At 36.6% G+C, this 144179-nt stretch overlaps 1 protein-coding gene across 3 annotated transcripts; it reads left to right on the forward strand.

Moving 5' to 3' along the window:
* Positions 1-24575: 24575 nt before the first annotated feature.
* Positions 24576-82891, forward strand: HNF4G (hepatocyte nuclear factor 4 gamma). 3 transcript variants are annotated; one of them, XM_015855806.2, is made up of 11 exons: positions 24576-24827; positions 49407-49511; positions 65458-65626; positions 67687-67781; positions 71085-71191; positions 74603-74758; positions 76633-76720; positions 79288-79440; positions 79642-79878; positions 80375-80497; positions 80871-81270. In XM_015855806.2, exons 3-11 carry the CDS (start codon positions 65481-65483, stop codon positions 80987-80989), a joined length of 1224 nt encoding a protein of 407 aa, XP_015711292.1. In that variant the 5' UTR covers positions 24576-24827; positions 49407-49511; positions 65458-65480; the 3' UTR covers positions 80990-81270. The 3 variants fall into 3 exon arrangements, with proteins under 3 accessions (XP_015711292.1, XP_015711290.1, XP_015711291.1); XM_015855804.2 differs by lacking the exons at positions 24576-24827; positions 49407-49511 and adding an exon at positions 62310-62514; XM_015855805.2 differs by lacking the exons at positions 24576-24827; positions 49407-49511; positions 80871-81270 and adding exons at positions 62311-62514; positions 82476-82891.
* Positions 82892-144179: the final 61288 nt, after the last annotated feature.

Below are 144179 nucleotides of genomic sequence, written 5' to 3' on the forward strand. Positions count from 1 at the left end.
GTTATTTCCTTTCTTTAAGGATGTTATCTACTCAAATAAAAACAATGCAACATACTTTTGCATGTTTCTGACACAGAACTTCCTATGCATTTAGGGATGGATTTATCTTGTCTGCATATTTAGACTATAAAATCCTCATGGCAAGAATTATGTCTCCATCTCTTCCTGGTTCTGTGAAGCAGTAAAAGGCTGGCACCTAGAAGGTGATTTGTAATAAGAATAATAAACTTTGTTTTGCCAAGCATGATCTAATGTTATGTGTCAAGTATCAGAGAGACAAGGTTCTTGTTTATTGAATGAGATTGGTTTATCTGAAATATTCACATTTTAAATGGTAAAAATGTATTTTGCTTGTTTATATTGTTTTGCTTTATTTTATTTAACCAAATTATTCGTCAGATTAGAGCTGTTAAAACAATACAGCTGACCTGATTCTCACCTCATATAATGGGCAAGACAGACAACTTCAAGGTTTTCAAAAAAAAAATCATATCATAATTGCTCACACTGGAAGAGAAATCAGAGCATCAAAAAGAGCACTTGTGCATAAAGGTAGAAAATTCAGAGTTTAATGTAAAAATCTGCAGTAATATCATTGTAATACCAGCAAGCTTCTTCCTCATTGATACTCAGGCTTTTTACTGCTGGGGCAGTTCAAGCTAACTCACACTTGTACTTACATTTAAGTACATCCAAAAGTATTTGGAAAGTTTAGGCCAATTTTTTTGTTGCATTTTACAGCATGTGATGACTTCTCAGCACCAAGACACCTTTTTTCACCCTAGTCCTCAAAATCTCTGTATATATGTTCACATTATTAAACAATATATCTTTTCCTATTTCAGTATTAATGTATGATATAACTGAATCTTTTAAGGCTTGTCCTGAAATACTAATTTTTTGTACCAGAGCAGGAAACACACAGCATGTGAAGAAAGGTTGCTTGTCTGGCATTCCAGCTTTGTACTTGTGAGGGAGATTTTGCTGTTTTCCTCTGACTGGACTCAAGGCACTTTGTGGCAGCCCAAAATCTGACAAGCAGAGAATCCACACCATGGAGCATTTGTTGGGACACTACTCATGTGCATGATGCTGTTTGTTGGAAGGGGTTATTCTACCATCACTGTTTGTAGGCAGCCATTCACAGTTCCCATTGGTATGTTCATTTGTACACAACTCCTGTACATAGATGAGTATTTCGGTAAATTGCTTAAAAATGAGAAATGTGTGGACTATCATGAAAAATAGCATTATTATTATTTATTTATTTATTTATTTATTTATTTTTTATTATTATTTAATGATTGGGTCAGTGAAATAGCTTGTCAAAAATTTCTTCCTAAATATTCCATATCATTGCTTCAGATGACAGTAATGATCACTGAAAGCTTAGAGCTATGAACCACCATTATTGTCATCTCAGTATTTCAGCTCATTTCACTATGAGTGATTTAATAAAATTAAGTCTGTCAGAAGTACTTTTTAAGCAAAGCATTCTCCAGACACTTCTTTCCAGCTGCTTCATCCAATACACATACACACTGCTCCTTCTTGATCATGAAAGGATTTTTATAGTTATTTTATATTTTATTTTTTAGTTATATTTTATAGGTATTTGTATATATTTTAACGTTCAGAATATATTTTTACTTTTCAGAAGTGACCTGATATTATAGGAGGTTAAATGACTCCCATAGGGAAAAATGACCTCTGCTTAGTAGAAGGCAGGGAAGCCAAACATAAAATCACAGAGTTGTAGGAGATGGAAGGAACCTTTGGAGATCAAGTCCAACCCCCCTGGTAAAGCAGGTTCCCTACCATAGGTTGCACAGGAAACTATCTCCAGAGAAGGAAACCCCATAAACTCTCCAAGCAGCCTGTTCCAGTGCTTTGTCACCCTCACAGTAATGTTCTTCCACCTCATGTTTGTATAGAACTTCCTATGTCCAAGTTTTTCCTCATTGTCCCTTGTCCTGCTGCTGGGCACCACTGAAAAATGAGTGTGTGAAGGGGTAGGCAGCAGAATCCAAAACATAAAAAAATGGAGTAATGGAAAGGAAGGATGAAAACACGACAAGAATGGCCTGAACTCTGTGTATGAGGACACAGATCTGCCTTCTGAGGGGAGACGATGGGCATGTGATGTAGCAAAAATAATTAACAGTAAAGTGGTTTGCCTAAAAGGAAGAGAAAAACAGAGATGAAGCTAAAGGGAAATCAAAGGGATAGCCTATTAAGAAATTTAACAATTAAAAATCTTGCTCACAATTTTGCTTACAATATACATTCTTTCTCATATATTTAGTGAGGATAAACACTACGTGCATTATAAAACTATCTTCTCTAAAAGTCTTCACTTAAGTGGAGATTTTTTCCCATACTTTATAACAAACAAAACAAAGGTTGTCCAAATGTGAAGAATTTCAGGTGTTGCATTAGAAGGAAAAACTGTCCAAAAATGAAAGATTTTATCAAGCAATAGTTCAGAAGAATCTCTGAAAATAGCAATTAATTTGTAACACAGAGAAATGAAAAAAAAAAAACAAAAAAAAAACAAACAAACAAACAAAAAAAAAAGACAAAAACAAAAACAAACAAACAAACAAAAAACACCTCTAATGACAGTCACAATTAATTAATTTTCCAAGAAATACTTCCTTTAAACTAAAATGAAACCAAGCAAATTAAAGAAAAAATTATCTTCATTATATCATTACAAGTGTAAGGGAAATCACCTTGAGCTTTTGGAATACTACATAAGCATATAACTCATGCTACTGGTTTCTTTTTCTAATTCAGGGAAGTCAAGTGTTGGCCTTAAGTTAGAGGAATATCAAGGTTGGAATGTAACTTGTGAGCACCAAATAAAAAATTGTGTACAGTCATGGACTTCAATCATACTTTCTCCTTCTCCAAATGAGGCTAGATTATTTTTGTCCCCCATCATCATCTATCTATCTCTGTTACCCAGATTGCAAGTTCCTGGCAGAAGTGAGTCTATCTTGCTATTTGTGGCGTGCCAAGCAGAGTACAAATTTAGCCTCACTTGCAGCTTTTAAAATAAATAATTATTGAAAAGTAAACCATGAAGCTGGTCTTCAAAGCTGTCCACAAATGCCATATTCAAAAAAGCTGTGAATAGCAAATGTTTACTTGGTGTATTCCAGATAAATCAGAATAAATCCATTGTGCTACGTGACATTAGAACCAAAAATACCTTGCACTGAAAATGAGTCCACAGAAAAAAAAAAAAAAGAAAGAAAAAAAAAAAGGACCTATTATTTTTCTTCACTGTCATAGTCTGGAATAATTCCTAATCCAAAATCGTAAACTTTTATTGTTGTCATATTTTTAGACATTAGCCACCTCAGCATATTTTCAACATAATTATGAGTATTGGTGTGTATATCACTATTGGTGATAATAGTGAGATTGGTATTTTAACATGCAGTATATCTGTATAATTGCAATCTATATCTCAGAGCTCACTTTTCAACAGCTAAATTGAACTACAAATCTCTGTAGTACTGTTTATGGAAAATTCCATATGCTTTTTCAGACTTTTGACCTAGATAGTTTAATGTTTTCTGAACAAGAATTTCCCGTACTTTACCAAGAGACTTGTTAGAGAAAGCACACAAGAAATGAATTTAAAAATAAATAAATAAATAAATAAATAAAAATCCTAAACATTTCATTGTTTTATTTTCTGAAGTTAAAGATCTCATAATACAGAGGATGAATCATTTCTGCCAAAACATTTACACTATACGAAATAGATCTCTATAAGCTGATAGATGTCAGTATTCTATTGTTATAAACCCAACACACAAACTAAAAAAGCAGCAATCACAGCTAAAGAAAATGATGAGATCATCGATAAATGAACTGAATTATATGAATAATTTTATAAAGCAATGGTTGTAAAGTAGTGCGCTCACAAAGATGACCTAACAGCTTGTAGAATTTATTTTGTTTATCTTGTTGAAATGTTCAAGTTTATTTTTCTGTAGAGGACAAAGACAAAACCAAACTTACAATATAAGAAATGCATATTAATTTACAATATACTCCTTAATGCTTTTAGACAACGGTAGCAGCAGGGCTTAAAGCTCTTGAACTGTAATAAAAAATGGTTAGCTTTTCTGCTGTAAATGTTAATGAACAAAGTTGAATAAAAATCTGGAAGTCACTGATCTCAGGTTACCAGATTTCTCTTCTTTAAAGACTTACTTGACCTTACAAAGGCGTGTCAGCTAATCAGATTTAAGCAGTACTGTTCCCAAGAGCTCCAATTATGCCTCACATGTATACTCTGCAATTCATTAAAAAAACATTTGTTATAACAGCCTTACTGTATATTAGTTTGCATACACATCAAAATAGAACTTCAATAACCAGAATTTACAGACCTGTTTTAATTTTTCTGGAACATTCAGATGTTTCATACATACCCATAACCATTTTTTATAGTTGGCGTACATTTCTTGAACAGTCTGTGCAAGGGTTGTTTACATTTGTTTTTGGAAGTGGCCAGTCTAGATACCTGTTCTGCTCAAGAACATCTGCTAATACTAATTTAATTATTTAAAACAAAACAAAAACAAACAAACAAACAACAAAAAAAGGAACAGATTGACCTGGGTTTGACATCTATAGAAGATAAGGAGAATACAGCGTGGCTCATGTTTGCTATTCATCATTCACATTCCAGACTTGTAATAAAAATAGCTGACCAACAGTTCTACACTTTTTTAAAGTTCTGGTCTTGTCATGGTAATAAGACATCAGAAGTTTAAAGTTTAAGATATCCTGTGAAATACAATAGCTTAAAAAGATTTGTGGATATAAATATGCTTGCTATCTTTTTTCCTTTTTGTCTTGGGTCTACTGGACTGACAAATCCACTTTACTTGTGCTGCTACCTACCACCTTCTAGTTTCTGGTAATAAACTTACATGCTTGGAAAGATTATGGAAATCTTCCATCACACATGTAAACCCCCCTTCGAAGGCAATAAATATTTGGGGCTGCTTGCAGCCCTTAGATCTGAGGTTATCTATCCGACACTGGTGACACGTTCTCCTACTAGTGACCTATCCATGCTTCACTGAAGTGTCTTGCAATGTGACATCAATTTTAGTTTTCAAATTTCAAATTAAAATTATTTGGTAAGAGGAGTGTTGATATGTAGGACTTGGATAATCCATCAAACCAAGGCATTTGAAAATACCAACATTTAAGAGAGAAGTAGTGCCATTTCATCCTAACTCACATGAATTTAGACTTGATGGACAATACTGTAAAAGTTAATCCAAAAATGATGGAAAAGACTGGAGGGCTTTTAAACCAAGAAGGTAAATGTCTGTGAAGGGAAACCCTGTATCTATAATCTGTCTAAAGCTATATTTTACCAATATTTGCAAGTTATGGTGCTATGGCTTCTCTCCCCTTTAGTGCGTTCTCTTTGTGTGCTTCAATAAGGATAGTACTGTTTATGAACTGATGCTGCACATACTGGAAAGGGGCAAAGGAGACTGCATTAATGAATTAAATGTTAGTCAGAGAGGAACTGAGCCCATAACTAACAACATCTACATTTTATGTGTCTTCAGTACACACTATAGTTAGTTTCAGAGCACCTCAGTTCAAACGTAACTTGTCTGAATAACCTCAAACTTAAAAAAAGTAAGAAAAAGAGAAGTAAGAGTAAAGCCAAGATAGTCCAACCAAAGGGAGATTTTCTGTGGCTGTTAAACAAAAGCAGCAGAAATTTAGATTAATAATAGAAAAAGTGTCACAGCCTTATTCTATAGAACCATTGCTCTAATGATAAGCATGTGTATAATCCTTCTAAAAATGTCATTAGAAGAAAATTTGTCACTCCAAACTGTAGTTACATTTACAGTAGAATATTTGTATAAGCTAGTTGCTGAAATACATCTGTTTTGATTTGAGTAAAGAGAGGAAAGGCAAGAAGCTCTAGGCTGTATTTACCATGGCACACACTCAAGATAAGCCTTAAAATTGCTTTTTGGTGTCCAAACAGTGTGGTTTCCCCATCAAAAGGTTATTTGTTATAAAAGAGCTTTATTTGGCAAAACACTGGGAACGTTCATTTTTAATTAGAGCAACAAACTTCTGAGCAGTCTAAAGCCAAAATTCTGGCATTTTATGATGCTTCTTCTCCTGACTATGAATGAAACAAGTGCAGCAGAATCTATTTCATCCCCTGAGAATTCCCTATAGGTCAATTAAATTATGAAAAAAGTAAATCAGAAACTGTAGCACTGAGTATGCTTCCTTATCTCTTGAGGACTTATTTAAGCCCTGTGGAGCAGGAGCTTAACTCCTGGTGTTTTTACTTTGTTTACCCTTGCGGTGCTTAAAATATTAAAACCTTATTTCATTAATTTCCTTTTCTTGTGTATGTATATCATATTTTTATTTTTTGAGTGTTTCTTCATTTAATGTTATTAGTAAAGGGTAAGAGGGTCAAATGCTAGCTTAGGCATCTTTTATTATCCTTTGTCCTTGAAGAAATAGGAGCTTTTGTTTCACTGGATATTTCTTGTTACTCTCAACTGGATATTGTGCTGTGATTGCAAGTCTCCAGGTAAAACAAATTCAAATCAAGCTGACTGACTGAAATTTTCATCCAATTTTCTCCAAGAAGATAAATAATTACATGAAACAGCCGATATATTTGAATAAATTCTAAATCAAGCTAGAATCATTTTTTCTTAAAAAAAAAAAAAAAAAAGAAAGAAAAAAGGAAAGATGTGCAAACTACATTCAGATTTCAGATTTAGGCACAACAAATTATATTCTACCTGTTGTTTCTCATGATAAAGCCTACTAAGTCCATTAAGTTAAATAACCATAGTGTATCTGCAGCAGATTTGAATGAATGCACAGTCAATATTGTCTGTCCTTATGGATTATAATTTTTGTGACAAGGTCAGAAAGAATTGTTACCTGTTCCAGGAGCTCTCTATCTCAGGAGTTTGATCTCGGTGTGGGATTAGCAGCAATACTAGTTGTCCGGACTGTATTCATCTTCAGAATGTTACAAAAGTTTGATTTTTACTATCAACTCACCTGAGAGGGTAACATCTTGTGGACCATGTAAGAAAGGTTCAGTTGTAATGTTTCAACATCTGTGAGAGGCAAATTTGTCTAAAAACTACTGAAGAACACAGCAGGTTGAGCTGCTGGGGAAGATATTTTTGTCTGGAAGGGAGGAGAGTTAGAGGGCCTTCATACAGAAACAAAATAGCTTTTATCTCAGCTTTACTTTTACCAGATTTATAAGAGATATTTGTAGCTCTGGGCATTTCTGGAATAAAATACTGTAAAACGACCAAAAAACTAATTTGTTTTACAGTATGAGAAAAACATTGGAGTTGCTTGAAGTTCATTTTGAGTAGTATGAAAGAAATTAAAAGACAAAATCCCATGAAAAACCTGCCACACCTATTTACTAGAACTGTGAAATAGAACTAAATTTAAAGGGGACACTTAAAATAAAATAGACTGGCTGTTTCCCACAGAATCATCCATCATGCCTAGCTAGTTTGGCTTATTAAATTGAAAGTGAGTTTCGTACGAGGCACCAAAAGGTCTATTTGAGCAGAGATAATAGAATTAATCAAGGCGGTTTGCACAGGAATGAACCTCAAACAATCTGAAGGGAAAAACAGATCTGTGTGTTCCTCAGCTGAAGAGAGTTTCAAGGCTTTCTTATCAAGAAAGATGTGTAACTGAACTCTTTGTCAACTCTTCAAATCGTAAATCGAACAAAGAATATTTTTACACCACTGTTTTTGTCTACAGTGGATTAACATCTTGAATAGTATTTGTGAATAGCTTCCAGAAGAAAGAAAGCCAATGAGGATAAGTGCTATGGACCAGCAGAACAGAAATGATGCAAAGTAGGACTCTTCCTCTGGGAAAAGACAGTTGAAGAAGGCTCTTGTAGAGGTCTATAAAAATGAATGATGACTAATACTTTTTACAGACAAAGAGGAAGCAACATACAAAAAAATTATTTTACAAACAAAAGGAAATGTTTGCATACAAGAGAGGATTAAACTGTGGACTCAAACTCAAGACCACAGAATGTTGTGAAGGCAAAATTACAAATAGATTCAAAAAGGACCAGAGAACCAGACAATTTTCATGAAAGTAAAGGCTGTTGGTAATTATTAAGCACGATGTTCTATGCCCATCCCCTGACAGGGAATATCTTGAAACCACCAGCCACCAGGAGCTAGCAGACAATAGTAAGTGAAGGATGTTTTCAGAAAGACTGAAGAGTCAGAGCATGAAAAAGCAGGTCAGCTGAGGTCATAAATACAAAGATACTATCTGGCAGTATCAAATGCTTACAGTGAATGTTAGCTTACAGTCTTAGGAAGTTATGAAGACCCAAGGCCAAAAATGTGCAGTCATATCACACTATTCATCAAGCATGCATTCCTGCAAAGTGTGATAGTGGTATGAGAGATGCAAATAATATCTTACAATTTAAATAAACAAATAAATATGTACGGATTATACACTGCAGCATAAGATTTTTCCTGCTCACTTTCTTCAAAACTGTCATTTCCAGAAATACTTAAATTTGCCATGCCACTCTGTAAAAGTCTCATCATTCTCCATGGTAGAACACAAGGTCTCCGTCTACCTTGAGTAGTATATCTTCACTCTGCAGTCTTGGCCAGATTTGCCCCATAAGAAAGTTTTTTTTTGTATGATTTACTTTGACATCATGGGAATATATCATGGTCAGGAGATGTAAAGCACACAGTAGAAGAGAGTTTTCACTACTGCAGTATCAAGTCATAGAATCATAGAATGGTTTAGGTTGGAATGCACCTTTAAGATCATTTACCTCCAACACCCTGCTATAGGCAGAGACACCTCCCACTAGACCAGGCTGCTCAAAGCCCCATCCAGCCTGGCCTTGAATGCTTCCAGGGAGGGAGTATCCACAACTTCACTGAGCAACCTGTTCTAGGGTTTCATGACCCTCATAGTAAATAATTTCTTCCTAATATGTAGTCTAAATCTAATCTCTTCCAGTTTAAAGCCATTTCCCCTAATTCTGTCACTATATGCCCTTATAAAAAGCCCCTCTCCAGCTTTCCCCTTGGCCCCCTTCATGTGTTGGAAAGTCATCATAAGGTCTCCCAAGAGCCTTCTCTTCTCTAGGCTGTGTAGACCCCAACTCTCTCATCCTGTCCTTAGTGTGAAGGTGCTCCAGCGCTCTCATCATTTTTGTGGCCTTCCTCTGGGTCTGCTCCAACAGTTCAAATCAATGTTTCATGTTGTGTGTTACTGTATGAGGGATCTGTTTCCTCCTTTCCCGAGCTCATCTTCTAGCTCACAAGGCTAGAGTCTTTCATTCTCACCTAGACTGACAATTTTTAGAAGAGAATCTACTCATCAATTTAGAACAAAGTCAAAACCAAAAGAAGCTAACTCTTCTGTGAGGTCATTTCTAACATCAAGTCAATTCTAATATCTAGTAGTCCATACATTTTATTATACTCTCATAGCACATTGGACAGCTTCCTCCTAAGGAAACAAGTGTTCTGATAGTGCAAGCAGATATCAGATTCAGTAACCATAGTCCCAGTAAAATTCTAGCATGGTCTATCTTTACTGAAGTCAGCTACTGAAAGAACTTTAAGGAATAATTACGTTTGATTAACAATACTTTCAGGAAGAAAAGTCTGCCACATAAGCTTATTTCATCTGTTGCATCAAACATACGTAACTCCCATGCAGCTTTTATATTGTTCAACAACATTCCCGGAAGTAGTGAATCTGCATGATTAAATCAGTAATCAAATTTTTGAATGAAGAGCTCCACAAGACCTACTACTTTGCAATCAATGATTACAACTTTACCTAGCAACTCCTAAAATGTATGTTTACAAATGGCTTTGCATTTCCAATTAAGTCTGATGGCTGTGTTGAGGTCAGCAATGATCCTTGTTACTTTTTTCACAAAAAAATAAAATCAGGGAAATTTCAGCCCTGAAGAGATGCTGCACTGATGAGTTCAACTCTCCATGGAAAAACCCCTTTCTTCTCCATAACATGATGGATACATCCACACTACCTTTTGGGAACGGCCTAATGGGAATAGCCACCTGTGCAAGAATAATTAGGCATTTATCTGTCCACTGGCAGGTCAAGTCCTAGTTGGCAGGGACTAAGCTGTGCCAATAAGTTTGCTAAAAATTAAACAGAATGGACAGATGAGATCCAATGCTTAATTCCATGTTCCAGTCCTGTTTTATTTCACAGCATAAATGTAGGCTTAGAGATTAAATTCAAAGATTGGAAATTAAAGCTACTTTAACTCTCTCTCAGTACAAAAAGAAAAAGCAAGTCATAAAAAGTCCCAACAGGTTTGTTCAGGAACATAGTCTAAATTCTGGAATCAGAGAAAACTCAGATTGGAAGGGACTCAGTGAGGACATCCTGGCAAGCCTCTCGCTCAAAGTAGTGTCGGCAATGAATATGGACCAGGGAATGGCTGCCTACTGAAGTACGCTGGAATCTCTTTGAAAGCCACTCACAGTTGCCAGACACGCTTTGAGAATACCAAGCAATAAGCAAAAACCCAGATTTACCTATCAAAAGTGAATGGGGAATACCTGGGGAAGCAGTGTTTGTGCCCTGAAGATTTTAAAACAAGGATTTAATCTATCTACAGCAAAAGATTGCTCATCTGTTTGATATAACAGCCTTCATACATAGCTGATCCCCCCTGAAATAAATAGCTCTTTGAGAGTAATAAGCAGTGCATTAAACTCAAATCCAATTCCTTGGCTTTCAATACTATTGAGCATTCTGCCATCCAAATATTAAATGTGAAGCAGCTGCACTATAAGAGTGCCAGAAATTTATGGTCAATAAAGATCTGCCACTCGAGGCTAACATAAACGAAGAACAAGCCATCTGCCTAAATTCTGGAAAACTGCTTCAAATATATGCCTCAGATCTTTGGGCAGAACATAAAGATCTCACATGTTAATGGCATTTAGTATAGGTAGCCAACAGTACCCTGAGTAAGAAATGTATTTTTAATCCCACATAAGTAATGCCAGGATTTACCTTACTTCAGCTATACTGGACTAAACACATTCGGCGCCAAAGTCACAGAAAGTGTACACATCTTCAGCACAAGCAGAGATAACATTCTGAAGAGAATTTCAGACCAACATCTACATTATTATATCCCTCTGGAATGTGTAGTGCTGCAGGAAACATCAAAGAAATTCTTCAGACTGCCACCGTGTTCGCAGTAGACTTTTTTGGTGAATATATAGTGTGCTGATTTTTTGAATGTCTACTATATCATAGTATCATAGTCTCGTGCAGGTTGGAAGGGACCTTAGAGATCATCGAGTCCAACCCCCTGGGATTTGAGCCTCCTGTGTAGCAGAGCGGCACTTCTACCACTTGCGCCACAGGGGATTCGAACCCAGGGCCTCCGGTGTTGCAATGCGGCATTCCTACCACTGCGCCACCGAGAAGAGAGAAAGAGAATTTTTATACATAACTGCATATGTAAACACTATGTTATCAGCTATTGGGTGTTTCCAATAGGCAAGGCATTTTTCATTGTTTTGATTAATTTTGTATTGAAGTCCTAGGAGATCGGTAGGCAATGGACCTATCATTTCCTTAAGGGCTCCCTCTTACTTTAGAATGAACAAAAAGCAGAAGATGGAAATTTTTCATTTTTTCTGCCAGAAATCCTGACAGGATGGGGAGAAAAAAAGAAGACTGTAAGAACTGTGTTAAACCTGTGGAAGTCAAAGGCTCTGTTAAAAAGTGAAAAACAAAAGGGCTATTGTTTGATTCAGTTATTATGAATTTTGGAACAACACAACCTTTTTAATGAAGGACTATTTTAATGCTTTTGAAGAAATATGAGGAGGATAATAATTACTATCAGATCTTCTTTAGTGATTCAATTTTTACACATTAAAGAAGGTACAAACCTTAATTTTTACAAACTAATTAAGAAGGTACAGCTGCAAAAAAGAAGTGTACGTTACAAAAAGGAAAAAAGCAACCTACATCCTAAAACAACATGAGTGAGGCTGCTGAACTCTTGTTTAATATAATTTTTATTATAAAAGTTGGCTATAGTTTGTGAATTAAAATAAAGCAAAGTATATAGATTCTCATACAGACTGCATGCAAATTTGGGGTTTAGCAATATATGAATATGTGAACATTCAAACAGAATATAATTTTCCTTCATTAAAATGCTACAGCAACAGGATGTAAGGGTACTGTGGGACTGATATCAGTTGTTTTTTTTTCCCCCCTCATATAAATATATATTAACAACAACAAAACAACAACAACAAAAACCCACACGACATTTAGAACTATGTGTAGTTCTCGTGCACAGTATACAGTTGTGTAATTTCGACCTTGCTGAAATCAGTTTAAAATAGGATAAATTTTCTGGAGAAACTTCTATTATTTACAATCATCAAGAACACCACAGGGGCTTTTTCATAATTAAGTTTAAACACGGGAAGAAGTAAAAGGCCACATGGCCATCTAGTGCTTACTGTGAGAAATGCAAGTGATCAACTTCGATTCCTTTTGCAACCACTTCATAGGTGTCTCCTAACAGTGGAAACACTGTCAAGGTGCATCTATTTCTGCAAAGATTAAATACGAATTTCTGGCTGACAAAAATCTTTAGTAAGGGGCTTATTTCACAGATTCAGCTATCCCTGATAACTGTTGTTTAAAGACTTTTGCAGCACATTCATCAGTGGTTATGTAAAGAACGTCATCTGATACGCTGATATCCCAAATTATTATTCAAAGATTTCTTGCCTTTGTCCATTATAGCAGGCCTGCTGGAGCTGACAACCAGAGCACTGCTCTGAGAGAGGGTTTATGCCCAGCAGCTGGCAGCTCTCTAACATGCAAACTTTCTAGCCGAACCCTGCCACATAGGGTAAAACAATGGGCTGCCACTCTCAAGTCTGGTCTTGCCTTGAGGACATAGTCAAACCCATAGCATAAAAGATAAAGATAGATGTAATTGGATTCTTCAGCTTCAGTATGACCTGGTACTGAACCAGAGCAACTATTTGCAGATCTATAAGTCAAAGAATGCTTATATCTGTCAGTACGTGTCAGGGTGGAGTTATGACAAACAATTGTTACAGTCATATGGTAATGTTTGCCTGTGCATTTTATAATGTGTTCAGTGCAATAAATTCTCATTCTGCCATACACAGAAGCACTTTTGTTTCCTTTGAAAGCAATAGGAATTTTACTGCTGACTTTGGCAGCATTACATTTCTTATGAAATTAATTCATTTGTGAATATATAGATTTATGGTCTTAGTTATCCTTCACGGAAGTGTAGAAATAATTGGGAAATTAGGTTGGAAGGAAGTTTCAAAGATTATCTCATCCAATCAGCTAAAAAGAAGGAAGGACCCCTCCTCATGATGTGAGGATACTTCCTGACATCACTTAAAAACTCAGGCTGAATCCTTCCTGAAAATGGACTGTTTTGAAAGCTGACAGTATTTTCAGTGCTCACTTTCTGCTTCAGCATTCTCTGCCACTCTACTTGGTTTTACATAGAAAGCCAAAGTACTGACTGAAATCCTTCAGGAAAAGGGACTACCAGTCCTGGGATGAAAAATCTCTCATGAAAGGAATTTTTAATACATCTGAAGATGCAAGAGACAGAACTAAACATCTCATCAGTACATGTTCATTAGGAATGGCCCTTTTGTGCTTAGTGGGTTTTAATTAGCACTACCTTTGTCACTGCAGGGGATGCTGCCAATGACAGCTGAGTTCACTGTCTTGCTGACACTGGGTAAACACAGTGATGTCTATACAGACATGGATCTCTTCTGTACTCATAAATGTGGGTTCTTGTCCTACCTCTGCCTCGTTTGTTAATTACGGCCACTGAGAATTATGTCATCAAGCTTTATTTGAAGGTACTTTCAGCATAAAGATGAAAAAATTAAATGACATTATAGATAATAAGGGACCACCTGAGCCCTATAGCAATTTTTACAGGCATATGGGAATTGGTGGGCTACTCAAGAATGCAGAAGAAATATCTGAGGTGATTAATTCATTAAATAATTCCCCAGATTCTCACTAAGTACTACATATACACAGGTCACATTGTTCTCTTTCTCTGTTTTTTTTCCCAGTGTACAATTAATGAGATGGCACACTGAGGGGTGGTTGGACTTAAATGTAAGAAGAGATGGCATCTATGTAAATGTCCTGGAGGAAGCCCAAACTGGCTTTTCACAGGAAAAACACAAATGTAGAACAGCATTATGTAATCTAGGTAACTAGATTTACCCTGTGTAAAAGGGTATTAAATTAAGCCAAAGAAGAAATAAATATCTTAGAAGAAAACATCTCAGGATTTAGACAGGATTTTCTGAAATATACATGGAAGTTCCTTCAAAATTTTGAAAAATCTCATTATTCTAGCATATAAATATATATTCCTATCACATTTCAAAAGACCAGACTCAGTGCTAAGAGAGCTGCAAAGAACAGTCTATTGTAAAGAAAATTGCAGAACTTGAATATTATATGAATTACAGAAGCACTTTTAACAACGTGCAGTATGTCCAGTAAGTACATTCTCTAGCTCCCATCACTTCAGTATTTAGATAAGGGTTGATGCACAAAGCATAAAATCATTCTTGCTGAATTCAAGTAGGGAGAGAAGGCATGTTCTCATCTAAATAAGGACCCTTCTGATACACTTGATCACTAGCATAGATGTAACTCTGGTTCTCCTATTCCCCTATTCTGGACTTTAGTGAGAATAGCTCTGTGTTCACACAGTAATATAGAAATGCATATATAAATCTTAGATCAATATAAGATAATTACCATTTTAAGTAGTTACTCTTCAGATGTTTCCCTGCTGTTGTATTTGCGGAAGGAAAGACCCTGAAAAAAATTAAAAGGTGAACTGGGGTACAGTCTAATCTCAACTTCATATCTGAGTCCCTTATCGCCACTGGATCTTTCTCTGTATTATATAGCACAATGCATCAGTCTGAAATAGGAAAGTATTCACAGATTCTCCCTGTAGATGGAAGAGATAGGCTGTGGTTGAGAACCATGACAAAGGAGACAAGTGAATAAACATCTTTCCATTGCCTTTCAAACTTCTGATAAATATGTTCATACTTTATTATTCTTATATGGTATAAAGCGCATAGATGAAAATACAAATGGAAAACTAATTAATTTATTTAGTTCATTAAGTTATCTTCCAATTCTTATTTACTGGATTTTCTCTATTTTCCCTTGGTAAGCATAATGCTTTCAAAATCTTACTATTGGTTTGGCAAAAACTTATTGCATTGCATTTAACTTCCTTGGTTGATTCAAGGATTTCCTGATACCTTTTGAACTGCTACTTGATGCCATTTTGCAAATGAAATGACTTAGGGGATTGGTAACAGGATACACAGCTTTCGCTTGCTGGTCGATGATTGCCATCTACCTTCTGTCAATACTGATTACAGTAATGTGTGGTTCCTTGCTGAAAATGAATAGGAATTCCAACTCTGCTTGCTAACTGAAAATAACTGCATCAGAAACTACCCTGACAACTGATATCTAGGTTGTGATTCCTCAATGAAATGGGTAAAAGAAGTGCTCTACTCCATTTCTATCCTTCTGGGACAGGTCTGGATCACTAGATAATTTGTGGAATTACCTACTACCCATATAGTGGCTACTCAATGACCAAATAAGGAACTTCACTTTACAGGACTGCCAATGTATCACCTTTCAGGAGCATTAAGTTCACTTAAAAAAATTAACTTTAGCAGAATAGGATGTTATTGCTTTTACTGAGGTCACCAAAAGGGTAATACCATTCTCAGTGATGCTAATGTGAAGGTACAGGGGTGACATGAGTTAATTGCCCAGTTACCACTCTATTATTGATTTATACTCTCTTGACATTTACAAAGAAATAAAATAGAGTTTACAAATACACACTTACAAAATATTAGCCCCAGAAACTACTGCAAAGAGATGGCCTTCATACTGTTAAAAATATCTTATGCAAAGGAATAAAATTAAGAAAATACATAATTTCTTCTCAAAGTTTCATTCTGCAAAGCACTAAAGTGCTTCATAGTTTAGTGACGGCACTCAGTAGGTCAGGTTGATGGTTGGACTTGATGACCCTGAAGGTCTCTTCCAACCTAAATGAGTCTATGAAACATTAAATGCAATGAATAATTAAAACTATAATTAGTTGGGTTTGTTGTGGTTTTTTGTTTGTTTGTTTGTTGTTTGTTTTTTCAGTAGCTATATGCATACAGGAATGTTCAGCTCCTCTGACTGGAACAGCTGTCATAATTACGGCCAAAAACAGAGCTGCAGAAATATATTTTAGGAATATATTTTCACTACACATATTCAATTCAATAAGTGAAGCAGATATAAGAAAACTGGTGCAAATTAGCAATAGCTTCTAATAAGCACGTACATAACTGTTCTTTTCTTGGGTTTCTTCTGCCAAGATTATTCAGTCTGGTAACTCAATTGGGTTTCTTTCGGTCATTCACAAGTCAGAATATGAGACTTTTTGAAAGCCAGACTTCTTAAGAAACCTCATCCAAACTTTGCTTCAGTTATAGATTTAAAATTTACACTTCTGATATCCTTCCGTGTTTCATAAAACACTGTATGACTGTATTTTGTGTAGCAAGTCTGAAATTCACTTAATAGTACAAATCTGCAGTCCTGAGACCCAAATAAAATAAGATGAATCAAATAGATATGGATAGTCCAGATGCAACACAAGTTCTGAAAATATTGATTCAAATCAACATCCTGAAAAATATATCTTAGATTTACTTATACACATGTTCTGTACACTTATCTGAATTCCTAGGCTAGACTTGTCAAGCCTGTAGCTTTGTCCCTAGGAAGCCTTGGGCCTCTTCTCATTAGCGTATGAGTTTGGCCTTCTCCCAACATCAGGAACACACCATTGTACAAGGTGTAAGAATCAGGAATTGGAACAAAGAGTCTGAGAAACTTGGCAAAACACCGTATGGTTAGTATGCTGAGAAAGCAGGGAAAGCAGTACACTTACATGAATGCAAAAATATATACATATCATCACTCTGAGAAAAAACAGCTGTTCCATGATGGCAGCATAGAAAATAGAGAAGCAGCTCTTCCCAATGACATCCTTCTTGGAGCATCCAATGTATTCCACATCAGTAAGGAAATTCCTTTCCAGGCACTCTTTACCAACATGCCTTTTTAAATTACTGTTATTATTATTTCTATCTTTTGTATTACAGAAGCAAGCCAATAAAACTCACAAAACAGTTTTGTTGGGTTCTATGCATGTTTCTTCAGACCAGTATCATCCTACTTAAACAGTCTTTGTTTCTGACTGTCAGGAAAAGGTGGACTTTCTCAAACTTACTCATGTTAGCACACTATCAAATGACATATACAAACTTTCTAGTAAAAAACGGAGCATTTTATTAAAGCATCCTACTTTCAATCTGGGGGAAAAAAAAAAAAAAAAGAAAAGAAAAAAAAAAAGAATGCATTTATGTGAAAGAAAATGCCTATTTGTACAAATCCATACAAGAACAATGAACTGAAAACTGACAAGTATTATTTTACATACTGTGATATGATTTATGGAGTGTGCTGCTTTTTTTGTGTGTGACCTTGATGTATTTCCTCAGATAAGTGACTGGATTTTACAAATGATTTAATAGGTAAATGAGTTGTCTCTTAGCAGTCTGAGATGATGCTTGCTTTTACACTCCTTTTATTAAGCTTTTAGTTTTATGTAAATAAATGACAAAGTTCATCATCTGTAATATAAGAATGCCTATGCTGTAATGAGGCTAGACTTATGGAAGACTGGATGACACGATTCTTACTAAAAATGTAAACGTGTAATTTTAGATCTATAGCTTTATTAAGTCCTAGTCTTAAATGTATTAAAGTGTCACTCTTTTGCATTTCTTCAGAAATTAAAATCAGCTTGTACTGTTAAAAAAAATATGAACACAGTGGAGATTAAATCATCACCATCCTCTGAACATGGTTGTGCTCTATGAATTGTAGGAGGAATCACAAAATCACAATAATCACAACTCTGTGTTCTAAATAATTTCAGTAATTGCACTAGAAGAAGAAAGGTGATGCTACATATAAAATGGGCTACCTCTCTGGGATCTGATACTTCAGAGAATGCTTATTCTCTTTTTATTTATTTATTGTAGTTATACTGGATCATTTTGAGTGACCAGGAGTGACTGTTGACAGATCTCAGGTATTGGTGGCTTTCATCTTAGCAGGTCTCCACTTACTTCCAGTTAGGAAAACATGCTTAGAGCAAAAGGAGGAGTGCCACTGCTCTTCAGCCCCTGTCTCAGCTCCTCCTACCTCAGCTGCTGCCTATTTAGTACCACTGACCCAAATCGCATGTCCCCAAGTGGACTATGCTGAAGCAATCTAAATGCAATCAGTTCCACAGAAGGTAGTTGTAAGGAGGTGGCTTGCATTTTCCAAAACCAGTGGTTTTCAGACAGTGGTCTTGTGAAACACTAGGTATCTGTGGATGAAGGAAAACATAAGGGGTACCTAAGTAAATAAAGAGTATTGTCATGAGCCCATACCTCCACTGAAAAGATGGGGATTGGAAGAAATTTAAGAACATTCTATTAAACAATTCAAGACCCAAAGCAGCCTTCAAAACCTATATGCAATCTGCAAACTCAGTCCAAGCACAACATGTTCCGGGGTTCTGTGAAAACAGATGGTAAATTAAATTAAACATTTTAGGGAAGTTGAACTGTTTTATCTCTACATAAGCATAAAAATAGCCAAGACAAGCCAATTAATTGAATTAGCATTATTAACCCAGGGAGAAGTAATTTGTTTAAATGGCTTATTAGACTTCTGGAGTGCCATTTTTTATTCCTGTGATGTTCAACTGGAAACACTGTAATTTTCATCAGTTGATGCAATAGAGATTGAATTATTCCCAATTCTCAGCAAAAGCTCATTTTCATCTGCCATGCCCACACTGTCAATATCAATGTACACACACTGTTTATCAGCATACACAGCGCGAATTACACTCACTTATCAATAAAACATTATTTTCTTTTGCCCTGCCTACCTTTTTAATCCAACCATCCCTAACAGAATCAATGAGGTGGAACTATTTGTGAACAAGTTTTGTATCATAAGCACTATCACCCTCTTAATCCCCATTCTAACCTGTTTTGGAGATCTGTTCAGGCCTTTTTCAGTTTTGTCGTTTTCTCACATTGGTACCGCTTTAATCTCTTCTCACAATAACGTCCCACACTCACCTGTCCTCAGGCTTCCAAGATAATGCCTAAAATGTTTATCTCCTGGGATGCAATACAAGGCGACCATTGCATATTCAAGCCTAGCAGAAGTCTGCAATTGACTGAAGAGCATTTCAGAACATCCCATATTGGACAGGGCGTGTAGACAGACAAATATATATATATGCTGCAACTGTCATACATATTAACATTTGGAATCATTTTTATAAATAAACATGAGGAATATATATATATATCATTCGAGGTCAGGCTGTATGGGGATTTGAGCAACCTGATCTAGCTCTAGCTCTCCCTATTCTTTGCAGGGGAGGAGGACTAGATGGCCTTTAAAGATCCCTTCCAACTGATTATGTGAATCTATGATTCTATGATCCCATGATTCTATATTTTAAAAGGCAATGAAGGCAGCAGATGGTGATGGGACACCACACTTCCCAAGTGTAAACCCAGCAACAAACTGTTAGGTGGCTGATCTGTTGTGGCCAGCACTTTACATGTGGTATGGTTAAGGACCTGCAATAACCATGGAATATTTTTATCTTTGGGCATGTATCTATCTGCATTTTGGGAGGAAAAGAAACTAATCACAATTTGCATAAAGGACACTACAAGCACGGCCTGAAATAAACAACAAGATCAAAATACTATCTCTAAGTACAGTTATTGTCTTCATCTGAGGAACAGTTTTCATTATACTTGTCCATATGACGACAGCAACAGTGTATGTGTGGAACCCTTACAGTGGCTTTAACCCAGCAGGGCTTTTAATCACAAACACCATCAACACGGTTTGCACTTCTGCCTTTATGCTAACGGCATCATCAGAGGTGATGCTGTACCCCTCCCCTTCACTTGTTTTCAGCTGGGAAGGAGCTGATGGGATTACTGGCAAAGCTCAGGTGAGAACAGGACGACAGGCTCTGGCTCTTAGTCTCTATTTAGCAACGCAACTACAGGATGAGCATCTGGGGACTGAAAGGCTGAAAGTGGGGTGAGACCGAGGTGAACGAAGCATTCAGGCAGCGTAAGCCCTTCTGCTGCTGGTCGCTTCCTTACACCCTGCGGCGCTGGGGCCTGTGCCAGCAACACCGCGACTCGATGCTCCCACTTCGACACCGCTGCCACCAGGTGCCGTGCCCTCCCTTTGCCCCGTGGCTGCGGTGAGCACGGCCCTGCCCGGCCCGGCGCGTCGCGTCGCGCTGCCCGCTAGGTGGCACGGCTGGGTCTCGCATGGTGCTACGAGCGGCGCTGCCCGGAGCTGCGGCCCCCCCGGCCCTTTAGGTGAGAAGGGAGCCCCCGCCTCACCCTGAGGCTGTCGAGGGAAGCGGCCGAGGGGTAAGCGAGCCCGAATCATCTCAAAAGAGAGGAGGAAAAATCACCATGGGAAACCGCCACGAGGCCGGTTTTGTTTCTCCCCTTTTGCAATAAACTCTTGTAATCTGCGGTCATTAGCATAATCTTCAAAGGTCTGCGGGGGGATAAGCTTTAGGACGCCCAGGGTGCGGCTGGTGGGCTCTTGAGACATAGCAGCACCGCCGCCGGGCTCGGTGGGGTATTTCTTCGGGTTCGGAGGGGGGGGTTCCCATCCGCCGTCTGCCTGATAGACAATAGGGTGATCCCCACCCTGAGGGGGCCAGGAGGGCTTCGGGGTCGGAATGCTCAAATCTACTCTCTGGAGAGCTTCTAATTGACGAGGGAAAGGCGTATATTTTCCCTCCGAGTTTACTTTTCTTCAAGGGTAATTATCTCACTTGCATTTGAACTCTTCGGGGGAGCAGAATGAGTTTCCAGTCGTTGGATTCCCCTGCCTGAAATCTATAGCTCTTTTGTGTAAGCCTTCGGAGCTCAGGCAATGAGCAGCCCAACCCGCGGTTCGCAGCAATGTTCATTGCAGCGAAGGGCGTGTTCGGGGAATACAAACAGCACCCACAGATAGTTGCCAAGGGCACCTCATACATCTCTGCATTACACCTTGAACCAGCCTTCTCGTATCTTTCAGGTTTTATGGCACGGATCATAAATGATTGTAAAGTCTGCAAATCTTTCATGAAACCCCGGCAATTAATAGTTTAGCCAGAGAACCTTTAAAGAAAACAGAGGCTTTAATGCAGCCCTGGAAATCGGTTCCTAGCCGTGTGGTGCCGGCGTCATCTCACGATTCAGAGTTTTAAGAGGTTACAGCTTTGCGATTCCTTTCGAACAAAGCACTTTCACCCTCTCTCTGTTTTTCAAGGCAAAAAACCTCAAAGCCACGAATTAGTGCGAAATGCCAGGTGCTTTCTGATGGGGGGGCGGGGGTTCTGCAGAACTCAGCCCGAGCGCTCCAAAGCAGAACCTGTAAAATTGGAGCAGGTTTCCCATTTATGGTCTCAGGTAACCACATAAAACTAGCTGCTTCTTTAAACCGGTTTGGTCTTGATCGTTTCCTGTATTGCGTTTTTCGAGCCAGGAGCGCCCCGTGACCCGCGGTGACTGCAGTTCCCGGCAGCCGTTTAGGTGGTGTTTGAAGGCGCTTTGGGGTCCTTTATCAGTTACTCGCGTTCACAAAGAAAAGGCGCTCGCCTGAAGATGGGAAAGTTTTTCAAGGGAAGCTCCTGCGAGGAGAGAAGCGCCCGGTTCCTATAAATGATTTACGAGGGATGGATCAGTAACAGGGAAAAAGCAGCCCTGGGAAGGGAACGAAGGCACACAAACAGTTGCCTCACCCGCGGGTTAATGAGACCGGGATGGAGCAAGGGAGGGCGAGCGGGCTGCAGGTGGGGTGCACCCCCCCTTCCCCCGGCCTGTAGCTTCCCTCGTCCTGTCCCCAGATACACTGCGGGCGTCCGCCCGGTAGGTCACAGCCCGGAGCGGGTGGGGAAGGGCAGAGCCTAGCACAGGTACCCAGGGAGTGCCCTGCGGCAGTGAGCGGGGGTCTGCGGCCACGGCCAAGCGCTCAGAAGGGCTTCTCCAAATTGGCACAGGAGTTGTGCCGTCTGGGGCTTCCCCCTGGAGGTCAGCGCCTGGAAATATTCGTTATCTCCGCTGCGAAAAGCTGCGTGGATCCGCTGCCCTCACTGAGATCGGTTCCATCTCCCCTCCTTGGCTCTGAGGATGAAGAGGAGCGGTGGGCAAAGGGGCAGCCGGACACACGGTCCCCGCGGCTGCCCTGCGCCCTCCTGCTGCCTGCTCCTCGCCCGGGGGTGGGACTGGAGGTGGCCGTAGCCCCCGGACCTATGTGGGGAGGTGGGAGGGAGCCGGAGAATGCTCCCGGGGCACCGGGCGGCTCCTGGCTTCTTCGGGCGGCCGTGCGGTTTTAGCGCAGAGGTGACACGTGGAAGCGCTGCCTCAGAGGTAGCACTGGCCGCGACGAAACTGTCGAGGGACTCGGTGCTGCCCCCTTCCCCCCCCTCCCCCTACACACACACACACTCAACTCAAAAACGCCGTTGGTAACTAAAAGAGGCAACCACTTCATAAACGACGTTTAAGGAAACGCTCGTGTCGAAATTGAAGCCCCTAGTTACATTTAGGTTACATCAAACGCGGCCTTATGTGATGAGAAATAGGCGCAAATATTTCCTGCACAGGAAAGAAAACCTATTTCCCACCCTGCGGGCTGTTTGCTGTAGTACGAGGAAGCACCTTTCCCGCAGATAGATAACGCTGGGACACGCGGGAGAGACTGGAACCGGAGCACAGAGCCCTCTAAGTCCCCAACCCATCAAATATCTCTTCACGATCCAGAAACGGGGGTGGACGTAGGGTCTCACATTGCTTTAGTGTGTTAATTTTTATTCTAATTAGGACAGCAAGGAAATGACGACAACGCTTTTAATTCATTTAAGCAAAGTGTTCATGCACACGGCATCGGGACGAGATTCCCAGGAGCGAGGTGAAAGCCCACCCCACGCAGGTGGTGGCCGCTTTTAAGCCATTCGCTCCCGCGTAGCGGTCCGAGCCGCAGCAGCGAGTGTTTGTCAGTGCCACAGCTGCCCCTGCCCGCGGTATTTCACCTGCCATGGGCAGCGCTTCTCGGGAACAGCTTCCCCGGCGAATTTTATTTGCCTCTTAAAACCCACCTCTGTGATAACACCGGAGGGCTCGGGGTGAATGTACGCCTTCCCTGCGGCTAACGGGGCAATTATTTCCAGTGGTTATTTAAATGTTTCGTAACGGAGAGAACTGCCAAGAGAAATTCTGTTTGTCCCCTCCAAGTGTCAATCGAAAGCCCCTGGAAAGCCGACCCGCTGCTTCCACGGGTGAGCTCAGGGAACGAGGCATCGGCCTCCGTAACGAGATCCAGCCTCACGGTGAGGGACCGCGATGAGGACGCAGCGCTGAGATTCTCGCTGAGAAACCCATCAATCACAGAGGCCAGAGGAAAAGAACGTTTTTCATCTCTTTTTCTCCCCAGTCTCAGCGTGTGACCCTCGCTGCTCCAAGTGCCGCTTACATCCCGGCACTGTGCGCGTTGCGGGACGCGCACAGGGCCAGGAGCTCCGCGGTCACTTTCTTTGCTCCTGCGTGGCACCTCCCGTTCCATTTCACACCGCAGGGACACCCCGCGTGGCGGTGACACACGGCCCCAGGTGCCCTCTCCCTTCCCGATGCCTCTGCGGGTGTTAACGGTGATCTCACTGTCCGAGCGTTAATTATTGTTTCTAGTCTGAGTGTGCCGCGGCGGAGGACAATGACAGTTATTATTTTATAAACGCTTCCTTGTGTCACGACCTGCGAGGCGCTGAGAGGTCCACCCAGCGTCTCTGGGGCAGGGAACAGGGAGTTCGCAGTGCAAGCGGGGGCACAGCGGGGCAAAGCGGGGTGGCTTCGATCCTACAGCGCAGGGCGGTGGGCAGCCCGAGCGGGTGCTGCCCGCAGCCGGCGCGGGGCACGCACCTCCCCCGCTCTGCCCGCAGGCCGCACCGCTGGGCCGATGCCCCACGGGTGCCAGGCCGGGCGGCGGAGCTCCTCCGGTAGTGCTCCGAGCCGGGCCGGGTCGGGCCGGGCCGGACCGGGAGCGCCTCGCATGGCCGCCGGTGGGGAGCGGGGTGCAACGCTGGGCCAGCCGTGGGTTGAGCAGCTTTCAGTTTTCATTGAAGCTGCTGGTTACTGTTTAACATCCCCACCCACGTTTGTTTAGTAAATCGATCTGATGCTTGGGCTGAGGCTGCTGCCCTGTCGCCATTGAGCAAAGTTAATTCTCCCTCTGCACACACACACAAACACACGTACACTCCTCCGCCTCTTCCACGCTATAGCGTACGGTTAAGACGGTGCCAGCCGCCCCGAGCGAGGCACGCAGCCCAGCGCCGGGACCCAGCGGGGGGTGCAGGGAGGCGGCCGGCCCAGGGGATGCCGATGCCCTGAGCCGCGAGCGCGCCGCGGGGGCCGAGGGACGGCGCGGCCCCGCCGGTAAGTCCGGGGCTGGCGGCAGCACGGCCGCGGGAGGAGGGCGTGCAGGCCGGGAGCGCTGCCCCGCTGAAGGAAGAGAGAACAGCAGAGCCGGACCGGGGAAGAAGGGGGGGGGGGGGGGGGGGGGGGGGGGGGGGGGGGTGTTCGCTTACATACATACACTTCTTTTTTTTTTCCTTAAAGAAATACGTCTAGTCACGTGTCTGTTGCCGGCACGCGGGGCGCTCCGCAGAAGCACGCCGCTCGCTGGGCGCAGCCTCGGGCCCCCGGGGCGGGGTGTGCTGCTCCTGCGCTGCTGCTGCTGCTGCTGCTGCTGCGGCCACGGGTCGGTGACGCGGGAGCCGGCGGGGCACGGCCCCAATGCGCGCTGTTGCGGGCGGCTCCGGTTCGGCCCCGGCGCTGTGCAGCCGTCTGCAGAGCTTAAGCAGATTCGGTTACAGCTTTGCATCGGGTTTAGAAGCACTTTCTGATTACCTTCTTCTTCTTCTTCTTCTTCTTCTTCTTCTTCTTCTTCTTCTTCTTCTTCTTCTTCTTCTTCTTCTTCTTCTTCTTCTTCTTCTTCTTCTNCTTCTTCTTCTTCTTCTTCTTCTTCTTCTTCTTCTTCTTCTTCTTCTTCTTCTTCTTCTTCTTCTTCTTCTTCTTCTTCATTTCTTTATTAATTTGTCGGCCACGCCCTCACAGTGACCTGTGCAGCAGGTGGATTTGTTACTTTGAAGCTGCTGCTATTCATAGTTCTTGGCCCAGTGGTGTGCCTCGGTGAGGAATCCCAAAATACTTCCTGTCGGGAAAAGAAACAATGATTATACATGTAAACATGAAACGATTATGTATATAAACATGAAAAGGGCCAAGCAAGCTGAGGGAGGAGGAAGAGTTCTGCAGGCAGATCCAGCAGCTCCAGCACAGCAGGTGCATTAAAACAGGCTGCCTTGTAGCTTTGTTGAAAGCCAACTTTTAGATGCTGCACTTCAGCCTGAATCCAACTTCCTGTGTGCTGAACTGGGAGACATAGTCAAACATTTTCAGAAGAATACAGTAGTTTGCAGTGGTAATGGTACTTTAAAGCAATATTCCCTAGTGAAGTATAAGTGTGTTGTGTCCGACCTTCCTTGTTGTAAGCCACTCCTTATACAATGAGGCATGTACTTTGGTTTATTGTGACTTGTCATCCATATTATAAAGACACTGGAATAACTGAAAGTAACATCTTTGTTACTGCTGCTGTATTTGTTAAAATCGGCTCTGTGTGTAGGACTGACCATGCTTCCCAGCTCTCCAAGTCCCAGTCTTCTGTGTGCTGGATGGAACTACAAAGGGCTATGGAACTCTCCTTGTTCCTTAAGAACAGCATTTCTCACAGTTTACATAGAGGTATATATATATATATATACACACAGATGGTTTTCACATATTGCAAACTCCATATCAACCATGTAATTCTTCTTTCCTTTTTCTAGTCATATGCTAAGTAAGGGGAAAAAATACTTACAGTGTTCTGTTGAAACTCAATTCACACTCCTCATTATCTTTCAGTTTGGAAAACATTGAGAAGAAAACAGGATTTTTGAAATATTTTTCCATCATCCAGTGCTCAGTTCCCCATCCCTGTCCCTATTTCTCTTACTGAAGCACACCAGGCAGACTGAGGGTCACTTCATAAAAAATACAGTCAGGTGTTGGACAAGTTAAGGATGACATTACCTTGTACATGTTACCATCTAGCTCAAGCATTTGGAGCCTAGAACTGATTTCCTAATACCAATTGCTTACCACAAAGTATAGTTTTCTCTGCAACTTATATAATTAGAGGAATAACTCTTTTCCAAATGGCTGTATTTAGTGGCATTAATGTAAAAGTAGAACTACAGAGAGAGCCTTTCCAAGATGGCTATTACAAGTACCAGTATGCAGTATAAAGTCCGAAGATTTGGTTGACATCAAGGTAGCACTGCTGTCTATCCTGCCTCCCATCAGTGAAGTACACAGGAGATACTGTGGAGAAAATGGAATTCCTGAGGCCTGGCAATGTCTAATTCCTTGGATAGTAAAGGGATGCTTACTGCTCTTTTGCACGCATCGCTAAAGCAGCGGCAGACCAGCTCCCAAAGTGTTTATCCCTAGGTCTTGTGGGATAAACACTTCTTTGCTGCTTTCACTCCCTCAGAGTAGGCCAAAATGTAATTTTGGAATCAAATAGGATTTGATGTGTTTTTACCGGAAAAACTAAAAAGATGCAAGAACAGAATTTAGTTGTGTTTGACATGGTTTCTGTTCTGGACTTCGCTGCAGAATTCATAGCAGGTGTATGCAGACTCATTGCTGCTAGAAGTTGTTTCTGTTGTGTCTTCATTCTCTGTAGGATTGGGTTGCAAAAATAGTGTCCAGCAGATAGCACTGGTTACTTCCAAATCTGCCTCACAAACATTGGTTTTCACTGTCTTTTTGTCAGCTACAAGAATCAAAACATTACTTTAAACAGTATTTGCAGTATGCTTTAAGCAATATTCTTCATATGAAGAGATGTCCTGAAAAAATTCAAGGTCATTAAAGAGGCAGTCCAGCTACTGCTTGCATGCTCTATACTGGTAAGATTCCCGTAACCACAAATTTGATGGAAGTTTTTCGAAAATTATACAGATTTTATGTTTCTTTATTTGGGAATTAGATTTATGGTAACAAAACAACAGTTATAATTCACAAGTGACTTATGACTGAATGAGCTGAGCCGATTATGCTTTCATATATGCTGAAGAACAAATGTGCTCCATTTATTAATTGATATGTGGGCACTTCTCATGCAGGGAAATCTTTACTTCTTTTCTCAAAGATTTTAAAGTTCCATTTTTGGCTTGATTAATTCCATTTTTATCTAAATGAAGTGTTTCAGCTGTTCGGAAGTCTTTCTTTTGTTCCCTTTGTGTGTTCAAAAGTGAAAAAGCAATTCACAATTTGATATTAAGCTTGAAAATCAGTTTGATTTGCTTAAGTTGCATCATGTTGACACGAGGTACACAATATCGGATAATTGAATTATTTCAGTATTGTAGCTTGGTAAAGTAGACTGTTTTAGAATATATATATCAAGGATTTTATTGTTGTCATTGTTGCCTCTTGTAAGGAAAACATTGCTCTAATACATTAGAGAAAGGTGTGGTTCTTAGGTTTTAATGTGCCTTAATGAATGATGCATTCTATAACATATGATGAGAAAATATGAGAAATGCATTACTAACAAATTAAGATGTTTGAGTGTCTTGCTACAGCTTTGATTGAATCAAAGTCTTTTCATTTCAAATTTTCAATTTTAAAACAGCATACCCTAAAAATCAGGTCAGAATGCTGTGTGCAATGTCAGAGCTGACATCTATCAAAGTGAAAGGCTCCAACAACATTTTCAAACCTTTCTCAATTGTCAATTTAAGTTAATTGAAAATGAAAGGTCTCGGTTTTGGGATTGGACCATTTAAATAGAAGCCTGCTGCTTTCATTTTGTAGAAGGGCAATCTCCCTCCACATACGTGTTTTAAAAGGTTCATTCATAATTCTCCCTTCACACTTCTATTGGAAATGACAGAATTCATTATTTTGAGTTCTTGAACTATTTTTTTGTAACTTGGGTGATGAATTGTATGAGATCTAGTTCATAACATGGCGCAGCAACCCACAAGATTTAAAATTCTTGTGGCTCAATCTGTCTTTTTATGGCACTTGGCTGGCTCAGGAAGCCTCCGTGTGCATCTTCTACCTCTTACAGAGTGGTAGGTTGGGATTTTTTTATTTAATACCAACTAGGAAAGAGACTCGCACCCCTGCTTGGTAATTCACTGGAGGTATCCAAGCAACAAGGACATACATTACAGTAGCAGTATACAAGATGCTGTGTGAATTTTCTTTGCCTCCTGCTTATCTGTGAATCCAACCACAATAGACTTGTACAAATACTGCTGTTTTCTCTCTCTATTTCTAGCATGGTGAAGTGTGCCCCAAGACAATGCCTGCCCAAACATAGTAATTAGGAGCAGGTGGGAGGGGGGTTTTGAGATATACTAATATATTTTCAGAACTGTACCCAAGACTAAGTTTTTTGTCTGTGGAATGGAAAAGACAATTCAGGTTGGATTTTTAGTGCATCTCTGGCAATGCTGCAGTAAGAAAGCTTTCTTTGCGTCGTTTTTATATGAGGTTTCTCTGCTACACCAGCTTGGTGATACACTCAGAGGTAACCAGCTGCTTGTAATCCAAAATAGGCAGAAAGTTAGACAGACCTTAGAATTTCCCTCTTTCTTTGTTAAACACGACATTTGTTCATTAGCTGTTGATGTTTAAAGTATCTGCATCAGACAAGGAGTGAGATCAGTTTACGCTCTCGGAGCTCTTTAATATACTTGAAAACTCTTCATGGCAGCCAACATGTTTCCTCATGTATCTCAGGCACATATTGTGCCTCTTGCAGCTAGATTTTTCTTCTTCTTGTTGCTTTGAAATTGATGACTGTAATGACTTATTCATATCACCGGTTTCAGAATTGCACCCGAAAGTGTCTTTCAGACAGCGTCTTTTTATATGCTCTTCAGGATAATAGTATTTATTTCTTCTGCAAGGAAATGTCAGACTGACATTACACTGGCAGACAAAATTCCTTCTGCAGAGCTTTAGAGATGACTCAGAAAACTGAGATGTTGTCCATGCTGTGATTGCACATTGATAAACATTTACTCTCCTCTCTCTGCACTTGTTAGCTGTAGTCAGGTGTTGGCTCTATGATGTATTTCAGAGTAATTATGATAACTGATAAAATTTAATTTACCATATTGCTAAATACCTGTTAATTACTTCTCTGCTCCATCTGTAGAAGAAGTTGAAAACAGTCTTCAGCTGGGCCGTTTGGTAGTCATACTGTGACGCTGGCAGTCTGAATAGAGATCTTGTACGGCATCGTCTATACATACGTAATTTCACACAATTTCTGGGCAGTTATCATTCAATTTGCACTTCTTTTGTCATCACAGAAATGGAAATGTGAGATTGGCTTTTTACTCTCGAAACAAGACGTAGATTTTATTGCAAGGTCTGACTTTGGTGGTAGGTGCTATCTACGCAGTAGGTATGTATTATCCTGACTTAATAATCTTCTTACCTTTTGGAAGAAAAATGGCATTCCTTGCTCCAGTGTTCAGATCTAAAATATTAAAAAAGGATCTACATTTTAATGTCTTTAATGTTTTCTAAGCCTATTGTTTCAGTTAATGTTTAACATCATCTTGTCTTATATTACTGTTTTTAACTTTCTTCTTTTCCTAATTATTTGTCTCTGAGCTTAAGTGACTTTCTATGTTAATCTTAAACATATTTTTTTAATCTTAAACATATAAAAAAAGTCATTTTAACAAGTGCTACACGAAAAAATAGAGATGCTCGATTTCATGAGCACATGTTTAGTTTGAGCTTTTACATTGATCTGAGTCCATCTCCACAGACAATTTGCACGCATTTCATTCACGTGCCTTTGTTTGCTGGTAAAAAAGATTGGACAAGAAAAAAAAATACAAGTTTCCTGATGCATTTCATTTACGTTTTCAGGCTCTACCAAAACAACTAATGCAGTTTAAGGTATTAGCGCCATTTGCTTGTGCACCTCGTCTCCTGTCTCTTTTAAATGTAATTGTCCCCATCAGTGGCAATGGAATACAAATCTTTGTCCATAACTGAGGGGAGATATTAGCTTAAATTGCCAGATACAGGGCTGCTTGCAGTTTGATGCTGCACGTTAGTGGCTGAGGTTTGGGTATATGCCGAAGTTGTAGAATATTGCAACCTTTGTATGTTGTTCTGTCTGAAAAATGATTCATTTCATTTCTTGTGAAGAAAAGTGAGCTGTGGTAGTGGATATGTAGCCATGGATGTATTTGCCTGCTCAAAAATTGACAGAGGGCAACTCACATTTTGTTGATTAGTGGTAAATAGGAGAACAAACAACTTAGTTATAGCAATCTTTCCAAGAGCAAGTCTGTAAAGACCTTTTTAATAGTAGAGAAAATATGTGAAACATCAAATAAATAGGCTTACATTTCAAGGGCAAGAAATTGCTAAACGGATTGCAGACTTTGACTGAGAATGGAATTCAAATTTTAACAAAAGTTTCATCATGAATTTTTTTATCGCCCAACATAATAGTTGAATTTTTATCTTCGTTTGATATACTAGGTCAAGTAATTTATTTCCCAGTATGTATCTAAAGCTAAAAATAGGTAGAATATGAAAACCACTCTTGGTGAGTGTTCTTAAGTTTCTGGTACCATAGAACGTGAATGGACATTTTGAAATTAAGATACATGTATAGAAAGCAAATCCTAGGCAGATAGAAAACGAACACAGATTTGACTGTCCAGGAGGAAATATATATGAGACTGCAGCAAATTTTTAAACCCTTTATGATTCATTTCACAGCTTCGAATTTGTAAGGCCAGCTTCTTGCTTTCCACAACAGGAAGGAAGGCAAAGCAACTCAAGCCAAAAAGGTGCTTGTTAAACCTCTGCTGTATGGGTCAGGTCATGAAGGAAAAGCATTTCTGATAAATATGTATTTCACTAATTGTGCAAAATAACAGTTAGTTGTAGAGGTGCTGCTGTTGAGAACTAAACACATTATTCAAACCTGAAAAGCCAGTGTGCTCCAGGAGATCACTGAATACAGCTTCTTTGTAGAAGTGATAGACTTCTATTTCTCAGTTTAAGAGCTCTGTCCCATCTCAGAGCAGGTCAACTGACAGTAGAAACTGTGGGGAGTCCTGGCTTGGGTGATGGATAATTTTGAAATCTTGAAAATGGCTGATGTGGTGTATTTCTCCATCAAGGATATATATGCCCACAACTACAGCTTGTGATTCTGGACACTTATAGATGCTTCAGTGCTCTTAGATAAAGAATCCAACATATTTTGTAACCCAAGGTGAGATGATATATTTTTTCAGATAGCGAGAAAAATCTGCATCTTGCTAGTGGTTGCTGCTTGAAGGAATCCTTTTCTTTTGAGTAAGACATTTTCCATATAGAGTTTTGATTTGGAGTGATAAAGAACACAGGCATCCTCTTCTTTGTTTTCTTTCTGTGTCTCCTTTTCATTTTTGGTCAGATCTAGTACTTGCTGTTTCAGATGACCTTGACTCTAAAATCACTGTAGCTACAGTGGAACTGTAACAGACACAAAAAAGATACAGAGATGTACGTACAAAAATATATCTTCCCGTTGGTAACTACTTACAGTGTATCTCAAGCTTTAGATACTGAATTGGGATGAATGCGTATTTTCTGCGGTTGGTTGTGAGTCATACAAATCTGGAACTTGCTAGTATTTTGAAGCAAAACATTTAATAAAGTTATTAGTGTATGACCAAAACAACAAAAGCTTTTAACAGCTTCTCTATTAAGCAATTCTTAAGGCTTATAATTATTTTTTACTATATTTATTTTCTACATTCAGTCAGTGTTTAGGAATTTTACTTGCCTCTATTAAGCAAGCTCTTTGCTGTTCTTTTAAAGTATAGGCTCCACCAGAATAAAGGCAGATGCATTTATTTATTTATTTATCCACCTATGTACTTATTTATTTATGAGATAGATCCTTAACATAGTATTTCAAATAAAAGTATGTGATTTAAAATAAGTGATTGACTAGGTTACCTCCTGGCAAAACAGATTTCAAATTCTTTCATTTCTAGGAACTTGGCTTAGAAAAACCTCAGGATAATGTCACATATGTTTCTGTGCTAGAAAATGAAAGTTTAGTTAGCAATATTACAAAACCAAGTTAGTCTTCATTCATAGAAGTGTCCTACATTTTTATCTGTTTCCTAAGTAATTTCTCTGGGTTTCATGCTGCCTTATTCATGTACTTTGTGTCCCAGGCTGAGAGGTTTATACTTCATACATACTCTGTCGATGTTTATACCTGCGTTCCAGCAATTCATTTTGAGTTTTCTGTGTGCCTGTAAAGAAGGAGAAATATGCACATTTTCTATTAAAGCAAAACTGTAAATCATTTAATCTCCGTGAACTCGACTAGTAGCATTTTATATTTTTCTTCTTATTTTAAATGTAGCTCTCCAGTTTCTGCAGAATTGCCTTGCCTTAGCCGAATCAAGATAAGCATGAGTTTTTTATAGGCATTAGTGGTAATGGCTGACTACGTATGTGTTACTTCTGTATGTGTATTTGGAGTTTGTTTGCTTTTACTTGTTTGTTTGTTTGCTTTTGTTTGTCTGAGTAACTCCCTGGCTTTTGCTGCATACAGGAGTTGAACAGCTGGCTGCATATTAAACGTGGTTAACAGTAACAGCATGAAAATATGTGGCATACTGTGTTCTTCTTCCATTGTTGTAGATTTTTTCCAAGCAAATACTTGGGTGAGGGACAGGGTGAATGTTAGAGGAATTTTATTCTTTTTTTTTTTGTAGCTTGCTCTTGGGGGAGGAGCAGATGCATCATTCTGTGCGTTGGAGGATGGATTACGATCTGTACATCTGTCGGGCTGGAGAGCTTGGCTTTAGGGCAGAAGGAGATGTAACTGAATTGAAAACAGATGAGTATCAAGATGAGGAATTTGGTGAAGATGGATGTGGGGCATATTTCCAAATACTCTGCTCTCCCACTTCATTGTTTGGAAGAGATGAAATGAGGTGACTGGCCTCCGGCACCTGGGGTGTCTGTGTCAGGAAGACCACGGTTCAGACATCAATCCTTACAGCTACTGAACAAGGCAGTCCAAGACATCTTTAAAAAGGGACAAAGACTGTAAAATCCTTCATTGCAAGCTCTGGGTTTCTGAGTAAGCTGTTACCTCACAGTTTTAGGGAAAGCAAAGCATGTTCCGGCTGTATGCCAAAGAAATTTTTATGTACAGAGAAAGTTGCAGGAATCAGCAGGCAGTCTGCAGATGAGATGTAAGAGGAGAAGAACCAGGTCAGTGCAGAGATTATGAAATATACAAGCATTTCAGAAGGAGCAGACAGAAGGAAAAGATAATGAAAGAGATGATTTGTTTGGGTACGTCTCAAGCTTTGGCCTAGGAAGGCAAGAGCAAGCCTAGAACTTAACTTGAACAGGACTTGTGGAGAAGGAGATACACTAACAAGTGTTAAAGTGTCTACAGATAAGCATCACTAAAGTTGCTGTAGTGGTTAAGATTAGAGGTGACAGACGACCTCAGGTCTGATGCTTAGTAAGTAGTAAGGTGAGAACAGAACAGGGGTCTCAAAATTAAGCCTTTCAGGACTACACAAAAGCTGGATTCTCTGCTTAGTAGAAAACAAAATGCCGAGGCATGAAAAATGAGTGTTTCACAGATAAAGTAGTAACAAGAGATTTATGTTCCAATATAGCAGTGGGAATATTGAAGGCTTTAGAGAAATAAGTATGCATTTCAGTTTGTATATAAGTGTATATATATATATATCTGAATATTAGAAGGTTACTTTTAATATGTTGCAGGTTGCCAAGTTCATTAAAGTCCCATTCTATAACATCTGCACACTTATGGAATCACACCACAGTAAACCTGGTAAGAATGAGGTAATGCCCTGAAAAGTCATGGGGAAATGCTAGTAATTTTTAACCATAGTCTAGCTTTTTAAAAGCTCAGCTGAAGAAGTCAGAACAATTTTATTAATAACACATCCGATTTGCAGCTGAATAAAGAAGTCAAAGCATTGCTTTTCAGCAAACTGAAACTGTTTCAATAGTCACCAGACTCAAGGAACATCTGCACTGAGCTAGAGTATTCTGTTATTAACACGTCACTGCTATCATGTGGCATGGGGGAATCATTAGCACCGATTTTGTGCACTGTTGCTGTTTTCTCTGTCTCATGAAGTTCAGTTAATTGGGATACACTGGTTTAAAATCACTGTGAAAGAAGGGGGAAAAAAAAATGAATCCCATCATTTTTATTAAATTCACAATCATTGTGCGAAACATTTTTTATTTCAGTGCAGACTTTGTATGTAATTCTGTTGAAGCAATTGCATGGCTTGTATCTCAACAATGGCACAGCGTGGATATAGACAACTACTTATTCTTGATTGCAAAAATTACAGGCACCATTATGTGACAAAGAATTTTCTCACTTTTAGAAAACCTTAATAAATTTCCTTGCCCAATCCTTTTAACTTGAAAGTTCACATGTAGGGGCTAAATTCCAGCATTTATAAATGTTTGATACATAAGTGTTTTATTTTTGGTGTTTTCCAGATTTTCTTTTGAAGGAAAAGCTTCACAATCTAGTCCTATGAGTTACAGCTATTACAGCTCTCTTGGGGAGGCTTTAGCAGGTGGGGCTCTCTACAAAAGCAGTTGAAGGCATATAAAGTAGAGAAAAAACACATGCACAGAACTGAAGAAAGAAATTACAAAGCTTTTAAAAGGCAGTATGAGAAAGTGCAATAAATATCCTAAATTTTGAAGCAAAAATAAATTATTCCCTATCTGAAGGTTCTTTAAACGGAGACCCTCCACAGGTCAGTGCCTTGTGCAGAATATGACAACATACCTGTAATGGTTGCCCTTGTCATCCTGCTTACTGGGGCTGTTAAATATCTCAGAAAAGACTCAAATGAACACAAATGATTTTTAGGTGTTACCATTACAAACATAATTAGTATTAATTGTAATCATCATTCAGCAACAGTAATTCCACAGATGTGTGACAAGCCTGCTTTTCTATTTATTCAAACACAATTTCAGCTGTTTGTCTTTCATCTGGAAATCACTTTTGAGATCAAGTAGTGTATTTCAGTGAAATCGGTGATTAACATTGACACACCAGTGTCCCCATAAGGAGGTCTTGTTTTTATTAACACATTCTCACTCGACAGTGAGAGAGGTGATAGCGCCTTCCCGTAGTTCAGGTTTACTTGATAAAGTGAAATAGCTTGCAAACCTTGAGAGAACAGGACCCGTAGGATTGGTTGTGGTCCACTTTCTCATTTGTGATTTTCTCTTTTTCATTTTGTTTGAGATTGAATTTGAGAGAGAGCTTTGTTCCGGACAGTAGTTTATGGCAGTGGGCTGAGGAGATGAGATTTCATTGAATCAAAGAACTAATACACAAAGAGAAAATATGTGAAAATTGAAATGACAAGGTAGAGTAGCCTGGTTGTTGAGGTAGACAAAATAACTAGGTTCTCAGGGAAATGAGGTGGGGATTTTCTCCTGAACTAGATTTAGTTTGAACAAGAACAGTTGAGATGGAAAACCTAGACATTATAAAAACTTGATAAAAGAGAAAAAAGTATTTCTCTCTCTTTTTCTTGTAACTTTATGTTGAAAGATCTGTAATGGTGTGATCCCACTGCCTGAAGAAGACAAACAAGGGTTCATTTTTGCCAAGGTAACACAAGAACCATAAGTATAAGGTATTATAAGTTATCTGATTAGAGTGGATTTCTTTTTACTTTATTCACTATGCAGAATTACTGCCAGAGCAGTTTGTGATATAGAAACACATAGGAAAATAAGTAGTACTTAAAAAAAATCTGTGTTTTCTGTCTTTAATTTTTTTATTTTTTTATTATTTTTTTTCAATCTAGAATAATAGTATATTTATTTCCCTTCCTTTTTTCTTTAGAATCACTGAGGTAAGCTGTGACTGATCTCTGACATGTGAACTACCTCTTTGTGAACAGAAGTATAAAGTCAGGTCGGAGCAACCATGCCGCAGCACTGTCAGAGTTGTACTGTTTTGAGCTCGAAGAGCCGGGAGGGCTGCCAGGGCTCTCCGCTTCCCAAGCAACTGTCTCCCCACTCTCTGATGTGAATGGAAGAGAGAGAATTATTTTGCCTTTGATTAATAAGGGCTTAATTTCAGTAGAGCTTCCTTTGACTCCTTTGCAGTGCTCAGGGAGAGAACAGTCGGCACAGCTTTGGCGCATTGAAGGGAGTGTGCCCCAGTGAGCGCAGAGCTTGTAACAAGTGAGACAAGCCTGGACTGAACCCCAAGCAGAACAGTATTTCTGATATATATTTTTTGTGTCTGTGTTTTTGCTTTTACTACCTGAACAAATGTCCATTACAGTCAGATCAGTCAGATCACATCAATTTAGAACGTAGGATAACAGAAACAAACTAGACATTTTTTGTCAGTTAGCTAAGATTTTCTACAGAAGTCTGTTTTATCATACTTTCTTTTTGATTGGTTTTAAACTTCTGTGTTACTTCTACTAGATTCCTATGGCTTATTGTTTACAGCTACCCTGGAACACGTTCTTTTGTTGTTTTTTTTTTTTGTTTGTTTGTTTGTTTGTTTGTTTTTTTTCCCCCCACTTTATTAAAATGATTAATGTGGCACAAAATAACCACGTTCACAATGAAGCACTTTCAGGTCTCAGTTCCTTCAGCACTGAGCACAGTGTAGCTTCACCTACCTCTTCCTCCTCTACCTCGCATAAGTAGATGGTGACATCTTACAATGCAGCTTCACTCTTCCATTTTGCTGCTGGCTAAAGTCTTCTGTTGACAGCTGCCTTAATTTAGAAATATCTACAGAACTGGAGAAAAATATACAAAAATTTAAAAGTCAGTAATTTAATGGGACACTAACTTTCCTTATATCTGATGTTCAGAACAAACACCAGAATAGTCTGAACCACCACAAGGTCTTCCATATATTACACTGATGCTTGTTAGCCTCATGAGGCTGAGTACTGTTTGCTGGCATAATAAAAGGTAGCCTTTGCACTAGGACTGTTAGTGCTTTTAAAAGTATTATCAGCAAAGTTAATATTTCTGTTGCAGACCTGACTTTCACAGCCCCTTCCCTTCTTTAATTGCGAAAATAAATTGACTTCATTTTCCACCTGTGGAGAAGGGGAGTTCTTGCTCCATTTTTTAGTATATATATATTTTTTTTCAGGCTGAACCTGAGGAATGGCACAGAGCTAGGTTAGGGGAGATTCAAGTAGGATGATGGTGGGCATGGAACAGACTCCTCAGGGCAGTGGTCATAGCGCCAAGATGATGAAGTTCAAGAAGCATCTGGATGACTCTGTGTCATATGATCTGATTTTTGGGTGGTTCTCTTTGGAGCCGGGAGTTGGACTGGATGATTCTTGCAGGTGCTTCCTTACTCAGAGTGTACTGTGATTCTGTGATTCTATGAAATGAATTAACTTGTCCTCTTTGAAAAGTACCAGTGCCTTTGTTTTGGGTAAGTGGATAGCTGGATGTATTCAGGTGCTGTTAGAAGAAGCAAATGCTTAACATTGAAGAACCATATACTATAAACAGGGCCTACAATGTCCAGTATAACCATCATAGTAACTGTAGTAAATGGAGTGAACACTTAAAAATAATGATGATCTATTTATTGACTGATGAGCTATATGAATAATGAAAAAGAATGAAAAATCTGATTTTTCATTTTCTAATCTAATTTTTTCTAGCTCTTCTCTCCCCCTTTTTGCAGCAATCTACTCGTATTTGTACATGGCAAAAAAAACTTGGCTGGAAGTGATTCTTTAGAATCCTCAGAGGTCAGCTGGTTATTTGTTAAACAACCCCATGGGACTGCCTGGTTTCTTTCTTAAAAAACATGAAGTTAATTAGTCACCATATTCAGAGAGTGGTGACGGGTATTTAATATGAGTGAAAGAAGGAATCATCATAAGAGATAAGTTTATTAGGACAATATTTCATAAAGTTCCCTTTCTCCTTCTTTTGAGAATCTCTTCTATCTCTTACAAACATTAGAGAAACAAACAGTTGTGATAACTTCCCTAATTTTTACTGCCTTCACAGGAACACTGCTGCGGTTTAGGTTATGTTACAGAGGCTAGAAGTAACTGCCATGGTACCTTGAGAGAAGGAGTATATGTGATTACTGGGAGGTACTAATGAGGCAGTATAACACTCCCAGTAAATCTGCCCTTAGTTTCACCCCAGATAGGAGGTAATAAACTAGACTAGAATGGTATTTTCAGGCCTCAACCAGTGCACTTTTTTATCAGCTTTTTTTTTTTTTTTTTTTTTTTTTTGGTGATTACTGCAGAACCTTTTGTTGGGTTTGACAACTAAATCTTGCAAAAGTAGAATTGTACTCCTTTGCTCAATAACAAGTCACTTCAGTATTTTAATTTTATATGTGTATATATTCATATGCGTGCGTCACAGAATCATAGAATCACAAGGGTTGAGAGTGACTTCTGCGGATCATCTAGCCCAACTTCCCTGCTAAAGCAGGTTCTCTACAGTAGATTACACAGGAGAGCATCCAGGTTGGTCTCGAATACCTCCAGAGATGGACACTCCGCGACCTTTCTGGGCAGCCTGTTCCAGTGCTCTGTCACCCTCTCAGTAAATACATACATATAAAACAAAACACCTATTTATGTGTTTATATATGTTTTGCTTGTGTATCCATTGAAGTGGGACTGAAAATGCAGTGATCACTGTCCAACAATGGAAGAAGACCCTGCTCTTGCCCATGAAGCACTTGATGAATTTTTTCAGCTAACTTAAGAAATGAAGTTCTTTTCTACAGTTAGCTTGTCTTTATTCTTATCAAAACTGTGGGGCTTTCCAGTGTCAGGATACTTGATGGGCGGATACTTCTTAGGAGAATAGAGGACTTATCAGTGTTTGCTTAGGATCTATTACATTCTTAGCCATAAAAGTAGATGTGCTGTCTATAGCACCCATAAATCTTAACCTAGTCAAGGCTACTGTCTCTTTCTTCATGTGAATTTGAATTTAAAAACATGGGCATAAACCAGCTGCAAATACCAAGTTTCTTCACTGCTGTTTTTGAGAACTGGTAACACAATTCAGTTTGCAAAACTCAGAATTACTTTTCAGCCCTGCCACAGATTTGTTCTCTTTGCCCTTACAATGAAAGAATATTCCTTAGACACACAATCACCAGAGGGCACTCTTACACATATTCTTATAGATGATTCTTTGGGTGAAGCGGGTGAAAGTAAGCCTTGGAAGAAATGGTATTTTAGTTTTGATGTGCATTTTGCATAGGGAAGCTGGTGCTTGCAAAGTAGTTCCAAATTTGCTTCAGTTTCTTTGTATGGATAAAGTACATTCTTCTTGTTGAGAAATGGCCATTGCTATCATAGCAAACATTTCTTTAGAGTTCTTATTTGTTTGAATACGCTAATTTATGTCAAGCTCTATGTAACTTCTAAGAAATGAATCTGAGAAGCTCTGAACTTGTAGGTTTCTACTGAAACCACTAAACGTAGCAGAAGAGCAATAATATTTATGTTATTTTTATTTATTTTTAGATGAAAAGAATGAACAGGTAACATCAAATAAAATCAGTAGATCAGCTTTAGATAGTTATTATGTCTGCTGTTTATTAATTAAAAGGTATATACTCAGGCATTGTATCAACAATATGATTGTAGAGGAAATGTTTATATTTACACAGTTACAGAGATAATGGAAACAGGCTAGTTTTGCTAGTTTTCTTATGGCAAACCTTACTCCAATGCCTTTTGGGCCTGATCATGTACTTTGAGAATTTTTATTTGTATTTTTCATAGCCAAAGATTTTTGTTTGTTTCTCTAGAATACATTTGGTCTTGTGTGTGTGCATTTTAACTACACTTTGTTTTAGCATTTCTGACACAATCAAAATGAAACAAGACATCCTATAAAAATGGATAAATGAACATTACCAGTTCTTAAGGCTTAAGGCTTAATGTTTCTAGTCTTTTATTGACCATGCTCCAGCATCTATTATCTGTGAATGTCAATGACTTTTTGTTCAGAGTGGATTTCTCATTTTTAAAGAAATTCCTTATTGCTGATCTGGTTGTTAGTGGTTGCAGAGAGAGCTACTATCTAGAGCCCAAGCTGACCACACTGACTTCTGTGCTCCCAGCAGTGATGAGAGTAGCTCCATTGTCCATAGTCCATGCCAGCAGTAGGAGCTGGAAATCCACTGTTCTTGCTCTATCTTAAAGTTGTCTTCTGTTTTTTTCTGTTTTAGATTTTTCCATTGGAGGTTATCACGTATTATCATGGTAAAAATAGTGGTTATTCTAGCACAATCTTCACAAAGTAGAAAGATATTTTAAGTTATTATTTCAACCATATTCTTGCAGAATGATTCATCTTTACTGATACTAGCCTATGTTTGTTATGCCCTTGCATCAAAATACCAGAATGTCACATCTGGCCACGTGGTGCTTTGTGATTTTTGCCTCCTGCTCTCAGGACCATTCCATCCTGAGAGCAAGTAACTGCCATAGCTCCTGCTCTGTCCTGGTGAGCAGGAAGCAAGGATCTTCTGCTTTTCCAGGCCTTAAAAGACTAAGGCTTAAAAGTTTTTAAGTGCTTTCTGGTTAGGATTTTAGACATTGTTACAGTATAGTTAGTTTTCTAAAAAGCTTTAGGCAGATTTTCTCCAAAGTGCTCTAAAAGAAACAAAACTAGCATGGATTAAAATTGAAGGATTTTTCCTGGATTAATGATTGTTTAATAGATAGAAAACAAAGGGTAGGGCTACAAAGTCATACCTAGACCCATCCAGATAAATTGGTATTGCTTGTACTTCTGCTACTCAGTACATTCACCAGCATATCTTGAAAGGCCTTGATTCATAAGCTAGTAAAGTTTTTTGCAGTTGCAAATCTATTGGGTAGACCCATAGTGCATCCAAATCTTGTGTATTGGATGTGGATCTTGTAAGCCAGTTAGAAAGGTGTAAGAGGATTTGCAAAGGTATCCTTTACATGTCATTTTGGTGTCAGACAGGATGGCAGCCATGAAAGGTTTTTGTAACTCCTTCAGAAGCTTTGGGTAAGGAGCAGGACGCTTGAGTTCTGTTCTCCACAAACCATACTGGAAATGGTAATAGAACAGATGTATTAAAACGGTCAGACAGTACTGATTCCACGGGACTTCTAAGTATGTCACTTTCTTTTCTATTAAGTGTTTTGTAATTTTTGCTGATTTTTTTCCTGCAAGCCCATTTGATTATACTTAGTACAGCCTTGATGCAGTTCGCTTGAATTGCTGTATCAGTGAGATTTGCTGAAATAAGTCACACATGAATTGTAGGCCATTATCTATCATTAACTCATCTAGAATTTCATGGTGAACTAAGTGCTATGTATAATGTGTTTCTCAATTGCTACTGGCTATGTTGTCTTAGTGTAGCAGAATGTGACTGATACACAGTTGATGCAGTTCAGATAGATGGAAACCAATTTTTTAAAAAGAGCCTTAGTTAATAACTGAAAATATTGTGCATTATTTCAGTTATTTCAATTGATGTATAGACATTTAAATTAAAATTTATCATATATTTATTTTGGACTTATTAGTTGCATACATTTCACATGAAATTCATATCTGTGCAGAAGAACAAAGAAAAGCAAACTTGAGCTCTTTTATTCAGGATATGTTTATAAATTAAAATAAAAAAAAAGGCATTTTGCAAGATAAGCAGTTTCTACTTTAAAATAACATATTTCATAAAAGAGATTTCATTTACACCTGAAACCAAGCTCTATGCCCACAAGCATTTATTATTGTTATAGTTATTTACAGTTAATTGATGACTGATGAGCTCAAGACAACAATGGACTAGCAAAAATAAACTTTCACTATTATACTTCTCTATGGAATACTTAGGATTATGGTCAGATTTTCAAAAGGGTTTATGCATAGAATGATTCTAATAGGCATCTACTGAAATACAGCATCCCTATCCTAAGCTGTGTCTGTAAACCAAACTTCCTGAGTGACAGCAAAAAAGAACAGGACAAAACCTCCAAGCAATGTTACACTGAGCACTACAGCTGTGTGTGTGTGTGTAAAGGCACTGTACAAGATTCCTGCTCTTTTTCACCCTCTTCTGAGTGTTACTCTTTTGTCTCTCATTCAGTATTTCAGCTGAGAGTCACACATTTTACCTTGCTGGTTCCTATCAGGATTGAGGCCAGCCATTACCAAGAGCCATAGGTTTTCCTGCAGTGTAGACAATACATCTCACAGTGCCTGAATATTACTGAGAAATCTCTGTGTATCATTTTTATGGGGCTACTCAATCTTCTGCTGGTCTGTTGTTTGCGTATGCATCTTGTGTCAGTTTGTTCAGTGCTGTTTTGCTGAGAAGATGACTTTCTAGTGAGGCTGAGATCTCTGTCCTTGTCTGCTTCTTTACTGTTGAGAACTGCTTGGGACAGAACGTTCTCTATGGGAAGAACACTGCTAGGCTGGTACATTGCAGTCTTTTTATATCTACTCATTGCTTCTAATCTTCCCTAATTTTATGTAATTTCCTGTAGACTTGCTAGGTCTTTGCACAATGTTTTCTATACTATGTCTACCAATAGTTAATGGAATATTTCAAGTAAAATCAATGGTTGCCTATAAACACTGTAATAAATATTTTTATGACATAAAACAATTGCAGACTTAAGGGCATTAAAAAGTGAAAAAATTTATTTTCTTGGTGTGAATAAAATTTAACTATCTTCCATCAGTCATTCCATTGAGCCATTATCTGAAGATCATTTTCATGCTCATGTGAGCTATTTCTAGATGTATTTCTAGACTCAACTGTCTTTTCTAATAGCACTTAATAAGAGTTTTAGATAGCTTTCCTTACTGTCTTTTTTGAAATAAGTATCCTGGTTCATTTTTTTCATGTAAATCTGAAAAAAAAAACAAACCAAAACTGTCCTTTGTCCCTCAGTACCTTCTAGAAGATACTGCAAATTGCTATTGTAGCAGATGTAGTGCTACTTTGTAATAATTTGTACACTTTGTGTGTGGATTTGGTTACTGATTGGTATACTTTATGACTGCATTCAGTTAAATATTGGAAGTTTATTGTGTGAAGATATTTGTTTAGCTTAGTACAGGCATGTTGGAAAATCGAGAAAAGTGGCTTGAGAAAACTCTGCTCTAACAGAGCTTGTGCTACAAGCAGTACCATTCACTTTTGTATGCCTCTGACCTGCAGTGGTTTCACTGATGAACTCGTCCAAGTGAGTGGCAAAAATCTGTGCTCTTTGACATAGGAAATAAAAGTCTAGTAAGATTGAAAAGGATAAGAAACAAGAGGATAGACATGAGAAGGTAATGATAAAGAACTGCAGGAGCTTGAGTGAAATCTGGTTGATTGTTTTGCTTCTCACTGGTCACAAGGTCCCCACAAGAAAAAGTCTTACTGGCTAGCTTGGCATGCGGTCTAGACCATACTTTAACTTGGGACCTTCTTCAGGTCAGAATAATTGTGTAACTTCATAGAAGAGTTGAAGAACTGACAGAAATGGGTGTAAATCTCAGTCTGGGTTCAGTGTTGTGCATGTAATTGGAGCTACTTAGAAATATAATTTTATTTGCTAAGGTTCAAAAGGTTTTATTTTTAACTTTGATTAATAATTTTTCGTATTTTGATTAACTAACATTTTAGTTATTTTGATGACCCACTTGCTCCTCTGTTTTCATTTTAACCACCGTTGTTTTACACATACCTTTTTACACATTTCCAGAAAAATTGTTCTCTATATCAACAACATTTAGATTTTGCATAACAGTTAGTTGGCATTCTTGTCAAGTATCTCTGATGATGTTACCGTAATTACTGAAGAACTAATATAGTGAATGCTTACAGAGTCCTGAAAAAGTTTTCCTTTTAAAAAATCCAGGAATATGTCTGTTATAATTGCATAAATGAACATTTTTCAACTTCTTAATTTATCAGCACATTTCATTAGAGATTATTAAGATTTCTTTAAAGATTATTATTTCATAGAAATGTAATTAACTTAAATTGCACAGCCCTCTCTCTCTTGTGTATAGAATCAGACACACTATATGTGTGATGAAAAACAAATTGCTTGTAAACATTAATTTCTCTGCATATTTTGTTGTTTTGTTTATGATATCTGGTTGAATTGGCCCAGAGTTTCATTCTGGAAACAAAAGTGTAGCTATTAATGTGAATTTATTTGCTTATCCAGCTTCAGTATCAGCTTTTCTTATTAAGTAAAGTTCATGTTGGGCACATTCTGACAATGAGTTCTTACAACAGTTTAAATGTGTAAGTAAACAAGGCACAGTACATATAGACATTTAAAAAAGAAAAGAAAGAAAATGTCATCTGCAGAAGTCGGCTACAGATCACTTGGTATTTTTCTTGTTGACAGTCAAGTTTCATTGCCACTATTTATGTTATGAATGTTCTATTTAAATATACTAAAAATACTTTCGTGTTTTTTACTGCAGGATAATTCAGACTTCATTATCGACATTGTTTCCTGATTTATTTTTAGTTTCCCTATTCGGAAAAGTCTTCTAAATTTAGGGAGGCATAAAATTGATAGAAAGCTGCATATGTTTTCCCAGCCCTTTTCAAACTGTGTGACACTTTGTCAAGAGTATAAAATTATGTAGCAGAGAGTAAAATATGGATTGCACAAAAATCAATCATCCGGAAAGGGGCAATATTTTTATTTTTCTTCCACTATTTTTTTTTTTAATGTTTTCTTCTATCTGCCTATGTTTTATTCTCTCCTGCTTTTTAAGTAAAAAGATGTGATTTATACACAGTGCTCTATTTTTGATCCTGACTCAATGAAATAATTCAACATGTAGGTCTTCTTTATTGTGTTTTTATTCCAGTAGGCCTTTTTTTTAATTATTTTTATTTTTATTTTTTTTCATTGTACCGTACTGTTTGATCATTTGAAATTTCCAATACAAAAGGAGTTTGGTTTTTTTTTTCAGTAGTTTTTGATCAACTTTCCTATATATAGCATGCTATTTGAAGAATGTTACCAAGCTATAAGCCTTTTCTCTGTATCATGTACACTTACTTCTGTAAACACAACCTGCTGTATCTTTTTGCTTACGATATTAATACAACATATCACATGCTGTCTAGGTCAGGTAATTTATTTGTACTAAGCATTTGCTAGTTTATGCTTGGGCTTCCACATTTGTGTAGCTCATCCCAGTTTGAAAGAGGCCAGTTTCCCTGAGCATGCTGGAGTCAAGCAAAACACTGCTGAAATCTGCAGAAAAATATACTCTGATAAAACATCTCTAAAAAAGTCTAGAAGAGATGGGGACAGCACGAGCACTGCAACAAGCGTGAAGTATAGCAGTACAAAATTTAGTTTAAACCCCCAGAGATTACTTGAAAAGAATCCCAGGTTTTCCAGTTGAGTAGTGATTTAGAGAGCAGTCCTGCTAAAGAAGAAGGGGAAATCCTGTCACATCTCATTATGATATAGTAAGTAATTCAACAAAGATCTCTTCCAGGTTCTGGAATAATTTTTTTATCCTGAAAAAAAATGGCTTAGTGAAAGCATTTCTTTAATTTCAATACCTGTCTGAAGACATGTTGGCTTCATGACACAAACAATATTTTTTGGATTTAATGCATAGGGAATTATTTAAATAAAATGATAAAATCAAGGAGAGAATAGATCAATTGAAAATAAACAAGGGGGACAGGGAAAGAAGAAAGAGGGAAATGTTGGGAAGGAAATACACAGCATGAGCGAGGTGAATCTAGAGTGATTCTGCAGACATTTTTCATGAAAAAGTGGCAACTCTAAAAAGATAAAATGGAGTAATTTTCGTGGATACATACCCAGTCTATCGATGGGTATATAGATAGATGGGTATATAGATAAACAAGGGATGGTTAAAAGGAGAAACTGGAAATAAGTGGAAATAAGCTACTGGCTTTTATTATTATTATTTATTTATTTATTTATTTCATTGAGACCACGTTTGTGGCTGTGACTAACCACTGGACTGTGATGGTTTACTGGACTTTTTTGAAGGTTGTTGATCATTTTAAAATCAATATGGGTACTCCTGAAGGACAGGCACGTGCTCCCTGTTAAGAATAACTGGATTATGTAGCACTTGTCAGTACTAGTTAGTAATCAGGGCAGATAATCTCAGTGTCCCCTTCTGGCAATAATGTTTCCTAACAGTTCTTAAAGAATAAATTGTGAATTAAAGATAGAGGAAACTAGTCTTAAATAGTTAATAGGTAACTATAGCTCTTGAAGGAATGTGGTATTTTAATAGGAATGGATTTTAGATTGACATAGCAGCGACTGGAAAAGTAATCACAGTATGCTATAGCTAGTACAGCTTAAATTTGACTGCTATTTTGAGGGGATAAAAGCCTGACTGGTCATCTGATTCACAAGTAGCTAGGTTTTAAATATGTTTCTTACAACTACAAAAGTTTCTGCAGTGTACTAACACCCACCAAACTCTATTTGATGTTTCAGCCTTTTTAAGTTCCTAATTTTGACAATATACTTAAAGAATGAGGCCCACATTAACACATTATAACAAAATCTCAGTGCAGCTTTGCAAATTTTGAGTGAGTGGTTTTAAACTGAATGTGAGATTTAGATTAGGTGTTGAAAAGAAGTTCTTTGCTCAGAGGGTGGTGAGACTCTAGAACAGGTTACCAAGAAAAGCTGTAGATGCTCCATCCCAGGAGGCATTCAAGACCAAGCTGGATGGGGTTCTGGGCAGACTGATCAGGAGAGTGGCAACACCCTCCTCAGCAAAGGGATTGGAACTAGATATTCTTTAAGGTGCCTTCCAACCCAAGTCATTCTGTGATTTTGTGATTCATTCTTCTTACCCCAACTATTCTTCAAGTATTGCTTTGAAAGAAAACAAGTTTTGGCTGAATTTAAAAAACCTCATTTTGGACAACCAATCTTTCTTTCTGTAAAGTGTTTTTCTGATTGTTAGTTTTGTTTTGCTTTCATGGTTTGTGTGACGCAGGCTTTAATGCATTGAGCATATCCTACAATAATCCTAACCAGGGATTTGAGTCAGAGGAAATTTAGTAGCAGCTCCAGGTATCACTGGGTACGAAGGTCTTAGTCATTAAGGACCACAACTAAATAAACATGCTGGGATATGATTACTTTATTGCTCTTTGTTCATTTTATGTCATATCATTGCCTTGCTAATGGCTATAGGATTAAGTGTGTAAGGGAGTTCTGAAAATGTAGAACTGAAAGAGGTATATAAAGAAGTGTGTGCTTCCCATAGAGATTCTATCTTTTCCTAATCACAAATGATGGAGAGACCAATTTACCTTGCATAGATAAGCAAGGGTAAGGAGAGGCACAGAGGGACTTCAAGAACAGATCCATTTCTAGGCTTCATCCTCACTTTAGTACAGCTGATGATTTTTATGTGCCTTTATAGTGGCCCCAGTGGGAGAGGCTGTGCCATTACACGTGCTGCATTTTTCCAACCCAATTAGCTGAACGGTACATTTCTGATCCATGGTTGATGTGTGAAAATATGCATATGAGGATTACTTTAATATATACATAAATACCAAATAAAACACTTTCATTTCTGATAATGTCAAAATCAATCTTGTATACTGGTGTAGCAGTATCACTTCTGAGGACAAAAAGTACTGATGGGTTAATAATTTTACTGCTTTCTATTTTGCATGCACTGCAGTTTATAAGATCAATAAAGAATATAATGCCTCAGCAGACCTACAATTTAGACTGTAAGAATCTCTGGTCTTGACTAAAGTCCTGCTGTATCTAAATAAGGGGAGCTATTTTCATCCCAGGTGTCTAGAAGTGATTTTCTGTGTTGTCATTTTCTTCCACAAGGAAGCACAATGTATGACCCATAAGGTTTCTAGTAAAGTAAAAAGCAAAGCAAAGAATGATGTCTTAAGATAAAGCTAGTTTTCCATTTCATCTTCATTTGTTTTGTTTTAACCGGAGAACCTGAAAATAACATGTACTTACCTGGCATTTACTAACAAGGAATCATATTTCAGATGTAGAAAAAAAAATGTATTTCAGAACTTTACCATTGTATATATACCAACATAAAATTGTTTTGGATTTATAGGTAGCATGGATGAAAAAACCAAAAGATGTAAAACAGAAAAGATAGATAGTACTGTCCAGCTAAAGCTCAGCTTTTAAAAATGCAAGTCATCCTAGAAAAATCAGCAAGGCAGCATGGGATATAAGGGGCTTCTCAAGATTGCTACAAAATATGCCTTGTTTTCCTTCATACCTTCATCCTTCTTGAAATCCTTTGCACGTAGACCAATTAAACATATTTTTCTTTTAGATTTTTCTACTATGCATCCTGTTTTACTGCATAGTTTATCCAGTACCTAAACACTAGGGTCATCCAAACAGCAGGGAATCTTTTATTCATATGCTTCTCTGTTCCTTTTAAAACAGTTTCACAATTTTAAAAGCTTTCTGTCTCTTCTTCCCTATACATAATCCTTCCAGATAGCATTTCAAGACCTTGTTTAAATTCTATGGTTTTTTGTTTGTTTGTTTTGTTTTTTTGGGTTTTTTTTTTTTGTTGTTGTTGTTTGTTTTATTCTGCAAGTGAAAAAAAATCTACGCTGTCTGATGACAGCCTTTTCTCAAAGTTTCTTAAATCTTCAATAACACCTTTGTACCTTGACTAAAAGTATTGTATTCTCATCCTTTATAATCAAAATAATTTTTTTAGGAGCATGATTGGTTTACATTACAGGTAGTTTCACATTTATTTTACTTTTATTGACTGCAGGTGTTACCTACAGGTGAAGATGGAAACACAGACCAGGAAGTCAGCCTTCCCTCATCTGTATATGGAGAACTGAATCTTTTTTACTCTGTTGTTTTGTGCTTGAATGTAAGTAAAGTTTTGCTGCATGGTTCACTAACATACTTGCTTACTAAAGACTATATGGTTAGTTGTCCTGTTTTGACATGTCACTCTCTCAGAAAAAAATGATGACTGTTTGGAGACACAACTATCCTGAAAGGCACATAAATATCTGTGACACTGGAGAAACTGGTGGTAGGTTAGTGGAAGGTGTGCACAGCGCAAAGACTTTTACTGGTATGGTGTATTATCAATTGTGTGCAATCAATAAATTGTTCTACCAAGGCTGTGCATACTACTTTTCAGGCATACTACTTTTCTCCTTCATCATACATTATTACTTCAGCTGTCCATATTCTCTTATATCCTGGGTAAGGTGACCAGAAGACCAGAGAACCACTATTGCCCCTGAAGATCTTGTCCTGAAAGCTTATGACTTTTTATACTCATTTTATCAGATATTCTTCAGTTCTAAGCTTTAAATATACAATATTAAATATTAATAATAATAATAAATAAATAAATACCTTTTCTACTTCATTAAAAGAATTCTACTGTGAACTCTCTCTACCCAGTGAATTCTATAATCCTTGTTTTTTCCTACTCAGTGGCAACTTGCATGTTTGGAATTCATTCCAACTTGCTTCATCAGGATGATTTTTTGTACATTTTTCTTGTTTAATTATATAACATTTATTTTGCTCAATTTGTGCAAACATCCTTTGGACTTGTTACAGTTTGATTTTCTGTCAAGGATAGTTGCAAAAAGAGAAAATGATATTCAGAGAAAATAATGCTAGAATGTAACTTATCTGCAATTCCAGTAACAACTTTGTGAATTTGAACACATTAGTAAAGAACATTTCATTCAAGTGTATGCTACCACAAAACTTGCTAAACACATATGAGAATAAAGCTGCTATAATCTGGGCAAATTAGATGGATTACATCATTTGCATATCAGCTGCAGTCAGTATAGTTCTGTTAATTGTTTATCATGCTATGGTTAACTTTCTGTCATTTATATTTGCTAAATTGATAATTGGAATACCATATTTGATATTGCTCAGTGACTACTTAAAAAAAAATAAATGTAGTAACAATGCAATGTTGTACAACATAAAACTAGAAAAGATCTTCTGAGTCATCAGTTTGGCTGATATCATCAATAATAACATTCATAAATCTGCCTCTTAAAACTAGTTGAGTTCCTTGCCTCTGCTGCCTCCGCTATGTAATTGGAAGTTTGTCACAGTGCTCTAATTCTTCCGCATTTAGAATCTCTCCATTTGATAAACTAAAATTTATTCCTTTGTTCTTATGACAGTACTGTTTCATTATCTAAATAGTTGGTTTTTTTTTGTTTGTTTGTTTGTTTTCCCTCCTTATTCGTCATGCATGATTTCTTTGTAGAAAACACTCCCTCTCATTGTTTACTTCCCTGAGATGGGTAAACCAACTCTTCTCAGTCCTCTTCTATAATATGTACATTCTCTTGCCCTGAACGTGGCTGGCAAGCCATTAGTGCTCCTTAACTTGAGCTGTAATGGCAACTTTTAAGCCCTTTCACAAATGTAGATGGAAGCAGAAATACTGATTAGTCTTGTGTGAATGACAGCAGGGGGTGTAGATGAGTTCTGCTACCTCTAAGGAGTGTGTTCAGAAGTACAGGTGGAAGCAGCTGGTTGATGGTTGACTTCGTGGTCTGGCTAAGAGAACAGATGCTCCAGTGTCTCAGTTACAACTCTTTGAGACATGTAAGCTAATCTTTTCATGTAAAATAACTTAAATATTTCTTGTTATATTAGAGAATGCCGTGGTAATTTAGCTTGGAAAGATATTATGATTTGTAATAAGGAGAAACCTTGTGCTAAGGAAGAAGGAGGAGCCTGGCTGTTGAGCAACTCTGATGAAAAGATCCAAAGGGACAATAGCAGACAGGTTGTCAAGCATGAGCTACCAGTGTGTTCCTGGAGCAGAGAGGGCCAACAGCATCCTGGGCTGTTCTAAGGAAGTGATTTCAAGTGGGATCAAAGACAGTGATTTTTTTTCCCCTTTATCTTAGACAGCATTACTTTGTTCAATTCAGTGTCACTACTTCCTTGGCTGTATTTTATATTCACATCTCCTTCAGGAAATAACATCAAGCTAGGTTTTTATTGTTTTAAATTTTATTTTTATTAATGCTTGTCTTCAAAAAACACATTACAACTATCTGCCACAGTATTATTTCAGTCAAATTATCTTAAAACTTGTAAATTATGAAAAAAACTGGTGTCCTGATTCATCTGTAAGTCTTCTGTAGGCAGACAAGTGAAAAAATACTTCTTTTATATGAAATAAAATTTTGGTTACAACAAGGTTTGTGTCTTCCTGTATTGTTAGGATTCAGTGATTCTATGATTCTATGAAGAATTCAGGGTCCTAAAGTAATTATTTCAGCCACATTTCCTAGGAATTGTTGGATTTCTGACATTTTTCTTTTTCTTTTTTTTTTCCCCGTGCAGTTTTATTTATTTATTTTATTTTCCAAAGAGAGGAATGCAGGTCATATTAGATAAATCACATAAAAATTCATTCTTAGATTTCCAATTAGAAAAAAATTGTACTATGTTTCCTTTCCCTGACACATATTATATGTCCAAAAAACCCATAATTGTGAGGCTGCACTGTTTTAGTTGTACTTAGTTAAAAGCCCAGGCAAGGCCAAGTTTTAAGCAGGATAAACCATTCTATAAAAGAGCAAGGAGAGCATCCACTCCAAACTGCAAATGTTGCTGTCTCTTCTGGTGCAACAGTTCTGTTGCTGCTAGGTATAACAGCCAGTCTACCATAACAGTGCATACAAGTCTAGAGCTTACATTACCTAAAAAAAAGTGTATGCTGTCACCCCTATTTCTCCCACTCACCTGCAGAATTTGAAGTTTTTCAAATAATTAATTTGTTGTATGTGTAATAAAACCTTACTATAAATGGTTGGATACACCCACTAATGACCTTTTTGTCATCTGTCAAGTCATCTTAGTTTGCTTACACACCAACTCTTTTGACTCAGCCTTCCTGATTCTTAAACAAATTTGTTCTGTGGTTCATTCTGATAAGGAGATACTTTTCTAGGGGGCTTTTGCTTACTTTACAAGTTGAAAGACTGACTTCTCACAGGAAGTTACTTTTACCATGCTCCCAAGTAAGATAGGGATATACAAATACTAATGTGTTTTAAATGCTGATATATTTACAGAACTTAATGATCAAGTGGACTGTTACCTTGGATATTTTCTCACATGTGTAATTAAAGCAATATAATTACCTGGATAATGAATCATTTTTAGATAGGGAAGGTTGCCAGGGCATTTAATCAGTAATGACTACAGTTAATAGCTACTTTTTTTTCTGTTGAATCAGAGGAAAAGTTTTTTGCATTTACAGAATTGCTTTGAAAAATCACCCAAGTTTTGGTGTGCAGCAATTTTTTTTTATTTTTTTTTATTTTTTTTTTTTTGGTGATAAGATATCACCTAAGATATAGTTAATAGATCTGTTGTGATTTCTCCTTTTACTCAACATAGTTTTAATAAGGCAGCTTAATCTGTCATGGAAAGCTGTTCCTGTGAGTGCAATGTCCCTGCAGGATGGAGAACTGACATATGTATGTCCACTGCATGCTTTGTATTTCTGATTCCCAACACCCAAGGAAGAACTGACTAAGCTCTGAGCCTCTCCACATGCTTAATGTTCCTTCTGAAGGAAACTACAGGAGAAAGAGTTGCCATACTTGGAGGTATTTCTAGTAGAGTCAACATCTCTAACATCTCTAAGTATTTAAGAGATATGGGTAGGTTACGTTAAGGTGTATGAGTTAGTGGTAGCCTTAGTAATGTTGGGTTAATGGTCATTTGCATCATTTGGGTTGCAAAAGACCCTCAAGATCATCCATGATTTGGTGATCTTGAGGGTCTTTTGCAACCTAAATGATGATATGATTCTTTATATCCGTATCCTACAGTTGCAGGGAATAAGTCAACCCAAAGTCAGGCATGTTTGATGTTTCTTTTTAGAAGTGCTTTTTTCTTTCCTTATACACAAATCAATTAGACTTCCAGTGTACATATTGATGACTGTTGTAGGCACATGCACTCAAGTGTCACAAGCAGTATAAGCTCTCCTTTGCTCCAGTCCATTGTTCATAAAAAGAGGAATATACTTTCGTCCTCTCTCATAGATACAGAGATGACTGCAGGATTCTTGGTTAAAGTAATGAGGCCTACTTGAGTACACTAAAAACAGACTATATGACCACATGGATATTGCCTATGTCCAGAAAACCCACCCTGACACAGTTTATCTATAATATTTAATGTAGAATTGATCTTACATTGTTATAGCTATACATAATGATTCAGATTTGCATTGTGGTTTTGGTAATTTTGGTCATAACTGCACCTATGACTGTTTCTCAAAGCTTCCTCTTACGTAGACTTAAGATTAAGCTCAAGTAAAACTTTTCAGTATTACTTCCCTCATCGTTTCCATGCCAGCAATTTTTTTCCTGCTCAGCTTGATCAGTGTTCTGGCTTTGTTCTTCAAACAGATAAGTCCATCTTAGCTCTCATAAGATTAATCATCAGTTTTTAAAAGGGACTTTTGTTAATTTTGAACTTATTTAAATTACTGTCAAAAATCTGTTGGGAATGGATTTATTTTTATCTTTTAGAAGTCACAGGAGTTAATGTTTTATCTTTACCTGGGAACACACCTAGCATTAATTTCCTACTGCAGACAGTTCTCTTTTATGTGAACTGGGATATGAAATTATTGCATGCGCAGTGAAGATGCTTCTGCCCATAAACATATCAACTCTCCAGGACCTTCCTAATTCTTAGAAAAGCTCTGTATTTTCAAGGAGATACTGTCATCATTTGGTATTTGCTGAAAGAATGGCTTTGTTCTCTTAAGGAAAATAATGTAATAATTTGAATGTGAAACTTCTTGGCTTCTGACCCAATGTAATGGCTACATTTGACCAATTTAGGAATATTAGAAGCTTTGGATGATTGGTTTTGATACTGAAAACTAGTTTTTTAGCAGTACTCAGAGAAAAATCATCCTTTTGAAAGTCAGGATATTTTACATGCATGCCTCCTGAGGATATGCGATGTTCTAAAAATTGTCATGTTTATTTACTGCATAAAATTGAGTTCTTTAAATACTTTAAAAGACTGGTCCAAAATAGAATTCAAATAGAATGTATTCCCTAATACTTTCCTCTTGTACATGTAGTATTTTGAATTTTCTCTCTCTTTGCTGTACATTCAGCATAAACTCTTTTTTAGCTCACTGTGAACTTCTCATTAACTGATTTTCGTGACAATAAAAATAAAAGAAGTTGTCAAGCGAAGCATAACCATGCCAGTGTCTTGGAAGAGTTAAGCTGATTGTGTTGACACAAAGTTCTTTCTGCAGGAATGTGATGAGTCAGTTCAGACACTAGTTAAAATTTTTAATTTTAGATAGAGTAACTGAAAATAAGGGGACTTGTCTGAGTATTTAGTTATTTAATTAGTTTTTTTTTACGTAGGACTAGGAGTTACACAGTTACTAACTTGGGTAGAAGTGTACTGAGTTCATCCTGAAAAATTATGTAGAATATATAACTCATTCAGCAAGGGATAGGATTTAGAAGCTAGAAGACTCGTGATAATTAATTCATCACACAGAAGGATTATAAGCAAGATTTAAAAAACAAAACAAAAACAAAAACAAACAAACAAACAAACAAACAAAGCAAACTGTCCAGATAGTGGTTAACCTTTTTTAACTCTTTTATTACTTATTACAAAGACAAGGGTGTTTACATGTGGAATAATAAAAAAATATATATTTATCATTATATAGGATTTCTCAAGATAACATGGATAAATTACAAGCTACCTAACTGGCTATATAAAACATTGTTTACGAGTCAGTTTCAATAAAAACCTGCCAAGGAGGCTTGTTAAGAAATTACTAATCACATGAGGATGACTGAACAAGAACTTTTAATCTTGCTTATCAATATCATGATGTTTTGGTTTTACCTTACACCTGAACTCTTTTCTATTTTCTTCTCAGTTCATTCTGCTCTCCAAGACAAATCTCTTATTAATAACCCTGTGTATCAGAAAATAATAAAAGTTATCTGACCTAAGCAAATAATTAACAAGTCACTCCAGTCATTTAACTGTAACTCAGCAAGTCTTGCCACAGAACTGTATGCTACAAAAATCCTCTAAGCCTTCTAAGCTGGCAAAACTTCATGGCTATTGTGAGTTTTCGAGAAGAAAATGAACTGAAGAATATTCAGTTAAAACAGAAATATTAAACTCTACCAAATAGTAATCCAAATACCTAACAGTAAACCTTATCTGATGATAAGTAAAAACCAGAAGTATCCTATTTTATTTTTTTTGCATGCTTCCACCGTATGTAAATGCACAATTATCTACATATGGTTAGAAAATTTATTGTTAATCCGTCCATAAAGCAAGCACAGAAATGGACTGAGGTGGAAAAATGCAGATTTGCTATTAGCTCATGGAGAAAATCTTCACACAGACAATATAACATCAATAATTACTAGAATCCAATATTAAGGACTGAGACATATTTGTACAAGGTGGGGAGATTCCCCCTGCTAAATACATTTTTTTAGGCACACTTGATTCAGGAGCCAATCCAACTGTTAGAAAAACACTGAATAGAAATTTTGGTGCGTATACATGCATATATGTATGTACATTTTATATAAGCCAAGATTTTAAATCTGCTTGTGTCTGTCTACATTTGGCTCAAGGTCTACTGTGGCCAGATTCCTCCTGGAAGTGGTAGATCGAGAAGTGTGTGAGAACTGTGTCTTCAGTTCTTTAAGTCCTAATTGCTAGTCTCCTAACTGGGAATGCTATGTCATGACTGACACTTTTCCGTTAGGTGTCCTTTTAAATCTTCACATAAATATGTCCTGCTCCAAGAGGCACAATCTTGATTTTGGGTTCTCCACCACCCAGACACACTGCTTTCCATCAGTGCAGTTGCATAGTTGCTAGTTGACATTTCATTGTGGCCTGTATGCAGCGGTCCATGTGCCACTTCTAGACTATGAGGTGGCTGTTCCTGGGCTATTTCTGCTCTTAAGCAGTGTTTTTTTTGGTGGAAGGCTGTCCAAAATCCCTCTGCTAAGGTGAACACTGAGTAATGTCATAAGAAAACTTTAAAGCATTCGCTGTTCACATACAATTATTGTAGGAACAACCTAGCTCTCCTTAGTTGAAGAAATTCACTGTAATATGAATAATAAAGAGTGAATAATGAAGTGAAATAGTAAGAGTAGCAAAAATAACTCTGATACTAGTAGTTAATCAAAGGCTGGAACATCACACACAAATACAATGCTGGTTTTGCTGGACTACTGACAGAAAGGAGCACAGCACACTAGGAAAATGCAGAAAATATTATCTAAATCACTGTGATCTGTTCAGAATATTAGTGAATCCAGTGTAAGAGTCATCCTTAATAAATGCCTTGATACTAAAAAGAGACATCCAGAACTATGAATTTGTGATCTGAAATATTTTGTACTATGCAAGTTGCTACCTAGGAATCATGCTGATATTCTGCAAACTGATGTATGTGCATGTGAGAAATAAAATCAGATAAACCAGATAACTTTGTTTACCTTGACCTTACAAAATGGGTGTAACATCTTTCCTTTGCATATGGCATCATTATATTAGTGTTTCTATGCTAGTAGCCTATCTCCTCAATGACAATGTAGAATGTAAAATGAATAAATCATGTATCCTTTTAGAATAAACTGCAGAGAATAAAATTTGGAATATGGAACAAGGATCTGAAAGTGGGCTATATCCTCAGCTTGTGTAAATTAACTTCAGATGCCATGGAGACTATTTATCAAGCTTGAAATATTTTACAGCTTTCATATTCCTTTGATATTTCCCCTTAAGTGCAGATAGGGCAGAGACCTCAGTGGCTGCAAGGTTAAAACTGTAAATTGCACTTCAAAGAATTTGGAGTGTTAAATCTGCTAGTCACCTTTGAAATTCTGGTGTAGACTAGTCATTGACATCTTCATAACTCCTGGGCAGTATTGCCAGCTTGCAAAGCACTCTAAAGAAGGTGAACCTATTGCATTTGACCATAAGCCATCCATGTTCTTTGTCTTCTCTGTGTATACAGATTTGTAGCTGTGGAAATTGTGATCTACTAGATGAATACTTTTGGAAGCCAAAAGCATAAAAACAGTTCACACCTCACAGTAATGATCAGTTCCTGTTACTCTAAAATGGGGGAAAAAAAGAAAAAAGAAAAAAAAATAGAGAAAGAGAGGAAGAGAGAAAGAGAGAAAGAGAGAAAGAGAGAAAGAAAGAAAGAAAGAGAGAAAGAGAGAAAGAGAGAAAGAAAGAAAGAAAGAGAGAAAGAGAGAAAGAGAGAAAGAGAGAAAGAGAGAAGGAAGGAAGGAAGGAAGGAAGGAAGGAAGGAAGGAAGGAAGGAAGGTGAAGAGAGGAAGGAAGGAAGGAAGGAAGGAGGAAGGAAGGAAGGAAGGAAGGAAGGAAGGAAGGAAGGAAGGAAAGGAAGAAGGAAGGAAGGAAGGAAGGAAGGAAGGAAGGAAGGAAGGAAGGAAGGAAGGAAGGAAGGAAGGAAGGAAGGAAGGAAGGAAAGAAAGGAGAAAACAAAACTAAAACCCACACCTCTTGTCATCACTTATTAAAGGAATCTGTATTTTTGCTGTATGATCATGTGGAAATCATTGTAATGAATAATCAAATAAGAAAAAAAAGGCAGACTCAGTATGTGCAAGTATCTCAATTTTATAGAATGCCCTTGATGGTCTAAGTGTCTAAAAATGTGTGCAATGGAAACATGCTTAACATAGATTTCCCAGAAAGATTTGTACTTGCATTTCACTGGACATGATTTGTTGCAGATAGTCTAACTACACTGCCTAATACGTGCGCCACAGAAGTCTGCTGTTGATTCTGTTTCTTACTTCACTTTCGTAGTGTTTTATTTAATCACTAAACATTCAGGGTAAAGTCAAAATGAAGATGTTAAATGGAAAAGACACAAAAAATCTAGGTGCTATAAATGTGTTTGGTAAAGCAGAATGCTGATGACGGGTATATATTAGTTTGTTTCTTTGATAGGCTTACTGGAAGTAGTTGTGATCTACATTTGTTCTCAGAATTCACAATTTTTTTCTGAAAATTATTTTAATCAACTCAAAGCCAACTTTGTCTTTTATTTGTTTGAAATTGTGTTGTTGTTTACTTGTGGGGGGCAGGGCATGGAGGGGGCCAGGACACCAAAATCTTAGAGACTTGCCATCATGTTCTAGATCTGCAGGGGACTGTAGGCACGTTTCCATTATGATAGTTAGGTCTTAAGCACAAGAGGTAATTTATTTTACGAAATGTCTAAGAATTGGTTAACATACTTCGATTTATTGCTCTTTTTTAGATGTGATTCACCTCTGATATTTTTGTTTCTTAAAGAATGCTGATGATTTCCATCGTGTAAAATAGCACTGCAACATTATGAATCTTTTATAATATCAAACATGCTCATAATTTTATATGTTTTAGAATACAAGCAAATGTTTCTGAGCCACTGCTCATGATTCATTTATGAAATTATTTGGGGTGGGCAGTGACAGAGCTGATGCAGCCTTCCTGTGGCGGTGCCCGTTGAGGGTGCATTACAAGGATGGGACGCTCAGTCTCTGCAGGCAATACAGAGGTGTGCCTTTATGAGCGAAAGGTGAAAATCCTCACTGACGTGAGGAAATCTGCACGCAGCTTCCTGTGTACCAAGCCTATGGCAAATAATCTGTCTAGTTTGGAAGTCTCTGGCCATGTTGATAGTTGCAAGGTGATACTATGGCATAAGTTCAGGTGGTTTCATTTGGCATGGTTGGTGTGGGCTGCCTGTGTACTCTTATGTGTCAGCAAATGGCAGAAGAGACATAACAGACTGAGTGTTTTATGAAAATAATAAATATTCCAGTTTATTAACATAAATAGGATACCTCAGGAGTATGTCAATTGCAACCCTCCATACTCACAAAACAAAAAGCGATACTGTGATTCCTTATGCATATTCCTTATTCAGAACATGTGAGAAACAAACAAACAAGAATACAACCCTTTAAATAAAGACCTTGTTGTAAGCACCTATATTTCTTACTAAACTAGAGTAATAAGGGAATGTATTGCTACTTGTAAAAAATATTCAGTAGTGATAGTAACCTGAGAGCTGTTTTCATTTTCAGGAAGACATTTTATAGAAATAACCTTGATTTTATTAGCTTGTGTACTATTTTATGCCACAATCAGAAAGAATGATTACATTTATTATGGAGAACTGAACAATTAACAGGGTTAATAGTCCTAAAGATAAGATTGGAATGCTCTCTGTATGTGACTATGAGGTCAGATTTAAAGCAAAAAAAAAAACAACAAAGAAACCCTCAACAAAACCACATGAACAAGTACATTATAGTGCTGCTTCCTGCTTCTTCAGAGTTAGTGCAAAATAATTAATTTTGAAAAATCATTTCCTACTCAAGTTTACACTATCAATATTCTGAACACTATTTTGTAGACTGACTAATTATGCAGCTTTAAAACTTCTGCTTATCTAGGGCTAATCTTGGTCTTAATTCTGGGCCTGCATTGTGATTCATCTTAGGCAGAAAGAAATATTTTACATGGTAGTAGTAATTTAGAATATATTAATTGTTTGTGATTTACTTTTTGAAGTGATAACTCCCCCCAAATACAGTTTTTATGAATGTAAGGTGTAACTGTAAGACATTTTTTTATGAAGGCATGAAAAAATAGTATAAAGAACAGTTCCCTATAGTGTGTGATTTTCCATATTAAAAAATCTATTGGAATGAATTTATATATGACAGAATCACAAAGGGCCAATTCATTCCCTCTCTTTAGCAGTCACCGAGGGGCCTGTTTTGGCAGCACTGAAGAAGTGCTTTAAACAATAGAAGGTATAGCAGGATTTGATCATGTCATACATGCCTTCACTTTTAAATACATTCCCTTATTTTAAGGTTACTTGCATGCCAGACTGTTTTGGAACTAGAGTTTTGAAATACAACTTAGCTAGTGTAAGATATGTTTGAGCTTGTGCAACATATAGTTTTGATAAAAAAAGTCATAGATTCTTTGTAGGATATCTTATCAAAACCTATGCACTAGTAAACATAAGATAATTCTAGTTAACGTAAAACCCTTGTATATCATTTTAAGTAACATTTAATGCAGTGAATTATTTTATTCTTATAACAAGAAACTAGTTGTGTGGCAAATACTTCATTACAACAAATTCTACTATTGAAGAAACTTCAAGCTGAACCAGCAGAGTATAACAGGAATCTATCTCATGATGAAACTACTATGATTTCTTAAACAAATAAAGGCTTTCAACAACAAATAGTTTTTCATCAATCTTAATTTACAAAGATATTTCACATGCTTCTTTTTAAAAAGGGAAAAAACAATAAAGAGGGTAAAAGATAGTTCTCCTTTTACACATCTTTTACTGTGAAATGTAACTTATTAAACAGCATTTCTTTTGTGTTTGTAGACATAGTCTAACACTTAAATTGTAATCCTATAATTCCCAAATACTGTTTTCTGTACTGTGTAGGAAATAAATATAACAGTAGACTAAAAAGGGCACTCTACAAAATCTGCAGAGAATTTGTGCAAGAAGGAACACAATCACAAATACTCTTAAATTTTGGGATGGCTATGTGATAGCAGATATTTTTCATTCAAATAAACATTTAAATACTGTGCATATAGTTACTTCCTCTTTTTGTTTCAGCATAACCTGGAAAGTTTTCCTATACTTTAGTATAACTATTGCTTAGTTGTGTAAAGAGTAGTTCTCTGTACAGTCTCATTTTCAAAGCAAGCACATTTGAAATTCTGCCATGCAGCATTTAAAAAACACCCAATTAGCAAGCAAAATTGAGCAATCTTATGCAGAGATTCAAGTAACTTCTTGGGTAGGGTTTGTCTGGGTTTGCGTGTGTTGTGCATAATAACTGATGAGCAATACACCTACCCAAAATCTCCGCCTTCTGTTCAGAGAAGAAAAATAATTTCTTGTCTTTTTGCCTCAGTCGTGCTGAAAACAGCATACTGCCATCACATTCTGCATGAAGTGTTAGAGCAGGAAGCCTTCTTCTGAGGACATGTGAGTTCCACCATTGCCACTGCAGCAGCACAGTATGTGGTGAGAAGGGACTGTAAAGAGGAGGGGACACTCGTGATTTAGTGTTTATTTTGCTTCAGATCTTTGTTAAGCATGCCTGCACAGCCAGCTCATTGTCACTGTTGAAGAACATGAATAGTTGTAATAATAGATATACTGAGGCTACATAGAAGGGAACTGAGAGTAGTCCATAATTGTATTGAATTTCCTTACTGTTTAGACTAGAGAGAGTAAAATGGCATCTACGGTCTCTTTACACAAAACAAATGTGAGTGGTTTGTTTAGAACCTTTACACAACTACTTGACAACAAAATGTGTAGAAGGTCACAGGAGATAGGAAGCTTCCTGTATGTACCTGAGTTCATGCAAGAACCAGAGCTAGTGTAACTTCTGATAAGGTAATTCCATAAAGCATTCCAAGATTATCAGAAGGGTTGCACTGTATCATAAAAGAAAAAATGATGCAGGTAGAATATAGCATGCAGAAGCAGTTTTCCAGCTCCTCCCACTGTAGGACGCAAGAGACATGGTTATAGTTAACTCTGGATAATCAACCACTGTGAAACAGAATGGAAAGGTTGTACATTTGAGCAGCTTTTTCACTGATTTTGCTCTCAATGATGAGGGTCTCGGAACCAATATTAGACATGGAAATGGCAAACTACAGTGAAGTTTTAGATCCCACATACACCGCATTGGAGTTTGAAACTATGCAGATTCTGTACAATGGAAACGGTGAGTTCTGCTCCATCATACAAAATCATGCCAGTTAGTGGGAAGTGTGAAGTTAATTAAAGTTTTAAGGTGTTAGCAAAATGTTTTATTAATGGAAGATTTGGTGATTGTTTTCAAACTACAAATCTTCTCTTTCACACTTCACCGTTAACTCTAAGTTATTGACATTATAATTCTTTAACATTAAGGAAAATAGGAGAGCAGTTATATGTAATAAAATAACTGAACTGTACTGTCATCAGTCAGTTAATCAAAGGAAGAAAACGTTGTATTCAGCAGTTGTTTTATTTACTGTAAGACAAATGAATAACTAGTATTGACAGTTGGGACATAAAAGTAAATTTTGTATATAGCATTCAGAAGGACAGGACAAAATTATCCAGAGGTTTGTGGGGGGGAAAAAAAATAAAATTAGATACTGTTTCTTGATGCCTGCTTTTTAATCATTGGACTAAAATTTTATTTATTTAAATATTAAGCTAGTCATTCTAGATATGTGTATATATGAATGAGAGTAATCATGTTGGCTCTCTACAGGCTTAGCTGAGGAAGACTATTGGATTTGGCAAATGTAGCATTTTAACTTCGGGTAGAATATTTTGATCAATTTTTATTTTTTATTTTATTTTATTTAATAGGAAGCACACCATTTCATTCTGCCATATTTTAGCACTGAACAAAGCCAAGTAATTTCTGTCTATTAATGTGAAGAAAAGTATCAAGTGAATTAAACTCCCCTGAAGTGTCTTTCAAATCTTCTGATATATTACTTTCTAGTTGTATTTCCAAGGCAGTTATAGTATTTATAAAATATAGTATATATTGAAATACAGAACAAATAGTGATTTGCAGGAAAAATACTCAGCACCTTGCATTTCCCTTGTCTACGTATTCTTTCCATATAGAAGTTAGTTTTTATTACTGGACTTGAATTTTTATTTGAATTTCTCGTATTACTTTACAACCAGCTTAGTAAACAGAAAAGTAGATTTTATTATTGATTTAGGAAGAAAAACAGACCTTCACTGCCTAAATGATTTTAAAGCTATCAACAATGATTATGTAAGTTTTAGAGGATTTATCTGATTTTCCTTTTACTATGGGTGATTTCATTGGTCATTTGTTTTTTGCTGAATCTCATTCTTTCTGTTCTGTTAATGTTACACAGAATGGGAAAGCTGATTAGGGAGGTTATACAGTGCCATGTGTAAGAGATCCAGTTAGTAAAATTATTCACTGTAAATGATTACTTTGACAACTATTATTTACTAAATGCAGTCCTTTTTTCTTCAGTTTGCTTTGAGGTTAGCTCTAGTATTTTCTGATAGAATTTATAAAAAAAAAAAAAAAAAAGGTTGACTTCCATCTACAGTGCTAGTCTGGATCTGAGAGCTGCTTCTTCTAAACTTTCAGATGTGTATTTTCAAAATTTCTAAGTTATTAGAACTATTCAGAGAAATTTAACTATCCACATTCAGACATGTTCTACAGTTCTGTTGAATAAACTTTGCAAAATCAAGTCAATTTCCCAGACATTTTCTTTCAGAATATTACCCAATGAAAACAAGTATCCACTGCGGTGGCGCAGTGGTAGGAATACCACTTGCAACACCAGAGGCCCGGGTTCGAATCCCCCCTGTGGCGCAAGTGGTAGAAGTGCCGCTCTGCTACACAGGAGGCTCGAATACCGGGGGTTGGACTCGATGATCTCTAAGGTCCCTTCCAACCCACACGACACTGTGATACTGTGATACTGTGATATATATGTACACACACACATAAACACATGGAGATACAAGTCATATTGTTACAAAAAATTTCATCATTACATTTAAATATTTTAATTAATCTTCTGTGTTCTGATCCAAAATCAAGAAAGTCTGAAGTAAAGCTTTTGTATTTTTTAAAAGAAGTTACCCTGTAGACTATTTTTAAAAATAATTTTTTGGCCATAACAAACCCAATTTTAGAACAGTAAATTTTCAGGGATCTGAATCCTTACCTTTTTTATTTTTATTTGAACATTATTTAATGTGATTCTAATCAACTATGACTCGGTACAGGAATAAGTTAAGGCTAATTTTTTCTTTGTCTAAGGAATTATATTTACATTGTAAATTCCTTGGGACATAAGCAAAATTTTATTGGGTTATTGAATGACACATTCCAGATGGCTCAACTGCAATATAAATAATGTCTATCAACATTAACAGTTCTGCTTTTCAACATTTTTACTCTTAATGAACTCATATACTTCTTAATGCAGGCTTGAATATTTAAGTACTGTTAACCTCTTTTCTCTGAATAGTCACAAAAGTTTAATGGATACTACAGTTTTCCTTCCGTAAGAACAGAAGCATACTCAGAAAAATATAATCAGAAAATATGTCTGTTAAGCCTTTTGACTCAAAGGATAACAAACATAACTGCTCTGATTTTAGGTGAATTCAATGTTTACCATGTTCAATGATTAAATGTTGAACATATTTAGATAATATTCTCTCACACAACTTTTTAGTCAATCCTCCTTTGAAAAAGTTGTTCAAGGAAGTAAAACTAAGTCCTCTTAGCATTTTTTCCTTATGTCTACTGTACTTTTTAAAAATATAATTGATTTTTTTCAGTGACAGTCAATAGTTACTGCCTTCTCCTATTAGACGTAGCATTTGATGTCTTTGCCAGCTATCCATGTAATGCTGCTTTATGACAAAGTTTCTCTTGTTAGTTATAATACATATGTACTTAGAATGTTACATTTACTTTATTACCCCTTCCAGTTGGAAACAGATCAGAATAAAATTATTTGTTGTTGAGAACTTCATAAATTCTGCTATTCTGACTCTAGCAAACAGAAAAATCCTTATTTTTTAAGTATAAATTGTCCATGTCCTACTTTTTCAAACTTTGTCCATAATTATATATACTGTTCTTGCCTCTTTTCAGACAGTTCTGGAGAACCTCTCAACATGAATGCTACTGACAGTGGGATCAGTAGTCTCTGTGCAATATGTGGAGACCGAGCAACTGGAAAACATTATGGAGCTTCCAGCTGTGATGGATGCAAAGGTTTCTTTAGACGCAGTATACGGAAAAATCATGTTTATACATGCAGGTATTTAAAAAGTTAATCTAGAGACACTATATTAATAAATGTACACAAACATTACTTTCCAACATTTTCAGGATTTTCAAACTCACATAGGAGTATTTTCCGCTTCTTCTGAAGGAATTCTAAGATGGAGTGTGCGGGGATGTTATGTTCTTATAATGTGGAAAAAAAAATCCCTTTATTTTAAGACTAATGAACTGGACCACCTATAAATTGCTTCTCTGATGTGGAATCTTTGTAGTACTACATATACTCCTAAAGGCAACATATTAAGTCAGCATTTAAGGCCTCATGAAAGTATTCTATTCATTGATGGTGGGTTGTTGGTTTTTTTTCACTTGTAGGACTTGCAGACAAAATGCTAAGAATGAAAAGTTACCAACAATTTAATGAGCATCAAGACAGCACTTTCTGAAAATCGAACCTTAATTATCAAAGCCAGGCTGAATGGCTTAGGCGTCTTATATTAGTTGGGGTTTTTTTGTTTGATTGTTTTTCCTATGTTAAACTTCTTATCACTACTAGAACAAAAAAATGTTTATACAAGTATAGTATACAAGTTTGATACTCAGGTATCTGTTTACTGGGGAAGATCTGTCAGTTTCCACATGTCCATTAACGAGGTAGATGTAATTGCATTACTGAAGTGCAGTCTCTATCTTTTATTTATGATTATAAAGAATCACAGAAACACAGAACAGTTGAGGTTGGAAGGGACCTCTGGAGCTTATCTGGTATAACCTCTTTGCTCAAGCTGGGACACCTAGATCAGAGTGCCCAGGACCATATCCAGAGTGGCATTCTCTGAAAACCTAACAAAACAAAAGAAGAAAAAAAGAAAGAAAATGAAAAAAATATTTTGTATTTTCACTGGCCATTTGGAAAGTGTGATTCTTAACTGATTTTTAATTTTTAGTCTTAAAATTGTTCCTTATTAAGGCAGTCTCTGTAGAGAAAATCTAAGATTTATGAGTCTTTTTTTAAAGACAAGTCAATTATATATACACATCTTCCCACTTCAGTGATGCACAGCTCCTTTTAGTGACCATTTCCCTCTTTGTCAATCTGAACTGCAACCTGCTAACTTTTCTGTGCTTAGCTGCCCAAATTGTCATTCTGCAGGTATGTGTGCCATGTTTGAGGAATTGTTCTGTGTGTGCTTGAGTCCTTAAGATGTCAGTCTTAAGCCATGCACAGAATATATTTGTGAGTTTACACAGATAGATAGAACTGAAAACTTTCTTTCTGGTCTTGTTGCTGGAAATGTTGTTTGCTCCACTCTTCCTTGGATACTTAACATTCTTATTGTGGATATACAAGGCAGATACTCACTGATCTGCCATGATCATAGACATGCTTCTAAAATGGTGTAACGAGCTGATATAACTGTCCAAGCAGAGCTCTGAAGAAGATAAATCTATCTATGTATCAAATGCACAACAACAACAAAAAGGCAAAAGCAAGTGGAGAGGAGGGGATTTCTCATGTACATTTCCCTTCTGTGGATGTGCGTGAGAGCCAGGAAAATTTTCTTGCAGTGTCACACTATGTGTGTTTCCACATCTTTACTTTATTGCAGTATTCAGGTTTATTTTCCTCCTGTTTCCTGTTTAATTTGTCACCTGTGATGATATTACAGGTAACTTGTTCATGTGTTAGCTCCTAGAAGGTACCGGTTTTGCAGGAATGGGTGGGCTGGTCTGTGCTGGTGACCGTTTTCATCAATTATCCTGTCCTGCTATTCATATCATTTCATCCCAACCCTTTCTGTGTAGGCAGTCATTTGCTTATCTCACAATAAAGCATAACTCAAAAATATTCCATTCTTGACCATTCTAATTTGTATCTTATACAAATACAATAAGTATTTTATGCATATACACATGTGCCCACAATTTAAGGAGGCATGGAATCTCTCAAGACTGACTGATAGGGAAAAAAACTACAGAAGAAATTCTGTAGCTACAGACATAATTCTGAGAGCACAAATTAGTTTTCCTCTTCATAACCAAGGTTGCGCTTTATTAATTCTTTGTATGTTTACTCTTTTTTGTCTCTGATAGATTCAGCCGACAATGTGTTGTTGACAAGGACAAAAGGAATCAGTGCAGATACTGTCGTTTAAAAAAATGTTTTCGAGCAGGAATGAAAAAAGAAGGTAATAGACTCATTTATTATTTGATATGGCCATAGTAATAGAATCTAAGTTTAAAAATTTAATCAAAATTCCAACTTTAATCAAAATTTAAAAAAAAAAATCAACAACAGAATAATTAAATGGCAAATCTGCTATAGTGCCTGTATGAAGGATATTTATACTGAGGTGAAGTATGCATCATCTAATTTTCTGGTGAGTAAGCAGTTTTAACACTGGGCATTATCAAGCATGACAGGTTTAAAGTGAATCTCAACTGCTTAATCCATGAATCCTGGCACCAAAATTCATTGCTTTCTAAATGTTTAGCCATTCGCCTGGAAAAATTCAAAGCACAGGATTTCAATTCTAATTTATATTTTTTTCCAAATTTGAGTCATAAAATACATACTTAGCATTGTGTTTCTACCCTACTTAAGCTACAGGGTAGCTTTGTTTTTAATGTTTGAAACTCTTCATGAAGAAGTGTGAGGTAACTGTAGTAACTGTTAGTGGAGTGTCAACAATCAGAAATATTTCCAGTCTCGCTGGGACTTAAAATGTGTATGTGACATATACTTGTGCGTATGTGAGAAAAGATACTTATGTCTACCTGACAAATGTGAAGAAACATGGATCTTCTGGTGATCTTCTTGAGGGCATGGAAGGATCAATGTTATCACTTTCGGTTATAATATAGTGGCAGAAGGCCTCCTGATCTGGTTCAAATAAGCAGTCAGAAATGATTATTTTGTTCTAAAATCTATGTTTTCTCTGATACTTTTTGCTACCAGTTTTATTTGGAATATGATATGTCATGTGGAAGACCAGTCTGCAATGGGAGTGCATGACTGTCCTGTACTGTAACTAGTCTGTATCAGATTTAGTCTATGCATTGCTTTCCTAAGATGAAGCAAGCTGTTTCTTAATCCTCTTAAGTTTCTGTAGTATCACACTGCTTTGCTAGTATTCAAGTTATAGTATGAGATAACAGGATTTTTTTCCTTGCAACTCCAGAGGAATAGTCTAGCTAAACAGGTAGTTCTGTGCTTGTATGAAATAGGTTTGATATTTTTGTGGAACATTATAGTCTTCCAGAATTTGAACCACTAAAATCAGCAGTGTGTTGGTAGTCTAACATGAAAAAAAAAAAAGGAAGACTATATACATAGCAGCCCTAGAACTTCTGCAAAAAGCAAAGCTTTGTAGAATTTCAAAAGGGGGAAATAAAGAACATTTTAGCTCAGAAGGGACGTCTGGAAGTCATCTAGCCCAGGCTCCCCTTTAAAACAGAGGTAATTTCTGGGTTCAGTCAGGTTGCTAAGAACTCTGTCCAGCCTGGTTTAGGTAGTCCCTAAGAGAGGGCATTTCTCAACCTCTGTCAGCAACTTTTTCCATGGCTTGACAGCCCTCCCTGTGAAGATTTTCCTTGTAATATCTAACTGGAATGTCTCATTTTGCAGTTAGTGTGGTGTCTATTGACTTGGCCTTTCACTGAACATGTGAGAAGAATCTGGGTCTACTTAAATTAGACCCACCTCCAACTTAGTCCTCTTTTTCCTATAAAAACAACTACTCTGTCTCACCTTGGACATCATGGGCCAGTTTTCCAGTGTCTCTTGTTTACTGGTTAGCCCAGTACATATTTAGCTAGTGTGAACACAAGGCATACTGCTGACTCATGTTATAAATGAAAATATATATTCTGTTCAGAATTCTAATCTCATTTATGCTATTCTGCTTCTTTCAGTTCCACTACCTATAAAGCTTTCATTTTCCCCCACATCCAAGTCATGTTTATTCAAGGCTTCCAAGTAGTAAAATAATTCAGGAGACTGAACTGTAGATTTCACTGCTCATATGCTGTTAAAGACCTCTCTCTACACCATCAGGTTATCTCTTACAGCATAAGTGTAGCATAGTCAGTATGATATATTTGTAGCTTGTTTCCAGGAAATCGCTTTCTTTCCTTCAAGGCAAAGGTGAAAAGGGCTTCAGCTGGTAGAGGCTATACAAGCCCTCTTTGAGCAAATGTTCCCCCTTCCTTATGGAGTCTGAACAAAGGCTCTGGAAAGATAGACAATTCAGTCTATCTGAAATTATGCATTCCCAAAAAATAATAGAGGCATTTGCCTATGAATTTCAAGTGACTAGTGACTTTCACTAGTGATTGGCAGAATAGCTTACTATTTTATTAATTTTAGTTAGTATTGACATTATTTTAATTAGCTATGTGACGCTAAGCTTCTGAGATTAAAAGTGAGTGTTTATTCTCCATTTTTTTTAAAAAGGTTATATTTTTTGACTCCCTTCTTCAAGCACATTTAGTGTTTAGTGTTTATCACTGAGCAACATTTCTTATTGTGGCTTTAATAAAAGGCCCATCATTGAATGTCCTTGGCAAAAAGTTACTACTCCTCAGGAATAAACTATGTGCATTGTTCAGACAAGCCCTGCAAACTATTCAGTTTTTTATTTATTTATTTTCTTTTTTATTGAAGCCTTTGGAGCTGCTCACAAAACAGCAAACGTATCTTTGGAAATAAAGCTGCTGCTCTTAAAAGATGATGAGATTCCTCGTGCAGTAAAAAATATTTTGATCAGTATAATTCTTTTTTTTTTTTTTCTCCTTTCTTTTTCTTTCCTGGCCTAACCTTGGACATGCTCTAGGTTGCAGAAATATCTGATTGATAGTTTTATTTTTCATTCTTCCTTGAATTCAGAAGTAAGCCTTGTTGCTTCATAAGCCTTGCATGTACTGATTAAGGATTCCATATTTGAAGTCCTTTCAACTACCTTTTCTGTCCTCCCATGGGACAAAATTTATCTGCCTGGAACCCTTTTGGTGCTTTTTTGTTCTTTAATTTCTTACTTAGTTAATCTTCTGTAAACTAGCTAGGAATTCACAGTCACAGTATTATGTTTAAGTCTTGAAATTATTTTACTAGGATATTTAGTTCATTATTCATTGCTGTATCAAGGTTTCTTACAGGAAACTATGTCTCACTCAGACATTTTTTGTGGTGTTGTACATCCTGACCTATTCAGCAGTACTGAGATGTCCACTTCTGTCACTATCAAAAAACATCATTTATTGAAGTTTAGTTTCTAGATACAATTAGTTATACTAAGTTTTATAGACAAACATCATAATGTAGATAAGGACCATGAACATGTACTGTCATTCTTTCTCATTACTCAGAGCTGAAAGCACAAGGTTTTTTAAATGCCATACTTTTTATTCTTATAATTATCTAGTAAGCCTCTGTCATAATATTGTGTTGCAATGTTTACAAGTCAATAAATGAGACAATTATTCTCTTCCAGCTGTACAAAATGAACGGGACAGAATCAGTACAAGAAGAAATACTTTTGATGGCTGCAACATTCCCTCTATTAGCACACTGTCACAAGCTGAGACACTTTCCCGTCAGGTACTGATACCTTCCATAAAATTCTTTAATGACTTCAAGAAAATATTTTCTGTGGTTAAAACCTTTCAGATTCTCATTGTATTCAATATCATTTTAGAGATTACCTTCTTCCTACTTCCAAAATATACCCATTTTCCTCTTTCCAATAAAGAATCAGCAACAGAATTCATTCTTAAAGCAAAGTCAATATAAAGTTTCTACTTTGTCCTGGACAATATGTCCTAGGCGCCTTTCTTAATAAAGCTTTATGATTCTTACTGCTTTTAAATCAGTTGCTGTCTCAGGCAGCTGGTGGCATCTATCTGTTCTTTAGGCTTGCTTTCCTATGAAACATTAGTGAAAAAATTGTCAAAACACATTACATTTCTAATAGGTGTGGGCACTCATTTCCTTACATTCTTTTGAAAATCCCATTTTCAATTTCCTTAGGTATTATAAATAAGGCAAACAGAAGTGTTCCAACTGAAAACTCTATTCTCAGCTTTCTTTTAAATTTTCTTTGTCTCATCTGAACTTCATTTTCTTTTTTTTTTTTTTTTTTCCTATTCAATCAATTGCTGAATGGAACAGTCTCCAGTCCTTTTCTGCAACTGAGATAAATCATGGTCATTGATTCTGCATTCTTGCACCTCTTGCTAACTTAGAATTTAACTGCCACCTTTATGATTTCATGTTGACTGATTTATACATCCCCAAATGTTCTGTAATCTCATCCTTTATCAGCATCCCTCTTAGGGTGGAACTGTCTGTGAAGAATTGATGCGGGAATTACTGGGTGATGGTCTTTGGCAGATATTGTGTGTCTGGGCAGATGAACATAATGGACCTTCCTACCTTTCATAGCTATGCAGTATGAAAAATATACCTATTTTACCTCCTTAGTAATTCTTTGAACTTGCTTATTATGCTTTTTAGTGTGTGCACGTGTGTGTCAGTACCTTAATCATTTCCAACTGACGCATGCAGTTCAGGAATAAGAGCTTTCTTAAAGAGAATCACATCCTCCAGTCTTTTCTGCCATGAAGTTTTTGTCAGCTGGTACATTTCTGTCCTAAAACACTACCTTGTGCATTCACACAAAAATTTATTATTCTTATTGTTTGATATGGTGCAGTAAAAGAGAATTGCTTCCAATATGCCAAATCTTAAAGGCCAAGAGGTTATTTTAATGTGATGGAAAAGCCAAGTTCTAGAGGTCCTTGTTTTTGCCTCAGTTGAATGGGCCTGTCATAGCTCAGTCCTGAGAAGAGATTTCAAGAGTTTGGTAGTGTCATACATCATACGGTAGAATCATAGAAAGTCTTGGGTTGGAAAGTAATTTAAAGACTATCTAGTTCAAATTCCCCTTGAGAATGGTTGCCACCCACCAGATCATATTGCCCAAGGACCCATCCAACCTGGCCTCGGTTACCTTTAGGGAGGGGGCTTCCACAGCTTCTTTGGGCTACCTGTTGCACTGCCTTACCACACTTAATTAATTTCCTCCTAACATCTAACCTAAATCTCCCTTCTTTTAGTTTAAAACTGTTCCCCATGGCCCTATCACTCTCAGGCTGTGTAAAAAGTCCCTCATGTTAATAAACTTCCTTTAAGTACTGGAAGGCCACAGTGAGGTCTCCTTGGAGCCTTTTCTTCTCCAAGCTGAACAAGCCCATCTCCCTCAGTTTTTCTCCATAAGAGAGGTGCTGCAGCCCTCTCATCATCCTCATGGCCCTCCTCTGGACTTTCAACAGCTCCATGTCTTTCTTGCGCTAGGGGCCTCATGCTTGGATATAGTACTCCCAATAGGGGCTCAGGAGGGTGGAGCAGAGGGGGACAATCACCTCCCTTGCCCTGCTGGCCACCCCTACTTTGATGCAGCCCAGGATACTGCTGGCATTCTGGGCTGAAAGTGCACACCACTTGCTTGTGTCAACCACAACCCCAAGTCCTGTACTTGGTCAAGTATTTGAGCTTTGAAAATGAGGAAAAGGGTGGCATTCTTCTGTTTTTAAATTTCATATTAAAATAAGGAAAATATTTTTTTTTTATCCCCAAGGATTGCTAGTGAGGATAAACTGTGCAAGTAAAATTCTTCTCCCACAGACTGAAGGTCTTGGATCATGTAAATGTGTAAGGGACATGCTGTGCTCTCAATAGAGATTTGTCACAGGCATTCCTCAGGATGATATGAATGTAGTGTTATTTTATCTTGTTCATCGAGCTGGTGACACCCATGTTGCAAATCAGAAATGAGGAGCAACAGAGAAAGAGGAAAGTTCTCAGCTTCATGTCTTTGTAAAGACATGCAGTCCTAGTAGTTCATAAGGAATCCTGAACAGAAGTTCACTGACTAATTTCAGCACATAGTCCATAATCTTGTAATTTTTCAAGTTGTATAGTTTAGGATATTAAAGGATAGAGTGTTTCAAGTTCATGAGTCATTATGTGTAATGATTAAAGAACCTGCATGTTCTTTTCCCTCTTGAACTAACTTCTAGTCGGTGGATGGTGATATATCTGTTTTTCTAATAAATCAGAGAGCCTCCTGCTATGAGAAGCATGGTTCAGATGGTAAACTGCCATTAGTATCCAAGCTGTTTTCATTGTTTTAGGAAGTGCTGGGCTTTATTTCAGAAGTACAGCTCCCTTTGACCATCCAAGTATAGTGGGATTTCACTATGGGTCCCAATGTGTGATTAAAAACAGATCTGAGAATGAGGGGTTTATGGCAGAAGTCAACCTAAATAGTACCTACAATCCTGAAATTTGTAACCACAAAAAATAAAATGGTTGATTATTATTTATTTATTATTTTGAGGGGGACTGGAATGGAGAAATAGCAGTGGGGTTATAGGAATAATCAAATCTCAGGATTTCTTAAGTATCCTTTCTTAAGTAAAATGTAAAGTGAAACTGTTTCAGTAGTCTCATACATTGCTTTGTTCCGTCCCCATTTTAACTTCAGAAGTTAGTGATACTTTCACTAGAATATCATACTACCCATTTGCTCTTTTTTATTCTTTGCCTTTTGTTTTATTGTATACGAACTCTGTCTTTTTTCCTAAAATGAGGTAAATTATAGCCATCTTAAAGGAAAAAAAATAAAATAAAAATCATAACCTGAACCTAAACAAAACAAAACCTTCCCACCTACAGACAATGAAGTCTTTAAAATCTTCACAAATAATACTTTGGAAGGCAGAGCTATTGTACCATGATATGAATAGCAGTAATAATGAGAAATTAAGTTTTATAATTTTTGTGCAGACTATTCTTTCTGTATTGTCTATACAGTCAAGGAATTTCTTAAGTGTATGTGATAACTGCTGTCATTTTTTTTTTTTTTTTTAATTTTTTCCCTTAGTTTGCTCTGAAAATGCAATTATATGAAACTCAACATCATTAATATTTTTCTTTGAATGTGTCCAGATCTCAGTCTCCAGTCCTGGTGCAAGCGCTGACATAAATGCAAAGAAAATTGCTGGTATTAGTGATGTCTGTGAATCTATGAAGCAGCAACTTTTGGTCCTGGTGGAATGGGCTAAATATATTCCCGGTTTCTGTGAATTACCACTGGATGACCAGGTACAAGAGGAGACCAAAGAGAGAACATTAATAACTGTCTTTTTCTTTCTGTTATATTTTAATTTTATGAGAAAACAATGATGCAATGTCTGATCAAATACAGCTGGATACTAGATGCTTGATTTTAAATCTTTTGTTTGTTTGTTTGTTTTTAATTTTGAAGTAGCTCAACCATGGAAAGATGGAGGGAGTTGATAAGGCTCTAGCCTGTTAGAAGAAGAAATCAAATCTTCAGCAAACCAGTAGTCATTTAGTTTTTTGTGTTTTCTGTATTCTTTTAGAAGCAGAAATAACAACTTGAATGCGGAAATGAAAAAAAATCTTGTAAATATTATGATTTTTTTTTATCCTTACAAAGTAGTTGTTTTATGTCCAACTTTCATTATAATATAGATTAAGACAGCCTGTTATTTAATTTGAAGCAGATTGTCTCTGCTTGCAAAAAATAAAAGCCATAAGAATCTTGAGAAAATGACAAGCGTGCTGATGTCACTCCATAGCAAGCAATATTTCATGATGTAATGTACTCAGATCATATTGTAAATAACAGAAGTGTAGAGAAAAAACATCATCAAAACATGAAGGGTTCTTCAGGGTTTTTATTACAGAGGCCTGACATATCATCAGATTTGTATTGCGCCTAATGTTTAGTGTCTTTCAGAGCCAGCCAAGCTGGCACACATAGAATCAGTGTCTTCACAATCTGGTAGGCTGTTTTGTCACCAACTTCCTGGATAGAAGGTTAATTCATTGCTCAGAATCTCAGTGACACCTGATTTAGCTTGAAAATTACTTTGAGAAGTGAAATTGAGCAATTCCTCCTTTTTTCTTTCTTTCTTTCTTTCTTTCTTTCTTTCTTTCTTTCTTTCTTTCTTTCTTTCTTTCTTTCTTTCTTTCTTTCTTTCTTTCATTTTTTTTTTCCTCTTTAGAAGGTTAAGTAATTGGGTTTGAGACTAAAACTGAGTACATTCCCTTTTATACGGACTTTGCTATCTTTGCAGGCCCATGGAATATGATAGATATGCACAAACTCAACAGACAAGTTAAAAACTGTAAAAAAAGAGAGATGTAGTGTTAGATCTTTAAATACAGTGTTCTGCAAAGGCAATGGGAGCAATCAAAAAACAATTTCCTAAGATGACATGAAAAGAAGGGAAGGGTCAGATATCATTGAGAAGTTACTGACTTTACTTAAGTGAAATAAGTCATCAGTACAGATAAGTTAGGGCTGAAAACACACTACTTAAAGAAAGAGTGCATGTTTGGGAAATTTTTCTGAACTTAAGATACCTTCAAAAATTAATGACAAAGGTATTGGGAGTTAAAATAAATGCCTATTTATTTATTTATTTATTTATTTACTTGATAGCTTCTTTCTAAAGGACATTGTGTGTTTATTAATCACATTAATCAACTTGTTTGGGACAAACAATTCCTAATCTTGGAATCAGGTCTTGGAGCAGGCCACTGTGGATAACTTTACTGAGAGTCTGATGAGTCTTAATCCATTAAGTATTCCTATGTGTTGTATTCCTTTACATCACCCATAAAGAATGGACTTGGCTTCATAAGAAAATAATTGTTTGCACAGAGAGAACTCTATTGACTTAGAAGTATTTTGTAGAATTATATGTTTAAGATCATCCCCTACTGCTAAAAGTGACAAAGAATGATAATTTCTTATATAATACTATATTACAATGATATACGGTGGAAGGTTTTTATATTTATTTGGCATTTTACCATATGACCTTACAGTACATAGAGCTAAAGGTTAATATGTATGAGCTCATGTTAATATGTATGCTCATTCATTTTGCCCTTTCTTGGAAGTTACTGCTTTATTTTTAAAAAAATGCTATTTATTTTTTAAGGTTGCACTGCTGAGAGCACATGCTGGGGAGCACCTGTTGCTTGGAGCAGCAAAACGGTCCATGGCATATAAGGACATTTTGCTTTTAGGTAAATATTGTTTTTTATTCAATTAATAATGATGATGTTATAGTACACTAGCAACTGTGTAGTCACTTGAGTAGGACAACTGTTCTGACATAATTAAGGCAATGCATACCTTAAAGGTATGCCAAAGGATATCAGAAGCCACAATTTAGAAATTTCCTAGCAAATGATTTCCTTACATTAGCATCATCTTTGGTATCTTTTTCTCATACAAAACAAACAAACAAACAAATAAAATAATAAGAAAAAAAAGAAATGAAAAAAAAAAGAAATGAAAAGAAAAGAAATGAAAAGAAAAGAAATAGAAAAGAAAAGAAATAGAAAAGAAGAGAAAGGAAAGAAAAAAAAGAAAAGAAAAGAAAAGAAAAGAAAAGAAAAGAAAAGAAAAGAAAAGAAAAGAAAGAAAAGAAAAAAAAAGAAAAGAAAAGAAAGAAAAGAAAAAGAAAAGAAAGAAAAGAAAAGAAAAGAAAAGAAAAGAAAGAAAAGAAAAGAAAAGAGAAAAAGAAAAGGAAAGAAAGAAAGAAGAAAAGGAAAGAAAGAAGAAAGAAAAAAGAAAAGAAAGAAAGAAAGAAAGAAAGGAAGAAAGAAAGAAAGAAAAAAGAAGAAAGAAAAGAAAGAAAGAAAGAAAGAAAGCAAGAAAGAAAGAAAGGAAAGAAAGAAAGGGAAGGGAAAGAAAGAAAGAAGGAAAGAAAAGAAAGAAGGAAAGAAAAATAGGAAGGAAGATAAGAAAGAAGGAAAGAAGGAAAGAAGAGAGAAAGAAGAAAGGAAAGAAAGGAAAAGAAAGAAAGAAAGAAAGAAAAAAGAAAGAAAGAAAGAAAGAAAGAAAGAAAGAAAGACAACACAATACCAAAATCACATAAGAAATCTTCGTTTAAGAAAGGAGATTCATTTAATAATTTCAGTCTCATGAAAACCATTTACCTGGTTCTTTCCTAAAAGCTCTTCAGAAATTATCACTGAAGATTCTGTAGGCTACAAAAGTGGATGGCCTGTTCCCTGCAGCTGTCTTTCCCAACATCTTTTTTCACAGCTGTTTTGATGGCTACCGTGCGTCACCATGCAAAGATCAACCCTGTTTTCCCCTGCCATTTTGGATGTAGTATGGAACAGTGTGATTGTTGCATGTGTAACAAATCATGCAACAGTTATATTCTTGATCAGCACCTTTGCTGGGTTACATAAAGAGACCAGATCTGTTAGCGAAGAGAACGCTGTCACACTGCTGGAGCAACTCTTCCCTTCCGTCACACAACAGGGAGGCAGTCATATGATGATATATATGGCTATGTGCATAATGACGTGATGAGACATTTGTTAGAAATCTTTGACACAGCAATTTGCAAGTCTAAAGTACACCTTACCAAAGATGTCCTCATTTAATATATACATTTCTTTGGGTGTTTTGTAAGAAAGTGTTTAAATCATTTTCGATAGCTGATGTGAGTCAAGACTATGCAGAATATCAACACAAATTAGTTTATCCATCAGTGTTGTAGTGCAAAGGAGTTTTCTGATACTTCTTTGGGTTTGCCTTTCCATAACTGTGATTCAGTTTGAATTTCCATTCACATGTACCTTAAAGTTAAAGGGACATAAAGGGCTTACTCTGAAGATATTACTGACATCAGCAATATTTTCAAATTAGAAAATATACAGATGACTTCTTTGATGTAGTTCTTTCTCTAGCTGTCATTTTACTGACAAAATTAATATAAATAATACTCTTTTATCGGGATTATTAAATAACAAGGACAAATAATGAGAAAATAATAAGCAAAAAATTATAGTCAGCATTACTAGAATCAGCATACATACAGAAAGAAGAAACAGTTTGAGTCTATGCTTATTTCTAATACTTTGAGGCAGATATTTGTGTAGTTTATGAGTCATTTTGGCATGAGTCTCTTGTGATATGTTCATCAACTTTTCCAAATGACTTCGTGGCTTCTGGAACTTCTGTGGTCTTCCCACTGTTCTCGCCACTTATGTTAGATGCTTTCTTGTGCAGTAGTTGATTTAAGATACCAGGATGGTGACTTACCCAAAATGGAAAATTTAAAATGAAAAGAAGAGACAAAATTGATTACTTACTGAAAGTTTTCTGATGCTTCTACATTTTTTTAGAAAAAACAGGAGCATATGTTGAATAAAGAAGCATTCCTGATATCTTCTCTGAAAAGCTGTCTTTTTGCCCTCTGAAAAATCTGATTATTTGTCTTGCAGTATACTGGAGGGAGAAAAAAAGTTAGATCAGTTTACTGGTGTATTTATCTTTTGTGTAAAGGCTTGATTATTCCATGGTTGTGCTACCAAATGTGGACTAATGTGTAACTACACACAATAGCATATTTACCCACACAGTTTATTCACTAAGTGAGAGCTGTAATTGGTAAGTATAACTTTATTTGCATCATGAGAGTTTTGTATGCTGTAAGGGAGAGCTACTGAATGAAAAAAAAATAATTTGATTAAGCAAAATAAAATATATTTTTGAAAACGACATTAATCATTTAGTATACTGCATCTAAATCTTTATGTCACTCTACATGTTGGTCTTCTTTCATTCCCAGGTAACAACTACATAATCCATCGCAACAGTACTGAAGTGGAGATCAGCCGAGTGGCAAATCGAATCCTAGATGAACTAGTTCGACCCTTCCAGGAAATTCAGATAGATGACAACGAGTATGCTTGCTTGAAAGCGATTGTTTTTTTTGATCCAGGTACATTCCTGAAAATATATATCAGAATTATTGTTAATTATTGATTTTGTTCAGATTACATTGAAAGTGCTTTTTGTTGCTATAGCATCTGCTCAGGATATCTAGCTGGAAGGAAAAGAACAAAATGAAAAAAAAAAAAAAAAAAAGATGCTCCTCCCAAATCAAAATTTGCCTTCATTGTATGCTTTTGTCATTTTCCAGATGCAAAAGGCCTGAGTAACCCAATGAAGATTAAGAACATGCGATACCAAGTCCAAATCAGTTTAGAGGATTATATCAATGACCGTCAGTACGACTCCCGAGGAAGATTTGGAGAGCTTTTGCTTTTACTGCCTACACTCCAGAGTATCACTTGGCAAATGATTGAGCAAATACAACTGGTTAAACTATTTGGAATTGTTAAAATTGACAGTTTGCTTCAGGAAATGTTACTGGGAGGTAAGTTAATAACATCTCAAATTTACCATGCTGTATTCTACTGTATTCTATTGCATTTAGCACACAGAGATGCTGAGGGAATCATGATGTAAGCAAGCACCTTGACCAGTGCCACGTTGACTGAGCTTCAAGAAATATAATTGTTAGCTAAATGCTTGTCATGTCTGCTTATCTTGTTCCCTGAGTCCTACAGCCTCAGACTGTGCTGTGTACTTCGTAGTCTTTGCTGGGTGTCTAGACATAGAATTCCCTTGGCAGATTGCAGAATTCTCACAAACATTTCAAGAAATGTGCTGTTAATGCAGTCAAAACAGTGCAAATAAACACAGTGCTTAATGTGATTGAAGTCTGGTTAAATTGTTTAATGAATACCCAGAGGCAATTATTCAAATTGCCAATCAAAATATTTGCTCTGCAGAAATGTAATTATTGCAGTATAAACTGCTGGCAACAACCTGCTCTTCTAAACTGATATGTACTCATGTTATTTTTGCAGGTACTTCTAATGATGCCAGTCATTTACATCATCCAGTACATCCTCACTTGGCCCAAGATCCATTAACCGGCCAAACTATTCTAATAAGTTCAATGTCTGCTCCTGTACATGCAGAACAGATTTGTAAGTAATTGCAAGTTAGCCTTTCATCATAACATTTCAGTCTTACAGTTTAACATATTAATTAAAATGGTGGTCTGTCAGTGCTTACAGTTATTTCATAAAGAATAAAGTAATTGCGCATTAAAAACATGGTTGTAAACAGTGGTAAGAAAGAGTCTTTGACTTAAATTTTATCTAATTTTAACAATATATACATGATATATAGTTGGTTTTATGTGCAAAATTTCTAATAAGCTGAGCTCTCCAACAATGTCTTATTTGCCTAGCATGGCAAGCGTAGAACTTTAGTTGGGATCAGTAGAATGTATATATTTGTGCAGAATTGGATAGAGTATAAAAAAAAAAGTGCATTTCTTTCTGAATTCTTTTTCAGCAACACCCGAAACTCCATTACCTTCCCCTCCTCAAGGCTCTGGACAAGAATACAAAATGTCTTCAAATCAGGCTTCAGTAATTGCACAGCAGTCTATTTTAAAACAAAAATCATTGTGATAATATTTCTTTGTCTTGTTCTTCCTACCTTCCTTATTTCCCTCATTCTTTCCCTTCACTTCTCCCTCCTTCCATTCCTCTTTCCTTTTTATGCACTAGATAATTTGGTAGAAAACTTGCACATTTAAAATCTCAGGATGATATAGGATATTATTTCCCCAGAGCCATTGCTGTGGGTGTTTCTTGAGACCTTTTGTGATTTGTAAAATAATACTGTTCTGACTGCTATGCAGAGCTGTAACTGTGGACAATGCAGTCTGATTAAAATGTATAAAGGTTGATGTTATTTTTAGATCTCTTAAGTGCACAGATTCTTTTTTTTTAAATTTTTTGTTTTAGTTGTCATCTTAATATTGTTTTTTTAGTTGTGTATATAACTTTTTTTTTTCTTTTTTTTCTTTTTTTTTTTTTCCATTGCGACAAAACTGGCTAGGCCTTGTTTAGCTGTGAATTGTAGGTGTAAAAAAGTGGGTTAGCCAAACCAAAGCCAAGATTCCACAAATAAAGCACACATACTAAACAAAACCAAGGAAATACTGAATGGGTAGAAATATTCAAAACGTTTTCAAAAGTACTGATTTGAAAGAAGCATCTCTTTCAAGTAAAATATTAACAAAAGTGTTGAATCCTCCCTGCATATGAATTGGTGTGAATCAGAGGGAAGGCTTGCCATGTGCAAAGATGTTTGAGAACTTTTTGAAATCTACATACGCAGTAATGTCTATATTACTCAATGAGACAGTGCCTAGGCATGGATGTATAGACACCAGAGTGCTAACTTTTATATTATTAAAGAGTTAAAAAGTGGTCTGAATTTCTGATGGTCAGGACTATTACTCTTCCAGACAATTTCTCAGGATATTTTGGTGATTTAGGCCTGTCTAGGGACACTTTTTGCTATGCACTTTCAGTATTGCCATCTTTCTTTACAGAGAATAAGTGTAGGAGCATGGCCAGGGCATGTCAAATTGACCTCATGATGGAAGTATATAGACTTTGTACTGTTTAACTTGCTAATGTAAATGCAGCCATTGTGTTATTTGTCTGTCTGGTGAATGCACTGGCTATCACTCTCAACTTTACTTACAGAATAATTGTATCAGGGCTGCTCTGAAAGTAATGCTTCCTATTTTATTGTGCTGTCTCACAATAGCAGAGGTGGATGTCAATAGAGGGGCAGTCTGACAAAATGGTCTCTGGCATGGAAGTGTTCCTTTATGTGGAAAAAAATGCACCAATTTACATTCATCAACACCTGCTTAATGTATATGGAGGCCAAACAGTGGGCATGAACACAGCGATGCGATGTGCGGTGCATTTCAGGACAGGTGAAATGTTTCCTGGTCCACATAGTGTCACAGTATGAGCCTGAGTTAAAATGGAATGAATGCAGTGAATGGAGTAGACACGCAAATTCTTTACTGAAGAAAAAATTCAAGATTCAGCCCTCAGCAGGAAAAGTGATGTGCAATGTCTTTTGGGACAGGAAAGGGTGATCCTTCTGGATTTCCTGGAACCTGGACAAACTATCAACTCTGACCGCTACATCATGATGCTGACTAACTTCCAGAGTCAGACCAGAGAAGAAGACAACCTTTGTCCTGCACACAAAAATGATCAAGGAACACACAATTAATCTTGGCAGAACTGTCCTATCACACCCAACAGATAGTCCAGATTTGGTGCCTTTTGACTTCCATCTATTTGGGCTGATGAAAGATAGACTGCATAGCCAACATTTTTCTTTCAGGAGTGTCATAGAAGCTGTGAAACAGTGGGTCACCACTGCTGGTGCAGAGAATTATGGGTGTAGCTCATGTCCATCACTGGCAAAAATGCATATCTGAAGGTGGCGACTGTTGAAAAATAGCATTTTGTAGCTGAGAATTTGCTCTGTCAAATAGTATTTTTGTACACCTCTTGTAGTTTCCATGAAATAAATAGGAGGCATTGCTTTTGGAGTGACCTACATATTTATATTGTAGATCTATGTCTGGAGAGAGATGATTTGCTAACTCAAGTGATAGACATGCCTTAATTCAACTCCAGATGTTCCTCAAGCTATGAAGATAGCCAGCACATCATGTACTTTCTGTTTGGATTTCAAACTCAGAATTTTCAGATGTTTGGTATGAATTGACTTACTATGATGAGTCCCCTTTGACTCCTCTTCCTTCCTTCCTTCCCGGTTTTGAAGAATTGATTGAAATTTTCCTTCTGGAGTCTATATTAACTAATCTGGATGTAGACCCTCTGTCTGTCTGCACAAAGTGGCAGTTGTGACACATGCTCACATGGGTATATGTTCATTAAGAATTTTTGAAAATTATCTGTTATAAAATGTAAAGTGATTATTTTGTTCATACAGTAGTGATATCATAAGAAAATTGCCACTTTGCACATTTTATTTATTCCAGACAGCAATGGTAGGGTTTTTGTTTGTTAGTTTGTTTGTGTTTTGATTTTTTTCCCCAGTAGCTAAATAAGAAATAAACAGAAAAAGTATTTGCAGTTTGCTGAACCATGGCAAAGATGGAACACAATGGAATCAGAAATTCTGCAAGGTGAGTTGTTCATCCTGAGTTAGACATTTGCCTTAATCACAGCATCTGAATATAATATAATTAAACCATTGGCCTTTAAAATTACTCAAACAAATATGTATGATTCTTCACACACACACACACACACATATATAAATATATATATATATCTATATATTTTTTTTTTCCAAGCACAAAATACTCAGTAAATACTAAGCTGACCTAAACATTTAAAGGACTTTAATGAAAATACATTTACCACAAGGTAGATGCTGTGTTTCTCCTTGTTATTTTGAAGTAGTTGCTTTTGTACTTAGGTCTTCATACAATAGCTCTTAAAGTTTACCTTTTGCTTTATAGAATGTGTTTTTCTTTTTGCTGGTTATTGTTTATTTTATTTTATTTTTTTTATCAATTCATTGCTCTTTTTACTAGACCCTTTTAGGAAGACTTTTTACAGCAGAATAAAGTACCAAAGTTTTGCCATTAACTTCAGGGGTATCAGAACTGTGCTGTTTCTCCATGTAGTTCACCAGCACTAGAAAACAGATAAAGCATGCATGAGACACCCAAATCTTGAATGAGGTCACTTTTGTGACCCTCTCACAGAAAGTGAATGTTTGGCTGTGGCTTGATATGTGTGACTATACTGGGTCAGATTAACTTAGCCGGTTTTGTGAATGTGACTCTTTGTGAGTATCTGACTAAATAAAAGTTAAATAAAAAATGGTCCCCAAGTTGGGTACTCCTGCCTAATATGAGCAATTAATATGATAATATAATGGGTTTTGTTTTCACACTGTTGTTTAGACATTAAATGCACAATAACATGGTTCCACACACTGCCAAAATGTACTGGATGAAAAACATACTTTAGTATTTTATCTTACTGAAAGATGTTATCTATTTTGTACAATATATTACATTTTTGAATAAGAGGAACACCACTGTAATTTATTGGGAAAAGCTGATTTATTTTATAAATGTAACATTATTTTTGTAAGCTTAATTATTCAAAATCAAAAATGATTAGCTTTGTGAAATATTAAATTATAATAAGATGTAACTTTATATGTTTGAACTCTGATACCAAGTTTTTGTGTTCAGCTTTTGGAACTGAAATGGTTTCTGGAAATATTTCAAACGGACTGTTTTTCATCAAAATTCAATAAAGAAAAATGAATGATCCAAATGACACATTTGCCTTTGTTAGTTATGATTGTTATTATTTTTACTGTTTACATAAACACTGATGATGCTTTCTATTGTTTATCTTATGAATAGTCATAAAACTGTAACATGCTTTCATCTGTACAGTATTCATAGAATCACAAAATGATTGAGATTGGAAGGGAAGTCTGCAGGTCATCTGGCCCAGCTCTCTTGCTCAGGCAGGATATTGAAATCATATGAAAGAATATAATGGCAACATTTTAGTTGATTCTCCTGTAACATGGCAAAGTATTACATAGCTATGGTTTTCAGTTTTTCTCCTGCCTCAGAAAAAAAAAAAATTAAGCATGTGCTTAATGCCATCTGTATTTAAAATGAAGCACATGTTCAACAACATTTTCTTTTTTTTTCTTTCTTTTTTTTTTTTTTTTTTTTTCTAGGCAGGAATAACTTCACAAATCACTCCCTGTTGTTTCTCTATAACACTGCTACTTAAGCTAGTGTTATTTACTTTGTAGGAAAATACCTTTAAAACTTTAGGCTGATTTTTTAAGATAGACCTATTGCCTAAGTTTTGAAAAGCATTTCTCCTGTGAATAGATTTTCAATAGAAGTAGATTTGAGGAATTTTTGGAGGGTGGGAAAGAAGGGAAATAACACAGTGAATTGGGGTAATTGCTTTTGCGCAAATCTTCCACGGGAGTCAGAAGATGCACTTATGAATGCTGGATGTCTCCAGGTCCCATTGAGAATTCTGTATTTCTCTGTCTGATTACTCTAGATTAGGGGGTTTATCTGCTTTTTACTTGTAAATGCTGACCTGAATAAAAAAAAATACATCTACTAAATCTACTAAAGAGTAGAAGAGATTTTCTTTCAGCCTACAGTGGAGCCTAAATCTTCAATGACATGAAGTGCTGATAGACAGACACTTCTTTAAGTATTTCCATAAATCAAATTTAGAAACAACTCCAAGAAATGAATCAGGAGCATATATTTTGCAGAAAGAGGTGGGCATATTAGCTTTCTAGTCAAATCACTGTATAACATCTCTCCCAGCTAAGGAGTTCTGAATATGGTTGAGAATATTTATTCCAGGAACCTTCTGTGACAGAAAATTTGATGTTTCCAGAACAAAAAAATAAAATCAATTACAACTCTTGTTTGCCATTTCTGTACTCCTGTTTTTGCAGTCCTGTTGCAGTCCTGTTTTTGTTTGAATGATTTGTGTCAGTCCATGACTGTCTAAAACATGTCTTTCCAGGGGTCTATTTCTAATACTGCTCCTCCAATATTTGTGCTATTTATGGAATCATAAAATGGCTCGTGTAGGAAGGAACTTTAAAGATCATCTGGTTCCAGCTCCCCTGCCATGGGCAGGGATGCCACCCACTAGATCAGACTACTCAGAGCCCCATCCAACCTGACCTTGAACATCTTCTCAAGGCAAACATTCAGTGCCTCACCACTTTCACAGTAGTGAATTTCTATCTGATACATAATCTAAATCTACTCTCTTTTGGTTTTAAACTATTGTCTCTTTTCCTGTCACTGCAGTAGCTGATAAAGTGTCTCTCGCCATCTTTCCTCTAAGTCCCTTTCAAACATTTGAAGGCTACAGGGAGGTCTCCTGGAACATTATTTACTTCAGAGTAAATAACCCCAGCTCTCACAACCCTTTCTTCATAGGAGAGATATTCCTCTGTTCATCTTTTTATTCTTCCTCTATATCTGCTCCAGCAAGTCCATGTCTTATGCTGCATGCTCCGTAGTTGAATACAATAATCCAGATGGTTTCTCACAGGACAGAATATACTTTATGCTAAAGTATGTATGAAAGACCTTTTTTTAAAAGTCACATTTTCTATTAATTCTTTCATAAATCTTCTGTACCATTTTGCAAATGTCTACATTTTTCATGTTGTCCCTCATGTAGAGACAGTAGATTTCGTCTTTTCCTTTATACCCCAAATATAAAGAATAAATTATTTTTCCTAAATGTTTAAGTCATTGTGCTAACAGGTTTCCTCCTCTTCTGTCAGGTTTGTAATACAAAAAGAAAGGGGTCATAGTCCCAATCAAGGCTAATGTTGGTCTTTACTTCCTTCTGGTTCCTCATTCTCTTGTAGTAAATCCAAGTATTCCCATTAATCGTGAAGTTTATTAAGAGACCTCTAAAAATTGAAAATTTTAAGTTTAATTACAAAAAGGAGTAAGGAAAAATATTTTCAAAAATCACTTCCATACAATAAATAAATAAATAAAAATACATATTTGAACTCTAATCAAAATTATAAATATTTATTAAAAAAATAAGAAAATGAAAGACAGGAATGCAGGAATTTAATATAAACACCTATGCAATGAAAGAGACTTAAAGTCTTTTCTCACAAGCTGGAAAGAGGTAAATCATTCTCATTGAATGTCATCGTACCTAAATAGTCTCTAAAGAGGACGGGCAAAATCTCATCAAGATGAGGGAACAAAAGTTATACCTAAAAAACATTCTGACAGTGATTATCTCTTTTCCTTGAAGTTGCTGTGGAGCTATAATTGCTACTGGCATTATATGGCAGTTCATCCCAATTAAGAATCAGTCAAAGATATCACATTAGCACTAGATCTACTGGCATTGCTGACAGGGTTGTCAGTTCCTCACTCACACTGCTGCACAGGTTACACACCACAGCAATACGGTCTAGCACCAGCACATTGTTCTTCATTGCAGCCACTGATAATTCTGGGTTTTTCTACATGTGGCAGTGATTGTCATTGGCATCTTAACATAGAGAGGTGTTCTCCATAGGGAAAATAGCAGCAAGTGCTGTTGAAGATTTCACTTTAAACAGCCTGATCTAGGGATGGTTCCATCTGAAGCTTTAACACTGTGCTCTGAGATTAGAGAAGAAAACATAGATATCCATGTTTTTTTTAAAAACACTCCTCAAATTTAGTCTGAATAACTCTGGTTGGTGTCTGTAATAAATTTTATTATAAGAAGAAAGCACTCTGAATAGCCGAGAACATTGTGTTTTATTAGGCTTAGCAGCTCTGTGGGACTTGGCCTCACAAAAAAAACTACTGCTGTTTTGTTAGTGAGTAGCCCAAAGAAGCAGTTGCTGTTTCATACTTGGAATCCCGATGTCTTCATAGAAATGTAATGAGAAAGACTGCATAGTCTTTGTCTGCATGTGTCTCTGGAAGTGAAAGAACCTCACTAAGTTAAAAAAGATCATGATTGGTTGGAGAAAAATATTTTAAAAGAATACATAGTGCGTACTGCAGTCTTTTAAGGGAATTAAATAAAACAAGGAAGGAGATAAGGCCTGGATAAAACTGGCACCATCATCACTTCCATGAAGACATTACAAGAACCTCTTCAGTGAAAATAAGAAATTGCACAACCTTGCTCAAGAACATTTATTAGTGGTCTAGGCTATTGCCTGTTCATTACAAACATAGGATTTTAGTTGCAACTGCTGATTCATTTACATTTATTTTTATTGAGCAGGTCCTGCCTGGAGCACAGCCTCACAGCTTAGCATGTCTGCTGATACACTCACACAGAATGCTGGCTCTCATTAGGGCTGCTGTGCAGGGAGGCCTGAGTTCATTCTGCATCCCTGCTCAAATATCCTGCCTCTAAGCATTATTTAAATGCATTTATTATCACTGGGCCCTTGCACCATGGAAATTAAATGGCACCCTTCAAACAGTCCAGTGCAGCATTTTCTGTCACCATTCCGTTCATCATAGGGGCACAATAGTGGCACAGTTGAACCTGACAGTTGCATCATCTTCCCACTTATCCTGGAACAGCTCTACAAGCTCACACATTTTGGGAACATTACAAGACAGGAACCATGGTGCAGATGCTTAGTCAGTAGTCAAATTTGAATTTGATAAAAATGCAGAGAAAAGAGGTGTTGGAACTGATGATGTACCCACCTGTTACGTCCATAAGTGATACTGGCTACAGGCAAGCCACCTATCTGCAGAGACCTTGTGTCTCCTCTTAGAATGGCACCTATTTGCTGTCTTTTTGGAATAAAGCCCAAGAGGTTGGGTTAAAGCTGCCATCTAACTATATACATGTCAAATTCATAAAATCTGATTTTGAGAGCATATAGAAACTTTGTTTCTTAGCCTATGCATGTTACTGCTTAAATGAATTGATGCAGCTTTGTTATACTTTGAACAGCAAAAGGTTTTTTCCCCGTTTTTAAAGCCCTCACAACTGAATGAATTTTCATGAATATGACTGCCCAACAAAGCATCCCATTTTTCAGTTGCCTTCCTTTTGTAATTTAAATAATGCAAGCATATGAACATAGAGATTTTGCATTAAGAGGCAAAGGCAATCTCACCAATAGAATTTATTCAATACAGTTCCAACATCGCATGTTCCAAGATATAATTAAGATTACCATGGCCCAAGACTAATTTTCTGTGGTTGCCAAAAAATGGAGGAGATAGCAATTGTAACAGAGAACAAAAAATTTTCCATACAAATTTTTTCATTGTCATATTAGATTTTTTAATGAGCATTAGTCTTGATCAGAAATGTAATAATAGGGAATAGTATTGTAAAATGTGCAGACAGATATATTATAGAATAACAAACTTTAATTTATTTCCTGTGAAGTACGCTTTTCTTTTGCAACACGAACACTTATATCGATTTTTATCTCAACAGCAAAATCACAATTTAACTGTAGAATGATCTGTCATCTATTTTAGCTCAATTTTTGCCGGTTGATTAATATTGCATCATATGAGTAAATACATAGGGGCTGATATTCCATCCCTGTGACATTGTGCTTGTTCAGAGACTGACAGCCTGAGGTGATGCTCATTAACCAACAAGTAATTTGAAAATGAAAATAGGAATAGAGTCCTTCTGGAGGGCAGAAGAGGAATCCACATCTCTCTGAGTGTGAGGAAAGCACTGATGGAGATTTCAGCTTTAGACGTGCAGAAGAAAACACTTATTTAAAGAGAAATTTGCACTTAAAAAATAACAGGAATGGTGGGAAAAAATTGCTTAGAAAAATGTAGTGCTGTTAGTCTCAAGGGAACTCAGTGCAGATAGATACAAGAAAGCCTGATGAGCACAGAAGGAGATGCAGCCAAAGGAACAAAGACAGCACTATTGCCTTTTTCAATGTACCTCTTCTCAAAATATACGAATATCACAGAATCATAGAACCACAGAACAGTTTTTGTTGGAAGGAACCTTTAAGATCAGTTAGTTCCAACTCCGCTGCTATATGCAGGGACAACTCCTTCTAGACCAGGCTGCTCAAAGCCCCATCCAGCCTGGCCTTCCAGGGAGGGGGCATCTGCAACCTCACTGGGCAACCTGTAGCAGTGTCTCACCACTCACAGTAAAGAATTTCTTCCTAATATCTAGTCTAAACTTACCCTTTTCCAGTTTCCCTTTGACCTGTTGTTACCTGCCCTTATAAAAAGTCCCTCCCCAGCTTTCTCGTAGGCCCCTTCAGGTACTAAAAGGGTGCTATAAGGTCCCCCCAGAGCCTTCTCTTCTTCAGATTCCCAACTCTCTTAGACTGTCCTTGTACAGGAGGTGCTCCAGTCCTCTGATAATCTTTGTAACCATCCTCTGGACCTGCTCCAACAGCTCCACGTGCTTCTTGTGTAGGGGACCTGGAACTGGACACTGTTCTAGATGGGGTCTCACAAGAGCAGAGTAGAGGGGCAGAATCACCTCCCTTGACCTGCTGGTCACTCTTCTCTTGATGCAGCCCAGGATATAGTTGGCCTTCTGGGCTGCAAAAGCACATCGCTAGCTCATGTTAAGTCTTTCATCAACCGACATCCCCAAATCCTTCTCCTCAGAGCAGTTCTCAAAAGATTCTTTGCTATCTGCGTTTGGGATTGCCCTGACCCAGGTGCACTTGCAATGTGGGTAAAAGAATCCTTTTATTTTTTGTGGTTAGCATGAACATAAAGCTATCATAGTTAGAGAGAACCTCCTCAAATTTCCTTACAGGAGAAACAGAAGGGAAATTGTTTTGACTTCCAAGTAATTTTTTATTGTTGTTTGCTTTTATACAAGTTAATATTTCTGATATTAATTATGCTGTCTCCATATTTTGAATACTTGGAATTTACAATTATAGATGCCATCTTCACGTTCTGCCCTGTGGGACTGTGAGGAATGAAGATATTACAAAGCAAAAAACCCTAAACAATGAGAACTCTGAGACCCAAAGAAAACACTTCCAACAGCACACTGAATAGACTCAAGAGATCTACTTCAACTAAAGCATGTTAATAGAACTATTTGCTCAAATTACAGTCTTCAGCCCTAATAATATCATTTGCTATTGATAAAGGTTCTTTAGTGTAATAACTATTAATTGCATTACTCTGTCTTCTCTCTCACCTGAATCTTATCTTTCCCAGAGTAAGAGTCCTTATTATTTACAGCTTAATTTATATTGAATCTTGTGCCTGAGTATCCTTGAAACCATCAAGCTTATAGAACTTGCGCTGTCAATCTGCTAGTCTGGTTTCATGTGAGTTCAGACTGAATTTCCTTGAGCAAAAAAATGCACCCACTAGAATAACTAGGTAGGGCAAGAGAAAGCAGCAGATTTAGAGGGATGCAGCATATCTTGTCATTTCTGTTACTCACTGCTGCTGAACTCACTGCCTACTATTTATGACCTCTGAACAAGTTAGTAGCTGCATGGTAGTTCTTTATGTCACAGGAAGACAGAAGGTGACACAAAGGTCTATGTACTGCCACTCTTTTTCTCTGTGCAATGTACATCTGGACTGTTATAGGGAGTGTTTGGAAGGATATGAACAGTGCAGTTATTTCATGAAATTCCTTTGCTTAAAAAGAAAATGCATGTGACATCCTTTACCTCTTTGCACTTTATTTCATTTATAAACACTAAAAATTTAACATTTGGACCAGATCCTTTGTTGGTACATTTCACCTTCTCTAAGACTACCCTTGCTAAAATAAGATTTTAGTAGTACTCATTTTCTAATACATTCGATTACAATTAATTAATTTAAGGTTTTAATCTAAAATTGGGATAAGACTGTAAAGGTAATGAGGAATACCAATATTTCTGTAAACAGAATATCAAAACAACCAGTATGTGTGCTAAAATGCTCTAATGCTTCTCTTCTCTCAAATTCTGTAATTTGGGTGCAATGTGTATTATAGGTTAATCCCCAGAACACACAAACCAGTTCACCAATTTAAACCTCATTATTTCCTGTCACCTTGCTTTAAACTACAGCCAGCATGTGAAACAAAGCTGTGCCCATTGTCCACTGTCATTTGCTTTATATATGGAGGCACTGAGAATTATTTGTTGACCTTTGAAGTAGAGTGTCAAGCTCCTTTAATATTCTTTCATTTCATATGATGGGGAATACAACTGAGATTGCTCAGTCAGTGCCATGTGACTTGTATCCTCTGTGGTAATGAGGCTAAGTGCTGCAGATGACCCCGAAAAGGAGAAGGAAGCTTCAGTGTCTGCTCCAGCATGTCTGTAGGGCTTCTTCACCCTGTAACTGAAGTGGAGTCATATTCTGCTTTTTCTGTGGTGTAAAGACAGCTCAGCTAATACTGCTACTTGCTACTCCACTGAAGTGATCCTTATTTATGAATTATCTATTTTGCTTTTATTTTACAGTGCCATATTATGAAACGATACAAAGCATTTCAGAAGAAAAAAAACAGCAGGAAAAAAAGAAAAAGTAAATGTCACTTGGAATTTGATCACATTTTGTTATAGTAGCAAGTAAACTTGAGAAAAGATAGCAAGAGTCCAATTATCTCTGTTCATGAAGAAACACAGAGTTATCTGGGTATCACTTATTAATGTATCCTACTCCATATGAGGATGCACCCACCCTCAGGGCATGAGATAGAGCTTTTCAGGCTGCTAAGATATTTGAGATACAATCTGGGATAATGCTTAACACTCTGACCCAATGCAACACAGCAGTTATGCAATGCTTAACCTCAGAAACATGTCTGACTTCACTGGAGCTACTCTCAAGCTTAAATCGGTCCCTGTTGCATAGGGTCAGGCTGTATGTTATTGCATGCCACCCTGCAGAACAGGCAGTATTGCAGGCCATCATACAAATTACTTCTGTTTCAGCTGCAGTATCAAAAATAAATTCATGAAAAAAATAATTCAGCTTCTCTCTTCTATTCATAGGAAACAATGTAAGAAGACAATGCAGGCTGAGCACAATGTCTTGAATGAAAGGAAAAGACTTCCCGATCTCCTCCTTATTTTGAACACAAAGTTAAGTACAGGTGGAAAGTTACAATTTTTATCTCTGGACGTTAGTAAGAGTTTTGAAGGAAACAAGTTTTTCTTTTCACCTGTTTAGGAAGTGCTGAGGGAACTGGCTGGAAGTTACTGCTAGGCCATCAGCTGGGTGAAAACACCAGAGCTATAATTGCAAGCAGAGTTACACTTACAGCCCCACAACAAGGTTGGTGACTGAACTGACTATGAAAGGCTGTGTTGGCTCGTAATGCCCTTGGACACAATGCCTTTCAAAATGAATCTAATGAAAGGAACTTGGACTGAAACTAATAAAAGAATATAAACTCCGGCACCAATATTCAAAGATACTTTGGCACCAACTACTACTGAAATCACTGGAAGCTGGGTACCTAGATTGTGATTATGTGCCAATGCATCTCTGAGGATCTGTGCCTTTGATCTCCAAATCTGTCAGTTCAGCTCATTATGAGCTCTACATTTTCTTTAAAAAATACACGAGGAATGAATTAAGGATAAGATTAATTAATAGTGGCACTAACTGTAGCAAAGCAAAGAGACAGATTGCACTGACAGAGAAAGTAGAAAGCATAATGGATTTAATGGCATGTGTTCTAATGGGAAAAAATAACCTACTGCACGAAACTGTCATATCTGAAAAAAAATGTGGCTGCCATTTACAGTTCACATAGGAACAAAAAGGTTTAAACACTGGCAGTATATAAATCACTGAAAATAATAAGCTGAAATCTTTATAGTAGTAGTGATATATATTTCTTCGTGGAAGACCTAGCCCATTTTTGTGTCTATACAGACTCTTTCTGGCTTAAGGGGCTGGCCTGTGTCAAACATCCAGGGCTGGGGAGGGATGCCTCCTGAGTGGAGACAGCCCCAATGAGGAAAGATCCACTGAAGAACAGTCATGAAGACTCTTCTCTTCATTTTCTACTGACTAATGCAAGGAACTTGCCATACAGCCTACTACCTGTCTTAATTATCATTTAAGGTATGTCCTCTATCAGATTAGAGACAGAGCCCTTAAAACAAGATTGAGAATTTGACCAGTGAACAGTGAGCTGGAAAGTTAAATATGTCTACTCCAAATACCTCTCATGTAGAAATTTGCATGAGTGTTAACCATTGCAAATTCTGCAGAAGGCAGAAAAACAAGTTGTGTCCTTTCCTTGAGTAAGCTGTGAATCTCCATAAAGAAACTCATCAAGGTCTGAGCTACTAAGGCTAGGATGCTTCTGGGTGTGTGCACAATTAAATATTCTGAAGCTTTTCTAGGGGATTTTGGTGTTTGGAAGAGCAGAAATTTGGGGAGTAAGGTTGGGACTTGAGTCCCTGCATAGTCCAGCAAAATAATGCTGCCTTTGAAACACCTCTGGCCTTCTACTGGCATGCCAGCAGTCATACTACAAATATTATACCTGTGTCAGTATAACATTAAGCTCAAAGATGTAATTAATTGTCATTGCCAAACTGTCTTCAGACCCAGTATTTCCAGATGTTTCTGTGCTAACTTGGCATTCTTTGCGTATGCTCAACTGCACAGGGTAGACATGGATTTCTGCTGAAGCTCTTTGCAGACCTAGTTTTCAGTGGTCTCTTCAGAGGATTCTTTGCAACTTCTCTGAGCTTCAATTCTTAAATGATTCAAGCAATTAAAGAAGCAAACATGAAAGTGGAAGCAAGTACATTTACAAATGAACTATAAATGAATATAATGACTGCTATACTGATTTAAAGTCAAGCTGATAGAGAATGCCAAACATGATGCCAGTAATATCTTTACCTAGGAATGTTGTGGTAAATTCTGTGAGACTTAAGAGGAGAGAGGGTTTCATCCTAAGTGCTTGGAAGTGGTTAGTAGATGCCTGTAAGAGCAGTTTCAAAGTCAAATGTGCTGTCTGTCTCATCTGGCTACTGATATTCAAATTGCAGTTATTCTGCCTGTCCAAAGGTCTGGGGGAACAGGTGGGAGAGCAAGGAAACAAACAAACAAGGAAGCCTTTGTAACAATATTAGATTAACAATTCCAGTTCTACACTTTCAAGGCATCTGGATAGTAAAGGAGTGGCTAAGGAACAAAGTGCTGATATATGGGCCAGATCTCCAGGTATGGCTATGTGCACAGTGTAATTTCATATCATCATAGATTATCCCGTGTTGGAAGAGACCCTATGGATCATTGAGTCCACCTGCTGGCTGCGTGTAGGACCACCTCCAAATCAGATGATATGTAGTTCAAGGGCTCTTTGAACTCCGGCAGCCTTCGGCTATGACTATTGCCATGGGGATCCTCTTCCAGTGTTTGACCACCCTCTTGCAAAGATCCCTTTGGAGAGGAAGGGACAAAATACAAAGGAACTCTCATCCAACTCCTTCCCTCATTCTGGGACTACCATGTGCAGGGCCGTGTGTTAGAGCATCCCTGAGGCTACCTTGCTAAGAAGACATGTTCCTTTGCAGGTACAAGATATTACTCCCAAAATAATGCTATCCACTGCTGTATTCAATTTGGTTTTAAATGATTCATGTTCTAATTGAACTTTTACTACTTGCCAGCTGAAAAATAATTTGACTTCCCTGTTATGGAATGTAATTTTGTCCAGTGTCCTATTAATTGCCATTGCATTGTTGGCACCCACCACCAAAAAATAAGTGGCTGCAGAATGATTTCATCTGATTGAATCTGCTATATGAAATTTATCAGGTAAATATAGTGCTGCAGCTCATTTTCTTCAAGCAGCAAACCTAAAAAATGCTTCAGGGCACTAATGCAAATAGGCAGAAACAGGAACATAACATAAGCTGGAAACAATTCTTCACAGCTAGTAACTTGTTCAAATGCTCTAGATCAGGCTAGTAATAGAAAAATAGCAGACAATAGCATATGATCTTCCTAAGAATTTTCTGAACCTCAAAATACTTGAAAGATGAGGTAGCAAAAACACTATAAGGTGATTTAAAGGCTTCCTACCTAAATTTCTCTGGAAATATCCCATTGACTTGTTGGCCTAAGCATATTCTGATTGAACAAAGCCCCTCTTTCCTGACTTCTTGGTGGTTGTTTTTTTTTGTTTTTTGGTTTTTTTTTTTCTTCTTTTTTGTGGTGGTAGCTAATGCATCTTAAAGTATTTCCTTTTATTTGAGCAATGCTACTTTACAAATATTCATCTGTGCCACAGAAATGTTTGGTACTTTCTGGTACTTATCTGTCTCAGAGGTTAGGTTTGTATTGATGCTCCATTAATGATAAACCACGGTATGATTAAACTAGTCAGAAGGTAGCAGTGAGTGGCACAAAGGCTAGTTGGAAACCAGCAATGAGCAAAGTACCCCAGGGGCCAATACTTGGTCTAGTCCTGTTTAACATCTTCACTGACAATCTGGACAATGGAGTAGAGTGCACTCTACTTCATGAGAACTCCACTGGCCAGAGATTTGTATAGGAGATGAATAAGAAATCCAGATGCAATATTTCTAATACATAACCCTCACACATATCAGCACACAAAATAACCCATAGCTCCAATTCATTTTAGTGGGACAAAAGCAATTTAAAATAGAAATAAAAACAAATTCATATTACTTGAAAGAATTGAACTCTGATGTATGTTGATATTCTGAGCTTTCAGAATTATTATTTCTTTGATAGAAAAGTTTCTGTTGCAACATTTTTAGACATTTATTTATCTTAAATGTGTATATTTGTGAGTTTATTTAAATAAAGTGTGTGTACTATGGTACATACACATATGAATTATATTTGTGTGTATTTTTATATTACATTAATCAATCGTAGTGACTGACAAAACATCTTAGAAATTCTTAGCAAATTCAGCCTCTTTTCTATCAGCTAAACAATGAATATTGAACTATTCCAACTGTGTCAGAAACTGATTCTTCCCTGCCTGGAGTCAGTATAATTTCTTATCCCAAACTCAGAAATCCAGAATAAAGCAAGTATCTCTTCTTTTTTTTTTTCTCATGGAAATTCCAGCTTACTGTAGAACCTGAAGACACAAGTATTGTTCTCCTCATAATTATACAAGTTTATTACTTTGTAGAATATCACTTTGATTTAGAAACTGATTTATACTCAATCTTGTGAGGACAATCCTAGAGGAAATCGGGTGGTAATACATTGAAAGCTTTCTCCAATACACAGAAGGTTATCTCCAGCCTTGTCATTTTCCAGCAGGACATCTTTCATTTCCTTGAGGCTGTTCACTGTAGACACAGATATTAAACAACACTCTTGGTATTTAAGATGGTATACTAAAATGCAAAAAACTCTTCTATTGTTTACCAGATCTTGCATACTATAAACAGAATGGTCGCATTATATAAGTGACTGTCTTACACTTAACTCAAGTATCTCATTTAAAAATAGATATAAAATTATTAAAATGGTATCCAGATATCTCACTGAGAATTACTTTATTATGTCACCGAAGATCACAGCAAGTTTTCACAACCTAGAATTTCTGAAGAAATCTTAATATCCAAAGTACAAAGAGAAAGATCTGACATCTCAAGGAAGAAGAAGTGGAATAGAGATTCATAAATTGTCTTTAGAAAAAGTGCCATGAAAGATACATACAGACATTCAAAATGTAAAAATTACTGAGTTTCTATAGATTTTGGTTAGAATAGGATTCCTGTTGTTTTTTGTGTGTTTCGTTTTGGTTATTTTTCCATATCTTCTGAGACATCAAAATTCTGGTACTTCTTTTACCAGTCCTACAGATTCTAATGAAAGAAGCAGGTGTTAAAAAGGTCTGGAAAACAAAGGACATCACATTTCAAGATGGAAAAAGATATACTGAAGGAAGCTCAATATGCCATACCAAGAATGTGGTGATTTTATAATAAAAAGTTTTGTAATGCAATTATACAACATGTCATACTCAAATGCTGAAATATGGACAGTGTTTGAACATTAACATGATAAAACCTTATGCTGTAGAAAATAAATCTCAGTTCTGTGAAAAGATACTATGTATTATAGCAGACATGGCATAGATTTACATAGTCGAAGGACTACTGTTGATATAAAGCAAATCCAAAGTCCTTTACAAGATGATTATTGTCTTGGCAGATACTGAGGAACAGGCATGTCTGATCCACAGCCAGTGGGCCGCATGCAGCCCAGCATAGCTCATACTGTGGCTGTCCTCTGCCCTCAATCATGGTGGCAGCTTTTCCCCACCAAACAGCCCAGCCTGACCCCTGGCGTGCATCCATTACCCAGCAACAACCAAACACTGGTGTGCAATAGGCAATATCAGGGCTGAAACCAGTGCATGCTGACTGCACAGTGCAGTAACTAAGTTATGAAAAATAATTTTAAGCATTTTTGTGTGTTGAATATACATGATTCTGTGAACAGTGAAAAAATATGCAGCTGTGCTTGCTCCTTGTATGAAAGAATTTGAGAACAGGTTTCAAGACTGCAAAAAAAAAGTCATCAATAACTTGGTATACTTGCAACTCCGTTTTCAGTCAACATAAATACATGACCTGTGAATTTTCAAAAGGAATGTATGGAGTTGTAACCAGGTATTCTACTAAAAAAAACGATTGATTTACTGTACCAGACTTTTACAAGCCCTATTCCATCAGAGAAAAATATCCACCGCTACACAATCTTGTCTTATTCATGTCATTGTTTCTTTGGCAGCATGTACATTTGTGAACTGTACAATAAGTTTTGTTACTTATACAGATTAACTGTATAGTTTATATGCAGTCCAAGACAATCCCTGTTCACTCAGTGTGGCCCAGGCAAGACAAAGTTGGACTGCCATGGTGTAGAATCTATGATTTCCATAATTTTTCACATTCTTCTGGTACTGTGATAGAAACCAAGTATTATCTTCTTAAAGCACAAGAATATAGTCGAAATGAAGAAGGTTTTAATACAGTGATTTTTCTCTTTGTCTTGTTGGAACTTAGCCCTTATATTACTCTTTTGTAGAAATTATCTGAAGAATATTATTATTGTTCCCTTCTTCTTCTTCTTCTTACTATTATTATTGATATTATTTAAATAAGTGCAGCAAAATAAATGTTTTCTGCTGTCCTGCTTCTGGAGAACTTTTCTGATTGTCCAGATCAGTATACTCACATTTGACTGTGGACAGTATTTTTCCACAAATTTTTACTAAGGCTCATCTGTCTGCAAAATACAATTAATTTTAAATAATGACCCAAACAGCACTTGAGATTGAACTGAAATGTTATATAAAATATGTATATTGATTTTAACCAAATGCAAGCTTCTCAGATAAAAAGACTCTTTGATCCATATTCAGTGCACCAAAACTTTCTTGACTTTGATCATACAAAGGCATAGAGAAGATCTTGTCGGATATGAAATACAGAAGTGAAAAGAAGTGAAAAATGAATGAAGTGACATAACACTGGTTGAGCTTTGTTGTCCTTACTGTACTGTAGTAGAACAAGCACTTCTTGCTAACATGATGGAACAGAACATCTCAACAATTTTCAGGCACATAGCATACTTGAGGGAAAATTCAATAAGTTAAGAATACCGAACCATAATCAGGCCTTGGGGATGAAGCAGTATTGAAACACTTTTTTTTTGACAGTTTTGAGTGTAGCTCTGGTGGTCTGCTTCAAAATCTGTCAAAACAATGATAAGTGGTCTTAGGAGGCTAGTTTGATTCTTAAACCAAATAATTTGACTGCCTTCTTGAAATTACTACCGTTAGTGATTTTAAGAATCTGCTTTTTAAAAGAAAAGAAATGTTAAAATAGAAAAATGACTACACTGAAAGCACAGTAATTACTTTTCATGACATCCTCATCAAAATCAATAGGATGGACTAATTAAGATATCTAAGCTGAAATCAATGGGATTTGACAGTTAATACCTCCCTGCAGAAATAAGCCAACATCAACAATTTTGCATTAATACTGATGTGAAAATTAGACAATCCAATTTCTATTATTCAGAAATTAACATTTTCCCTAACAACAAAGCCATTCCAAATGTCCAAAGGTAGTATTCTCCCCATGTCCTAAAATAAAAGCTGATGAAATTGAAACATCTGGCCTGATGCTTGGGTTCTAAGATGTCAAAAGATTGCAAACAGATAATTAAAAAGCACACTATGGCCAATAGCGTAAAATAAAATGGAAAGCTAACATTCCGCAAATAAATAAATAAGTAAAGCCTTCTTTCTTTTTTTTCTTTCGTTAATGAGGCTACAATGGGAATGTCTGTGACTATGGATAAAAACCACTTCAGTTTCTTTCAAGTTCTTCCACTGAAGATCTGACGTTTAGCTCTGTCTTCCTGTAGGTGCCTAGTCTTACTCCACTGCACTTCTGGAGATCCATGTAAAGTTTGTGCTACATTATTCCTGATGCTATTCTGTGTGTACAGTCTCCAGGGATGGGACATCAACCCACATCACTGGGCAACCTGTTCCAGTGCCTCACCACCTTGACTGTAAAAGATATTTTCCTTATATCCAACCTAAACCTGACGTCTTTAAGCTTGTAATCATATACCCTGATAAAGAGTTTGTTGCCTTCTTTCCTGTAGCTCCCCTTTAGATACTGAGAGGCTTCTATCAGATCACCTTGGAGCCTTCTCCTCACTGAACAGCTCCAACTCTCTCAGCCCGTCCTCGTAGGAGAGGTGACCCATTTCATGGATCATTTTTGTGACCCTCCTCTGGATGCACTCCAACAGGTCTGTGTCTCTCCTGTATTGAGGACTCCACACCTGTGTACAGTTCTCCAGTGAGGCCTCACCCATGCAGTGTAGAAGGGCAGGATCACCTCCCTCAACCTGCTGTACACGCTTCTTTTGTACAGCCCAAGATATGTTTGGTTTTCTGGACTGTAAAGGCACATTTCTGGCTCATGTCCACCTTCCCATCCACCAGTTATGTCCAGTTATATCAGTCCTTTCATCCCTTTCATCCTCCACTTTGTATTAGTAATAGGGATTGCATTGACCAGGTACAAAATCTTGCATTTGGATTTGCTGAACCTCAGGAGGTTCACCTGAGCCTACTGCTCAAGCCTGTCTAGGTCCCTCTGGATAGCATCCTGTCCCTCTAGTGTGCCAACTGCATCTCACAGCTTGGTGTCATCAGCAAACTAGCTGAGAGCACACTCAACCTCACTGTAAATGTCACTGATGATGTTAAAGAGTACCAGTTTCAACACTGACCCCCGGGGACACCACTCATCACTGATCACCATCCAGGCATTAAGCCACTGACCACCAGTCTCTGGACTTGATCCTGTAGCCAGGTCTTTGTCCATTGAACACTTCACCCATCAAATCCATATGTGCCCAGTTTGGAGAGAAGGATGTTGTGGGGTAGAGTGTCAAAGGCCTTACTGAAGTCCAGGTAGATGACATCAGTGGCTCCTCCCATGTACACTGATACTGCAACACCACCATAAAAGCCCCTAGGTTGGTCAAAAAGGATTTGATCTTGGTGAAGCTAAGTTGGCTCTCCCATGTCACCTCCTTGCTGTTCATATGCGTTAGCATAGCTAAGCATTTAGCATCAGCATAGCATGCTATTTAATTCATGGATAAATAAGGATTATTGTTTTAACATATTTCTCAGTAGCAGTCTAGAACTGTGCCTTCCAACCACTAAAGGTCACAATAAAAACCCTTTTGGAGACATATTAACTGCATGCTGTGAACCATATTTTCAGGTAATGGCACATTTATGTGAAGGCAGATTAGAAATCTAAGCATGCCAATAGTGGCCTATGTACTTTGATTGATTAATTTCTAAGGTAAAACTCTGAAACTTTAAGAATCCAAAGTAATAGGATATCTTGTTCCATTTAGAAAAGTCAAACAAATTCAATGTGAATTAGAAATCACAGTTACCAAATTATCCTTATTATTTCTGAACCAAAATATTTCCATAATTTTCTTTCCTCCAGAAAAGAATTTTCCAGATATCTGGAAACTGACAAAAAAGAGGTTATATGATTCATATAGGAGAAGAAGTTGATATGACCTAGGTACACAGTAAATCATAATACTGGATATATTCAAGATTTACTGTAAGCACAATTTTCTTTCCAAGAAATTTCCTTACACCTGTATAAAAAAAACCAAACAAACATTAATTTGATTTCAGAAGCATTAAGAAAGAATTCAGACTTGAGCACATATGGAATGTTTTAACCTGAAACAGGCCAGCAAGTATATGCTTACTGGCAAGCATATTTCTTATATATGTAATGTCAATTCTAGCTAGCTTTCTGTAAATTCATGGAGTTTTTCCATTGTATCTGAGCCCAGAGAATTTAAGTAACTCTGCTGATCTCATACGTGGCAAAATGGCTTGGAAAGAAAGTATGGCTTTCAAGTAGAAAGTTTCAGCTCATTTAGAAAATCATGATGATTCCAAAATGTTTTTCTTTACATCGGTTACCATTAAAACAGCAACAGTCTTTCTATGTAGTTTAATTGTGACATTTTATTCAACATCATGGCTGTGAAGAAGATTAAATTATCTACCACACCTGAAAAGATCATAGAACAGCAGAACTTTCAAGCAGCAGGATACAAACAGTATCACAGTCAATCGCAGAAAATGCCATAGCACCTCTCTTTTTATTCTTTTTATCTGAAGAAGGTCTCACTCACAGGCTATGAACTTAGTAGTAATGAATCTAGATCCTCCTTTTTTTCTCCCATGTGGGTCTTTTGACAAATCCCTGGGTCAGGATAGTTCTTAGCTTCCTCCAAATAGGAGAATATGAACAGAGCTGCTAAAGTGTTAACACCTCCCCAGAACAGCCAGATTGTTTAGGATTAGAGCTAATGTTGTACATATCTGAAATAAAAGTTTATTGCACAATATTTTTGATGTCTGCATCCACCATAAGACTAAGTAAGTGAAAGGACCGCTTCCTTTGGATGTGGGGAAAACTGGATTTGGATCTCCACTCTAATTTTTCATGAGAGCTAGCTAACATAGCACATTCCACTCGACAATGAAAACTTCTGGATTAAAGTGACACTCCCTTTATTTTATATATATATATTTCTAAATCATCTATAAAGGACAAAAACTTACACATCACTGAAAAGCCAATTATTTTGTGATTAGTATACTCTCATGGAAATCAGCAAAACTATGCTGGCAATTCTTAGTCTAGCTACTGGAGAGGCATAATCTGAATGCAGCTGTCCTCTGTATATGCAAGATCTTTAGGCTTCAGTTTATTCTGTGGTGTGATATATGCTCTTTTTATCATTTTCTTTGCAAAAAGGCAAACCAGTTTAGAGTCATGAGTCCTACAGAGAGTTAATGGCCATGAATTCCACTGAGTGAAGGCTTAAATTTCACAGTACTGCGACTTCTCACTTTTAAGGGGCAAACCCTTTAAGTTTCTCTTTGTCTCTGTTCCTTGCTGATAAAAATGAAATAAAAAATGTAATTACAAAATTACAGGAACAAGGTTAATAGGACCATGTCAATTTTGTGAATGGATATCCAGTAACACAATAGCACATGAACATAATGAGTCAGTGAATTACAAATATAACTAACAAGAAACACTTCTGGGTTACAGACTCCGCTAGGCACTTATTTTCTCAAGGTTCCAGGTGTTACCAAAAAATGCACCCTAACTGAGGCACTACAGAAAAATCATTAGCGTGTTTTAAGGGAGAAGAAATTTCTGCAACATTTAAGGCTGTGAAATGTGAATTTTGTAATTATAAAGCTTTTGCTAATCTCTGCTTTCATCTCTGTGTTATTAAAGAAAGAGCATCAGACTATAAATACTGTACAAATGCTATAAATAAAGACTTTTAAACATCAGCATTCAATGAAGTCAAGTATCTATAAGCAAAGCATTACACAGATTAAATAACAAGGTGCAGCTGCCCTGGTATAAGTCTGCAGAGCTCTCTGTGATACTTCTCAGGAGAATATCTTCCATTTTAAGTGCATTATGTTCATTATTCCATTCCTCCTTTTGTCTTATGTTTTAATTCATTTTCTGGCTTCCTCTTCATCACATGGGCTTTTATTTTCAAAATAAGCCATTTGTGCAGAATCTTTTCAAATGCCTTTGTGGAAAATTTAAATATATAATGCAGCTACATCCCCTTTATCTGTCATGCTAGTGATATCTTCAAAAAGTCTAGTGTATTTGTAAAGCAAGAGCAGCTCTCCTAGTATTCTTACTGCATCTTGTTAACTAATCCCCTTGTCACCACCTCGCTTTCACTTTCTTCTGTCACAAATTAATCCATCAACAATCTTGTAATTCGAATGATCTGATTTCCTTTGTTTTCCATGAAGTGACATTAAGTCTTTTTTGAATTGTAAGAAGGCTGTATAGTTCTCACAGAACAAAATTTAATCAAATCTTACTTCTTATTTTAAATGCTACTCAAGGGCTTTACTAGCTAACATACAATGTTGTGAAGGATATTTAAGAACTTAGTCAGAGGTAAAATGCAGAATCCTTAAGATGTGGGATCCAAACTATGCTGGAGCTGATGGCTTCCATTGATTTTATTGCCATGACACTAATATATCTTGCTTTGTTGGGCAGATACAACATGATTTTCCCATGTGACGAGGAGGTGAAAGTAAATATCCTGGACTATCCTGTTAGTTTGGGAGGGGTCGGAGGTAGGGAAGGTTGATACCTCACAAAAAAACCATCAGAAATTAAGCTTTCCCAAGCTTTTTTTTTTTTTTTTTTTTTTTTGGTGATGAAAACAAAGTACATGGAGGACTGTGGAGTCACCTGCAATTAAGTTGTTAAGCCTTCTGGAGTGCTACAAACTGGAATGTATGACTAGCAGTCAGAGCCAGCTCAAGTACAAATTAAAGCCATAGGCAGATGAATCTGACTTGACTCAAATACAAAACAGAGGGCAATGGAAGCAATAATGCAAGAAAGTATAATTTTAACAGTCAATCCCATTTTCTGTCTGACTAGAACAACTCAGCCGTCATCCTTGCTTATTTCAGTGTGCCCAAAACAAAGAGAAGTTCCATGGAATGCATGCCCTGCTACAGGCTCTGGCAGACAAAGAAAGGTGACTGGTTCCCTGTCGTAATAAACTTCAGATAGCTGTTTACACTAGTGTAAAATAATGGTAAATATTTTTGAACAACAAGAGGTAAAAGACATCTAGGAACAAAGCTTTACAGATTAGCCCAAAACAGCAATTTAACACTCTTCTTCCTGACTCACCTACACAAAAACTCCAGACAACTTTTAAAACCTTTATCTCTTTAAATTCTTTAATGTCTTAATGTTTATTTTTGAAACTAGGAACTCCAAAGTTTCTTGCAAAATTGCGTATTAAGCCTTACGATAGATTTGACTACATATCATAGAAAGGAGATTCACAATATAGGAAAAAATGGCTATTTTGATCTCTTGAAATTCGCAAATCTCATTCAGCATAGCAGTTTATTATTTTGTATATTGTTAGCATGGAAGATTCAACACTGTGCAAATTGTATGCATTATAGTTGTGTTGGTTTTTTTTTTTTTCATCTGCAACCTTCCACAGTAGTTACAATCAACAAATTTGAGAGAAATACTGTGGTGGTTTATTTTGTTTGTTTGCTTTTGTTTTGTTTCATTGATATGAGAAGATTGGAGTATAATTTATACCCCATTCCTTCCTTAGTCAAAAATTCAGCTTTTGTGAAGAACTGTTTCTGAATTTCTTCAACATATAGATTCACAGCAGCTCTTTTCCTGCTTTGTGTGATTTTGCTAACTCTTGGAAATGATAGGTGAAAAATTGTAACAGTGTAAATAATTTTGTTTTAGGAAGAACCTATGCTCAGGTAATTTTAGCCCACAAAATAAGCATGTCAGGAAGTTATGAAGGCCTTAATTTGATATGATGAACATGAAAAGGGTTGCAACTGATGCTTTACTGTAAATGGAGTCTGTAACAGTGGTCTCCTGTGCTGAGAAGGAAGACTCATGTTTTATACATCTGATTCATATGACAGCAAGAAAGGCACAGTCTTGAAGACAGCGTTGTGTTACATCATGAAGCTGAGCATGGGAAATACAAAGGAATTTATCCAGGAGGAAATAATAATGTCTGCTGCAAGAAGATAAAAGATACAGAACTGAGTTGTGTTTTTTATCATAACTCTGATACTTTCACTATTTTCATCATAGAGGCCAAGACACCTGAGACCCTATGATGCAGGACACAGCTGACATTGGGGTCAAATGGCAGGGAAGAGTGAGAACATTCAGCTGTAGATACAGAATATGTGAAGCCTCACAGTCTGTGAGGGCCATGCCTTCACCACTAGAGCCAAGGGACACTATGCCTCCTTCCCCAGGAAGCAATATTGTGCTCTCCCTATGGCAGAAACCCACTCCTAGGAACTTCATACTTGGTAACAGAGACTTGGGTGATTAATGAAGAGGGACTTCAGATGGATAGTCTGCCATCAGAAAAGCTCTCACAGCAGCTTTTCCACCATGACACCGAGTCCCCATGGAACTATATTAAAATTCTGTCATCTACCAGCCTCAGTTTCTCCACTTGCAAATTGAGAGCATCTCATCCCTATAATTTCCACAGCCCTTAGAAATTACTGAATATAAACAACAGTTGTGCACGTGTCTACTAAATATCATTTTTTTTAGGAGCTGATTATAAAAATTATGTGGACAAGCTCCAAAGATGTCCCTGAGCACAGACTGAATAAGCACAAATACAACAGCCACATGCAGTGGGACTTAACTTTTCATTATTATTTTTCATGTTATTTTGCTGCTTCTACAGCCTTGTGTTTTGGTTTTATTTATCTATTTATTTATTTTTCAAGCACTACCCATTGGTTTCAAAGGCAATTATTGCCCCTGCATGAAAATTGTGCTTTTTCATTTCTATCTTTTTTATTATGGCAATCAAATTCTTGTAACTGATCCATTTTCCTACTCATCCCTATAGGATACAGACTCTATCAGTTCTTCTGTCCAGTGTTCCACTGTATTGACTAAGCAGTTTTCAACCTGTCCTTCTTTTAATGTCATCTACAAACTTCCATCCATCTGGCTTCCTATCTCTCCCATATATTTTGTGGATGCAGTGTTCTCCAGTATAACATGCTATTTTTTTTCTTCATTTAAATTCCACACTGTATACGTGAATGGATGCATGGATGAAAAATTTCCAAGTAGGTGTCAAGCAAAACCTACTGTTATTTTAAGTGTGTGAGAGTGAAGAATGTCTTAAATGTAAACAAATAAATAAAAATGATAAACAGATTTATAAAGGACAGTCCTAACAATTGTCTTATTCAGCAGTCAGAACAGCAATACAGAAGTCCTAGGAAATAGAATTTACTTCTTTTTAGGAGGATAAACACACGTTCATTTGTTTTCTGAAGAAGCTTGAATGGTCAAATTCTGATCAGTTTTGTACTGATGCAACACAAGCAGTTTCAGAAAGATGATTTTCTTCCTATGTAAGTGACAGCAAACCTGATCTTTGGTTCAGTACTTGCAGTGATTTAACTTGCATTTTAATTCAACTGTTCTTTAAAAAATTATCCACAATCATATTTATGTACAATATATATTGTATATTATATATATGCATATGCATTGCGTATTTATATATGTATATATATACTTTTATATATATATAGGTAAATTACATATACATTTTTAGGTCTTTATATAAAATGTGTTTGTATGTTAACTGTATTTGTATATACATATATAAATTTTTCTTCAGACCTCCTACTGACTTGTTCAAAAAACAAATCAATGTCTGGAATGCTGTTATAGCACTCTCCATCTTTTCACAGGTCTCCCCCTTCCTGAAACTGGTATGCAGAAGGCTCCTCACAGAGTCTTAACTGAGAGACTGGTACCTCAACATGTAGTATCTCAATATATATATCTCTTGTCAGACAGCTTCACTCCTGAATCCTTTAGAGTGTCTCCTACCCTTGAATTTAATGATTTCATATGAAGGATTGAAATAATATCTGTTTCTAGCCCTTAAAAATGAGAGTTTTCACACTCAGGATCTCCATAAGTTTGCATAGGAGCCAGAATGGTACAAACATGAAGAGTAGCTCTGTGCTCCCATCTGACGCTGATTCAGATCACTGAAAGGATGTTCTCATAAACAAAGAGCTGCAGGCCATGTCAGAACCCTTTTTCTCTTCCTAATCCACAGCTCAGTTAAGAAATAACACAGTTGTCTTCATTCAGGCCTCCTTTTATCTTTTCTCATGTGTCTGTGGGGTGGCTTTTGTCTCCTCTTTGCTATCATACTGCTGCTGAATGTTGATAAGGGACTACTTAGGACAATGCTAGAGACTCATTTTTTTTTCCCTTCAGATCTAGCATTTTAGAATACTGGTTTGCTAAGATTGCCTAAATACAGGGTAGTGCCCTAGAATAGTGCTGAGGAAAGGAGGTACATTAAGAAACAAGGCATAAATGTTTCTCTCAATAAATCTTGCAGAAGAACACAAATATTTTGTATTGCCATGTGAGCAAAAATCACAAGATGGAGTCATATTGGAGAGGAGAGAAAACAAAGGTTCAGTGCTGGTGTTCTGGGTCAGTAGGTTTCAAATGTATACTTACTTTTACATCTGTTGCACTGATTTATATACAAGGTGGAGGTTAACTGTTTTCTGTTTTCCTTTCACTACAACTTCCTCTGATCTCAGACCACATTCTTTTTTGGTACTAACTCAAAAGAATCTCTTTTTGTTGTTTTGGAGGGGGATGGAGGGAGAGGAGGAAGAAGAGAGGAGGGAGAAATTTGACTGAAGCTGCTGAAAGGTCCCAGTTTAAAACTGTTCCCTCTCTGTGTGTTAAAAATATAACAACCATTTCCACTTTACTCCATGTGCTAGGTCTTGCTGTACTTTTCGGAGCAAAAAACTCATGTCCAAGACTTTACTCCATCTGTGCCAGGGGTGCTCAGTGGTTAATGATTTTCTACACAAGTTTGTGCTGGAGAAATTAAATTATTAAAACATTACAATCAGCTATACAAAATGGAAAGTAAGAGAGGTGTAGGCTGATATAAAACTGCCAAGTGAAAATAAGACTTGACCAACAGGAGTGCAGGGAGTCTTCTACCATATTTCCTTATAGGGTAGAGTGAGATTTGGTTAACAAAGGCATTCATATAAGCCCCCACTTCTATCTTACACTGATGCACTTGAGCCAGAAGTAGAGAAGAACTGCCTTGCCTTGTACTCGTATACCAATCCTGATAGGATTACAACAAGCAAAACCTTTCCATAGTGCTGTTGATGGAGATTATTCACAGGAATGGGGCTTCCCCAGAGTTGTGAGGAACTGGTTCTGGTGCCAGTCAGTAGGGCAAAATGTTTGCCCAAGGGTTTTGTAGTATGGCAGATACCCTGATGTAGCTTTATTAGTCGAACAAAAAAGTCCATTGTGCACTACTTATGTGCATCCTTAATAGAAAGTATGCAAATCCATGGGCCTCAATGGGACTATTCATGTATGTAAAGTTGGACACACGCTTTAGCTCTCTGTTACTTCCACTCAAGCCATTTTGCTGTTAGCTCAACAAGAAAACGAAGCGGCTCCTCAGTTTCTTACCTTGATAACATCTGTGAATGTACTGGTTAGAAAAACCTGCATTTAAAGTCTGTAATGAAATGTGCTCTAGTTTGGCACCAAAGCCAATTTTTGTGATACTGTCACATGGGATTATTTATTTATTTTTTACTGTTGTTTGAGTGAGAAGCCCTTATAATAGAAAATAATTGCTATATTCAGAGAATCATAGAATCATAGAATGGCCTGGGATGAAGAGGACCTCTAAAATAATCTAATTTCAAGACTCCTGCCACAGGCAGGGTTGCCAACTATTGGACAACGCTGCCCAGAGCAGCAGCTCTAATAAATGAAAAATAACTGTTACAACTGTGGACCTCAGTAGCTTGTTACAATCCAGATTTACATAGTCCTTTTGAAAGAAGTCATGCTAGGTATCAGACGGGCCAGCTGCATTTTGCAAAGACTTTCAACGGACCTCAGTCCTCTGAAGTGATGTACTGCAAAAATCATGCCTTATTTGAGACATAGTGTCTTATAGGATATGATCTGCATAAAGTTATCATTGGAACCATCTGTATTACGAAGTAGGCAGAAACAAACATTTCTCAGTAGAAGTGTGTGAAAATATAGTGATGTCTTTTGCAATGGAAATCTCTGTAGGAGGTAATTCAACTGTCTTGCAGTCACATGCATGAAGATGTTAATAGCATAAAATAACATCTAAAAGCAACTAGTAGACCTACTAATTTCTTACATTTCCGTGAGTTTGTCATCTGCCATGAAACACTTAAACGTTTCTCACATTGTTTCAAAAAACCTGTCTATATTTAAATAAAAACCTCCTCTTACTGCTTATCCTACATATTTCATTTTATCTGCATGAGAAATGTGAAACTAGGGAATTAATAATTATTTCACTTGGAAAGGTATGAAGCAAATTCCATTGCCTTTGTCTGATTAGAATCTTTCCTGCTGGTTTAATTAAAAATGGCCATGTGACAAGCAAAGAAAGCATCTCTCCTTTGGGGTGGAAGGGGGAGGAGGGAATGGCATTGTATTTTTCAGTAAACAGTGAATCCTGAAGCTCCAGAGTTGTAAAATTTAAATGTTTAATGCAAATGAAAAATGCAGACTCAGGTCAGCTATAGACAAATGTCACTAGACTGGATACAAAATGCACCGCAGGCAGAAAAGATGACATTTATCAGTCATCCATACATCAGTAACTAAAACAATTTTAGGGTTGTCTAGACAGGCATCTATTATTCTTTAAATTTAAAAGCTTTAGTAGAAAGACAACAGCAAATGCTCTTTTTAAATTTAGGGCTTTATCTATTTATTTATTTATTTTTCCATAAGAGACAAGATAGGGAAAGGGAAAAAAATGATAATTTTCAAAATGAAAAGCACAAATTTGGTTTTATTTCTTTCTGTCCTCTTTATTATTATTATTAAAATTATTATTATTAAAAATAAATAAATAAATCTTTTGTTGTTTGGGTAAAAGAAATTTTCTTGGCGTGTTCTAAAGGCAATTGAAGTAAATTATCAGAGTGTGCATGCAATGCTGGCTCTGGCTGTAATTATTACAGTACAGCCCTGTAATATTGAGCTTAATTACTGTGTACAGTGTTTGGCCTTTATGTTTTCTGCTTAATTTACCCTGTTTTGTTAATGTGAGTTTAGTGAAATCATTATGCACCTTTCAGGTTTCTTCTTTTGGCAAAAATATTTACTTTTTTTTAATTTAATTTTCATTTATTTATTTATTTGTTATGGGAGAAATGAACTAAAATAGATACAAATATTGAAGTTAATCACCATGGTGGATGGATCCTTTTCCTCTATTGCGTATGTGGAGCCAGTTCTGCAAATATATACTCCCATAATGAATTGAAGTCTGCAGACTGTCCCATTAGCTGTAACAGAACCACTTGGAAGCTTCAACATCTGACTAAATATTTTCACTATTTAAACCACATGAAGCAAGGTTTTTCTTCTCATTTTTACCCTATACATTTATACATTTATATATATATGTACCAAACATTTATGTAAGAAGGAGCACAAAATTACAATTGTTCTCATATCTGCGCAGAATGCACATTTTGGAATGAATGAAATTGTTTGCATAATGTAATGATTTATACGGCTGCTTTAAATTAAAGATAATCCGTGGATATGCTACACTTAAGCAGAAGCAGTGTAGCCCTACTCATCTGCAGACTGTTGTCCACTAATATCTCTTCTGTTCACAGGTCTCTCTTTCATATCTCCTTCTCCAGCAGCTCAGTGTCGGATTACCTCTGGCATCAGGACTGGGGCACTGGCTGTTCAAGCCCTTGTCCTCAGTGCCTGCAGCTTAGAGCCCTGCAAAATATAAGGTCAGCTCTGTCTGTCACTTGAGGTACAAAGAAGCCGAGTAGTGGAGCAATTTGGGGAACAGAAGGAATAGATGTTTCTTATTCAGTAGGCCTTAACAGAGTGCTCTGACTTTTTTAAAGGTGGATCCTTTTAGTGGGCAACAATGAAAATACAGGCTGCCTGTGAAAGCAGCAGGAAGAAGATGTTTGAAAAGTACGGCATAAAAAGGAAATAAATCAAGGGTCTCAACTGAGAATGTTCAATTGTATTAACTTTTTTAGAAAAGAATACAGCTGTAGAGCATAACACCTAGAACACACTTAAAGGGTTCAGAGGCTATTTTTGTTTATTTGTTTTGCCTGTTTGTGGTTCTACAGTGCTTCCATTCAGTGTGGAGATGTGTGTTACACCACAGTTCTCCTGTTTTGTCATCATGAGAGAATGAAGCAAAGGTAGAAGATGAGAAAGCACAGAGAAATTTCATAGAATCATAGAACACCTTAGGTTGGAGGCTACTTTAAAAATCATCTGCTTCCAACCCCCGCGACATGGACAGGGTTGCCAACTATGAGATAGGGAGGCCCTGAGCTCCATTCAATGACTCTGGAGATGGGACTTCTGTTTCAGTGTCTATTCTGGCTATGTCTCAGTGCACAGACAATACTGCTACGTTACTGCTTGGAAAGAACTTTGAAGCAATTAAAAGCAATTAATTTGCACAAATTGATACTGCAGTAAAATGTGTTCGCAGTAAACCTTAATTTGGCAGAGGCCATAGGAAAACTGAATGAATATGGAAATTCAGCCTCCTTTTGATTCAAAGAACATATATAACACACGTGACAACTTTATCGTTTGTTTTGATGGATGACCCCACCGGTATCAATGTGTGGCGTTCCCTGAACGAGCTGTGAGAAATAACTAGCAACCACATCCCACACACCCGAATCCGGGGCGTTTGGTCCCACTGGAACTGAGCCTCCAGGAGCCAGGCAGGGATAACAGCTCGGGGCCGGTTTATTTCGCCCGCCGGGGCCGACCCCCTGTGCCCGCCCGCTACGGGGAGCGCAGCCCCCGCTATCGCGTCCCCCCGGGCCTCTGCTTAGCCGCTGTATTTTCTGCCGTTATCCACTAGGTGGAGCTGGAACAATATTTTTCCCGTCTTTATGCTAAGGAGGAAGTAGTTACGACCCTATTTGAAAAGCAATGTTCGTCTTAACAATTCAAATGTATTCCTGTTAATTTGTATTTGATAAAGGTTCAGAAGTCTTTTGTTGTATGTCTAGTTAGCCTGCGTGTTACATTTACAGCCTTTGCAAATTTCCCGTTTGATTGTGAGCCTTACTGTGAATTTTTATGTGGCTGTATACCTTCACTTATTTGTTTATATGTGCGTATGTGTGTGTATTGCTCTGTTTATAGGTGCGTGTATATAATAGGGAAGAAGAGAAAGCTGCTGCTTCACTGTTGCTGTACTTGTGAGTAGATTGAAGTAAAGCACAGAGTAATGCCTAGTATGTACACGGTGTCAATACGCTGCTCAGAGACAGGTGGAGATTAATGTTTCGATTGTCTTCAGTGTAAAACTCATTGGGCCACCATCCAAAGCTGAGAGACAGGATAGTGCATAGCCTTCAGAAAATTCCTTTTCTGTTCAGCTCATTCAAGTGGGAGCTCATCATTCTTGTACCAACCTTTAGCATCTAGTTACTGTGTCCCCTTTCTAAAGGGTCAGGACCCCCCTGTGGCAGATACCTCTAAACATGGAGAGGTGGAAAAACAATTAATGAGAAGTCAGATACGGCAGAGGTACAAGTGTGCTTGCCCTTGGGGTTAACTGTCCATAGATTCAGGGCTACCATTGCTGGAAGAGCCTATGTTTTGTTTCTGGGATTCACAGACTTGGGTGTTCTTTCATATCTGGGCTGTTTGTTGAGGCCAGGATACTTGAGCTGGTCAAGTTGAGCTTTCCCTTCTCTATTAGGCATGGATGCTGCAAAATCCTCATTCAGGTGCATGTTCTTCTGGCATTACCTAAGCCTTTGCCAGCTCTGGCTTGCTTGGCTGCAATGAGCCATAAAGGATATCTCAGGGTTCAGCAAGTAGCAGCGTATCTGATCAGGGGAGCAGTGTTGATATCTGTTCCCCAGAGACAGCACTGGCTTCTCCTTTGTTTCTTGATTAAATGTGAGGCGTAGTTCTGATTGATCAAGCCCTGGACCTGGCGTAAATCAGATTATTCCTTTTTCCAGTATCACACTGTTAAACTGACATACCCAAAAGAGATTGGGTAGTTTTTGACTCATCACCGAAAAAAGAATTGGAATCCTCTTACTTGTTGTTATGAGAATCTTTTTCAGTTACCAGAGGTTCTTCAATACCAGGGATTTTATTTCCTTTGGACTTTAGCAAAGGGACCCAAAGTGCAGGTGGATGAACAGCACCACTGAGGTAGTACCAAAGTGCCTGTGCTTATGTAGTTGTGGGTGAATGTGTGGAAGGGAGTCTCAGGGGACATCCCCAGTGCAGTAGGGTTTCGGTCTGAGGTACCCATAGGCTGAAATTCCTTGTGCAAGACGAAGTTACCCAGGACTCCATGATGTCTGTCTTAGGAACGCAGAGGGTGTGAAGGGAGACTGGGGAAAAATGATGTTTGGCTGATGAAGTGGCTCTTGCCTTTTTACACAGGTGGGTTTTATGATGGAATAAATACACTTAATCAGATGTCTTCCTGACTACTCATGATTCATAAAACCTATGAGATTATTGGAAATACCCATCTCATATATGTCCATCTGATGGATGTGTCAAACTTTGCTTCCCCTCACCACTCCAATGCAACATTGCTGGAGCATGCAAAGTATTTTTAAGTTTTTTTTTTTAAGTTCTTGTCCAAGTGGCAAACCTTGAACATTTGTCTCTTAATTAATAGGTGAGAGCATAAATATATCTGGCCATGTTTGGTCTAGAAATTTTACAGGGTCGTGGTTGTACTAAGTCATTTCTCTTCTGCATCTCTGAGTGCTTGGATAGTGCTTCCTTGTTGAGAGCTGATTGGAGAGAAGCAAAAGTACATACAGAAAACACATTGTGAGCTTGAATTTTTGGTGAAAATTCACTTTCGATTTATTTTTCTATGAACCCCATTACAAAGCTCTGATATACATAGCGTTTATGCAGCAATCTGGGGCACACATTTTTTCACTGGCTTGATGAATCCAAATGGTGATTTTTCTATCTTTTCTGTATATCACAACAATAAAAAGAGCTGTAATTTAACACTAATTTTTTGTGCTGATCAACTGTAAAAATGCATATAGACCCATTTTAATCTCTGTCTTTCTGCACATTCTTTTAAAAAACTTCAGGCAAAGCTGCAAAACTGCAGTGGATCAGGATGAAGTGGGAAGTACAGGAGGACTTCTGCAATGACTTTTTATCAACAAGAGAGTGCCTCTCTCTCCTTTTCTTCTTTTACTTTAGAGTATCTGGTAAGTTTCAGAAAAAATAAAGAAAATAAAAAAACAAAAAAGACTGGGGTAGGATTTTAGAGTATTTTCGAGCCTTTTGCCTGGAGGATAACAGCTGAAAGAACCACAGAAAACTGGGAAAATGTCCAGAAGAGCTACCTGAGCCCCCCCAAAATGCCCAGTCATGAAGAAATCTTGAAACTGAGTCTGTCATGGTGTGACTAAGTAAATTGCTAGGTTAAGCCACATGAGTGGATTCAGGTACGATGTGAGATGACATAGTAGGAGTAGCAACATATTCTTATTGTGTGTAATGGTGCTGAGCACAATAGGAATGGGTTAGCTGCATCATTGCTATGTTTTTATCCATGCTGCTGCTTGTACAACAGAACACTTCAAATAGCATCTGTCCAATTACTGGTGTTTAGATTTGTATTACCAGATACAATTAAAATGGAAGTATCTTTTAGAGCTTCTTGCTGAAGGTATGAGCCACAGAGGCAGCCCCATGAGGGCGGGAAGCTGCGGGTCAGTGGTGAGAGGCTCTGCGCAGCAGTAGACCATCATTACAGCTGTACATTATGGTTGTGCTTCTGGAAAGGATTGGGGAAATCTCCTGCCAGGAGATTGGCAGGAAAAAGGTGCGCCTGGGAAAGAGTGAGCTACATATTATTTCACTTTAGGTCCTGTAAAAGCTAAGTCACCACTCTTTGAAGACTGGTGACTGTATTTATGTAAGTGGTGTAATACAGGGAGACCTGTAGGCAATTAGCCTGTGTTGGTTGAATAATCAAAGCTGTTGCAGGTTTGAGAACTAGTGAAAACATTTGTGAGGGAAGAAAGTATCTAAACTTTTTAGAGCCATTTAATCTAATTTTGGCTGGATGTGGTAACCTGACTCAACAAGTGGACGCTGCTGCTGCTGCTGCTGCAGTTGTGGCTGTAAAGACAGCTGTAATGGCAAATATATACATATATATATATATGTGTATATATATGTATATATTTTTTTTCTCTATACATATTATTCTAGTTCAGTAACCAAACCCAGAGATTTTTAATTGGAATATAATTTTGGAATGTCATTTCAAGTTACTTCTGACATTTCAAGTTAGAAGCAGTGCAGCAGACATCTTTCAAATGTTTAGTCTCAGGAAATTTTCAGCATTTATTAGCTGGTAGTATCATTCTAGTATCTTTAGCTGGTAGTATACATTCTAGTATCTCCGAGGCCATCACAATCCATGATAGCATACATGTGCAGCTCTTCTGCAATTATCTGCAAGTACAGAGGGATCTGTTGATGTCAGAAATACGCTGTTAGCCAAATATACAGGACAATGTGAATTAGAAGCAGTGGTATTTTCACATACTGTTTTCTCAGCTTTGAGCAGCCTTCTCAGTGCAAGGTGTTATTCTATCTGTTGGATACTCACTGTATCCATATGGTGAGTAAATGCACACCCATTATTTTTGTTAGCAGAAGAAGGAGTATGCCTCCTTGTATGTGTGGATGCAAACAACCATATTGTCTATTGAAAAATAGACCAAATATTTCTTAGAAAGGGAATACTTATGTATTTCATTTATCTTCCACTTGACAGAGTGTGAGGTTGTTGTTATAAATTAAGTTCTACACTTGGTATAAAACTGGGGAACGTAAAAAGAGGTTCAGGCCAAATATCCAGGCATAGTTTAACATAGTGTCAATCTAGAAGGGAAGCTGTTGATCCTCTGATCACTGCTAGAATACAGTGTAATGGTTCCTTTGACACCTTTGTCTTTTATTTCATCAGCTTGTAGTACATGACATTTTGTGCTTGTGAAAGGTGCTGAACTGACAGGCCTTGAGACTGAAGTCTTCTGTTTGTACACATATCAGACAATACATAAACAAACACAGCACTACCTCTTCCCCTGTATTTCCTGCATCTTCCCTGCACTTTAACTGCTTTATTTCTGCTGCTGCTTTCTTACATGAACACCATTTCAAAGGTAGTCCAATCTCTCCTACAATTCAGTGGTTACTGCCTGTTATTAATGCTACCAGGTTACCAGGAAGACTGCTAGTCCTACCCTATCCTGTCTCTTCTATTCTTTTTGTGACATGGACACCTATTTCCGTGAATTTAAATAATTCCAGTTCATTTCACGTGGGTCACAAACCAGTCATTAGGCTGTAATATCTTTAGGTTCCTGGTGACCTGAACCAGACTTGATCTGGTAGCCTATAGAAGAGGTGAAATGCTCCATATCCAATTTCTATTCCTGCTCATTTATTAATTTGTTCAGTATAAGATTAATCGTGGAATTGAGAGATTTTTTTTCCTCTGAAATGCACAGTAGATCTGTGTTTTTGTCCTTACTATTTGTTTTGAGCAGACAAAGGGGATTCAAAATGTGTAAAGAAGAAAACATAGTGTTAACAGTACCAGTGAATGCACAGTGAAATTATTATGTTTCATAATATTAGTGAAATTTGTCTCTTTATTCACATAGAACAGAATTCTCATTGGGAGTATTGGATCCACCATGCAGATCAGAGAGAACAATTTTGCCTGTAATATGGAGTTCTAATGGTTTTACCTTTCTTGCTCATGGAAGGAAAAGGGGTGAGGGAGGAAGGAGTTACTGTATTCTCTCCTATTTGAATAATGTGACCATTTACAGAAAAAGGAAAATACAGAACAATCCACAATTGGAACTAACAGTTGCAAAATTTAACTTCAAAATGTGCATAGTTATTATCTGCGGTTGGCACCATCCTAAGGTATTCAAGAGTTATATAAAGTTGTTTTTAATTTGCCTTTCAACTTACAATAAAATAAAATAAGTGTTTAATAAAGTTTGCAATCCTCAAGTAGAAATTATAACAAAAAGGTATAGCTTTCAGAATATTTCCATCGGGCTGCTTGGTGGGAAAGTGGTGCAAGTGCAGGCACAGGCATAGGTACAAAGTTTGGAATTATTGGAGAGGCAGTTTTCTGAGCAAAATTTTGATTAAAAGCTACACTTACATAGTTTTTATAATGTAATTAGTAAATGACATGTACAGATTCAATATATAATTGCACATATAAGCTGCAGTAACACACAGCTTAATATGTTTTATGTTTCAGTGCTTTTTTTTTTTTTTTTATTTCCCCAACCTTTTGGATCTTTCTGCATTTTCAAGATGTTTCTTGATGTGCAGAAATGATTATATTTTTTGTTATTCTTACAAGATTTGTTATGTACTTAGTCTTTGGCTGCCTTTCACTAGATGCTGGTAACTTTTATTTTTTCAAAGATTTATGTCAAGAGGATACATTTGTTTTTAGAATTTATTAACACTGACTATAGAAGAAAATCAGCAAGATAAAAGAAAAAACATAAATGTTGGATTGGAAGAGACAAAAGAACAAGCTCATTAATAATCTGTAACTGTACGGAGGCATAGGATGAGGTTAATGTTTTCAGCATTAACATCATATTCCTATCCCACTTACTCATACAAGGTATCATAAGAACATAAACTTGAATTATTTTTGTCAAGACTGGCTTTGCATTAAGGATCTGTTTAGTGATTAAGGGCAAAAACTGCCCCCTATCATTTTTCACAGTTGCATTTACTCACACTTTCAGACTTGTCTCAGCTAGATCAACTAAATTTTCCCTGAAAGATTGAGAACATTTCCAGCCTCACTCAGTCACAGTCCAGAAGGAATTCAGTTATTTCAAGAAGTCTCATTACACAAGATCCTTCTATTGCCCCTTGTTATTTATCTTTCAGTACTATCACCTTTTACTACTCTTTCTTCTTTCTTAATTCAAATTAATAAAGTCCTGCAGTGAATGATTCTTCAGTTCCTTTGAAATTTCTTTTGAAAGAGTGAGAAGTCCTCAAAAATCACAATACTCATAAAATGGTTGAGGGAAAAAAAAACCCTTTATTCTTTCCTCTAGACTTCAGTGACACTATGAAGTTTCACATAATTTGCAGACTGCATCTCATAAAATACTGGCAAAATTTATTCAATTCAAATTAAATAGATGTAGCACAGAGTAATCTTTCTCTATTAAATATGTCACTTTTTGCAATTGTTTCTTAATATCCCTCACAGCTTCCATCTAAGATTAGCACTTTCTTTGCTGCCACAGTTTCACTAACCTACTGAATTATTCACTGAAGCATAACCTTCAGATATCAGGTTAGAAAGACCTTGATTATGGCAGGAAGTGAACTGTATAAACCATTTTTCTTTAAAAGAAAATTTCTCAGTATAGAAAAGTCTGAAATGAGATAAGTATTAAATGTGTGTAAAAATTAAGTTCATAATTGATAGGAATTTAGTCAACTGTGACATTCCTGTATTTTGTTTATAATAATGTACAATAACATTCTAGATAGCATTTAATGGTGTAAAAACGTGCATTTTCATGGTGCTTATTTAAACTTAAAGTACAGACCAGGATATCCGTTTTGGTCTTAGCTGTAAAGTAGGGCTGTGGAATCTCCCATATGGATTTAACATACTGGACAAAGAACATTTACATCAAATTCCTGATTTTGTCCCATTTGCTGCAAATTACTTTTAAGGGGCTCTCAGCTCTGGAAACCATGGTGACAGAGTGGAAGGCTTCCCCACAGTAAACCGTTGTTATTGACCATTACTTTGTGCCAATCCACTGTTGAAAGGTCATTTGAACACCTACCAAGGAGACAACAGCTTCAGGAACACTTCCTTTGTGAGTGTTGAAACACAAACTCACCACTTACTAGTCCGCTTCTCATGACCTGTCCAGTGGCACCCAGGAGCCGAAATGTAATTGTGAGGTTTAACAGGCTTTTGTGCCCTTGCTTTTAGAGGCGCTATGATAGCAAAATGTCAGGGCAAACAACATTCTACAAATTATTCTTCTAGTCATGTGTACAAATTTTCATAATGACTTAACCTAGAAGAGGAAGAAAATGTGTTTTCCTAGTGTGGGTGATAACTGCATAATTATGGCTTTGTGTTACTTTCCCAGATGTCAGAGAAATGGCACAGAGGGAGAAAACAGGTGGTAAGACTCTGGGATGTTATTTGTTAGTAGAGTTTGGAGCAGAATTTTCTGTTGACCACAGTTTGAAGAATTGTAATACAAAGCATGTTGCATAAGGATGCAGTGTTTTGGATTTAGCAGGGGCTTTGCAGTTTTTTTGCTGCTCTATGAAGTGTTCAGTTCCAAAGACATATTGAAACTTCTTGCCTCCTCTGCCACTCTTTCTCAGAATTATGTTTGTGGTTTACAAGGCTTTAAGAACATGTAAGGATGTCACTTATGGGTATACAATTTTAAAAGAAATACATGCAATGTAAAGGAAGCTATGAATTTTAATGATTTTCTTTTAAAGGGTTGTATATATATTGCTCTTCAAAGGTCCCTTAAACAACAAGAAGCATTTGAAAGCAGTTTGGGACATCATGCAAATAGGGTTCCTCTTGAGAGAATATAGATGATTTTTTTCCTCATATTTTAACATATGTTATGCATACATGTATCATAAAGAAACATGCAGTCATGTATCCTGGTATGCATTTATTTGATAATTCTGCTCTGTATTTATTCTGTCTTTATTCAAGAAGAATGCCTTTGACAAAAAGGGCTGCAGCTAAAGGACTTGAATTGCCAGAATTAAAGTTCCAATATGGGAAAGAGGATAAAAAATGTACTTGGGGAAATAGATCATTTTATACTTAGAAATATACAGTGGAAGTCATTTTAGTATACCCTGCTCGCTTCAGTTTAGCTATATCCACTGAAGCTGCCTGGGAGTTGCATCGAGAATGTTCACAACTCTTCAGTTTCTGCATTTTCATCTTTTAGCAACGTTTGCTAGAAATCTTATTGGACTTAAAATAATTGAATGTGAAAAATGTCAACACTGAAATGGAAGTTATAAAGACAAAAAAAAAAAAAAAAAAAGATTCTTAGGTTTAGTTTTTTTTTTTTTTTTTTTTTTTTTTTTTTGTTTTGTTTTTTTTCAATAAAATAGACAAAATGAAAATCTCATTATGTGCCTGGAGATTATTTGATAATCTGAAACCCTGATTAGAAGAAATACTACTAAATTGATGTATATATTTTTCTAATGAACTGATTTTCCATCAGGCTAGAGGAAAGGTTGTATAATCCGAGGCAAACTACTTTTATTTGATTGCTACCATCCCAACACCATGAGAATATTTTGAAGAAGAAATTTTCCAACAACCAGAAAATTCATCTTTAATGGAGTGATAAGTGATCCCAAAATATACCAAGGAACATAAATACTCTTGCTCAGTATTTTCTGAAATGGATTTTTACAATTTCTGATTTTCGTGTATGTATGTACAAAATTCTATAGGTTTGGAATCAACATTTGTTTTTCATGTCAGGCCTTTGGGTAATTGATGGATGAGTGTGGACTTCAAATTTTATACTTTTTCAGATTTGTAGGCATTTTGGAGGTTAATAGCAGACATATGTTAGAGTGGTTGCCAATAGCAACCTCTGGGATTCAGGTTGGGTTCAAACAGCCATCAACCCCACTTGTCCCCACTCATTATTTCCAAAAGTTATCCATGCAGATTGTTTTGGGGAATGACATTTTACATGTGTGTCTAGCAGTCTCTTCTGTATGTATTTATCTAAACATTTATATTGCTTCTATCACCACATTACACAAGTGTGAATGAATCTTGGCTGATAACATAGCTGTGAGGAATGGAAAGGGGGTATTGTCTTTCCCATTTAACAGTGAGAGAGAACTATGAATTTAAAACTTACTAGAAGTTTCAAAGAAAACAGATATCACTGCTGGATATTGCTGCTTAAGTGTTGGAATCTTAATTTGATCCCCCTTTCTTTCCTGTATCTGTGCAGGAGCATCCAAGTATTTTGTACCAGTGACTCCTTTGGACTGCTACCAGGTATGATAGGTTGGGATGTGGGATAAACTTTCACACTCCATACTTTGTTATAAGTTTTTGCATAGAGTATCTTGAGTTTTCAGGTGTACCTGAGTGTATCCATGTAGTATATCTGTTATTCTTGCAGTCATTAAATACTGAGTTTTATCGGGTATGCATATATAGTTGTTTTTGTTGTTGTTGTTGTTTTTTGTTTGTTTGTTTGTTTTGTTTTTTTGCAGTGTGTCACCCATACTATTTGATGATTCTCAAGCAATTTGGGGATCAACTGTGAGTTACACAGGAAGCTTTTGCCATGTATGACTAGTTGTTTTTTGTTTTGTTTTGTTTTTGTTTGTTTTTCTCTTTAAGAAGCTGCGAGAGATGCCTTCCAGTCACAATGAGTCTGTGAGGGAGGTTGTGAAACCATGCCCCAGAACAGATGAACTACCTACAGAGAGGCCCAAAATATTATTCAAATAGCATGAAACAGCAATGCTCTTTCTGTTAAAAAAAAGAAACTGCTAAATAGCTTGCAGAAAAAACAGAAGCTTCTGAATCGTGCTTTGAGTCCCCTCTTAGCAAACGTCAGTATGTTGGGCTTAGTATATAGACCTACCCTCTTTCCTCATGCCAGCATTGCTTCTCTGAAGTTTAAGTCTGTCAGTGTTGTATGGTTGAGAGCAAGAAAAAAAATGTGTTTCACATACAACTCTGATGGCAGGTTGGTAGTTTTCAAATCTTCTACCACTATTTCCAGGGGCAATACTATCACTAAACTATTTGAAATCAGCAATGTAGTTCTGATTGATATATTTAACCAGCATACCTGCATATATTTACTTTTGATGTCTTGTATTTTCAAATACACATACCTAAAAGCACACTGTTAAGCCTTTTGGACAGTCACATACAAAAGTGATTCTTAGAAGTAATGAGAAGCACAGCAAAATAATTATGAACACAATTTACTGTTGGTTGGCAAGATTGCTAACCCTTAGTGCCCAAGTGTCTGCTTAGAATAAGGAGGTTAAAATAGCTTAGCAGAGATGTTGTCTGGATGCCTTCTTGAGAATCTGGAATGTATCTATTCCAGCATAAGCGATTCTGATACTAGTTCCTCAATTGTGAACTTGATTGGAGTCATTTTGTCAGTATTTGATAAATATGGTGGGTTTTATTGTGCATGTTTTTCATAGCATCATAGAATGGTTTGAGTTGGAAGGGACCGTAAAGCTCCAAACTTCCTGCCGTGCCCAGGGATAATTTTGACTTGACCAGTTTGCTCAAAGCCTCATGCAGTCTTCTCTTGAACACTTCCAGGGACAGGGCATTCATGACTTCCCTGAGTAATGTGTTCCCATTCCTCACGACCCTGTTACAGTGTTTTTTACTGAGAGAAGAGACAAGTTGATATAAGACACATGAAATGGAAATGACCATTAACGAATAGGGGGAATGTAAAAGGTCACAAAGAATGTTGAGAATATATATATATATATATTTAAATGACATTAAAAGGGGAGAGAATGCATTTAAAATCGGGGGAAATAAAAGGGAGAGGGAACAGATGGAGGGAGTTCCAATATTTACAAATGGGAGTGAAAAACTAATTTGGAAGGGAAACAAACCAAAGGAAGGAAACAAAAAGGAAAAGGGGGGAGGGAGTGGGACTGGGAAGGGGTGGAGAGCAGGAGAAAGGATGGGAGGAATAAAAAAGCAAAGAATAAAGAGAGGTGCAAAACCCAGCTTGTGCTGCAGTTTTGCAGTTTTTTATTTTGAACATAAATGCTTGCAGGTGGTATCAGTAGTAATTTCTCCACTTCTCCTCCCCTCTTTCCTTTCTGAACTAGCTCATGAATCAGTAGAACTTTCAGAACAGATGAAACTCTTAGAAGTGAGTTAGGTCTAAACCCACCATAGTCGCTCCATAACATCCACACTACTGTAATGAATTTTTCCTGTTTTTCAGTGCTGCAAGTCATACTGACCTGGCCTGTCACGGTAATTGTGTTATACTAAAATTGAAGCAGCCCTTTCTTAAAACAAATGGAAAAAAAGTGAATATAAATTTATGTGTAGGCTTCATCAACAGATTCTGGGCCTGCTGCTCTTCTTAAATGAATGTTTTTAGTTGTACTTTTGTACTTAGCATGTTTGAGTTAATTGGTTTACATTAGCAAACATTAATTTCAGTTTACAAGTGTGAAATATTCCTGAAACTCTGCCTCACTTGAGTCATTGGCATGACTTTCCCTGCCTACAGGAGGGTCAAGTTTTCCTCCTTCCAAGCCTGCTGGGGATGTGGCAGCTTTGGCTCTCTTTTACTGTGGAGCTTCCGCAGGAAAAGAAAAAACGTTTGCAAACGTGTGCCTTGCACATTTCTGTCACTGCTGTGATAATCTCTGCTCATTGTTGTGCTGCTCCCTGTGTGCAGCAGTGGCAGTTCCACCTGCCCACTTTTGTGTGTTCATTCACTGTCACAGTGTTCCCACGTCTGCGTCGACACTTCTACCCCTGCAGCGGCTATGGCTCCACGTCTGGGTCTCATAAATCCTGGCCGCAGCACTTAGCAAAGCTTTTGTGACAAAGCAGGAAAATGACAATTAATGACGGATGAATTTGGGAGAGGCAAGAGGAGCACACTCTGCTTGTATGGAAGGATGCCTTGCAAGGCTTTTGAGCATAAGGCAGTTTTTTTTTTACAATCTAGGCAACAAATGCAATGTTCCTGGTCCAGCCAAGCTCTGCCTCATGTGAGTTCAAAGCATGCGTTAATATCTGCCATTTGCAGGGCCTCTTGACTTCAACAGGGCCTCATTCTCATCGGTAGGAACGTCACAGGATGATTGAGGCACTAGTGCTTTGAAAAGGCCCTTAATCGTGTGATCAGTCTATAAATTAGATTTTACACACTGTAAGTGTGGCGATGGGACTGGCCCCCTTGGCTTCAGAGGGACTACTCACCTCAGTAAGGTTTAACGTGATTGGGGCCCTAGATTTAACAATAAATACTTTCTTTTCCTCCAGTTATACAATAAGAGCTAATCTTTTCAAATTATTCTGAGCCTTGAAAATGCTAAAAGTATATATTTCTTTAAAGTGCAGGATTTTTGTTTACAGCGGGCATTAAACAGAGGGAATGTCAGTGTAAGGGTAGGTGGACTTAATGGGTTAAAAACTGTGTAAATGTTACTCTAGTTAAATTACAGCTTGTTGTTCAGATGAATACTCTCCACTTCTCATATAGCTTTAAATTATGGACAAATGCTTGCAATTGTGAACTACCTACATTGTGGCTGCCTGTTCCCAGGCTTCATCAACCCTAGCTGTCCAATGGGATTACTGTAAGCTTTCACGGCAGTCTGCCAGCCACTGATCAGAAATTCATATCCCTGGATGTTAGATTGCTCTCTTTATTCCATCCTTGTGATGGCTGTGATTGCTGTCATGGTGTTAGGTTAGAAATTAGCATTTTGTGGCCCAAATTTTGCCATCCAGAACATAATCAGAAAAGAGAGAGAGAGGGAGGAAAAAAAAAATCAAAGAATAGTAATTTCATCTGTCAAAGGGAAATGCAGTGTTACCATGATACAGATGTCTACGAAACTTAGGTCAGGAAATGTTGTGGTATTTATGGTCCTATTTCGTGAATGCTTAGGCCGGTGATCCTTTTTCGTTACTAAAGACCTCTGTTCATAGATTAATACTTTTCCACTGAAAAAAATAATAAAAATAAAGAAAAATAAAAAATCCATTGATGAAACTATCAGTGGGCTTTGGAAATTCTTAAATTAAAAACGAAACAAAACAAAAAAACAAGAAACAACAAGGATCTCTAGCAGATACTTTCAAGGACATGCTGAATTAATCACAAGAGGCTGGTTAGCAGGAGGTCAGAGAGAGACTTCTTAGCATCATTTTGGGTCATATGTCTAGAGGCGATGGCAGTATATATGTGCTGTATTGTAATATCCCCTTTCTAGTTTTCTTGTCTGAATCAGAAAAGGATGAACACATATTGCATAGGGCTCTTGAAAAGAAAGAAACACACTGTTAAATATCACTAGTTTTGAGGATTTTTTTTCTTTAAAATCAAGTTGTATTTGACTGGATAATGAAAATATGCTGCTGCTTTTCACCACTTTTTTTGTTATATTCTATTTTATTTTTCTAAGTGTGTTGTATCTGATGATACAAAGGTGGTGATTAAACAGCACAGTAGTAGTCACTGATAGATTTAATGAATACTTATTATTTCTCTAAACAAGGATTTTTCTATTAATCTGTTTCAAAACAAATCATCAGGGCTTATTACAAAAATTATGGAAAACAACTGTTTGAAATTTAGTGTAGAAATCTGGTTAGGTCCTTAAAGGTATCCTGTTATTCTTTTTAGGCAACTCACAGACATGCTAATTTTTCCTGTCATTAGCACTGAACAAGCTGGAAGAATTCTGACATGCGAGGTGCACAGATACTGTTAGGAGCCTTGATTTTTATCCATCCAAGCTTATCCGTCATCTTTAATCATGCAAAAAGCAGGATTACTTAATCATTTCATTTTATTGAAAAGAAAAAGAAAGATTTACATTAAAATGATGACATGCAAGAAAAAAATAAATTGAAAATGATGATGAAGAAAATGTAATGTACAGACTAAAGCTCCATTGGTTTTGTGATGCTCATTTAAAGCAATGATCTAGTAAAGCCAAGATATAAAAGTAATGATGATGTTAGCTGTTGAAGTATAACCATCTTATCATTGCATTTTAACATACATTCTAATATGGTATATTTAGTAAATTATAGCCAATGATATCGAAAGAAAATACTGATTTTCACCTGTGTTGTATTTTTTCTTTGCATTAAGCTGTACCTTTGTCTGAAATAGATGTATTCTAACACACAAATGTTAAAATGAAAGCTATGCTGGCATTTTCATAATCACTACACTATGCATGTGCTTATTTGTAATCTCCCTACACAGGACTGGCCAAAATTATTCTGATTTTTCACCTATCTATGGAAAGTACTGATTAATGCAAAAGTGAATTACCTTTAGATGATACAATTAACAAAGTATTAATGAATGGTTTCTGTATCTTTTGTATTTAAACCTTTCATTTTATTGCCCAAGACTCCTGGATTTAATACATTTGATTTAATATATTCCCTGTATTATTATTTTCTTATTCTTCTTTTCAATTTTCAATATTCTTTTAAGTTAATACTTTGTTGTTGTTTTTGTTACACTGCCTCATGTTAAGGTATGTCAGAATTCAGGTGTTAAAAGGAGAAGGAAAAATATATCTGCTATCTTCTTAATTCACAAAACATTTGTTTAAGAAACGTTTTAGTTTTAGAAAGATTTTTTTTATTTAATGGAGAAGAGGAGGAGATACTTTCTTCTTTGAATATATATAAAACAAGTGGTATATTTCACTAAAGAAAATTTATTAAAAGTACCATACCTTTAGGACTTGGTATGATATTTACATAAAATGGTGCATTAAACAAGTAATTACATTAAAAATCAATGTTTACCAATTAGGTCATTAATAATTCATTCTACTGTACTAGGTTGAGTGAATTTAAGGTTGAATACTCTGGTGCCAAATTGTTTTAGGTACATTAACATTTAATGAAATCTGAAAAATATATTTTTTCTTTTTATACATATACATTGCATTCCTATTTACATCAGAAAAAGAATCTTGGATTGGTGCTGGAGGTAAGAATGTCAAAATAGTTAAAAAAAAAGAAAAGAAGGTAAAAATAGTTATATAGGTGTTTATTTGAATTCAGTAGTTCTCAAGACACACTGCGGCATTAACTGTGTATGCTGCTTGTCTGTGATAGCTGACTGTTTTGATGGGTAACCTTCTAGTAGCAGGAAAATGGTAATAATGTCAGGGTAAAATGGCATGAGTGGGGAAAAAGACTGGGAGACTCTAACCACAAGAAAAATTATTGTATGTAATAACGCATGAGCAAGTTCTGTTTTATAAAGTGTTCAGTTATTATTAAGAAAAAAAAGTAGATAAGAAATCTAACCTTTGTATAGCTTTCTTATGTGCTTCCATATGTTACTATAAAAACAAAACCTAAAATTCTCTGCCACCATAGAAATATAAAATAGTTTGGGAATTAAAATACTGCATTAATGCATTTACTTAGAAAACAAAAGCAATCTTTTTTTTTTAAAAATATTTTCTCTTCTTCTTGAATGCTTCGGTCTCTCTGATAATATCACAAATCTTAAAAATCCAAGTGGATTCAAAAGATAATATTTTAATATAGGTTGAACTTCAGCTTTCTGCATTATGACTGTGAACATTTCAAGGCGCAAGAACCACGGTTCTGTAGTTTTTCTGCTAATATTACAAGAAAATATGAGAGATATTGAATTATATACAGTTTTCCTCAGTAGTGATGAAGTAAAAAGCCAACTTATTGTGTGGATGCAGTCTGAATAATACATTGAGGATAAAAAGAGGCCTGTCAATATTTTATTTTTTTTCCAGAATAATTAACTATCTTTCCCTATCACTGTAAACAAACTTATAAAGTGCTTGTATGAAACAAGTTCATATATCTGGTGTTATTTTACAGTAAGATGTTATTTTCCTTAGTGATATGATTTTGTGAATCCAGTAAAGTCAAGTACGTGGTTCTTAGTCTTGCTTTTAAAGAAACTGAAATAATTCTTATCACTTTTGTAAAGGCTGGCTGAGGTTATTCTGATGGTATGATTCATTTTCAAATGTGGAATTAGAGATCCTTTGATGGTTCCTTAACACAGAATTATTTACTGAAAAGAATTAGGTGTGTTCATAGTGTGGCTTAATTCCATGCTTATATACTGGTGTCTCTGACAGAACCATAGGTGTAGATTTACAGTTTGAGTATTTGCCTGGCCACATAGAAAATGTCAGCAACATCACATTGGTTTATATTAGACTTTTTTTTTTTTTTTAAAAACCTAACTAATAACTTGGAATTTGAAATATTTCACCTGATATAGACTAAAGAATCTTCTTTTGTTCCTTTTCTGAAAGGATTTTACATTTTGAATGATTTTTTTTAAAGTATTTTATAGAAATTTACTTTCACAGATATTGAAATATTCTTTTGTTAACTTTCCGTTAATTCCCAGCAAATTATAGCTATAGTACTGAAGACAGACACTTATTATTTGTTAAGCATCTTTGAATATGAAAATCCGAGTCAGTTATTAGAAATAATGAAAGCATAGGAGTCAAAACAGCAAAGACGAGTGACACAAAAAAAAATAAAAACACAACTGCAAGATAATTCAGTTGTTTAACGTTTAAGCAATAGGTGGCAGTGTTACCTAAATACTCCGCTTTGAATTGGAAAATAATGGGAGTACTTAAGAGGAACAGGACGTTTGTTTTACTTGTACATAATTGCAGATTTGTACAAACAAATTTTACAGTGTTAAGGATGCTTTAGAGGAGTTTTCTTGAAAAACAAATTTAGATTCAGTATCCATTCTCACTTAAATGACCTATATTTTCATGTTATATGATTTATTAATAAAAAGATTTGACTGGAACCTTAAATATTCCACTTGTATCTGAAAATTAAGAATATTTTCATATGAAATACTGTGTTTGAAAATGCCATGCATTTTAACTTTATTATATATTTATAGCAGTAGAAAGCAAGCACAGTATTAGAAAGCATATTACAGAAATTACTTTGCTGGTTTATTTCAAATTTATAGACCCATTTAATAAAGCTTATAGCACACAGTGCTTTGGTAGAGATTTCAGATTTAACTTGAAGAACTGTTTAAAAGTTCAGCTCCATATCACAGTGTATACTTGCACAAATCTAAAAACACTGTCTCCCTCTTTGTATAGGAGTAGATACTCCTTTCCACACCTCCTGAAAAACATGCAAAAAGAGATGGCATTGCCTAGTAAAATCGACTCATTAATACACATTTCTATACTTAGTATGTCAGTATGCATATTCACTTAAATATAAAATGCTATACAAAATGCATCACAGAACACTGCAAACAGAAACAACTGTTTAAGCCATTTTAGTCCTTTGTGTGTTATACTTAAGTATATTTCATCATATAATAATTAAAAATACCATACTGACCAATGCAGCAGCCATATTCCATACCATGTGTTCTACTTCTAGGATACAGGTTTCCTACGGTACACTTCCAAGAGATGTGTTCATCACTCTGTGATAGAAATACTGCTGTACTTTTTCTGCAGTTTGAAGAGGAGGGGGGAAAGAAAAAGACTTGCTGTAGCATGTAGCCTTAGTTTGGTAATTAAACCTTACTTTATATTATTTATATATTACTTTATACCTGTTAATTTTTAATCTAAAATTAGGATGTCACATATAAAAGGAGAAAGGTAAATGATATACATGCTAGTGAGAGAAGATAGTGATGGATAGAAGCAATGATGAAATGTGTCTGATAGGGTAGTTTTCCTCCGTACCACCATTTCGTTGCTGCTCTGGGATTACAGCAAAATGGTGGCTACTTATATTTTATGGAAAATGTAAATTTTATGGTAACCTTCCTATAGACTCCAAATTGCTTCTCTCTTCCATCCCTGTTATATTGCTTTGTTGGAATGAGCATGCAATTTGTTTTCTGAAGCTTGCACTGCTAAGAAAAATATAAAAGCTCTGTTGTAAAATTATGTATCAGCAACACAGTATTTACTTACATACATATACTTAAAACTAAACATGATCAAACATGAAAATCATGTTGTCTTACTGCTGTGGATAAGGTACCACATCGGCATAAATTTTGGAGCTCATTCCTGTTTTGCACAGCAAAGAACTTCTGTATCAGACTGCAAACATTTGCAGTTTTTCTTTTTGCTTTGGTTAAAACTCCTTATTATCAATGAATTCTAATAAGTACTAAAACTGAAGAAGGAGATGAGATAAAGTGCTAACACTTTGCTTTCTTGCTGTTCTGTGTTCCTAATAGCTGATTGGCACTGAGTGACAACACTGTCTTGTAAAAGATCCCCTTATCTACTTTCCTGGATAGGGGTAGGATACGAAAACAGCATCTTTCTGAAACAGCCACACAGTTTGTCAGTTTACTGAAGAATGCTACTTGCAATAATATTGCTTTTTCACAAGTAAATACATTTTAGAATTCAAGGGAATTGTGTGCTTTTTATTAACTACATGTGTTACAGAGAATGCAGGCAAGTAAAAAGCAAGGCGAAATGAACAGAACCAAATTACGAAAATGAACTGAAAGCAGGAGAAATATCACAGTCTTATGTTTTATTTTCTCTTAAACACTGTAGGAAACAACTAAATAGAATTTCTTGTAACTGCAATTACTCTACTATAGTTAAGTTATAGTTAAATTGTATTGGTAAAGTATAGGTTATTTAAAAACTGAAGCTCCCTTTCTCTAGATAAATAGACACTTAAAAATAAATTCATATATTATCTAAAATGTCCTTACCTAATTTTATGAGGTAATATTGAAAGTGTGGCATTTTAAGTAGTGTAAAAAAAAAAAAAAATAATAAAAATCATGTAAAAAAATCAGCTTTCACAGTCAGTTTGTACATCAGGAGGATGTAAGTGTTGTGATAAAATACTGAATTTAAAACCCATCACAGTGTAGGACAGGCACTAATGCTGTTTAGTTTAAAAGGAGCAGGTTCATCAAGAAACATTTTCCTTTGAATGTTTGTGTATCTTATTGAATTTGGCATTGTGGTTCCTGCAATCACAAAATTTGCATAAGACCATATATTTCTCCAGAGATACTGGATATCTACCGTCAGAAGAGGTGAATGAATACTGAATTCTACATCAACAAGCACAAACACACTGTCCTTGTTGGAAGATAATGCCAGCTACAGTGACGCTATGTTCTAAGTGTACCTGTTTTTAACTTCCACTTTGCCATGCACATTTTTACACTGTTGTTACCCCTCAGAGTTGTTGAGTTGGAATGTTATGTAAAAGTAACATTGCTCTGTATCCTTTCTGATGGCTGGATAAATTTAAGTTGTGATTTAATTTTAATTTTTATTTTTTGGAGGGGGGACGGCAGTTGGAAGGAAGCATTTTGTTCTGAAATTCTCCAGCATATTTGAATTGAGATTTTAAAGGTAGAAATGATAATGAGTTAAATATTTCTACGAGGCAATCATAAGCTTTTAGGTAAAATCTGAGCATTTATTTTATCACTCCTGTTTCTTACCTGCAGCCTTGAAAGTTAGAAATATTTTTATTGATGGTCCAGGTAAAAATTCATACTATTTTATTTATGTATTTATTTTTTACATAAATGACCATATACTGTTTTTAAATGACATAACCTGACTTTAAATTGGATTGATTTCTTTCTCACTTTTTAACTTGCTTATTTTACCTGTATATTTACATATAAAGGTCAGGGTACTCTGAATTTCTGTTTAAAAACAAACAGTACTCAGCAAGATCTAAAAATCACTTATCTAACTTTACAAATTTAAAGATAAGTAACACACAATATTTTTATTTTAGTTAGAATAACGTAATCTTAAAACCTTCTTGATCAGTCAGTGTACTAATCACACTGTGGCATCATTCTGTGTGTTAAAAGTTGCTATTTAAAATTGCTAAATTATAACGTAAGTATTACGGCAACACTTTATTTACAGCTAGTTCATAGAAGAACTCTACAGTCATTTGGTTTTAAAGTTCTCCGATGTATACAGAAATGCAGCTTTTGATGCTTAAAAAATGACAGTATATCACTGCAAGCACAAAATAAGCAGAAGCTTTAGTACAAGCAATTCAACTTGCATACTAAGAAAAAGTACTCTAAACAAACTTGTAGTGTGCTTACACAGAGTTGAAATAACATAAAACGAAAGGCACATTGTGTTTAATCCTATGAAACTGCAGCTGTGCTGGCTAACGTTGGTTTGCTCTGGGTCTGCCAGCGTCGCTGTTGGGATCTCTGTTCTCATTGCAGATTGGACTGAAACCTGTTATATGCCTATACATGCAGTTTAAAAATAATTATTTGTAAGGGTTAATGATATGTTGATATAAATTTATGGGTTAAAGCAGGGCTTAATTTCTAAAGTAGAAGAATGATACATTTTAAATGTTAATTTAGGTGTAACCTTTTTCTCAGAATCACACAGAATCACAGAATGTCAGGAATTGGAAGGGACCTCGAAAGATCATCTAGTCCAATCCCCCTACCAGAGCAGGAGCACCTTGTAACAATGTTTAAAAGTACTGTCATGTGCAAAGACATTAAATACAGATCTGCTGATTTTTCTAATTCTTTATTTCAAATTGCATACTAATCATATCATATACAGCAACCATTCAGAAGATTTTTGCTGTGCTTTTGTAAAATAAAAGTTTTTTTTTTGGTGGTTTTTTTTTTTTTTTTTCACGTACATACTCAGTTCCATTTTTGTATGAACTATTCTAGAACTATGCAGTTACTGACTGTATCAACACAGACATTCAACAGCGCAAAAGTTTTATGCTGTCCAAAAAGACCCACAAGCAGGAGAACAGTCTAATCCTTTTTATTGAACAGGTATTGGTGCCTAACGGGTATGGTACAGCTTGCCTCATGCCTGCAAACTTCACTTAGCTTTTCAGTAAGCTTAAAAAAATAAAAATAGTGTTTAAAATGCAAATATATTAATATTGTCTCAGTTTCTGTTGAATAAGTATTTTATGTGGCATCTGCAAACTGGAGATTTTTTTGTTCTGTTAAGAATTTTTAGCCTTTTTATAATTCGTTGTGACTGTGATGCCTACATAAACAAAGAACTTGGCTTTTCTGTCATATTTAAACCTTCAGTAGTTTAAATAGGATCTAACAGCATATATATGTATATATATTTTAGTGAAAATGATTTCAGTTTTCTTAATTTCTACCAAAAATAAATTATCTCCAGGTAACTCAAATACAAATCTCTGAGTAGCTCTAATAAAATTAATCACTCAGAACAACAAGATAAGTGTCCATACTTTAAAACACAAAAGGAAACAAACAAGAACCCCCCCCCCCACAGAAAACAAAAACAAAAACTCAACAACCAACAGGCTCTTTTTTACTTGATGCTGCAAAGATAAAAGCTGTGCAATTACATCTCAATAGCTGGGATTCTGACTTTCACTGTATTTGTCATTCAGAAAGCTCAATTTGCTTACATAGAATTTAGAAATAGAGGACAGAATGGTAACCAAGCCTTCTGTCTGTACTGGTGCAGAATTGTTTCCATGCTGTATATCTGGGAATGTTTTGGCCAGTTATTCTAAAATTGCCTAGCAGTGGGCCATTCTTTGCTCTCCAGGGAGATTTTTCTATTGGTTAACTCACAGTCATTTTCTTCTTCTTCCCCTACTGACATATTCCTTTTATTAATTTCCTCCCATTACTCCTAGTTATACCTCTTTTTACTATGCTAAATAATTCTTTTATGCTAAATAATTCCTTTTTTTCCATTTTGAGTTATCACTGTAACATTGTTGTTCTCCTTTTTATGGAAACTGTCTCAAATTGGCAGGATCTAAAATATGCTGAGTTAAATCTGCTATAAAAGGCTTTATTGACAATTACTATAACTTAAACACAGTACTGCTTTAATAAGCTCAGTTAAAACTGAAGTTTGAATAATTTTTGTTAGCTGAACCAAAAAATCTATTAAAAGGAACCCTCTATTTTGAGCTGTTTTTTAGTGATGTAATGGGACCAAATGGTTAAGCATAGCTTCGATAGCCCAAATCCTCTGGGTCAAATTACTCCATCTGCTGAGAAACACAACAGGGTTAAAAGAAACACAGACACTGGACAAATGTTTCTGGTAAGAGGAGAAAAAGTCACACAGCTTTGTCTGCCTTTTCCAGGGTTGGAGATAATTTCAGCAGGCTCTCCTCTGCTCTCTATGCATTTTCCTGGAGGCTGCCCACTGCTGGAACCTGCTGATTTCTTCTTCCAAAAATGCTTTGTTTCCTTACAGTCTGAAGGAATGGGGACTTGGGGATGCAAATTTATCCTTATTCTGCTCCTGGAATTGAAAAGAGCTGTGATGGTACAGTAACTGCATGTGCCCGTGAAGGAAGACGGAGAGGGAAATTACAGCATAGGATGGACACACAAAAGCTTCTAGACCTTTAAAAGAGGAAACAGGTTTTCCTGTACGTCGAATGGCACACTGGGAAAACTGAGATGAGAAACTTAAGATAAACCACAATGAGTTTTTAAAAATATCTTCTAACTCTAACCCCATAGGAAAGACCCCTATAAGGAGCCTATGTAAGACCTCTGTATTAACTAGGAGAGACTTCCACACCAGCAGCCTGACAAGGTTTGAAAACCGCTGCAATAAAGTTCTACTGATGCATGCTACCATCATGGATACAGCTAGGTTGTTTACTGCTGTTGTGCTGCACATGTGACATTAGTAACTACTCATTTGCATCAGCTCTGCTTTTGCAAAATAGCAAGAGGATTCTATCCTAGCTGAAGTTAATGAAAACTGAGAGTTTTTGACAAGCCAGGCATGTTTTAAGAGTACCTGTACATACTTTAGTGGGGACTTCTTTTCTGTTAGTTTGTTTTCCTTCAGTTTTTGTTGTTGTTGTTGTTGTTTGTTAAACTTTAATTTCTGCATCTCATGTATTTGTGTGGATTCTATATTTATCAAACTGATGTGAATTAGTACAAAACTTCCAGTGTCGTAGTGATAGCTGCCTTCATTGCATCACTGCTGGTGATAAGTGTGTTTATTCTGACAGAAATTCGGGCTGCTGTATTCACCTTATTTTTCAGAGTTTAAGGCTATGTTTGGAATATTTTGTCCTCTCTTGCAGTATGATCTCTTAGTGAGGATATTTGAAAAATAACAGATAACTTAGGAAAAAAAAAAAATCCTACGAGTAGCGGTAAATATTTTGTATCATAACAAATTTAAGGTCCCTCTGATTATTTTCTGAATGTTTGTCTTTATGTAAAATAACAATTCAAAAATCCCTCAGAGCATGTAAAAGGCGCTCTGTATAAACAGGTCCTCTGCCCTTGTTCTTTAGGCTGTAGTGAGGCTGCTGAAAGGTTTGAGTGATGGTGCAATGCTTTAAATTAAATATAGATTTGGGGTTCTGTGCCTGCTGAGTTGAGTGCTGTAAACATTGGAGGACCAATCAAAACAAGCGTATGTGACACAAGTGGTCTTCATTGAATCACTTGGCATTTCTCTCTACTTGTTTAGAGACAAATGTGTCTGTTTCCTTTGGTGGGATGCTGTTTCTAGATCTAGCCTGAATTTTCATCTAAAGAGAGCATATCACAAGATAAATGGTGTGCTTTTACCTTCAGCAGCTAGTTAAAAGAAATGCAGAGCATAAAGCAAAGGAGCCATGGCATTTGGAGGCTGTTTTCTTGGTGTGATTAACTGCAGTCCATTCCTGATCAACTCTCCTTTTAGTTTACAGTACCTTATTCCATCATTTGCTGTTTATGAGTAAAATGTCCAACATGAAATTGCTATGGCTGAGAAGTGTTAGGTGCACCTGTGTGTGTGTGAGTGTGTATTCATTAGCGTTTGGGGCAGCAGGTGTTGAGAGCTCATTTTCCTTGGTGTGAATACATTTTACATCAATGGAAGGCTCTGAGAGATCTTACATTGCAGTCTTTTGTGAGAGGCAGCTTAACATTGTTTTTATTACTTCACTAGAAGGGGACCAGGCAAGCCAAGGCCCTTATCTATTGCTAACAGCTCCAGAATATTGCTCAGCTAAGTGATGAAGAGCGCTTATATACTGAAACAATTTCAAGAAGAGGGCTATCATGGGTAGGTGGGAGGGGGGGGGGGGAAAGAAGAAAAAAAAAAAAAAAAAAAAAAGGACCTCCAAACCTAAAAACATTGTAATTGGTTAGGAATCAGACAAGAAAAGTAAAGCTTTGTCGGGCACCTTTAATTTTTGAGTACAGAAGACCCATTTGAAAGATTAAACTTGATTTGGAGTAGGTGATCATGGGCAAGTGTAAGGATATGATTTTCTCACTTCTGCAGTTAAAGAGTAGGGAGAGGTAGCATTGTATTTATTGTTTTTTTCCCTCTTTCTCCATGCAACATCTTGAGCTCTCTCCTGCATGACTCTCTCCTCCATTTCTTCTCTGTAGTCCTTACAGAGACTTTTTACATCTGCAGCCATATTCACTATTATAAACATGATCAGATATGGAGAATTTCCCCTTTCAACTGCAGCAGAAAAATACATTCCCTTGTAATAAGGGAGACAAATGGATGTATAACAAATAGGCCATTCCAACAGCAGTCACTTGTTTACATAGTATCCTTTTAAAGGAGAAACAGGGAAATAATGAACAATCCATGCAGAGGTGACTTAGGAGAGAGTAGGATGAGATGTTAAAAATAAAGAAAACAAGCCATCAGAGTTACACCTAATGCAAAATGTATTGTTCCCCTTTGAAGGGCAACATCACACATGTAGAATATCTCACAGTGGCTAAGAAAGGAAAGACTAGTTAGTGGCCAGGAACACCCTGATGTCCTGTGCTACAAATTGAAAGTGAAGGTTACTTTCTTGTAGACTTTATCTTAAAGCAGTAAAATGGGTAGCTGCAGCTACAACTGAAAGTATTGATTTTGTAATTTCAGCAAATTAAGAACAAGACAGGAAACCTATTAAACCTTTCCACTGATTGCCAGGGCACTTTTTGGTGATGCTGGTGCTGACATTAAAATTACATGCGCCTGTCTCTTTAAAGCCAAACATATACATTTTACAGAAGATAGTGCCAGTTAACATGCTGAAAAAGGATCTTTATAAATCTGTGTAATTTCACATTTCAGATGTGAAACTTTTGAAGCCTGATGACATGAATGTCAAGCAGCACATCTAAAATTTTCATAAATTATGGTTCATGTTAGATGTGCTTTTATTACATTTTAATAAATTAAAATTTTCACAAAGCCAGAAGATTTTTATAATAATAGCAAAGATGGTAACGCTAGTAATAGCATTATCTGTCAGAACATTATGAGTAATGATTATGTAAAAATCTGTGTAACAAAGGCTAACAGAAGAAATGATCAAATTATATTCTTCTGTATCTTGCATAAAACAAGTTATTTTATTACAGTTGCAAAAACCCAACTTCTCTTAAAGCAATATTTAAATTACTTTTTAAAATTGGTGTAATTAAATTCATGTGAATTACAATAGTTAAGATCACTTGTTTCATAAAGAATTGTTTTAAAGCTTTGCTTTAATATTACCAAATATAAATTGCGTGTTTTACAAATGCACTTTTTCTAATAGCCCTTAACGAGAAAATTTTTCATTAAAGGTGGGGCAGAGCAAGGCAAATTATACCTGGATCCACTCTGAACACCCTATAAAGATGTAAGTTTCTAGTTTATCCAATTCATAAATATTTTGTTTCATCTGAGCAGGTATTTGGCATTGTTCCAGTGTGTAAACAAGCATGGGTTTTACACACACAAATCTAATTTACAGGCAAGCCATCATCTACATTTATTGTAGTAGCCAGCAATTTGTGATGTGCCTGTAACAGAAATGCACGATGATAGAGGAGGCAGCAGAAATAAAAGTTTTATTTAAAAAAGGGACTGGATTTTTAACAACGAAGGCAATCTTAAAGAGTGTGGGGGAGTACTGTGAGAGACAAAGCCAAAAACACCCATCAGAACAACCAAGAACTTGTAGTGTATGTTTGCACCATTCCTAAGCATACAAAGGGTAACTTGCAGTTTATGTTAACAGTGAAGCAGCAGAATTATGTATGAAACTGGATGCCAGGTGTGAGAATGTGTACCTAGAGAAGAAGGTATGAAATGGTGAAGTCAATATAATAATAATTAAGATTTAGTAATTAAGAAATATGTAGGAGGACAGACTACAGGGATACACAGAGCTTTGAACAAACAAACAAACAAACAAACAAACAAACTAAATCAGTCTTTTTATTTGTTGAAGAAGTCCACCTGGGGATTTGTGGAGCTTCACAGCCACCTGCCCCATACCAGCAGAAATGCAGGTGGTAACACTGACTCTCCCTAGTGTACCAGGAATGCACATGTATGCCTGCTTATGCAAACTGTATGTTTTCCTTCATTTTCACAGCAGATACAGCAGGCTATTTGATCCTGCCAAGCTGGATGAGCAATGCATATTACAAGTATATTTAGCTTCACAAGTATAATAGCTTTAACTGCACAAAAGGGTTGGTGTTTCACTGCACTGCACAGGCAGAAAAATTGCACAGAGGCATCCAGCTCCTACTCACACTTCACAGTTCAGGGTGGCAAGGAAAATGCAAAGAAGGATGCAATAACAGTAAGGACAGGTGCATACATAAATCATTCACTATATGGTCTAAGTGCTTACAGGGGGCTGCCAGTATAACCACTCCCAGATGGTGGTGATTTGTATGGAGAGAAGCAAAAGGTGGATTGTAAGGAGGAATTAAAAATGGATAAAGAGGTGGTTCTCTTAGAGAGATGATATTTTGTTTAGTGCAGAATGGGCTCAATAACCTGAGAGGGAGGTTTGACTTATCTTTATTTGAGTTCCTTCTAGCTATTTGACAGTACTGAGATTTTTATTAGGTCCGGTTTTGAGGTTTCACCTGAACTTGTTTTTAATTTTCTCTTCTTTTTTTTTCTTTTTTTTTTTTTCTTATCTCAGTTTCATTAGCATAAATTGGATCTCTTATTTTACTGTAATGTTACAATGAAATGAATATACTTTATGTATAGTTTATTTGTTTCCATGTTTGTACGTAATATGTCCATGTGTATAAACATAATACATGTGTATATACGTAAAAAAAGTCCCTAACCTACCTATTTCACAAGGTGGAATCATTAAGAGTAGTAGAATGACAGGGAGCTCCACCCTAAATTGTGCAAGTTCTTCCTTAAATTGATAAGAAGACTAGAGTTCTAGTCTTTCATACCCAGGGATAAAACCTTAATATTCCATCTGAAATCCTAAATATTTTTTTTCTTTAGTAGAATAAGTGGATGAAGAGTGAAGTGTACAAAAAAGCCAGTATCCAAGCAAGTTAGGACAGTTTCTGGAAAATCTCCCTAGAATACTGCATGCAGAATGTAGTCTCATATATTGTCCTATTTTCTGGCAAGTGTCCTCATTAAAAGCTCTTTTATTGTATTTTGCAGAAGTTGCCTTACATATGAAACACTTGAAGAGTCTGAGTTATGACCCATAACAGGGAGTGGGGGAAAAATATTAAATCTCCCAAAATGCTGCAGCAGAGAGAAACATATCTTGGACACCTTTTCTTTCCTACTGAGAGTAATAGATTTATTTATTTAATTATTTTTTTAAAATATTATATATATACATGATGTGAACTTGTGCTTATAAATGTACACGCGTGTGCTAAAAACACAGGAGATCTGTATGAACTTTTTTTTTTTTTTTTTTTTCTTTTTTGGGGGGGAGGGTAGGGGGGGTCTTGAATCCTGTCCATCAGTGAAGAACCAGAACTGTCCAAGAGCCACTTGAAACTGAATTAGCAAGTGGTGAAAAGTTTGGCAGAAACATGTTGAATATGGGAGTAGGTAACTGCCATGGTTATATTATATTTGGTTATCAGTCCAGGGCTCAAGTCCCTGTTCAGGCCAATCCAGCCCGTGATCCACTGACAGTAACTTTGGATACCAATGACTCCTTCATTTAGTCAGCTGCACAGCTGCAAATGGTAACAAATACATTCATTTGCACAGTCAGGATCATGTTATGAACCACTTCTAGAACTGTGATTTAGATGGAAAATGTATCTACAGATGTTCTTCACATATCATGAAACTGTCAAGACATGGTTGTCAGCAAGCATACAGTGAAGATAATGTATGCATCTGAGGAGTAAATAAGTTAATAGATACTAGGTTAGTAGGACTCTGGTAACAATACTGTGCTAAATGACAGAGTAAAAAACATTGTATATGCTTTGTAATTTAAATAATTTATTATTATTGTTACTTGGGAAAAGGTGGTTTCTTAATCTTATACTCTTTGTTTTTAGTGTAAATAAGTCATGTTTAAAAAAAGTTTCTAAACTGTGCTGTCCATTGCTCATTAAAGACTTCCTCCTTAAGGAATGAGTTTCACTTTGGGTATCTGCTGATCTTACTATTGGGTCCAAGGTTGTTTACTGCTGTAAATGCCTCTCAAAAGATGTGATCATCTTTCTTTACTCTGTTTTCTTCCATTGAGTATGGCAACTGAATGTGGCTTCATATGTCTCTGCTATTATGTTTGCTAATGAAGATCATACAATAATTGAAGATTAACTGATGTGAACTACTGAAGTGTGTTCCTACGGGAAACTTGTCCTTACCAGTAATATGGATACAGTTGCATTCACTGTGTACCTAGGCTAACCATGAGCATTTACTAAAAGCAAAGATATCTATAGCCGGAGCTCTTATTTCCTACTTTTGTTCTTTTATTTCTTGTCAAGAAAAAGAAGCTTTGAAGATGCTTTTCTTTTGTATTCTCATTCTTAAGCAGGTGAGTATCAACACTGCCTCCCCCCCGCCCCCCCCAAAAAAAAAAAAAAAATAAATATATATATATATATATATATTGATAAATGACAGGTTCTTATTGTGTGTCTTATCTTTTACACCACTAAAATACATGGACTTTTAATTTGGAAACATGCCTACAAATGTGACAGCAAGAAAATTACTATTTAAATATGAAACCTCAGTTTCATATGCAAGTGCATATTTCCAAGGAAAAGGAAGGAGGTGAAGATTAAAAATGTTTTCTCAACTGTAAAACCATCTATTTCTCAGGAAATTATTTGGGCCAACTAAGAATAGAATTTTTGAAGGATATGTCAATGAATTAGGCAATATCTAAAGAGCAAGATTTTTTTCTAACAAAGATCAGGCAAATAGATGACTTTTCCAGTGGGTATAATAATTAAACATTAGAGTAGATTGCTGAGGAAGACTGTGGAATCTGTGGAATCTTCAATCTTCACTGTTATTTTCAGAAAAAAAAAAAAATTGGTACCATAATGATACTTACTTTGCTTTCATCCATCTGCTGTAAACATGAAACTGCTTATTGCTATATACTAAAAAAAAAAAAAAAAAAAAAAAGAAAAAAAAAATCAAAAGATGAGGTGGAGAATGCTTGATGCTTGATGACTTCAGTGGGTCCACTATTTTAGCTCTTATAGAAGAGCTTCTTTGGGTCTTCACCTCACAAGTGATCTGCAGTAGTGGGTCTCCTACTAGCAAATAAGGAGCAGAACCTAATGCAGCAGAATGTATGAAACTTTATTGTTCTCCAAGTCTTTGCTACATACTTAAATTGAGCATGCCTTTACACATTCAAAATGATCCCAGAGATATGGGTCTACACTGAGAGCTGGTCTACACACAAAAGTTCTTGACAGGTATACTTCTATTTTGTTTCAAGTGTTTTTAATGTAGAAGAATTTCACTTTTAGTACAACTTTAATTGCAGTGAATCTGCAGACCCAGTTCACCAGGAGGAGAGCCTCTCTCATCCATTTGGAATAGCTAGCTGAGCAAAGAAGGTATCTTGGCAGAAGAAGGAAAGAGAAAGCAGCTGAAAGAGCATTCACTTGGCACATACATCTGTTATCTTAGCGGCAACTTTATGGCATCTAGCAAAAAAAGATTATAAACTAGCAACAATGTTCTACATCCTAAAATATACCTCCTAAGACAGAAAGAGTTATCTACCCATTTCATATTTGTAATAGAAAAAGGCATTAGATTTGTATTAGTTAGAAGCTAAACGACTTATGTTAACCTCTTACGGATACAGAGGGTTAGTGATAAAGCTCCACAGTCTTTGTTTGGCCTAGGGTATAAATTTTCACCATATCTGTCTCTGAAGAGTTGAGAGAGAAATAAGAGTTGTCCTTCATAATGAGTGTATCATATCCCGTGGAACATAGGTCATAGGATAAAATAGATTTGCAATATTGGAACTATCTTTTAAGTAATCAAAGATGCAAATTTAGTGCACTTAATTCATGTGTTTGTTGTTTTTTTTCTTTCTCTGCACAAGCAAAGGTGATACTACTGGAATTCTGATTGATGAGGAAAAGTGTAATGTATTCATTCTTTTCACCGTTTCTTCTTGAACAGATTAGCTGCAAAATTTGCCTCTTTTCATGCTAAAAAAACATAAACACAGTTAGAAGGAAATCATGGTACTAGTTGATGTAAAAACAGTGCTCAGTTTTTCACTCTTTCAAGAAATAAGTCTATATGTCAGTAACAAATTAAGCAGGTGAAAACCTGTTCTATTTACATTAAAGGTTAATGCTCAACAGATTAACATAGACTCATTAAAAAAGTGGGTTTATTTCTGGAGTAGGAAGTGATAACATCCTAACCAGCCAAGGTGTGTGAATCTACTGCAAGGCTACGTGGACAGGGTGTGATTTTTAAAAAAACTTGGAGATGAAAACCTTAGTTTAGGTGATAATTCCTTCAGATGTTTAAAAAAAAGAATGGAGTAAAAGGAATACAGATTTTTTTTCAAAGGATATTTTCATTTTTAATCATTTTAGTGCATGGTCATAATTTGCTTGCCAATATTTATGAATGCACACTTTGCGTATACTGTACCTATACTTACATAAACATTGAGATTGGTTGGAGATGGCCATTATCACTTGTTAGGATAACTTAATTAAACTTGCTTATTAAAACCCTTTAATATGTTAGTGATAAAATCTTGATTAGTACATTTTCCTGCTA

The sequence above is a fragment of the Coturnix japonica genome, chromosome 2 (assembly GCF_001577835.2).
Source record: "Coturnix japonica isolate 7356 chromosome 2, Coturnix japonica 2.1, whole genome shotgun sequence".
Taxonomy (NCBI): Eukaryota; Metazoa; Chordata; class Aves; order Galliformes; family Phasianidae; genus Coturnix; species Coturnix japonica.

Bases quoted from the DNA above. Each gene is read 5' to 3' on its own strand.
- HNF4G (XM_015855804.2), top strand. From the start codon at position 62,397: ATGATGAGGGTCTCGGAACCAATATTAGACATGGAAATGGCAAACTAC. The intron at 65,627-67,686 runs GTATTTAAAAAG...TGTCTCTGATAG, and splicing joins AATCATGTTTATACATGCAG to ATTCAGCCGACAATGTGTTG. The intron at 76,721-79,287 runs GTAAATATTGTT...TTTCATTCCCAG, and splicing joins TAAGGACATTTTGCTTTTAG to GTAACAACTACATAATCCAT.